This window comes from Eulemur rufifrons, chromosome 3, assembly GCF_041146395.1.
Source record: "Eulemur rufifrons isolate Redbay chromosome 3, OSU_ERuf_1, whole genome shotgun sequence".
Lineage (NCBI taxonomy): Eukaryota > Metazoa > Chordata > Mammalia > Primates > Lemuridae > Eulemur > Eulemur rufifrons.
In genome coordinates this window covers 61,826,523-61,970,701 of record NC_090985.1, presented here as the reverse complement: position 1 = coordinate 61,970,701, position 144,179 = coordinate 61,826,523, and the positions used below count along the sequence as shown (strand labels likewise).

The following is a 144,179-nucleotide window of genomic DNA, read 5'->3' as shown; positions in this document are numbered from 1 at the left end:
AAGCCTGGAGTGTTGTGAATGCTGGAGTTTGAGAGAGGGGGAGGTGTAAGAGCAAGTCACCCTCCCCAAGCCCATTGCTTCTGGCTTCCCAATCCCCTCTGGCTGTCTTTCCTCCTTCTTCCTAAGTGACTGGTATTCTAGAACTTCCAACTCATCCCAGTTTCCCCTGGACTTTTGTGGTCTTAACACTGAAAATACACACCCCTGGGCATCCTTCCTCCCCAGCCCGGTCCCAGACAATCTGAAATGGTTTGTCACCCTTCTGGTGAGAAGCTTCTTTATAGGCTGGGGAAATTCTGAAGACAGTGGGACACTTCAATCACTTCAGTGGCAGGAAATCATTAGCGGAGGAGGATTTCCAAAGCGTCACATAAGTTCATTAGGTGAACAGGCAGGAAAGGGCAGTCTAAGAAGGAACAGGGTATGCAAAGACATGGAGATTATTCCGTCTGAGGGAAGTAGAGGTGCAAAGAACAGCAGGAGGCAGAAGGGAGGAAATGGAGAGATTTCTCATTCTGAAGACGGATTTTTCAGTAACTGAAAAGCAGATACACTCAGGCTCGTGTACCAGTAATAGCTGCTGAAAAGAAACCCCTTTGACTGCCGGTTTAGATTAGCTGTGCTCTGGCTCTTATCCACTGCTGTGAATAATCACAAATTTCCAGAACTTCCCACTATTCCCAAGGGAGAGTGTGATCTGGATCCTGTCCTATCTGTTATACCCATCCTGTTAGTTCCTACTGTTAACGTGAATAAGTAAGAAATCTGATATGACTAAACACCACCACAGGCTGCTTGATGTAGCAAAAGGCTAATTTATTTTTGATCTACTACTTGTGTATAAACATCTGACTCAGAGCATCTCGCCTTCTCTCCAGGGACTCAAGCAGCTAAGTTGATGAAACACCTGAATATTATGCAGCAGAACTTGGATTTATTTCTTCTCTCTTCTTTTCTAACTCTTTGCTCTAAACATCTGTTTTCCCCTGTGGAAGCATGAGTTCATCAGCAGAACAACACAGCAGTCCTATATATAACCGTATTCTTAACTATGAAACTTCAGTGTGGCTGTAGTAGTATTGTCCTACTCACTACACTTCCCTAACTCAGTAACTTCCACTAGCATTTCTTTGTATCACCACAATCCACTAAAATAACTACCCATCATCTGCACTATGTTGAATTGTGCTGGCTTTGTACAGGGGCCACTGTTGGTTGACATTCTCCCTTTGTCCTTCCTAGCAGAAGCACAGTTTCGTTCAGGTGCCAAGCAGCCAAGTACCTCAGGGGAAGATGACTCATCCAGCTAAAGGCCATCCCTCTAAGGGTAATACTACTCCCGCAGAGTGATTGGCTCAGGCACTGGCATGTGACCCAGTGATGGCCAATCAGATGTAAGAAGTCTCCTGGGGCTTCTTTCACTCTTAATAAAAAGTCACTGGAAGACCCCATGGGTTGTCCTTTATAGATGCAAACCCTTTCTGAAATTGTTGCCGACATTTTGCTGCCAGACAGAAGATGTAGCCAATACCAAGGATGATAGAGTAGAGGCAGAAAGAACCAGATACCAGATCGTGAGCTTCTGCTCAGTAATTTCATCCTAAAATACTACTCCTAGACCCTTTCCTGAAAGATGATTTTTTGGGGGGTGTTGGAGGTAAGGAGAAAATGTCCCAGACTTATTTCTGGAAATAGTGCCACTCAACTAATTTAATACTAATCCAAAAATCATTTTCACTAATTTGCAGCAGCTACAATCATGGTTTACTCTGATATTCTTAGACAATGTTCATTATTGGTAGCAATAAGATATTCGAAGTGAAAAAATGTGAGAGAAGTAACAATATCATCGATAAAGACAAAAGGAAAATAAGAGGTTAAAATGAAAACTACAACAAGTAAAGAACTTTGAGAGTTCTTCTCTCCCGTTAATAGGAAAATTCTGTCATGTGAAACATATACTACAAGTGAAAACTCCAGAAATGAAAATAGAAGTTAACTTGCAAGGGAAAGACGGATAGCAAACATGATAGAACCAACTGTGATCCAAAAAATAGTACACAGGGCTAATGTTAACACATTTGAGTTAGTTGGCAGAATTGTAGAAATAAAGAAGTTGGACAAAAAATACTGTAAATGTTCATTAGTCATAAATATTAAAAGCCGTGAGCTATCCTTTGTGTGTGAGATATTATTGCCTCAGGATCAATAAAACAATTTTTCAAGCTACTTTTTCAATATGGTGGAGGTTTTACACTAAGCCAGCTGCACCCAATTATCCAGTGCCTCTTTGAGATAGTTGGCCAAGGGGAGATGTGCAAGTTCCTGAATGTCTCTGTGCCTCAGTTTCCTTATCTGTAATTAGAGACAAGACATAATTCAAAGGTCTGTGAAGAGAATGAAAAAAATATGTTACACATGAAGTGCCAAGCAAGTGTTTTGTACACTGTAAGATCCCAAATCTTTAAGTTCTGCTCTTTTCTCCTTCCCCTCCTGACATAACCAAAAGGATCCTTGTTCCCTTGGAGTATGCGTGAAGTCTGCCTTCTGACAAGTAATTAGAGCCATAGAATAGAGACTTGTTTGATTTGGGGCTGCCTCCTTGACTCAGCCACTTCCCACAGGTGGCTGTAGGCAGAACTGAACCACGCAGTCAAGTGTTCCCACAAAAGACTTCTATGGTCTGGCCTAAGAAAGTACTTATCACACTGTAGTGTAATCATTCGTTTATATGACTGTCTTTGCCACCAGATTGGAAATTGCCAGAGGGAACTCCTCTTTGTAACCCAGAGCCTAACACAGAACCTAAACATAGAAGATGCTCAGGAAGGAAGGGAGGGAGGCAAGGAAAGAAGGAGCGTGGAAGCAACAAACAGCAAAATGGATAATGTTTGGCATCTAGGCCAGTGCTGTCTGGTAGAAATGTAATGCAAACTGTAAGTGTGAACCAAATGTGTAATTTTATATTTTGTGGTAGCCACATTTTCAAAAAAGTAAAAAGAAACTGGTGAGATTAATTTTAACAATATATTTTACGTAGCACAATATATCAGAAATATTACCTTGTCAACATGTAATCAATATGAAAAATTATAATATTCTTAAATTTATCCTATTAAGTCTTCCAAATCTGTTGTGGTGTTCAATAAGAACATCTCAATTTGGACTGGACACATTTCAAGTGATGGACAACCATGTGTAGCCAGAGGCTTCTGTATTGAACAGCACAGCTCTAGACTCTACACACCTTCTCAGTGCCTTTCCCATTTCAGAAGCCCCACCTTCCCCTACAGTGGTTCCACCTACTTCAAGGTGTCCAGCTCCTCCCCACTACCCACCCGAATATGACCCCAGGTCAAAAACACTCATAATTCACTCTGACTTACAAAATGTATCATCCCATTTCCCAGATTCTTGCCCTAAGATGTCATTTAGTCTGGTGTTATTTAGGTGCTAATCAGTTGAAGTGGGTAACATTCCCAAGTAACAGCCTGATTTTTAATAGGTATTGGAAAGAAAGATACTCTCTTTCCACCAAAATATTTACACATATCCCATATTGGAAAAAAAAAATGTGAACAGGAACTTCAGCTAACCCCTTCTCTGAAGGCACCTCAGAAGGCCCCCAACACACCTGAAGATGTGGGTGAAATACAGTATTTTGGTACAGGACTCACTGAGCACTATCACCTGTTTCCATGTCCCCAGTGCCATTGTCTGCCATAAAGAGAGCACAATAAATATTGGCATTAAACATCATTGAAATTAGTTGAGAACCACAAGTTAGAATTCAATCAGAGCTAGTGAGGGTTACACAGCAGGAAAAGGACATTCATGGGGCATGACTAACAGAGTTCTTGGGTTTTTAAGTCAAAGAGTCATTCTTTTATTAGAAAGTGGGAAAAACAAAATGACATAGTGGGAAAAGAATAAGTCCCCTAAAGTCCACGGATCAGACAGTAGAGTGTAATAACTAATCTTCAGGGATTGTGGGGAGAGGATATTTACGCATTCTTTCAACAAATGTTTCTTAAGCTGCTATGTGCTATGCTAGGCTCTGTGCTTGGCATAAGCCACACAAATGTAAGACATTGTTCGTATCTTAAAGGAGCTCTAGACTCAAGAAGAGACAGCCATGAAAACAGCTTCCTACTCCGTGATGTGATAAAAAGCTCTGCTACAATGGAGGTATCTACAAAGAGGAATTGGGTCAAAGAGAAAGGAGTGATTATTTAGGGAGTTCTGGGTTGGCTTCATAAAGGAGGCGAGAATAAGACGTTGAGGGAGGAGTAGGTGTCTGCTAGGCAAGTGTAACAACATGTGCAAAGGCAGAGGCAAGAAAGTACATAGAACATTCTAGAAAAGAGAGTAATTCAGTGTAACTGGAGCAGAGGATTGCGTGAAAAGTAGAGAGTGGCAGAAGATGCTGTTGAAAAAGCAGAGTGAGCCCAAATCACGAAGGGCAAGCATGCTCTGCAAAGGGATTTGGACTTCAGCCTAAAGGCAAGGCAGAACCAGTCAAAAGTTCTAAGCAAGCACATAATGGGATAGAATTTCTCTGCCCCATGAAGTTCGAAGTGATCGCATGACTTATTTTGGCCAATGAGATGTGAATAGAAGTGATATGGGTCACTTCTAGATGGAAGTTTACAGCCAATGAATGCTTTGCCATGTTCTCTTTTACTTCTAGCCAGTGGACCAACAAGGTTAGCACAGTGGCTGTTCCTGGGTTCCTGGGTGACTGCATGAGCAGAGCCCTCCTACTAAATGACAGTGGACTTGTAGCAGGAATAAGAAAGGAACCTTTGTTGTCTTAGCTACTTTGATTTGCAGACGTCTTATTCCTGCAGAGAAACTGTAGCCTATTCTGACTGATGCAGCAGGATAGCAGCACAATCAGATTTATATTTCAAAAAGGTAACTGATGGCAACATGGAGGATAGAGTAGGAGAGGCAGGAGAGGAAGTTACTTACAAGTAATGGGAGACATTGCAGTAGTCCAGGAAAGAGACGGTAAAGGCCCCAAACTAGAGCAATAATAGTGGAGGTGAAGAAAATGAGTTATACTTAAGAAATATATTGCAATATGAACAAGAATTCAGTGACTAATAAAATGTTGTTTATTGATGTTTTAGTCATCTGTTCCTATGTAACAAATTACCCCAAAATTTATCAGCTTAAGACAATGACAAATATATATTATCTCACAGTTTCCATGAGTCAATTAGCTCAAGAACAGCTTAGCTGGTGATTCTGGTCAGGATCTCTCATGAGAATACAGTCAAGAAGTTGGCCAGGGCCACAATCATCTGAAGATTTGACTGGGGCTGGAGGATACACTTCCAAAACGGTTGGAAAGTTGATGCTAACTGCTGGCAAGAGGCTTCAGTTTCTTGCCATATGGACCTTCCCATAGGGCTGCTTGAGTGTCCTTGTGACATGGCAGCTGGCTTTCCCTAGAGGAAGTGACTCAAAAGAGAATATGATGAAGGGGCAATTTCTCCTATGACGTAGACTTAGAAGTCACACATCTTGACTTCTTGCATACTCTCTGGTCACACAGACCAACTATGATACACTGTGGGAGAGCTGATAGAAAGAGGTAAACACAGGAGGTGAGGATAATTGGGGGCCAGCGTGAGCCTGACTACCACAATGAACAAGACAGAAGGAAGTAAAGACACTGGCTGAGACTTCTAGTTTGAATGATTCAATGATGTGATCAAGCAAGATACAGAAAGCGGGGGGGGGGGGGGGGGGGGGCGGGGGGCGGAGAGAAAACAGTTTGGAAGGGGAGGGAGTAGATAATTAGCTCCATTTTGGACCTGCTGTGTGGAGGAGCCAAAAAGGCACACAGAGATCCCTAATTATCCCTTAAAAATAAGAAGTTCCTAAGAGGTCAGAGTTGATGATTTAGGAATGAGTATTTATTTTCTAAATGGTAGAGGGGGTGAAGACAGAAAATAATATGGCCCAGGAAGTGTGTACAGAAAGAAAATGGAAGAAAATAAGAGAGGAGGAACAAAACACCAGGAACAGAACCTTATGGATAGAGTCTTGTATCTAGGGAGTGGGGGGAAAGAAGACAAGTCAGCAAATGACAAGGGCAGAAGGAATCAGGAAAGTAGGCAGAGAACGGGGTTGTCTGGACAGGGGAGGTGATGGTGGAGAGTTCTGTGACAGCTTTAGCAGTAATGCCATGTGACATAAAGCAGCCAAGCAATATGGAAACCAAGACAAGCCTACTACTGGCTTTCCGACGTAAGGTGGATGGCCATACGGTAAGTGGTCTCAGTGGAGATGTGATGGTGATTTCACCCTTGAGATGAAACCCTTCCTCTCATTCAATAGGGGTGGCTTCCCGCATAACAGGCCCACAGTATAACACCTTGAGGACAGAACAACGACAGCCCACCCATTGTATAAGAACTAGTCCATACAGTTACGAAAAACTCCTTTTATCATGGGTCTATCGGGATCTATCTATTGCATGAATGGGTCAACCAACGCACTATCTCCTCTTCCCAAATGACCATGCCTTCATGAAAAGCTGAGGATATGATGTCCTTCTTGCGGGAACCATATTGCTTGGCAGCTACTCACAGGGTCTAGGGTAATAGGGTAGAAACCCACAAACCCAGAAGTACTGGATTTGAAAATAGTAAAAAGAAGTCATCTTGATGGATCTTCCTATTTTAAAGATATTTAATCTTCAAATAAAGGGAATTTGTAAAAAGATAAAGATAAAAGAAGTAAAATTAAGTTATTTGCTCAAGGTCACATAGCTTTTTCTTTCTTTCTTTTTTTTTTTTCCTACCATTGGGTTCTGGTTTTCTGACTCCCTGTCCAGTGCTCTTTTAACTCGATTGCATTTCTTCACATTATTTTACACATGTGCACATGCACATAGATATAAATGTGACATCAGGAGAACATTATGTTCAGTAGACTAATAGGCAGCTCCAATTTAACATGGGTAAAAGCAATCTCTGGGTTTTGTTCCTCAAAATATATCTCTCCTCGTCTCCCCCATAACTGTAAAGGATACACCCAACCACACCCCAGAAACCTTCCTTGACATCTCTCTCTCACCTTCATGGCATTTACCAACACCTGACATCATTTTACATTTTCATTTGTTTATTGTGGTTTCTTCTCCACTAGAATTTATAAGCTCCATAGAGGCATTTTGTTCACTGAAAAACCTTCAATGTCTTATAAGTGCCTGGAACATAGTAGGTCCTAGAAAATATATGTTGATAAGTCAATTAGTATGAAATCCTAAGATCAAGAAATACTTCAATAGTGATATTATACTTTTAGCCAAATGAGAACTTAATTTGGGGACTTACCAGAAACTGAAAGAAGAAATGTCACAGTCATTACTATAGTCAACGCAGTTGCCTTTGGTTTTGAAGACAATGACAGTCACGGTATTCCTGAAATTCTTTGTCTAGGATCAAACACCAGCCCACTAATATGCTCAGGATCCAGTCACCCTGAAATGACAGGCGGTAATAAAACTAAAACCCATTACTACCCTAAATTAATGACCTTGGCCGTATATTGTCAGCATCCAATGAGCCTCCCTCACTTCTAGACACCGTGCCAGGAAATTACAGAAACAAAGTCAGTTACAAAGCAATAAAGGACACTGCTGTGCGGGATCCAATTCCACTAGTTCATTCATTCACTCATTCATTTATTCCATTCATGCAGCAAACTTTCATTGAATGGATACCATACGTTAGACACTGCTAGGCGCCAAGGCTAAAATCCTTTCTGGAATAAACAGTGTTTGCTGTTGTTTTTGTTCCAGTCACGACAGTTTTTGTTATCTTTGTTGCCATGGTCTTCATGATTGTGCACGCAAAGCTCGAGGCAGGTAAAGGCTAAAATGGGAACCTAAAGAAAGACATCTCAGTGTTGTTGACTTATTTTTCTCACCATCAGGAGTGATAATGACATTTATCAAGCAGGCTCTCCTACAACCCCCAGCAAGTTGTTTCATCCTAAGAATTGATCTTTCTATCTTGGGACCATAGTATCTAAGTTACCTGAGTCACGAAGTTGCAGGGAAGCGTTCAGTCTCATTTCAGAGGGGAAACTCCATTCTCCTACTTTGGCAATATCTTCCCAGTGATAACTTAATCCTCAGAATCCTGGAAGCCCCTTAGGATGGTAATGGATAAGTGAATGGCTGCAATACATTAAATCCTTATTTTCTTTCTAAGAGCTTGATCTTGGTGGTTACCACTTTTTTTAGCTTTTCACATCTGTTGCAATATGTCATAATACAACAGAAGGTATTTAAAAGTTAACAAGAGGCTGACTACTGTTACGTGCATTTAGAAATAGTAAGTTGATGACAGGAGAAACCAGGTAGTTAAACTTTTGCAACATTTTTCAAGGACCTCCAGTAAGGCTTAATATCTTGAAACATAAATTAGGGAAAAAGAAGGATTTGCTTGTGCTAAAATTCCTTGAACCCATCAAATAACCCTGTTCTCTCTGACCCTCTGCAAGAACTCTCTTAATCCTTGGAATCTTGACTTCCTTCCAATATCCATAGGTCTTCTCTTCGCTCCCCAGGGGCGTCTGTTGTCACTAAGAGTTTTTAACATGATGCATTAACTTCCTTGGGCTGCTGTAACAAATTACCACAAACTAGATAGCTTAGACCCAAAAGAATGGATTCTTTCACAGTTCTAAAGGCTCAAGTATGAAATCAAGGTGTCAGCAGGGCCATCCTCTCTTTGAAGGCTCCAGGAAAAAATTCCTTCCTTGCCTCTTCCAGTTTCTTTCATTCCATGTCGCCAGCAATCCCGGGCATTTTTTTTTTTTTTTTTTTTTGGCTTGTAACAGCATCACTCCCATTTCTGCCCCTGTCTCCATATGGCCTTCCTCCTCTCTGTGTGTCTCTGTCCAAATCTCCCTCCTATAAGAACACCAGTCATTGGATTTAGGGCCCATTCTAATCCAGTATGACCTCATCTTACCTCGATTACATCTACAAAGACCCTGTTTCCAAATGGGGTCACATTCACAGGTGCCAGAGGTTAGGACTTCAACAGGTCATTTTGGAGGACACAGTTCAACCCACAGCAATATACACACTCTGAATCTTCCGCTCGGAGAAAATGCAACCAAATGGCATTCTGAGCATGAGCCGGCACTTGGACTCTCTGGTCCTTCTCTGTGCAACAGGAATAATGCCTCCCTGTCTTCATCAAAAGCTTGTTGCTAGTTATAATGAAACAATTTTCTTCCTTCCCCCTTCTCTCCTTTACTCCTTGCCTTCTTCCTTTTTTCCTTCCCTTCCCTCTTTCCTTCCTTTTTCCCTTCCTTTTTTCTTCCTCTCTTTCCTTTCTTTTTACAAATACTTACAAGCATTTACTGTGCAGTGACCCAATGTTGATGCTATGGAAGATAGAAAGATGAAGTGAGATTTCCACATTCAAAATTTAGACTTAGGGCCGAGCACAGTGGTGCACACCTGTAGTCCCAGCTATTTGGGAGGCTGAGGCAGGAGGACCACTTGAGCCCAGGATCTCAAGGCTGCAGTGCGCTATAACGACACCTGTGAATGGTCACTGCACTCAAGCCTGGGCAACATAGTGAGACCCTATCTCAAAAAAAAAAAATTACTAGGAACATTCAACTGTATATAAAAATCATGGTATAAGGCAGAAAGAGGTAATTGCCATAAGAGAGTCATAGACACAGTGGTACAAAAATACAGAGAAAATAGATCACTTCCTGCTGGGAAGAACCAAGCAAGACATCTGAGCTTGACCTTGAAGAATATCTGGGATTTGGAGTTTCAGAGATATAGAAAAAGAGCTCCCAGTTGGGTTGGGAGCAAAGGCATAGAGACAAGAAAGCACAGCATGTCTATAAATTTCTCCATGTGTCAAGGGCCCTTATGTGTCATTGCTACAAACACATTTCAGAAGTTTTAATAGAAAAGAGATTGGAAGAAAAAAGCACCACAAAACCAATTAACAATGGTCATCTTCAGGTGGTAAAAAAAAATTGTGCTTTTTTTTTTTTTTCCAATTTTTTTAGTGAGCATGCATTATTTTTAATTAGAAATTTTAGATTTCTCGATAAAGATTTTCAAGTCACCTCAAAATAGTTGCCACCAAAAAAAGGAGAAATAGAATCTTTCCAGACACAAAATTTTTACTGAGTGAGACAACTGTATTCCTATCAATTACAACAGAGGAAGAAAACGGCCAGAAGAGGTAGTTGATCAATCAGCTGGTTCCTGCAGATACTGGCATTTGAGTCTCTGCTTGAAGGCGGAAGGGAATGTGGATTTTTCCTTTAGGTGAGCAATGCCTGCCCTCTGCTGGTGACTCACAAGTTTACAAAGGCAACAGTTTGCCTTTCCCGTCTCGCAAGGCAAAATGATCAAGAGACAACAAATGTAAAATCATCATTCTGATCTTAAAGGATTAGTTTCATTACTTTGATCGTGTTTTCAATTTCTTTAAACACACTCTGCATCGGAAAGAAAAGCTCATTTGTTCACTTTCCCTCTTGGGCCAATAGCACAGTCTATCTTTGGGCTGGGACCGCCATCCAAGTCAGAGGAACTCTGGCTCAGCTGGCAGAGGGCAGGCTGGTTTGGTTTGCAGGGGACAGGGGACAGAGGGTGGGGACAGTACCTAAGCGGTGCCTGGGGTTGGGTGAGGGGTTTGCCCAAAGTGACATGTAGAGTCACTGATTCAGAAAGAAATCGGATGTCTCTGAACTCAAGATTTTCGATTAGAATTTTTTTCTGAATTAGGCTACATTCTCAAGCTCAGCACTGCTGACTTTCAAGACTGACTAGTCCTTGGTTGTGGGGGCTATTCTATGCACTGTAGGATGTTTAGACACATCCCTGGCATCTACCCACTAGATGCCATTGCACCCTCCCCTCAGTTGTGGCCACCAAAATTATCTCTAGACATTACCAACTTCCTCTATCCCCTACCAGGGAGAGAGGGGGAGAGGGGAAGGGGCAATATCGCCCCCTGCTGGGAAGCACTGCTTTAGACCCCCTGGGCATATATGCAAATCATCACTACTGTGTGCAAATCAGCAGGGGTGGCAAAGACAGAGAGCTAGAAGTTAAAGACTCTGTGTCGCCCTGTGCCATGCCTCTGATCCTCCTGGGCTTGGTTTCATCAACAGTAAAAAAATGATATCATAACTTTTATCTCAAAAGACTGCGGTGTGTTTAGTTAACAAAAACTTACTAAGCACCAATTATGCATAAGGCAACGTGCTGAGGACCTTCACCAGGAACAAAGGAGTCTGAAAATGAAATTACTGCAAGGAGCATGAAGCGCTATACAAATGTGCTTTTGTAGGAAAATTAATAAAGAACCGTTGGGAGATAGCACTTCAAGAAAGACTAAATACGGGTCCAGAACCCCTTATTCACAATTCTGAAATCCAAAACCTCTGAAAACCTTTTCTTCTTTGTATGCATTGGGCATCAAAATATATTTGGTGGCAAACCTTGACCTGAAGTGAATGAGGCTACTTAGAGTCTTTGTTGGTTCTACTGAGTATGAATATTCATATTTTTCTGCACGAACATTAATGTGTTTGGTCAAGGCGTGCTTCCCCAAACTGTGCTGGGGGCATTACATAACATATAACATGGGCACTGTTTTACCTTCCTGAAACCCCAAATAATCTTCATTCCAAAACACATACGGCCCTGAGGGCTTTGGATAAGGGATTGTGGATCAGTATATGTAAATTAGCAGGGAAATGAGCAAAACTGGGACTAACACCTTCACACTAGAAGTATTCATTATTTCTTATTTGCATCTTGCATCATGCCAGGCAAACTGTGAGCTTAGAATATGAGATAAATGGGGAAAAATGGGTGTGTGAGTTTGCATGCAGAGCATGTGAATTTTGTCCTTTGAATAGCATAAATAGACCCTGTCCAAAGAAGCCAGTCACTACTTACATCCATCTCCCAGAAAGGGAAGGGGCAACACCTGGTCACAGATGTGGCCCAGTCCCCCTCTGTAACCCGCAGGCACTGGAAGTAGCCTCCCTACTGGAAATGACGCTTCCCTCCAGCTCCAGCTAGCAGGGACCTGCTTCGGCTCCCCAGTTTGCCTGTTCTGTTCTCAAACTTTCTTCATCCCGTTCAGCCCAGTGGCCCGGGACCAAGACTCCACCCTGGAGTCCAGCTCTGCGCTAAGTGCATGTGTGAGATGGGGGAGGAGAAGGGTGGTGCTCTTACCCTGTCGTTTAATGTGCAGAAGACTTAATAGGAGACATGGATTGATCTGCTCAAAAAATAAGAAGAGATATTTACGGTAAGTCCAGATTTCACAACCACTCAAGCGGTTTTAACTTAAAAGGATTTTAGTTTAGACCAGGGCTGGGTGTCTCATTGCCACCAACTTCAATCTTCCAGCCTTCAAAGAATTGTCTTCTTGACTTGATTCTTTACTTCAATCTATTTATTTGAAAATGTATACTGAACCCATATCACATGCCAAATGCTGCGCTGGGTGATGGGAATTATACACATGAATAAGAAGGGGCCCCGGCCTTGGAAAATTCATGGTCCAGTAAGGAAGACGTCCTTGGACAACAGGCTGTCTCCACACAACTTATGAACAAAAGCTATTTTTCTTTAGCGTTAAGTTTGTGGACTAAAGCCAAGGTCAGCACACAGTGCCTGGAGACTCTGTGTGTTGCTATAAAGGGAATCTAAGTCCTATAAAAGTGCTCATCCATTGTTGTATTTGTTTATGTTTCTCTCCCCTCCACTAGACTGTATGGTCATTAAGAACTTCTTTGTATTTGCTAACTGCCAGTGCTTAATAAATATTTGATGAGCGAATGAAATAATGATCTCTCATTCTTCTGGTTGAGCATTCCCTGCCTTTATAGCTGAGCTCACTGACTATTTCCTGTTCTCTTGAGACAGATGACAGAGACACAGGTAATACTTTGATGTGTGTAAGACTTCAGAATTTTCTAAGGGCTTTCACACACATTAAAAAATAATTTTAAATTAAATTAATCTAAAAAATATGCTTTGACCACAGGAGTTTCCCTTTTACACTGAGTGGAGTTAGAAACTGTCTCCTCTCTTCCAGTTGGTCCACTAACTATTGGTCTTTAAAAGCAGGATTGGCAAATGTGCATTTCAGATGCCAGGCAAAGCATTACTACCCTCCTCAACTGCAGACAAACCAAAAAGTAAAGAATTTATTAAATAGAAGTTAATAAATAGTTTCAAAAGGAATTCAGGCTGACACTCAGGAAAATTTTGTTGAATATAAAATATATGAAGCAGGAAATTCTTTCCTAAAAGAAGTACAGGATCACCACAAAACTGCCAAACACTGTGGTTCCCAAATTGCTCCATTCAGAAGGTTTGGGTTCAATTTTTCCATAGAAAAACCTTCAGGGAAAACATTGACCACCAGAGGGTGCTGTACCAAAATCCAACGGAACTCCTTCCTCAAGTTCCCTATGTAGTGTGCATGTATTGAAGACCCACCACGGGCCAGCGTCAAAGCTCTCGTGGTTGTTATCCCAACCGATTCGCCATAAACTGTGTCCATGGAAAAGCCCTGGTCTGGACTTCCAGATCAGGACATGATTTCTTAAAGACAGAGACTCACGCAGGATCCCCATTGCCTTTGCCTGGAGAGCTCTATCAGCTACAACCGGGTACCCTTACTCCACTGGTGTCTGTCCTATTCTTGCATCTGCTTGTGACTATAGGAATTAAATATGGTTAATTTATGTCTGCTACTTCCCTTAAGTACACTGATGATGAATCAATCAGAGCAATATGAGAACATATGAGACTGTTACATTTAATTTAGTAATTAATAATTAAGATTAAGAGAACTATTTGTCATTTAGAAACACCAGGATTCATCCTTTTAATTACCATCTGGATTTCTTGTAAATTATTTGATTTGTGTAAGCCTTGTTTATTTTCATTCAAAAGCCCTCAAATTTTGCTAAGTTGGCATGCCAGACACTCAGCTAATCGCCTTAGCAGAGAACAAAACAAAACCTGAAGGAGCTCAGCACTTGAACCACTCTGGCGATGAAGAAAGCGTGGCGGTGGGGGGAGCAGGGAGAACTGCCTCCCTGGCATATTCGCTGCCAATTACCTGTGGCGCCGTGGGCGGGTCACTTTGTACCCCTCAATCTCAGGCAGAGTATTGGACTGAAGCACAGAATTTTAGTTTTTGAATAAACCCCTTCTTCTGCAATGGAGGGAGAATATTCTACCAATGTCCTGGCTCTAGGGAGATGGCAAACGGGTTCCATTTCGTTTCACCCAAGGATAGGAGGTTTTGCTGTCCATTTTGCACCACCTCTCCAGGTCTGTGGAGTCAAAACACTCCCTCTCCGCCCCTGGAAACCACAGGGCCGGCGCTCATGAATAGGACAGTTGTCCCAATGTGAGTTGTCTACACAGAGTGAGAGTCATGGGGCCTGTCATAATTGGGCTCAGTTACATGTTTCAGAAGCCAAATAGAGGCTTAAATGAGGGGTTTATTTCTCTCAGTGAACCAGGAAACTGAGTATTGGGTAAGCCAGCCCTAACGTAGCTGCTCCTCTAGCAGGCTCCTTCTACCTCCCTGCTCTGCCATCCTTAGCGAGTGGTCACAAAATGGCTGGGGCGACTTCAGGTGTCATGCCTCCATTTTGGGTGGGAAAAGGTGGTAAGGTGAAGGCAGAGGGCCCATGCCAGCTGAGTCTGTCCATTTTTCTTAGGAAAAGAATAGCTTTTCTGGAACCTCTTCCAGTGGAAGATGTATACCTTTCATTCACCTCTTATTGGCCAGTCTAGCCACGTGACCTTGAAGGAAGCCTAGGAATTTTTGGGTGGGCACATTGCCACCATGAGCCAAACTGGAGATGTAACAGCAAGGGGAAAGAGGTGAGTGGCAATTGAGTAGGCTACAGGCTGCATGTGCCACAGGAAGGAGAAGAGTACTGGACAGAGATGGGGGTCCTCGTGCTAGTCATTGGAGGGCATGCAGATGGCTGTCTACGAGGAAGTCACCAACAGGCATCTGCAAGAAATCCACTAATGAAGCTCCTCCTGTGGGGATGCAGTGCTCACTCCAATGGAGACTTGGCTTCCTTTGACACCCAGCAGAGCCTGGGGGCCTCTAGACACCGACTCTGCACCTACCAGAGTCTAGTCCCACATCCAGGCCCCACTGACCTGCCTCCCTGTTCCTCTCCCTCCATCTCTGCCTCTCCTCCAGCTCTAAGAGTCCTTTCCCCTCCCTCACTTCCCAAACCTCTAGTCTACGCAAGGAAATCTGCCCTTCCTGAAGCCCAGGCTTTTGAATTGTAGAATCCAGGAAGCCTTCCTTTCTTTGCTCCTCTGCTTCACCTTTCTCTAAGGCAATGAACACAGAATACTCACCGAATGAGTAAAGGGTCCAGGGGTATAAGGAAGTCCCAGGAACAAAACCACAATTTGGATTTTAAAATTTCATTCCTCTTCTCTTCATGTGAAATCTTACCCCAAAAAACCCAAAATGTACAACAGATAAAACCAGAGTCAACATGATTGGGGCAGGGTGATGAGAGGCCACCAGGGCCCTCCCAGAGGTCTGGAAGGAGTTGGCCAAGGAAAGTTTGAAAATTCACCAAGTTGGCCGGGCGCGGTGGCTCACGCCTGTAATCCTAGCACTCTGGGAGGCCGAGGCGGGTGGATCGCTCAAGGTCAGGAGTTCGAGACCAGCCTGAGCAAGAGCGAGACCCCGTCTCTACTAAAAATAGAAAAAAAATTATATGGACAACTAAAAATATATGTATAGAAAAATTAGCCGGGCATAGTGGTGCATGCCTGTAGTCCCAGCTACTCGGGAGGCTGAGGCAGGAGGATCGCTTGAGCCCAGGAGTTTGAGGTTGCTGTGAGCTAGGCTGACGCCACGGCACTCACTCTAGCCTGGGCAACAAAGTGAGACTCTGTCTCAAAAAAAAAAAAAAAAAAAAGAAAATTCACCAAGTTGGGAAATCTCTACAGTTTCTTCCAGCTTGAAAGTTCTATGACTTGATCTTAAGAAGCAAACACTTGATCTATTTTCCCAAAACTTGAGAATAGTCACACATAGTAAGTGTGACAGGTAAAGTAAACCATGATCAACATGGATGTGTTCCAGCCTGTCCGTGACCCTGACCCTCCTCCTTGGCCTTGCTGCCTCCCCACCCTCCAAGCAGGCATTGGGGGTAAGGAATCAATATGGAAGGATGAAAAACAAGAAGAGATACCAGGTCAAAAGTCAAACATAGAAATATTATAGGATCCAGCAATTCCACTCCCAGGTAAAGAATTGAAAACAGAGACTCAAACAAGCACTTGTACACTCATGTTTATAGCAGTATTGTCTACAATAGCCAAAAGGAGGGAACAACCCAAAGGTCCATCAACAGATGACCAGATAAAGAAATGGTGGTCTATACATGCAATGGAATATTATTCAGTCATCAAAAGGAGTGAAGTACTGATACATGCTGGATGAACCTCAAAAACGTTATGTTAATTGAAGAAACAAGACACAAAAGGCCACTATCATATGGTTCTATTTATATGAAATGTCCAGAATAGTTAAATCCATAGAGATGGAAAGCAGACTGGTGGTTGCCAGGTGCTGGGGGAGGGGAGAACGGGGAGTAACTGCTTAATGGGTGTGTGGTTTTGTTTTGAGAAGATGAAAAGTAAGAAGAAGAGGTGGCACCAGGGAACGCCTGCAGGGAGAGTGTTGAGGGCAGTGGCGATGGGAAGAGCAACTGCAGGTGTGAGGGAGCAAACCTGAGAGGACGCTGCTGGTGATGCTCTGCCCCTCCCCCACCCTGAAGTCCAAGTGAGGGACTGCAGCCCTGTCACAGTTGGGAGCAGAAGCTCTGGAACCAGACTGTCTGGTTTTAAATCCCAGTCCTGTTACTTACTAACTGTAACCTTGGACAAGTTACTTAATCTCTCCATACTTTAGTTTCCTTGTCTGTAACATGGAGATAACAATAATACCTAACTCACGGGATTGTTAAAAAGGGTTAAATGAATTATTCCTTATAAAGCACTTCGGATAGTGTGCATCACTACTTCTTCATTCACGTCAGCCTTCCATGGATGTTTGTTTTTTATCATCAGGGATCTTCTTCTCTGACCAAGACATGCCAGAATGGAGCCAAGTCAGTCGTGTTTTATAAACCTTATAACATGTGTTTCCCTATTCTGCAAATTTTTTAATGCAAACTTTGAAACAATTATAAATACCACCTTTGAGGAAAGCTACCTTATATCTCAGGTTCTAGAGAAATCCTAAATTCCGTGGAATTTTGCCCTTTCCCACTGTTTCCTAAGGCTGCTGTAGCAAAGTACAACCAATGAGGTGGATTAGAACATAAATTTATTTTCTCACAGTTCTGTGGGCTAGAATCTGAAATCAAGGTGTCAGTAGGGCCATGTTCCCTCCAAAGCCTCTAGTGGAAGATTTGTTACCAAAAGTTTGGCACTTGTCCCCGAGGCCACATCAGAAGAACAAGGACAAGTGGTTTGAGGAGAAGGAAAGAGAACTTTATTAATTTGCCGACAAATAAGGAGGTTAGCACACTTCCATCTTAAAGTACCAACATCCTGCCTCTGAGCAGGAATACAGCGGTTTTAAGGGGGAGGTTTTCAGCTTCAGGCTATTGCTGTTCAACTATAATTGATGGTTCAGATTCATTCAATCTTCAGCTAAGATAATCTCGTGACCTCTGTCCAGACAATTCCCTTGAGCCATCTCCTGTGTTACCAAGAACAAAGGACATTCCCCTTCCCCTCCCGACCACTGGCCTGAGTAAGGGATGCAGGTTTTAATTCCTAAAAAGAATGAGGTGGGGGGTTAGAGAGACACAAAACATTTTTACCCTTTTTCAGGCCGTTCCCCCTGTTACAGACTCTTCCTTATTTCTGGTAGCCCCCAGCATTCCCTGGCTCCTGGCAGCATAATCTCTGCCTCCATCTTCACCTGGGTGTTTTTGTGTGTGTCTTCATTTCACCTTCCCTCTGGGCCTGTGTCCAGATTTCTCTTGTCTGATAAGGACGCCAGTCATATTGGATTAGGGGCCCATCCTCCAGTATGACCTCACCCTAACTTAACTAGTTACATTTGCAATGACCCTATCTCCAAATAAAGTCATCCTGAGGTACCAGAGCTTATGACTTCAACATAGCTCCTGGAGGTCACGATTCAACCCAGAACCCCCACAATCCCTGTAGCTCTCCTAACATATCCACGAGCTCCACTGCTGCACTTCTGTGAGCCTTCCTGTGACAACCAGCTGCTGAAACGGCCTTGAGGGAGCACAAAGCACCCCTTGTTCAGACGCAGCTCTCCTGTGAGGCACGGCATTCTGCACTCGCACTGCCCTGATTTGAACGCATTTGGTTCCTGTGCTAGTCTATGAACTCCTCGTGGGTGGGGCTATATCATACTCAACACTCAAGAGTAGAAAAGTACTAGCAGAGTACCTAGTACATGCAATGGAGGTGAAAGAAAGGACAGAAGGAAATGAAGTGAGGAGGGAAAGGAGGAAGTTAACGCAAATGTGGTGCTCAATAGCCCCCACCTGTGAGGGACACCGGGCCCTCAGCTCCCCTTTTCTATCCCATCTCTTGTTTCTTTCACATGGGCCCCCACCTTTGCCTCCATTAAGGCTCTGCCCTGACCACGGCTGGAGCTGATAGTTCCAGCAGTTCCTAAATGACATGAACTCCCTCTGGCCACTACAGCCAACTCTGGGACAGCCTTAAAGCTGCAGCTGTCTCCCTTACAGAGGGACAGAACATGGAAGACCCAAACCTTTCCCCTGATTACCTACAGCTCAGCCTAACGCTCACATTAGCAATAGAGCTAAGCCTTACTGGGTACTTACAATGTACCAGGTGCTATTCTATTCTCCCTACACCATCAGCTCATTGACACCCCACAACAGTCCAATGTGGTAGAAACTATTATTATTCTCACTTTACATATGAGTAAATTGAAGCTTAGAGAAGTTTAGCAACTTGGCTAACGTCACACAGCTAGTGAGAATGGGAACCAAACAATATCCAAAACTTGGAAACAGGCAAAGGACAGCTTCCTTTGCAATGCTGGAACATTGCCCAGTAGCCCCACTCCAGAACTATGCCATTCTCTGGGGTGGGGTTTACCTTACTGACTCATTCTCTACCATGGATTAGGATATTCAACAACCCCGTAAGAGTAGATGTGAACTTGTAGGAAATTGACAGTGAATCAAATGATTCTTGACTTGATAAAAATGCAGATGAGGTTTTCTCCAATGGACACGATAACTACAAAGATTACAATTTTATTATCCTCTAGGACAGTGGTTCCCTAAACTTTTTGGCACCAGGGACTGATTTCATGGAAGGCAATTTTTCCACGGACAGGGGTGCGGGCAGGGTGTGTACCTCTGTGGCCGGGGGGTTTGGGACTGCAGCTCTAGGAGATTAGCCTGTTTTTTTTAATCAGATTTAGCAATCTTATTGTAGCATTCTGTTCAATGATTATAAATACTTCTGTCTCAACTGTAATCCTTTGAAGCAGGTTTACCATCCTGCTAGTTCTCTTATTAATGAGTTAATTAAATCTGTGACACATTCGTTCTATATTTGTATGAGAGGTATATTTTTAATGTTTTGAAATTTTTACTTGGCACAGTAAAACCCACATACTTAACCACTGTACTAGAATGAATAAATGAATGTGAAATCAGAAAATATATGTTGATTATGTTTCAGAAAGGAGTGCAAACCCCAACTGCAACCCAGGAGTTTCTGAGAGAGTAATGAGTAAATTGGTACAAGTGGAGTATTTTTTATCTAGACATTAACTCCCCACAAAGGCAGAGAACAACAAAAGCAGTTCTGGAGAAACCTTGTCTGCTGATTTCTTTGGGAGTAAGACGGGAAGTGAGACAGACCTTTGAGACTAAAACTGGGGCTTCCCAAAGAGCCAGGCAGTCCCTAGGAGAGTGAACTGCGTGTCTTTCAAAGGGTGTAACCTCCTGGGAGTTCTTAAAAGGGAAAATAATTAACACATTTACCAAGGGCCTGGCCTGGTAGAAACCAAGTACCCAACTCAAGATTGCTAATAGACTGCTAATAGAACTTAATAAATGAAATAACATCTTTCATTTATTGTTTCTTTGAATACACAAAGTACTTAGTAAATATTGAATGAATCAACAAAGTGCCTCCCAATGCAGAGAAATCACCTCTGCAAAAAATAAAACCAAGATGATACAATTCAGTTGAGGACATCTTTCAGGACTATTAAAGTTATTTCCTTTATTTTGGAGGAAGATTACAACACACATACTTAGTTCCAAATCACTACAAATAACTTACTAATGGTACTGGGAGTTCTTAATTATATGAGAAAGACAATGAGTGGCCTATTTTTCAAGCGTTCAAAATGGAGACATACATTAAATACTCATTGTCTTCCTCTGTGCTTATCTTCCAGGGTGGTTACGGGTACTTGTGGTTTCCTTGTGTGGAAGGATGGGAGAACAGTGAGAACACCTGGGGCAGGTGTGGGGCAAGGAGAATGCACAAACAGTGAGAAAGCACAGTCATGTGATGCAGTTCCCACTTATCAAAGAAACGGGCAGAAAAACTCAACCAAGAGAGTCCCAGGAAAGCCCTTCCCTCCTCGCAGCCACGTGGCTCTTGCCCAGCCCTCCTGCCTGTAGATCTCTTCACCTCTGGGGCTTTCAAAGAAGAATTACTTACAGGTGAACCCATTTTAAGAAAGCCTAATGCATAGGCCACTGATTCACACACTTGCTGGGTATCCCAACCACCTGGCTACCAATAAAGAACACAGACACCTGGGCTGTGATAGGGATAGTTCTCACACATCAAGCACTTACTCTCTGGCAGCCTCTGTACTAAGCAGTTTACCTGAGTGAGTGTCTTGACTCTTCTTAAGACCCTGTGAAATAGGACCATCATGTACCCTCAATTTATATGTGAAGAAACAAGACATACAAATGTTTAAAAAAACTTGCCCATTTCATCAACTGATGAATGGATAAACAAAATGTGGCATGTCCACACAATAGAATATTATTCAACCATAAGATGCAATAAAGTACTGATACCCACTGCAACATAGATGAACCTTGAAGGCATTATAATAAATGAAAGAAGTCAGATATTCACATGATTCCATTGCCATGAAATGTGAAGAATAGGCAAATCCAGAGAGATAAAAAGTGAATTAGTGATTGCTAGAGCCTAGGGAAGAGAAACGACTGCAATGGGCGTGGGGTCTCATTTTGGGATGTTTAAAATATTCTGGCATTAGATAGTGGTTATGGTTGCATAACCTTGTGAATATATTGAAATCCACCAAACTGTTTACTTTTAAATGGTGGATTTTATGGTATGTGAATTATCTCGATTAAAAAAAAAAGAAAAGAAACTTACCCAAAGCCATGCAGCCACAGAGCTGGGCCTTGAATCTGGGTCAGTCTTACCTGGAGGCCTGTGTATTTGACCCCTGCACTACACCGCCTCCAGAAAGGAAAATAAACCAACAACCACATTGCCATTCGGTGATGAGGTGTGCACAGGAGACCACAGGAGTCGGTGGGGAGACACTCCCAAAGTTCAGGTGGGAGAGAATTCCAACATGGAAGGATTATAAGAAAATACTAGACAATACCTGGCCTGGGGCTGGGTGGATGGTGCAGACCACAGGGAGTGTGTTACAGAGAGGGGAGAGCTTATCAGGCAACCCCAGGAGTTGAGAAAGTCTTCAGGGAGAAAGCTGGCTCTCAGCCAAACTTGGAAGAGGGGCAGATGTGGGTAAACTAAGGAAGGACCAGAAAACATGAGAAGAAATGCTATTCTCACACTGTTGAGGAGCACATCCCCTCCATGAGGAAGGAGCAACAGACCGTGATTGATCAGGATAAAACTCTCTGGACTTATGGGTCTGATTCAAGTAGGCATGCTTAACTTAGTGTCCACAAGCTTCACCTTTGCTTGGGCTGGGGGGTGGAGGAGTGCTGTCTACAAAGACTGCGAACTTTCACAATTTTTTCTTAAGACAGGGTCTCACTCTGTCACCCAAGCTAGAGTGCAGTGGCCCAATCATAGCTTACTGCAACCTTGAACTCCTGGGGCTCAAGTGATCCTCCAGCCTCAGCCTCCTAAATAGCTGGGACTACAGGCACATACCACCATACCCAGCTAAATTTTTTTTTGGTAGAGATGGGGTCTTGCTATGTTGCCCAGGCTGGTCTCAAATTCCTGGCCTCAAGCAATCCTCCTGCCTCGGCCTCCCAAAGTGCTGGGATTACAGGCATGAGCCACCATACCTAGCCATGTTTACAATATTTTGTATCTGTGCACATATGTTCATTTTCTGGGAAAATGGCCCATAGTTTTCAAAGAACTATATGACCCCCAAAAAAGATTTAAGAATTTCCTGTTTGGAGAGTGGCTATCAGAAGTCTATGTTCCTGGGCAAAGACAAAAGGGCTACACTAACATGGACAGAAGGCATGCAGTGATACTGTTTGGTGATAAAGCAGTATTGGACCACAGCTGACTTGTGAGGGTCAATTGTTAAATTTTCAGGAACTTTGTGATCTGGTTGTTAAGCACAGCTATTTTTAAAAATTAAATTATAAGAATTTATTAAATTATATTAGAAACAAAGGTAATAAATACTTAGAACTCATTACTAACTATTTTACTAGTATGTATACTGTCTTAGTGATTCATGTCGGTTGTATCTATACGGCGGCAACACCATATACTGTACCACTGAGCATCTCTTCCCAACTTCACATTCAGTGATGTCACCTTGGTAGCCTAAAATCAGACAATATGGGAATATTTACACCATGGAAATTGGCCAATGCTACAAATCTGGGCTCTTCTGCTTTTTGGATAAACATTTACTAGCACACCACTAGATAATGGAGGCTCTAGGCAGTATTAAGAAGCGACTATAAAGTATTGGTAGAATTCCTAAAACAAGCCACTAGTTAGGCAACATATTTACTAATTCATTCAAGACATTTTTCTAAATGGTAGGGAATACAGCAATAAACAAAACACACAACATTGGAGTCTTTCCTTCTTGGAATTTAGATTCTAGTGAGGAGAAATAGACATTAAAAACCATTCAAAAGTAATTCACTTAGTAAGATAGATGTGTCACATGGTATAGAGAAAAGTAACACAGGGACGGGTACAGGGAGTTACAGGTCAGGGTTGGGGGAGATGCTGGCAATTTAAAATAGAGTGATCAGGGCACAGTGGCTCACACCTGTAATCCCAGCACTTTGGGAGGCTGAGGCAGGAGAATGACTTGAGGCCAGGAATCTGAGACCAGCCTGGGCATCGTAGCAAGACCGCATCTCTATAAAAAAATTAAAAACTAGCCAGGCATGGCGGCATGTGCCTATAGTCCCAGCTACTCAGGAGTCTAAGGCAAGAAGATGGTTTCAACCCAGGAGTTCAAAGCTGCAGTGAGCTATGATCTGGCCACTGTACTCCAGCCTGGGTGATAGAGCAAGACCCTACCTCAATTCAAAAAAAAAGACGAGGTGGTCAGAAAGGGCCTCACTGAGTAGAGGCTTTAAGGACATGAGAGTGCAAAGCATGTGGGTTATCTGGGGGAAGAGTATTCTAGGAGAAGAAACCAGCAGGGGCAATGTCCTGGGGCAGGAGCCCACCTGGTATGTTCAAGGAACAGTAAGAAGGAAGTCAGAGGAGGAAGTGGGGTGAGAGCGGGGAGTGGGAGGAGATGAGGTCAGAGAGGTAGGGGAGGACTGGGGAGGGGACGGCCTTGCAGGCTATTGTATTGAGCTGGAAGCCACAGAGGGTTTGGGTAGAGGACTGACATGATCCGCTGACCTCTTAACAGGATTACCCTGCCCGCTGGATTGAGAATGGACAGGAGGAAAGCCAGGGCAGAGCAGGAAGATGAGTTAGGGTGCTGGTGTTGCCCTACTAGAATAGCAGCCACCCCTCCCATCATCCATTGGGTGAGTGTCCAGCCTGCCCTTGCAATGTCATCTCACAGTGATCATGTCTAATCCCTGCTCTGTAAGAAAATCAAAACATAGAAAAGAGAAAATGGGGCTGGACATGAGGGTTACAGTTTCCCAAAAAATAAGGGGAAAAAAATAAATTGCAATTTGCATTTCTGACAGTCTGGGAAATTGAGTAGACCCAAGTAGCCTTAGGAAGAAAAAAGCTAATGTTAGTGAGTTAAAAATAACAATGCACTACAGAGTGTTCCTGAATAATTAGCGCTGAAGATGGGGTGCCCCAGTGATCCCATTACATTTCCTCAAGTGACTTTCCCAAGCAGTGGCAGGTGAGTAATAGGAAACCGCCGGATCATCAGGCACAATGGTCTGGTTTTAAAAGCCTATAATTTAATGTTGAAATAAATGGCAGAGTTCAAAAACACCAAGATCAATTAGGCAATAGTTAAGGAAAATGACACGCACTGGTGTCCTATAAATAGCTCTCGTGGGATGTCCTACCACACGGCACTCTTCACTGTGTCTCAGGACCATGAGCTGCTAGTATCCTTGGACACCTGCCAAACACATGTGGGTGGGTCTTGTGTGCATTTAAATTGTACAGCACCATTCAGTTTGATGCAGAAGGTTGGAAGCGTTTTTTCTTGAACTGCACATATCAAAACCAAGACCCACTGCTTGGAGGGCTAATGCTTTGCTACAATCAGTGATTTTTTTTTTCACCCTGCCTGCTGACTTGGTGAGCTGAAACAAAAACCAATTACTCTTCAAGATCAAAATCTTCAGATGCCTCAAGAAACTGTTTTAATTTGGTTTTAGAATTATGGGTTGGCTTCCTCCCTCCCCTGTTGGTGTCAGATGTAGCCAAATTAAAAACATTGCCAAGTAATGGAAAGTTACTTAAATCTTTCTCTTATGACTATTCCTATTTACATTTTAAACGATCATTGTCTGGCTAGCCACGAACATATTTCTTTTAAAATGGAATGCCCCATGGCTCATTCTGAGCTGTTTTTCTCACCCTCTTTACTGACCTCTATCACTTTATCTCATTCCCTTGGAAGCCTCAACCTCGATTCCACAAATACATTAAAAATAAAAACTGACCCCATTTGGAATGAGGTCATATTGTTGAATTTATTCTCAGATTACACCACGATTTACAAAAATTCTTGTTTGCTCTAGAATATGATTAAAACCCAGATGTGGCCAGGCTTCAACCTCTTGGCATCCATAGTGGTCAAAGTAGTACAGCTCTCAAGCTATACTGTTCCTTCCCCAACCAACTGATTACTGCATTGGCCCTGCCAGTTTTCTAGGACAGGTGGTCCTGCCATGTGTCAGCAGCTGGACTGGACTACAGTAATACCCAAGTATGACATGACTCCCTGCCCATAACACCATCTAACTTAACATCTCAGAAACCAGCCTCTGCAGAAAGGTATTCTCCAATCTTTATTGACACCTTAGTGCTACTCAAGCATCCACATGACTCTACTCATTAATTCAATTCATTTTACTGAGCACCTACTATGTGCAAGGCATTATGCCAGACATAAAAGAGTCAGTGGTCTGTGAATAGCTCTGTCTCCTACTCCTGCTACAGATGTTTCTAACCCAGCTGTTCTGAATCCCCCAGCCCCAACACCTCCCTCATTTCTCTTAGCAATGACCTAGATTATTTTAGAGAAGGACTCCCTCAACCTCCTACACCAGCCTCGCACCTGCACACATATCAGCACATTATCCATCTTCCCTCACCTCAGTGGGAAAGCTATGCCCTGGATTCCATTACTTTTTATTTCCTCAGGCATCTTGCTCCATCAGTTTCCCTGCTCTCTATTTTCTACCCTCAACCTCTTTCTAATAAGTGGTTCTCTCCTAACATACATATATATATATATATATTTTTTTTTTTTTTTTTTTGAGACAGGGTCTCCCTCTCTCTCCTAGGCTAGAGTGCAGTGGCATCATCATAGCTCATTACAACCTCAAACTCCTGGTCTCAAGCTATCTTCCTACCTCAGCTTCCCAAGTAGCTGAGACTACAGGTGCACACCACCATGCCCAGCTAATTTTTCTATTTTTTGTAGAGGTGGGTCACATTCTTGCTCAGGTTGGTCTCAAACTCCTGGCCTCAAGCGATCCTCCAGCCTCAGCCTCCCAAAGTGCTAGGATTATAGGCATGAGCCACCACACCTGACCTCCTAATATTTTTAAATGTTCAGGTTTATCCCAAATTAAAAATTCATAAATAAATGACCTCTCCCCTAAGTCTTTCTCTAACATCCAGCTTTCTCTGTCTCCCCATAGCCCACTTTTAGAAAGAGAAATCCCACACATTCTATGCTCACTTCATCTTCTCAACATTAACCTCTACCTAAATGGTTCCCAGATGTAAATCTATGTCCTAGATTCCTCCATATGTGATCAAACACCTACTGAATATGTCACCAAGTGAATGGCCCAAGGCACTTAAAACCCCATGTTCCTGAAACTAAACTCATAAATTTCCCCAGACTATAAGAGTTTAGGTCCTACCTCTACTTCTTACAAGAGAAGAGACTGTGAAAAGTTTGGAACTTTTTTGTGTTTCAGTTTTCTCACTTGTGAGCATCAAGAACTGCAAAGTGTCTGAGATGTTATCCTACCTGCAAGCTAGCACGTTAGCCTGCCACAGTTTCATGGATGCTGGCAGAAGATACAAAACTCCTGGGTCAGAGACAAAGAACAGTTTATTACTGACAACCACTGCAGTAGCCAGTGTATGAGCACATTTTGCACTGCTTCTCAGCACCCTGATTTCCCCAGGGTGATGCAAAAAGGGCTAGGTGGCACCTACATATGCAGTGTGGTTACAGGAGAGGAGTCCCCAGCTTAGGAGAACTGTTCTTTGCTCCAAACGGAGACAATATATCTTCCAAGCTCTTTGCTACACACATATCTTGACATGATTGTCCAGAACAAAGGGCCATCAGTGCCTTGCTCACAGACACTCAATAAAACAAAGAAAATGATACAGTAGCTAACTTACCACACTGTTGTATTAAATATGTTAATAAATAAAAGTCTTTAGGATAGTGCTAGGCACATAGTAAGCCGTATATTATTTCATGACTCTATCTCCCAATAGCTTGTTATTCACCTCCGTGAGCCCATGTCCGACACAATGTATTGTACACAATAGTTGCTTGATAAATGTTTACTAAATAATTGGTCGTCAAATATCTGAAGATCTTGAAGTATTACATGTACCTTTTTACATTCCAGGCTACTCTAAGTGCTTTAGTGATAGAAATCTTAAATACTGACTCCTCTTAAGCTTAACAAGTAAATTACAATGTTAATGCTAATCATGGAAGCTGTCAACTTAACATGAGTTGTGTAGGGGAAAAAAAAATCACTTAATATTCTGTTTTTTTAAAAACAGATTTTGGCCGGGCGCGGTGGCTCACGCCTATAATCCTAGCACTCTGGGAGGCCGAGGTGGGCGGATCGTTTGAGCTCAGGAGTTTGAGACCAGCCTGAGCAAGAGCGAGACCCCATCTCTACTAAAATAGAAAGAAATTATATGGACAGCTAAAAATATATATAGAAAAAATTAGCCGGGCATGGTGGCGCATGCCTGTAGTCCCAGCTACTCGGGAGGCTGAGACAGGAGGATCGCTTGAGTTCAGGAGTTTGAGGTTGCTGTGAGCTAGGCTGACGCCATGGCACTCACTCTAGCCTGGGCAACAGAGTGAGACTCTGTCTCAAAAAAATAAATAAATAAATAAATAAAAATTAAAAAAAAAAATAAAAACAGATTTAATAATGTCTAAAGGCTTGTTTTGAAAATATGCTCCATAAAAATTAATATTACTTTAAATAAGTTGTAGATTAATAGGAGCAATTTCAGATAAAAGGTTACCTCTGCTCTTATAGTTAATTTGACTGATCCATAGCACAAGAAGTCTCCAGTGAATTCACAATCAAAACTTTAGTGGCTATTACATTTTGACATGAAATTTATTTAGTAAATAAGTATTTATTGAACACATTCTTTGTGCCAAACATAATCTTTGGCTGTAGGGATATCTTAGGCAGAGCAAAAGGCCAATACCATTCCTGCCCTCAAGGACTCATATTTAGAAGGCAACGGAGGTATCACAAACTCAAATACACACACGTTGGGGGAGTTGAGGGGGATACCAACACATAGCATCACATTTCCCTGCCCGAGTTCTGAACCAATTAAAAATTAAGGCAAAAGAGTCAGCCTATGGAGACCAAAATATCACCTTTATAGCTGATACAGAGAATCTGGCCTTGGGTGTGGAAGCCAAGTAAGCTTTCAAGTCCCAGAACCCCCGAATTGGGCAGATGCATTAATGCAGTCATAGAAGATCCTGGACCACCACGGGCAGGTCTCTCTACCCGACTGGACCTCTCCTGCTTATATATGGCTAAAAACCATTGGGAAGACACATCCCAAAAGGGAAAGCAGCAGAAGGGTCTCTGCTGCTCACCAGTTCCTCCTTGCCATGGTTTGAATGTGTTCCCCAAAATGCATGTATTAGAAATTCAATCACCAATGTGACAGAGTGGGAAACAGGTCCTAATGGGAGGTGATTAGGCACGAGGAATCCACCCTAATGGATGGATTAATGATGCTTATAAAAGGGCTTGAGGCTGCAAGCTTGATCTCTTCCCGCACTCTCTTGCCCCACTACTTTCCACCACAAGATGAGGCAGCAAGAAGGGCCTCGCCGGATGCCGTCACCTTGGTGTTGGACTTCCCAGCCTCCAGAACTGGGAGAAATAAATGTCATTGTTTTACAAAGTACTCAGTCCATGGTATTCTGTGACAGCAACACAAAACAGACCAAGACACTCCTCAAACTCACTCCTCAGATAACTACTTCCCATTTGTAGGGAAGAGAAAAGAGTGGAGCAGAAGGTCAGAATTGTGGAGGAACACAACCTCCTCATGGAAATCAGAGGAGTGGGGGGAAATGTTCTCCTCTAACAATGAATCAGATATCTTCAGGAATAAATAAGAGCTATAAAGAACATAAAATAGGGTAGTACGAGAAAGGGTGATGGGGAAGACTCGTCTTTGCCTGGGATGATCAGGGTGGTCTCTCAAAGGAGATGCATTTGAGCTGGAGTCAGCTATACAATGACTGGAAAGAAGGACATTTTATTATCTGACATGTAATGTCAAGAAAAAAAAAGGGCTTTTTAAGCAAAATGAACATTAAGGGCAAAAGCTCTGAGGTAGGAATTAACCAGGTGGTATTGAGGACTGAAAGAAGGCTGGAGGAACTATAGTAGTGGAGTAGGCTGAATAATAGTCCCCCAAAGATGTCCACGTCCTATTCCTGGGACCTGTGAATATGTTACCTTAATGGCAAAAGGGACTTGGCAGATGTGATTAAGTTAAGGATCTTGACATGGGGAGATTACCCTGCATTATCTGGCTGGACCCAATGTGATCACGAGAGTCCTTGGGAGGCAGGAGAGTCAGAGAGAGAGAACAGAAGATGCTCTGAAGATGGAAGCTGGGACCACAAGCCAAGGGCTACAGACGGCCTTTGAACGCTAGAAAAGGCGAAGAAAGGGATTCTCACCTCTCCTCCAGAAACAACACAGACCTACTAACACCTTGACTTTAGGACTCCTGACCTCCAGAACTATAAGAGGATAGATTTATATTGTTCAGGCCACTGAAGCTCATGGTAATGTGCTACAGCAGCAAAACTAATTCAAGCCAAGTGAACAAGAAGAGAGTAGAAAAGACAAGGTCCAAGAACTTGGTAAACGGTTGGATTATGTGGCCCTTGTAGGCAGTGGTAAAGAGTTTGGGTTTTATTCTGGTTGCTATGGGAAGGAAGCCATGGGAGTGTTTTAAGTAGAAGTGTGATATTTCCTAACTTATGCTTCAAAAATATTACTCAGCCAGGTGTGGTGGCTCACACCTGTAATCCTAGCACTCTGGGAGGCTGAGGCGGGAGGATCACTTGAGGCTAGGAGTTTGAGACCAGAGTCAGGAAGAGCAAGACCCCATCTCTACTAAAAATAGAAAAAAATAGCTGGGTGTCATGGCACACACCTACAGTCCCAACTACTAAGGAGGCTGAAACAGGAGGATCCCTTGAGCCCAGGAGTTTAAGGTTGCAGTGAGCTATGGTGACACCACTGCCTTCTAGCCTGGGCAACAGGCAAGATGCTGTCTCAAAAAAAAAAAAAAAAAAAAAAAAAAAGATTACTCTGGGTGCTATGTAGGGAAAAAGCAGAGGCCAGAAGACCAGATAGGAGGCTGTTGGAATACTCCAGGTGTCTTGAACCAGCTTTGCAGCACTGGAAAGAGTAAAAAGCAGTCAGTTTTAGGCTATAACTTAGAGGCAAAGATGAGAATACTTATTGATGGACTGACTGCGGATTTTAAGGGGGAAAAAAAGAGAGAAATCAAGGAGGACTCCAGGGTTTTTAGCCAGAGTTACCAAACTAAAAATGATAGATGTTGGTGCTTCTAACTCAAATGAAGAAGACATTGTGGAAGAAGAGAGTGGGTATGGGGTGAAATATAGCTCTGTATTTGTCATACTAAGTTGGCTATGCCTAGTAGATATCCATGTGGAGAAGTTACTTCAAAACGTGGATATACAAGTCTAGAGACCAGAGGAGAGACCTAGGGTGGTAATCAAAATTTGAATGCCAAGAACACATAGATGGTATAGAAAGCCCTGGACTGGAAGACCCACCCAGCAGGAGGGTGTAGAAAGAGAGAAGGAGGATTAAGCCCTGGAGCACTCTGATCTTTAATGGGGGTCAGCTGGGGGAGGAGGTGTCAGCAAAATAAATGGAGACCAAGTGATCAAGAAAGAAGAAAGGAAATCAGGAGAATGGGTGTCTCAGAAACCTAGAGGAAAAAAATTATTTCCAAGTGGAAATGGTCTCCCAATGAATTCTATATTTAAAAAAAATTATTTTCAGCCACCAATTCAGATTTATGATGTCTGATTAGTGAAAGAGGTCTGAGAGTTAAAGAGTTTCACAAGCTTAAAAAAGGAAAAGGTACACAACTCTCCATAACAGATCCTAGCCAGTTTGGGAGTTTACTTCAGCCAGTGCAGAATATGAATAAACTATGTGGCATTTTTATGGTCACTTCATTATGTTGCACATTATGTTAATATGTATCATGAAAATTTATATTTGTAGTAGGTGAATATTAGCTTCCTTTTATCATGACCCTTTTCAATTCCTTACAAGTGAAGTCAATACTTTTGTTATTTGTCTCACTTTTGAAAAAATAAATGTCTGAACAATTCATGAATGAGTTTTAGACTCAGCAGATGTTTTAAAATTGCATTCTATTAATATAAGTGATCTTCATAGATGGTTATAACGGATATTTGGAGCCTTATCTTATCAAACCTTCTATAGGATTGGATTCTAGAGTTGGAAATTTATAGCACATTGAAAGAAGTCAATGACAAAAACAAATCTCCCAATGTATGTATGAGTCAGAGAGAGAGAGAGAGAGAGAATACGTGTGTCTGATGTTTCCCTGGGATTAGACCCAGGCTCTGCATCATCTTTGTCAAGAATAACACAGAAGTGATGCTGCGTTCTTCTCGGTGCCTTACACCAAAATCTATAGGGTGTCCCAAAAGTCTCCATATACAGGAAAAATTTTGTAAAATTTTTTAATACATATTTTGTAAATAAAGGCACATTTAGCTACAACTTCTCATTTTCCCTATGCCTGCTGACTTTGGGGGCACCCTGTGTTAGTGGTGATGTTAACTTTTATTTGATTAAGGTGGCGTCTGCCTGACTTCTCCAATATAAAGTTGCACTTCTCCCCTCTGTACTATATATTTTGCAGGGAAGTACTTTGAGAATATGCAAATATCCTGTTCCTCAGCAAACTTTGACTTATTTATTTACTTATTTATATCATATTGATTCATGGTTCTATTTTATTCAATGGATTTTACTGCACTACCATCAAGCTGGCTTCTGCATCCTTTGGCACAAGAAGATATTGCAGGATCATCCTGGGCTTTTCCTGCTCTGGCCCTGGATCAGCCACTTCTCCGAGGGGTCCTGGATCCTTTTGGGGGGTTAGTTCTTAGAAAGAGAGACCTCAGCCAGGAGCAGTGACTCACGCCTGTAATCCTAGCACTCTGGGAGGCCGAGGTGGGAAGATTGCTCAAGGTCAGGAGTTCGAGATCAGCCTGAACAAGAGTGCGACCTCGTCTCTAGACGAAAAAAATTAGCCGGTCATGGTGGTGCGCGCCTGTAGTCCCAGCAACTCAGGAGGCTGAGGCAGGAGAATTGCTTGAGCCCAGAAGTTTGAGGTTGCTGTGAGCTAGGCTGACGCCACGGCACTCTAGCCTGGGCAACAGAGTGAGATTCTGTTGCCCAGATTCTGTAAAAAAAAAAAAAGAAAAGAAAAGAAAAAGAAAAAGAAAGAGAGACCTCGATGCTAGATATACTCCTTGCTATTGGTGTGTACTACACGCAGGCCTCTCGGGTAACAGAGCTAGGGAGTGTATGTATGTACACACACACACACACACAGACACACGCACAATCTATGTTTATTTCTGTATCTATCCATCTAGGTTTACTGAAAACCATGAACTCACAGTAATATCTCCAATTCCAAACGAACAACAGAGAGAGTTCATCGGTGTTCTCGCTTTCCATATGTGTAATTCCCTTCTCTGACAGTGAGAAACATTGTTCTGAAACACCCTTCATGTAACATCCCCCCGCCACCATGCCCTGTCTACACAGACACCCCCTCACCCGCTCAGGCTCTGACACACCCCTGCCAGGTTGCCCTCCCTTGGCTGCCAACACCCAACGCCAGGCCACCGCTTACCCCTCACCAAAGGCCCTTCTCATCCCACTCGGCATCTGACACCTTGTGCTGGGCTACCATAGAGACATGCTCCCTCGCTCAGGATCTCACACCCGTGCCAGGTCCTGTCACCCCCTCCTGTGCATCCCTCCTCACCCTGCTTGGCCTCTGACACCCCACCACCCTCCCCCCCGGCCTGCCTTCCTGCGTCCTCATACACCTGAACTTGTTCAGATGCTGATGCCCATCTTGGCTCACTGACCTGCTCAACCTTGTCTACTAGCTTTTGAGGTGAACTGTTCTGGAAGAAAATAGAAGGAGAAACAGAGGAGGAAAAAGAATAGGACAATGTTGGGTTTTCTTGAGACAGGGTCTCGCTCTGTTGCCCAGGCTGGAGTACAGTGGCTTCATCATAGCTTACTGCAACCTCAAAATCCTGAGCTCAAGTGATCCTCCTGCCTCAGCCTCCCAAGTAGCTAGGACTACAGGCATGCATCATCATGCCTGCCTAATTTTTTTGTAGTGACAGGGTCTCGCTATGTTGCCCAGGCTGGTCTCAAACTCCTGGTCTCAAGCAATCCTCCCACCTTGGCCTCCCAAAGTGCTGGGATTACAGGTGTGAGCTACTGTGCCTGGCCTAATGTTCTTCTTAAATACTATTAATATGATTTAAAAACTGTTTTTGAAAAATGTTCTGTGAAAAACATTCTATGTGCTTTTAAATTGCAACTGTTTATAAAAGTTGTATATTATCAGAGACAACTCAAACAAGTGAAATGCTATCAGATTTAAATTTAGGAATATGTAAGCAATGTATAAGAAGCTCAAGGTACGGTAGTGGTTGAGAACAGGAGTGTTTCTTTCTGTTTTTTTAGGTAGTGGAAATTGAATTCTTTTTCTTCAGGAGAAAGGAGATTTTGTTGTCAGAGTGAACATGGGGTACATCATCTGCAGTATTTCTTTCTGCTTTGAAGAAGTTACAGGGGAGTCAGAGGGAATGGCAACCTTCTGAAACAAGAAGGAGGCTAGGAGGATGAACTTGGGCTGAACTTTACTGAGCGTGGATAATGCCACATGCAGATGAAGCATCCAGGAGCTGGGGGAAGTAGAGGAGCCCCAAAGGGGCCTGAAGTCCAGAAGTGTGTGCCTTCCTCGGAGTGATGACTCCAAGATTAGCCTTCAGAGTGAACTATAAAGATTAGGACTGGCTATTCTACCAGGGTTACTTTAAATCAGAACTGTTGAAGACTGGCTCCAACTATCAGGAAAGTTACCAAGCTGTACTAAGACGTTTTGTTTTTATGCTAGATATATGATATTTAAATTTCAGCTTCCAGGAACACTCATACACTGCTGGTGGGACTGCAAACTAGTGCAACCCCTGTGGAAAGCATTATGGAGATACCTTAAACAGATTCAAGTAGACCTACCATTTGATCCAGCAATCCCATTTTGGGTATATACCCAAAGGAAAAAAGGTCATTCTATAACAAAGACACATGTACCCAAATATTTATAGCAGCACAATTCACAATTGCAAAGATGTGGAAACAACCCAAATGCCCATCAATACGTGATTGGATTAGTAAACTGTGGTATATGTATACCATGGAATATTACTCAGCTATAAGAAATAACGAAGATACGACATCTCTGTGGTTCTCCTGGAGAGAGTTGGAACCCATTATATTAAGTGAAGTATCCCAAGAATGGAAAAACAAGCATCACATGTACTCACCAGAAAATTGGTTTCCCTGATCATCACCTAAATACACATCTACGAACGACACCAATCGGATATCAGACTGAGGTGGGGGGTGGGGAGGGGATGGGGGTATGCCTACATAATGAGTGCATTGCGCACTGTTTGGGGAATGGTCACTCTTGAAGGTGCTGACTCGGGGAGGGCGGGGTGGGGAGGGGATGGATATATACCTACATGATGGGTGCAACTCGCACTGTCTGGGGAACGGACACGCCTGGAGCTTTGACTTGGGGGGACAGGCGGTTACATGGGCAACATATGTAACCTGAAATTCTGTATCCCCCATAATAAGATGAAATAATAAAAAATAAAATAAAAAAATAAACATATATTTTGCTAGACGAGAAAAAATCTTTTTTAAATGATAAAAATATATTGGACACTATAAGAAAAAAAAAAAATTTCAGCTTCCAGCAATGATGGACCGGATTATGCCCAACCAACTCTTCCACCAAGAACAACTAGAAAAGTTGGATAAAATACAAAAAGGCATCAGAAAGCTACCAAAACAGCCAGGAATTGAGAGCCCAAGATCCTGTCCTTAAGTTCACCCCTGAAGCAAATTTCAAGAGATGGATTTGAATAAGAGATGATTCCAGTAAACATTGGTAGAGAAGTGGGGAAGTGAAACAAGGAGGAGAAAACAGCCAAAAAAAAGAGTTGGCTGTGAAGCAGACTGCCACTATTAGTAATTGGAGCTTGAGCCAACCGGGGAAGTCTAGGAGACCTGGTGCCTCAGTTATTCCACCTAAGGGGCAAGAGAGCTGAGGTATTTATATGCCAACTGCATTGTATCAAGTCTTCATGATCATGATACCAAAACTAGACAATGATACCACAAAAAATAAAAATTGTAGGCTATTCTCTCTTATGAACATAAATGTAAAAATCTAAAACAAAACATTAGCCAATCAACTATACCTATAAACTATATGTCACATCCAGATTGAGCTTATTCAGAGAATAAAAGACTAATTTATACTTGAAATCCGTCAGTGTAATTTACCATATGAACAGAATAAAGGAGAAAAATATATGATCATCTATATAAAATGTTATTTAACTTCCAGTTTGGATATTTTTTAAATAACTTATATTTATATTTTTAAAAGAACAATGCATGCTCATTTCCACTTAGCTAATTGAATGACTTATTTTAAATCTAATAAATAAAATGACCAAGGTACAAGAGTAGAACACACTAATTACAGAATCAAGTTTTAAAGGACTTGGGGAACCTCTTGAATGGGCATATCTATGTTGAGAATAATGACAATGATCATAAAAGAAAATGTGTATAACTTATGCACCAGTGAGTCCAAACCAATTCCTTAGAGGTAGCACATTGGAAGATATTGAGAGAGGGCAAGACCCAGGCCAAAAACATAGGTAATTTATAGTATAGATATGATTATAGGGAACCAGCACATAGAAGCATGAGTAGAAGATAATGGAGACCTACATGTTGGTCCAGAAATGGATAGATGGTTACCTTAAGTCATGATCCAAGTAGAACCTTAAATGCTAATCTAGGTAGGCGTGGAGCAAGTGGAAAGTGTGTTGTAATTCCCAGAAATGTGTGCCTTCTTAACTCCTCGGTGTTTGGGTAGCTTTCTGATGCCTTCAAACAGATGACTTCTGTATTTTACCCAACTTTTCTAGAAATGAACTGAGTCTAGCAGAAATTCAGGTCTAGTTGGTGGCCTGAGGGTGAAGGCCCATTTGGACAGCCAAGGCTCCATCAGTGCATGAGGCAGATATTGGTGTCCGGAAGGCTGGGCTCTATTCACTCCTTCAACTGACATACATGGAGGCCAACCATGTTGCAAACCCATCCTTTCGCTCAATGAGGGCGCCATCTGGTGGGGGAAACAGGAAAAGAAAACAGCAATGTAACATAATAAGGGAATTGCAAAATTAGAGCAACACAAAATGTATTTTATGAGCATGAAAAGGAGCACCTACCTCACTCTAGAGCTGCACTATCCAATACACTAGCCATTAACTAAGCATGGCTATTTAAATGTAAACTAGTTAAAATTAAAAATTTAGGCCGGGCGTGGTGGCTCACGCCTGTAATCTTAGCACTCTGGGAGGCCGAGGTGGGCAGATTGTTTGAGCTCAGGAGTTCGAGACCAGCCTGAGCAAGAGCGAGACACCATTTCTACTAAAAATAGAAAGAAATTATTTGGACAGCTAAAATATATATATATAGAAAAATTAGCCAGGCATGGTGGTGCATGCCTGTAGTTCCAGCTACTCGGGAGGCTGAGGCAGGAGGCTTGCTTAAGCCCAGGAGTTTGAGGTTGCTGTGAGCTAGGCTGATGCCACGGCACTCTAGCCAGGGCAAAAGAGCGAGACTCTGTCTCAAAAAAAATAAAAATAAAAATTTAGTTCCTTAGTCAGGCTAGCCACATTTTAAGTGCCCAAAGTTACATGTATCTAATGGCTACCACATGGGACAAAGCAGATATAGAATACTTTGCTGTTGCAAAAACTTGTATCAAACAGCACTTCGATTCTTGAGAATTCAGATAAGGCTTTTTGAAGCCTGGGTTGACTCTTTAAAAATGCATGTATATGGACCAGTGCAAGATGCCACTAAATCATGCATGGGTAAAAGAGTCATTCAAGTACAAGGCAGATCTGTGGGTTTTATGTAACAGAGATCATTAGTCTGTTCAATATGATTTCAGATTTTATATTGCAACTAACTTTTAAGAAGCTACCACTTGTTTTGTCATAGTAGCAAAGAATAGCCACAATTACTTAAAAAGACTATTAAAATACTCCAATCCTTTCCAAATACATATGTATGTGAGGCTGGGCTCTATCCATTTAAAAAAAAATGCATCAAATTCAGGCAAGCATAAAACAAAGCCCCAAAAGAGTGGGATGAATATTATTCCAAGAAGAGAAAATGAACATGACAGAGAATAATAAGAAGTGAATCTGGAAATTCAGGCAGGAGCAGATCATCTGGGATTCGAGCAGATCATTCATTATATGCCATGTAAATGAGCTTAGGCTTTATCCCATATGTAGGAGGGCCCCAAATTAACTCTCAGTGCAACTCAGCAGAGAAAACGTAGGTAGGTTTCTTTTAACTATGACTTATATAACGTCACAGTGGCGGAGAAAGAGGGTGTCAGAATGGCATCCGGGCTATTTTGTTTTTCCTGGAGGGCTAATTTACCAGCATGTCACCAATTCCCACCTCCACAGGGCCAGGTGTGGCTGCCTGGCTGCTTTAGCCTCACCGTGACCTTCACTGGCAACTGTAGCTCCTCCGAATCTCTTCCACTTCTTCCAAATGACCCTTGGCCTAGGACTCAGGGTCCCCTTGCATTTTGCTGTGGCGGGCCCCAGGGCAACTCTCCTGACTCTCACTCCGTAGACAATATAAAGATGGGGCTACACAGGGGAATAGGCGCAACTGGTATTAAGCCTCAGCTTTAGAGACAGAGGTCGGCCTGGTTTTCCTTTGGATGGTAGTTTTGTGATGGTAATTCACTATTTCATGATGTCCAATACTCCCTTTTAACCTAAAATGTGTTATGGTCCTTTTTTTTTTTTTTTTGAAAGGTTTAAGACATGAAATTTTTAGCTTTTTTAAGATTCATACAGTTAGCAGTGATGTTTTTGGCCCCAAGATGCCTCTGAGGAATTTCGTGGATGCTATGTACCACAGAATGTATAGAACCCAAAAGAAGAGAAAATCACCAAGGCTACCACTGAGGAGATGACCTTGCAAATGGTGGCAAAGACACGATTTACAAGCCTTGCGTGTCCCCTTGGATACTCCTTCCCCACCACTATTCTTACTAGTACATAGTTACGGTGATGGGGAGTAGCTGAAGTGGGCGGTGCTTTTGTAAGATTTGTGATATGCGATTTACAGTGCACAGACCTGTCAGCATTTACTCCCCGAGCCAGCCTGGACACAGCACATTTCCCGTGGCCGTGTTTCCAGTGGACACCACATGGTCAGTTACGTGGCCCGGGGGTCTGCAGGGCAAACATCTGTCTGATCTCAGTCCATTGCCCAGGGCCCCTGGGGAGGCCGTGGTTATACTATGAGGAGAAGGACGTCCAAGCTAATGATGGAGCAAAAGACTGCATCATTTTAAGTCTTTTTCCAGCAATATCTAACCTTACATCTGTAGGAAGAGAGAAGACAAGTTGGTTTAGAGTTTGAATTCTATGGGTGAGTGAGAGAGAAGGTAAGGGTGCGAAGGAACGGTAGAGCAGTTTGGGTGAATAACCGTATGATGACCAGGTAGGGAATGAAGAAAGCCTAGAAGGCGAAAAGACTGGAAGAAAACTGAGTGACTGATCCAGCATCAGAGAAGGTGGGGAAGGAGGTCGCGATGAAGGCGCAGTGGGAGTGAGGCCGTGGGGAAGACGAAGGACAGACGGTCGGGGCGAAAGAACAGAAAAGATAAGTGAAACCTTTCATAGTTATTTCCAGTGATGACACAAGTGACAAGGCCCACGAAGCAGGTGGCTATCAAAGATTAGATGTGAAAGTCAGGAGAATTTCAGGAACTCAAGGCCATGTTCTGGGATGAGAAATCTATAAGACATCGAAATATCCTAGATCATGGCAGGCTTCCTTAGCAAGAAGAGTGAGCCCAACCTCAAGGTCTTCAGTGAACAAGGGGGATGAGCTCCAGCTTACTAGGGGGTGGCCCTGAGCAGGTGGGGCAGATCCACCTGAATACCAGGGCCTCAAAGGAGGATGCTCTTGTATGTGAGGCTGGAGGATCCACAGCCAGGAAGAGGCTGAGGGGAGCCAGGAGGAAGCCAACACCTCCTCCCTGCCCTCCTCCGCCAACAGTCCTTGGGTGGGGAGGATAAAAGAGCTACTGAAGAATGTTTTGGGGATTGAGCCAGGTTTCAATTAAGGCCAGGAGGGGGAGACAGGAGTCTGAAAGCACAGGAGATGTGGAGGAGTTTGCTAACAATGGAATCAGTGTGCAGACCGCGCGGTGGGAAGGAGGCTGAGAAAGTGCAGAACAGTAAGACAGGAAAGGCACAGCAAGGATGGGGAGCAGGAACGAGGCGGGAGGGGAGAGGGGTGGATTTAGCTTTTCCGGTCATGAAGGCTCACAGAAAGGAGAGGCCCAGCTGCAAGTGACTGACAGGGCCGGGGTTAGGGCCTCAGTTGCCTGGGGCACAAAAATGTAAGAGGGTGCCAGAAAAACTCATTAAGCAAGATAAATATTTTAATGTCAAATGTTTAAAAGTCAAAGTGAATGCCAAAAAAATCCATGATGAACCAAATATCAAAATATTAAATAAATATGGGGGAAGGGCACACTTGTATCCCTGGCTTGGGCAAGGCAAAGGCATTACGTGTAAGCAAAATATTTGTACCCCCATAATATTCTGAAATTTTTAAAAAGTTAATAAAAAAAATAAATGTTAAATAAAGACAAGCTGTCTGTGCTACAATGCTGCACTATTGTGCAATGACAACAGTCATTTCCAATCAGCCTGCTGGTCCCAGATCCAGCCTGCGGAGTCCCCGACTAGTAGGGTTTATGAGAGTTGACAATGGCAGGAGAACAGATTGAGCAATGCAGGACTTTATATATAATCATGTTTGGGGACCATTCAAAATACAGGAGGAGGTTTTGATAAGTATATATAGGGGGCCACATTGCTCCTTTTGCCTCAGGCTTCAGTATGGCTCAGCAGGGCATTGTGATTGATGTCACAGGTCCTAACTTCCCCCAAGTCTCCCCGTGCAGGGAATGACCAAGGGGCAGCCAGAACTGGCCTGGTCTGCGAGAGTTGGGGCGGATTTCCTGAGACTGTGAGAGGCTGTGCTTTGAACAGGCTGAGCCACAAGGTGCAGAGCAGGGGGAGAGCCATGGTTGGTGCAGGGGTCTCACACAATTGCAGAGCAGGCATGAGGTGTCCACAGACCCCACAACGGATCCTGAGCAACCACACTTGAGGGCACGGCACTGAGAAGCACAGGAAACACCAAAATCTAGACAGACCAATATGTCAGGAGCAGAAACCAGCTGCAAAAAGGGTAACTAATAAGTGAGATGAATCCAGCTGCTAAAAATCTGGATCCCAAGAAACCTTCAAGGCTGGACTACGTAGGACAGAAACCTGCTCTCAAATACTGGGCCGTGCACGAGTCCTTGTCCCTGCTTCCCAGGGCAGGCAGAGAGGCAGAGAAGAGGGGGATAAGAAGCTCATGGCAGGAAGAGAAAAAGACTCAGACCACACCTGCTCTCATGAAGGTAGATCGCCAAATGCCTTGTGAGCCTTATTCAAGTGAGGCTGGAATTTCAGAATCCAAGTGTTGGTGTCTGGTTGCAAAGCAGCTCTGTGGTGGTGGGAAGGACATTACGTTCTCACCATCTTGAAGTGCGACCTCGCGCAAGTGATTGGGTATCAACTGCCTTTTCCATAAAATGATGATGCCCTTTCAGCCACTCACTCCATAGGTGTCAGGATCGAAGGATGTGGTGTCAGTGAAAGAACTTCGAAAAAAGCAACCTTCTTCTAAAATCATAGTGTCGCTTATCTTTTTGTAAAGCATATTTACAACTGCCTCTGGGTAAGTTAGTCCTCGAACTCACTCACTCATTCATCCAGGAAATAATGAAGAGCTGACAAGAGCTGACCATCTACAAAAAGCACTATACCAGGTGCTGTGATATTTGTGAGCTGATCTTTGGTTGCAAGAAGTAAAAAATAAGGATCTCTGCAGCTCTGGGCCTCTGCTAAAAGTTTCTTCCTCATTTCCTTACCTTACTTATTTCCTTGGTAGCTCTATGAACACAAATCAGGCTCTGGTATGACCATATTTGAGTGTGTACAATTATGTCTTTTAAAAATAACACAAAAATGATTTAGAAAGGTCTACCATAAGCTACATTTAATTAAACTACCATTTATAAAATCTAGCTCCTCTTTGCTAAAGAGATCAATAGGTAACTTACTCAACTATCAAATCCAGAAGACGGAACCCTTAGAAATAATACCATGGAAGAGCTCTAAGCAGAATAGGTGAAAGGGAATGCCTTGTGGCATGAATTCATTTTTAACTGATAATATAATTGCATGTGCTGCCTATGTTTTTATTTTTAACTTCAAGAAGGTAGAGCATATTCCTATGATTTTTTTCCAATGTCCTTTCACACTCACATTTACTTGAATCACAATAAAAATATAAATCAAAAATAGAAGCTTCTCCTATTTTAGCATATTGGCATTCATCAACTGAAAAGATGCAAGGAACTTCCTACTCAACTGATAAAATTCCAACCACAGGATTATAATTAAGCAATATAGTTGCCCTTTAGGCACCGAATAAAATTTATACCCAGAAGTTGCCAATGTGTGAAGACACGAGTTTCAGTATTTAGATAAAGAAAGCAAAGTTCTCTTAGGGGCAAAAAGTCTTCAACACTGAATGGGTTATAACCGAGTGGGCTCTCGCGATGCTTCAGTCAACTGCAGACATTTCAAGTAGGTTTAGGGAGAAAAGTCACACCGATATGCAGCAGGTGGATCTCTTTCCTCCTTACCAGTAAAATCCTGGTCTTAGCTACTTTCTGGCATTGGTAGAACAGACATTCAAATTATAAGCCTTGACTGTTTTTATGAACTAGCTGTTGTAACAGGGTTATGAAGGGCCAGTTACAGACAAATCAATAGAGATTTATTAAAGAAAGGCAAGAGTCCTAAAAATAATGGTCGTTGATTAGAACCCTTACGAGGATTATTAAAGAAAGCTGAGCTTGTTTCATTCAATATAAGCTTAACACTAAGATTTCTGTATTTAGCTCCTTCTTGAGGAATCAGCGACCTAAGCAAGTGAGGACAGGGGAGACTCACCAAAGGAGTGACAGGTAGGGCCTCAGAGATATAACCTTATAAAAATAAAGGGAAAAAAGTGAAAAAAAATAAAAACCATGCATTCAGCTCTTGGAACATTTTGCTTAGTCATGTGTTATTGGGAAACTTTTTTAAAAGTTTGTAATTGTTCAATCATTAACTGGCATTTACCAGGCACTGTTGTAGGTATTAATAATACAACAGAAAATAAGGTAAAGTCCCTGATCTTAAGGGCCCCTTCAGGAAATCAGATCAGTAGGATTTCACAAAAATAAAAAGGTCAAGTTTAAAAAAAAAAAAAAGGCTATTAAACTGTGTATAACTATAACACCAATTTTGGTTTTTTAAATATTAAAATAAAATGTACCTAAATGGCACCTAAAAAGTGGTTTCCTGGCTAATGAAATTACAGGTCATTTTGTTTTTCTTACACTTTAATGTAATTTCATTCTATATTACATTTGTAATATGTATTACATTAATGAGACAAAAAAATTTAATGTTTATATCTTTTGACAATGTGATAGTATTCCCAAGAATCTTCCCCTTAAGAAAATAATCTAAACATGAATACATTTGATAATTACAGCATTATTTATAATAGCAAAAAATTGAGAACATTTTGCTCAAGGCAACTCCCTGAATCATTCCTGAATGATTTCAAAATGTTGCTACAATTTAGAGATGGTGCCACTAGGTGGCAATAGGGAGTTTCTGCCATTAGAGCCCAACTTCAAGGTTAGCTTTCAAGCTTTCAGAGCCCAATGCTGGTGGAATATCCATTGAGAATCTTTATCAAGGCGATCTCCAAATGTTGCCCCAAAAAAAGCCTTTATCCTAGAAATCCCACTTTTAGAAATAAATTATTAAAAATAACAGACTAAATGAACAAAGATGTATGCCTATGTATTAATCTGAGTTCTCCAGAGAAATAGAACCAATAGAATATATAGATAGATAGCTAAAAAGAGATTTATTATTATAAGGTAGTGGCTCACATGGTTATGGAGGCTGAGAAATTCCACAATCTTCAGTCAGCAAGCTGGAGACCCAGGAGAGTTGATGGTGTAGTTCCAGTCTAAATGCAAAGGCCCGACAACCAGAAAAGCTGATGGTGTAAGCTCCAGCCTGCGTCTGAGTCTGAATGCAGGAGACCAATGTCCCAGCTCAAAGACAGGGAGAGAGAGCAAATTCTCCCTTATACAGCCTTTTTGCTCTATTCAGGCCTCCAACAGATTGGATGATGGCCACCTACATTGGGGAAGGCAATCTGCTTTACTTAGACTACCAATTTAAATGTTAATCTCATCCAGAAACACTCTCATCAGCACTCCCAGAATAATGTTTAATCAAATATCTGGGCACCGCAGGGCCCAATCAATGGGACACATAAAATGAACCACAGTATACAACAGCAAAAAATATAGTACAACTTAAATGCCCATGGGTGGAGGATTGAATACATACATTATGTTACCTTATTAATGACAAAGGTCTATACTATCATGGAAGGATGTCCATTATACTTTATTGTTAAGTAAATAGAAGGCAGATTACACAACACTAATATGGAACGTAATTTGTTCTAATAGTTAAAAGCACACAATCTAGAGTAAAATGGTCTGGGATCAAATCCCTACTATTAGCTGTGTGACCTATGGCAAGTTTCTTAATCTCTCTGGGCCTTATCTATAAAGTGAGAATGTACTACCTCACCTGATTGTTGTGAACATTAAACAGGGTAAAGCCCCAAGAATAGTGTCCAACATATAATAAGCTCTCAGCAGCTGTTAGCTACTATTTTATGTATAATGTGATCCATTACCTTTTAAAATATCCAATATATCTATCTATATGTGGACACATGCATTTTCTAGAAGGATACATATCAAAATGTTACAATGGTTATATCCCAGTGGTGAGATTACAGATAATACTTTAATTAAAGCTCCTAATTGCTGGGAGAAAAATTCTGATGGTGGCTCTCTATGCCCAAATACACAGAGATCTGGAACTATGACTTCCATACCACATTTCTAACAAAAAAATAAAAGATTTTTATTCAGAACAATTCTATTTAATTAATAAAAAAAATCAGTGTTTTAAAATAAAGCCTACAGTGCTTCTCACTAATAATTCTCCTTTCAAAAAAATTGTTTTTTTAATTTCATCTCTAACCTAACCAGTGCTCGTTTGGAATGTTTATATCTCACCCAAATTCAAGCCTGGTGTAGGACCAGCCCAGGACCACTTGGAGCACTGGCTTCTGCACTGGTCTCCCTGCGCTGTGCCCCTTCCTCTTCCCAGCTCTCTGGAAGGCTAAAACAGGATCCTCCCATCCCACTCCCACTTCCTTTCTTCCTACCACAGGGACCCCAAACCACTCCCTGTTTAAGAAAAACGAATTCCCCAATTAGGTTCCCTTGAGGCAGACCAGGTCTTGGCCTCTTTACCACCATTTCCCTTTTGTTCCCTTTAGATAAAAGAACTGCTCCTCCGTCCTTAGCTCACTCACTGCACCCACCCTTTCAAACCGCCTTCCTTTGCCATTGTCTGGTCGCTTTGTGTACAATGTCTCAGTGATGAAACACCCCTCAGCCACTTCCCTTCACAACCTTGCCAGTTCCTTCAGAAACCAAGATTAAAGTTTCAAAATCCTCACATACACCAGAATGTTTTGTTAAGAGAATTAACGGTAAATTAAGCGGCTTTCATGACTGCAATTCATAGTACAGTATTAGCTTTAATTGCAGCCCCCACTCAATTGCTAACATGAACTTGATACTGGTTATTGAGTTGTCACAATTAACTTTTTTACCTAGGCCCTCTTTCTCAATACTAAGAACAAATAAATGGCCTTCAAATACGAGCCTCTACATGTGAACCTTTGGAGGTAGAAGGCCCGGGATTCTCAGTAGCAGGAAAGAAAACTGAAGCTGATCCCCTCTGCTGGTTTAAAACGGCCAAACACAATTTTTTGCATTGGTTTAGTGATTAAAGCAATTGGAAGCAACTGCTACGACAACTTTATTTTTTAATTGAAGCAAGAAGCAGCTATTAAATTTAATTTATAGAAATATATGGTGCAGGTAATATAATAGAATGACTTTGTAAGGATAAAATATAGTAAATGGAAATAACTTCTGATTTTACTCCAATCAGCCTTAGAAATTTAGATTGATTCAAAAAATAATTTTTAAATCAGTTTTCTATTGTTTTATGTGGGGTTTTTTATTTAAGAGAAGTTTTATTAATGTGCTAATATTTCAGCAAAGTTATTTTAATGGTTTAAAAGGTAGACAGACACACTATTACAGGCTGTAAAGTAACAAAAGAATTCTACACAATTAAAATGTTACAGAGATCTATGGGATTTATAGAATAACTAACAGACCCATAAAAGAAATGAAATCTGAAAGATTAAACCAGCATTAGCACCTACAATATCTCTGAAAGTAAAACTGTTAACCATTTCACTCACCTAATGTATTTCTTAAGTTTCTCCCAAATACTGTGCTCTCAAACCCCAAAGAGGAACAAAAAGCATAAGAAGCCCCAATACTAAGAATGTATGGCCAAAAGAAGAGCTAGAAATATTGGCTCAGACATGAGAGTTTTACTTAGAAATAACTTATTCTACTTGACCGAATCATAAGATTTCTGTGTATTGAATACTGTATATGAGGAAATTCTATATGTTACAAGGGTTGCCATTAGGGATACTTAAAAATTAGTAATATATAGTATTATTCCTATCAAATTTTTTCCTCATAAGTTATATTTCTAACAAAACTATAATTAATATATTTATTATACTTGCTGATTACACATTCAGGGACATTTATGTGTTTGATGGTTCAGCATACAGTTTATCGTGCTTACTTATTCTTTGTAATGAACAAGCAACATATAACACATCTTCTCAACATTTAAGATAACGCAGTAATAACATGAAATTCTCCAAAGAAAATAACTGGAAATTGCATTAAATACTACTTTAATTAGGAATAATTGCCATAATAAAACAAATAACATTGTACATTATTTTTTCAATGAGCTTCGGTTTGAGAAACTGAATAGCAGAAATAGATCTTAAGATCTGAGTCACGGCAAAACTGGTAGCTCTTTGAAATCTGGGCCATGCATTAGCAAAACCGCATACACAGCCAACCCTTCACCAAAATCCTGGAGAAAAGCATATTATTAATTTGAGGAAATAAGACTGAACACTGGCTAAGGTCTGACTTGTTGACATCTGAAGCCACATGAGAAGCTGGTCCAAGGAATGAAGAGAATCAATGGTACCCACTGGTGGCAGATAAGAAATAAACTTTGCACTGGGCTGACCAACTGCATATTTTGCTAAATGGTTTTGGATTCAAAAACTGAAATGCTTCATTGTGTTTTCTCAGGAACTCATCAAAAGATTACAGAGTTCTACACAATTTGGAGACACGAAGTGGATACTGAGCAACTAGAGATCACTCCAGCTGTGGAATTTTAGAAAGTTATTCCGTGGAGTAAATAAATGGCACGGTGGCTCTAGCAGCAGATACAAAGGAATGATGCTCTGGAGAGGAGGTAGGGACACTCTGCCATGGGCCCCGGGATAGATGAGGGCCCCAGCTGGAGGTGGGATCTTTAATTCCACCGTGTATCTTTCACTGCTCACGCCTCCGTCTTCATAATGGTAATTTCAGTCTAAACACTGGAAGTCCTCTCCCAAGGTGAAGTGTATCTCCTATCTGCTCTTCAATGTATTTGAAGACTTTGATCAGAACCATCTCATAATGAGTTTCTGTGCATAAGATGATGGTAAATGCTGTTAAACAAGCCAAACGGCCTTCACAATATGATTGGCCCCCAAGCTTTTCTGCTTCTGCATAAAGGTTATTTAGAGTTTGAACTGTTTCTTCAAACTGCTGCCTATCAGTGTGGTTCTTCGGCTCCACCGGAACGTGGTCTGGAACCGGCACTGCCGCGGGCCCGCTGCGTGGATCCCTTCCCGGCCCCGGTGCCCACTGTGGCCTCGCAGCGACCCCAGGACGCGACACATCACCCACACACATCACCCACGGGTCAGAACCCCAGCTTGCACCGGGAACTCGGGCCAGCCAGCCCCTCGGCCATCCACCGCCCAAAGCAGCTCAAGGCCTCCCGCCCCGCGTCCCTCCACCCAGGCTGTCACTGCCTGCCTTTAGCCACGGCCCTGCCCCGGCCCCCCCCACCCCCCAGCAGCCCAGTTCACCCCAGCTGCTCTATGTTTAAATCTCAGCATTGTCTCGAGGATGCAAGTTGTTTCCTCTTAAGTAGAAAACAAAGCTCATTTTGAGGATTTATTCATTCATCATATGAGCTTAGAACGGACAGCCGGGAGCTGTGGAGGAGGGGGGCGCTAGGCTACAAAAGCAGAAGACAGTTTCCACTTTCAAGGAGCTCATAATCTGCTTAGACAACTAAACGCATAAAATCACTCATAGAAAATTTTGCCAGCTGGCGGGGAGCGGTGGCTCACACCTGTAATCCTAGCACTCTGGGAGGCCGAGGCGGGAAGATCGCTGGAGGTCAGGAGTTCGAGACCAGCCTGAGCAAGAGCGAGACCTCCCTCTCTACTAAAAAATAGAAAGAAATTAGCTGGACAACTAAAAATATATAGAAAAAATTAGCTGGGCATGGTGGTGCATGCCTGTAGTCCCAGCTACTCGGGAGGCTGAGGCAGAAGGATCGCTTGAGTTGAGGAGTTTGAGGTTGCTGTGAGCTAGGCTGACGCCATGGCACTCACTCTAGCCTGGGCAACAGAGTGAGCCTCTGTCTCTAAAAAAAGAAAGAAAGAAAGAAAGAAAAAGAAAATTCTGCCAGCAACGTAATAAACACGTGTAACAATGTTTAAGAATTATTTATTGTTTGAAACCTTTAAATATGAGTTGCCAGGTAAAATACAGGACCTCCAGTCAAATTTGAATTTAACAAACAGCAAATAATTAGGTTAAGTACAATGTGTCTCATACTTAAAAAAAAAAGTATTCATTATTTACCTGAAATTCAAGTTTAACTGGGCATCCTGTATCATTACTTGCTAAATTTGGCAACCCTAGAGGCATGTAGGCTACAAAAAGGATCCTTACAGAAGGGAGTTGGTCAGATGAGCTTCCTGGAGAATGTGAGTTTGAAGCCAACTGCTGAGGAAAGCAATGGCTGGAAACAGAAGACCTTCCACGTGTGGGCAGAGTATGTCCATGGCACTGAAATCGAGATGAGCAAGTAATTCCTGGTTAGATCGGCAACCAGATCAGCTTAGCTGGAGGGAGACAGTTGGACAAGAAAACTGAAAACCACCGATGGGAGTGATCACTCTTAACTAGATTCCTTTCTTAAAGGAAAATATTCCAATCAATGGGACCTTATTTTTTATTATTTCCTCTATATAAGCGAAGACCACAGATTTCAATGATTTGGACACACAGGATTTAAACTGTAGAGGTGTTTATCTCTACCTCTAGGTTACATACATGGATATTACAAACCGAGTTTTGCAGGTACACATCTTAAAAATAAAAAATGATCTCTATATAGTCCCAGTGCAATCCAACAGCAGGGTCCTGATATCTGGCCAGTCTTTGTTGGGTGGGAGTCCGCAGTGTTGCAGGGAGGAGAAGGGTGAGACCTTATGTGCTCTGCACAATGACAGGAGCCAGCCTGAGACTGGGGAGCTTGGAGCCTGCAGAGTGCTCCTGCTGGTGCAGAGAAAGGTGCTGGGGAGAAGAGAAATAATGAAATAAAACTTCTTGTCCTTCTGCTTTCAAATCTCAATTTCCCATATCTAACAACCCTTTTTCTAGAAACCTATCACAAACATACATGAGCCAAACTACAATTAAACATATTCACAAAGCTATTCATTTTTTAAATTTTTTTTTTATTTCAGCATATTATGGGGGTACAAATGTTTAGGTTACATACTCAGGTTTGCCCCACCTGAGTCAGAGCTTCAGGCATGTCCAAAACTAATCATTGTAGCACTATCTGCAACAACAAAAAAACTGGAAATAACCTAAACATCCATGGATAAGGGACCAATTGAGTAAACCACAGGGCATCCCTACAAAGGAGGACTCCACAGCTGTCAAAAGGGAGAAGATGGCCAAGCGCGGTGGCTTATGCCCTATATGTCCCAGCACTTTGGGAGGCTGAGGCAGGAGGATTGTTTGAGGACAGGAGTTTGAGACCAGTCTGAGCAACATAGCAAGACCCTGTCTCTATAAAAAAAAAAAAATTAAAAAATTAGCAAGGTGTGGTGGCACATGCCTATAGTCCTAGCTACTCCGGAGGCTGAAGAAGGAGGATCACTTGAGCCTGGGAGTTCAAGGCTACAGTACGCTATGATCACACCACTGCACTCCAGCCTCAGCAACAGAGCAAGATTCTGCCTCCTAGAAAAAAAAAAAAATTTCTTTAATTTAAGAAAAGGGAGAGGATACATTTTTAAGCAAAGAAAGCCAGATGTAGGAAACTGTGTATAGTATTCTACAGCTTATATAAGAACAGCGTATATAAATATATTTGCTTATATTTAATAAACATATGATTATATTTTTAAAACAACAAAAGGATAACCATAAAATAAAAATAATACCAACCTATGGGGGAGGGAAGAAATAGGGTAGAGAAGAGAGGGACAGAAACTAGACTTCTTTAAATATGCCTTGTTGAGTAGATTTAACTTTGGGATCATGTAATTACTCAATTAATTTATACTTAAATTATGAAAAAGCAATTCTGAAAATGAAAAACTAAAGGGAAACGAATGAACATAAATGTGTATCCACCTGGTGTCATAACCACCAAAGAGAAACCATTCCAAGTGACTTAAACACAGTAATTTCATAGGCATTCGCAGTAGGATATACTCTAAGGATAAAAAGAATTGTAAAAAAACTTAATAAAGAAATCTTTAAACTTTTGGAGTTTGTACTGTTGGTATCTGAGATTGTCATGTGCATAACTTGGGACAAAGCAAATTAGTAATTATATGATGTTCAAATTCTTTCATACCCAGAGTTATTGAGAAACTGAGATTCTTGACATGGGAAGAAGGAAATAAATATTAATAATTTAAACAGAAGAGGTTAAAATCATATAGTCATAAATTTGAATATGAAGTATCAATATGAACAAAAGCTTCATTTTATCCTTAAGACAAAATCAAAAACAATATTTCCTAGTTCCTTCTGATGAAAAATTCTAGAAACAATAACCAAAAAAGTAGCAATGAATATCTAGTGCCCCAGTTGTGACCTTGAAATACTGTTTCCACTAAAAGAAACAAGGGTTTCTTAGAAAGGACTAATTCTGGGGACCAGAGAAATAAAAGATGAGCTTGGAACATCTTGTTCTGCCAGACAACAAAGACTACAGAATCATGTCAAAAGGGCTCAGGAGGCCAGGCACCGTGGCTCAAAACCTATAATCCCAGCACTTTGGGAAGCTGAGGCAGGAGTATCGCTTGAGGCCAGGGGTTCAAAACCAGCCTGGGCAACATAGGAAGACCGTTTCTACAAAAAAAAGAAAAAAAAAAAATGTTAAAAATTAGCCTGGCATGGTGGTGTGTGCCTGTAGTCCCTGCTACTCAGGAGGCTAAGGCAGGTGGTTCACTTGAGCTCAGGAGTTCAAGGCTGCAATGAGCTGTGATGATGCCATTGCACTCCAGCCTGGGCAACAGAGCAAAACCTCATCTCTAAGGAAAAAAAAATGGGAAAAGGACTCAGGAGCAAACTTCAAGAGGCTCCCACTGCAAGAGATGAGATAATTTGAGCACAATATGAATAATAATGTCAAAGGATTGAAATACATCAAAATGTATTTACATCAATATGTTTACTTCATGAGTTTGCAAAGGTGGTAAAGCAAAATAAAGCCTAATCAGCCACTGTTGGAGGATACTAATGAGCCATTTTGAAAACTGATTAAGGGAAAGAATCAAACACTTATCCTGCTTTTCCTATACCAACTGTACCATTGTGTAACCAAATAATATTCCAGCTAAGAAATCAACAATGACTAAGAATTAGAATATCACCATTTTGCAACCCCTAATGAATTCATGGATCTAAAGTATTAATCATCAGTGCATCATTGATGTCTGATAGCATCACTAACCAGACATTAGGTACCTCCTGATGGAAGGACTACATAACTTGCAAAGTGGTCTTCCTGAAAACTAAAACTTGAATCTGACCAAGCATCTGACTAACTACCAGTTCATGAGGACCACAGGAGGCAAAGGAACATGCTACATGCTCTAGGGGTACAATGAGCAAAATCCAGATGACCGAGCATCTTCAACAATTAAATTGCAAAAAACAAAGAGAGGGTGAGGAAATCTGTGGCTTAAAAAAGACTTAATAGACATAGCAACAATCACAATGTGTGGACCTTAATTGGATCCTGATTGAAACAAGTAAACTGGTTTTTTAAAGTTATGATAATTAGAAATTTGAACAGTGGATTTAGGAATTTTTATTAATTTTAACATATAATAACGGTATTATGGTTAGCTCAAAACATGAGGATTTTATCTTTCAGAAACATATACTAAAATATTTATGGGTAAAATTACATGAAATATGAGATTTGCTTCAAATGAATACTTGGGTAAGGAGTGGGAAATAAGATGAAATAAGATTTTCCATGAAGTAATAATCATTAAAACTGGAAGATCAGTACATGTGGGTTTATTGTACTTTTCTCTCTACTTTTATACACATTTGGAATTGTCTTTAATAGTAATAAAAAGTTTTCAAAAATCTATATTACCCATTAATAAACAGTCACAATTTATTGAAAATTAACATGAATTATTATTATTGTTTGATTCTAACAACCTTGTAAGGTAAGTGTTATTACCATAATGTCCATTTTAGAGATGAGCAAACTGAGGCTTGGAGAAGTTAATTAACATATTGAAGATCACACAGTCAAAGCAAAGATTCAAATCCACCTTTATTAACTACCATCCTATAAGCGGGTTTTCTGGAGACTGCATAATGGTGCCAAGCCATGTGTCTAGGTTTGCATGCAATGAGAACAGAAGCTGTCCTTGGGGACAGCTGGCATCTGGGTTTCAGTCATTTAAAAACTGTAACTCTCCAAAATACATAACAAAAATAATTGGGATAACAATAGTGTGTCCAAGCCACGCCAAGGAAATGTATCACTGCTGCTATTCATAGTAAAAAGCCTATTTAAACCAACACATTACGCAAAAAAGTATTATCAAGCCTTTCAAGGAATGAAAAAGCAAGCATAATACTTGTAGACAGGCAAAAAGACATATGGTCCTTAAGGGAATATGAATTTGAATAGAAAAATTTGAACAATGGAGAGCAGTCTGCCTCTTAGATCCCCTGATGTATGAAGTCTGGCCCGTTTCCAGCTGCAATCAGCAGTTCCTGGCACTGGCACCGGCCCAGCTGGCCCGCCTGTGAGACCATCTGGAAGAGAGGGAAGTGTCCGCCACACACTGGTCAGGCTGACACCAGCACTGAATTGTTTGCTCGTTTCTACAGTACCTGTGGAACGACCAGAGAAGGTTAAAGAGGAGTGACATCAACTCCAAACCATCCACAACTCCACAGGAATTAAAGCATCTGCACAACATATTAAAGGGGACTCTTTGGAAACATAAGGAATCAAGCTTAGAATGAATGGACTTATTATCAAGTTTTCAAAAATTGGTCTGGAGTTCATCCCTGGTCTAATTAAGGCCAAGATTATCTTTTCCCCCAAATGTAACTCAAGAAACCTATCTTTATCACTCTGCTTGTATCTTACAACACAGACACTAAGTCTCTGACTTGAATATGCTGCTTTGAGGTTTAAACTGTTATCTCCCTTACGCTCACTGTTGTGGGAGGAAATTGCTTTTTATGCAATAAAAGATCAGGCTAATTTTTTACTCTTTTCTAAGAACAGAAACAAATATTCACAAAGATTCCTCAGACACCAGAGATAAAATACTTGATCATTAAAAAAAAGTGATTTTAAAAAATCTTACTAGATTCATAGGGGAAATGTGATGGATTTGAACAATATACAACCAGAGTTGTTTTACCACAAATTTACTGATTCTAAATGTTTATCACATGGTAATAAGAGGTGTACATATATATATATACACACACACATATATACATGCACTTATATACATATATATACACACACACACGAAAACACAGAATTAATCACTATTTAATACAAATAATCTATAAAAAAATAAAAACCTTGTGGGGGGGAAACCATCTAGATCCTCTAAAAATTTCCAAAGGGGTTAAAAAAGAACCATGACAATTGAAAAAGCATATAGTAATACAAATATAGGTAAATTAGAAAATCTAAAATGGTTATAGATTTCCTATTTTATCAATTTTTTCCACGGAGAATGTGCTGTGTCAAGATTTTGTATGCAATCAGAGAAATAATAGGTGTTGAATTGCTAAAAAGAAAAAATATATAACTACAAATCAGGTCCACCATCATACTCTCAGATTACTGATAATGTAGACGCTGTCGTCCTCATCTTCCGTTTTTAAAAGCACTTGTTTATAATTTGTGTAACTCTCTTCCCTACCATAGGTCAGAGCAATGTGGACTATATGTGTATTCATTCACTTAACAAATATAGCAGTAAGCTTGACAAGCTACTATATTATATGCTAGGCACTGGGAATACAACTGTGAATGAGACAGATATGGTCCTTGCCTACATGAAGCTTTGGGAGAGACAAATAACTAAACAGATAATTACAGTAGAATGAATAAGATATCAGGAATTAATTACAACTATGGTAACTCCTAGGAAGGAGAATATAAAGTGCTATGAGAGAAAATAAGTGAAACCTAAATTTCAATATTTATTTCACCAGAAACCTCAATGAAATACTTAGTGTCTTTAGAATATCTATTTGGTCCCCCAAATTTCCCAAATTTCCTTGCAATTAGGCAGAGTCATGTGATTAGTTTTGGCCAATGGGAAGAGAAATGCATTACTTCTAAGAGGAAGCATTTAACAGACAGAGCTACCCTCCAGCTCTTTCCTGCCCTGCCATGATAGTCATGAAGGCCACGTGTTGAGATGAAGGCTCACAAGAACCTGGAGCAGCCTGGAGTGCTAGGTCACAACAAGGGGGACAGGCACCTTGGAAAGTCATGATTTCCATCAAACTTTCTGTGAGCAGGAGATGAACTTTGATGTGCTAAGCCACTGAGATTTAGAGGTCCATTTACTAGCACAACATGGCCTATTCCTCCTTGACCACAGTCTCACAAGAATCATTCATTCTCATGACATCTCTCCAGAAATGGAGAAATGAAGACACAGAAACATTTAGTGAGTTGCCTAAAATTAGTCAATAGTGAAATAAGATATCCTGCCTTCTGGGTGAGAGCCGTATTCAAAAGGCAAGTATTTTTCAAGAGCAGGTTGAGACTCACTAATTTTAAAATCAGTTTATTAAGTCACAATCTGGAATTTTTAAAAGGTAAATTAGGACACACTAGCCTAGGGTAGAAAATATCAGAATGTATTCCGTTAATTATTGTTTTAGAAAACTTTAGTTAAAAAATACACATACATTTTATTGCATTATACATACACATGTATGTGTGGATGCATTATAGAGTTGCCATGTAAAATGCATTTCTTACTGTGTCATAAACAAAAAGTTTGAAAAATACGGCATTAGACTGCAAAATAAGTTGTTTAATGAGAGGCACTTAGATAAAGCAATATAAGAATATTAATGAAGTGGATGCATTGTTGTGACACCATTTAATCAGAAGCTTTGTTAGCAGGGAAAAAATAGCACAGCATAAGAGTTATGGATTCACTCTAAGATGTCAAAAAAAGTCATTAAATAATAATTGAAATTATATTAAATGTAAGGGAAATGTAAGTGTATCTTGGGCAGCAGGAAAATAAGATTGAGGATTTGGACTCACTCATTCATCCATCTGTTCATTCAAAAAACATTTATTGAGCACCTGCCTGAGTCAGACATAGCCAGGCTCTTAGACAATGGCTGTGGACAAGATAGAAATGTTCTCTGCCCTTATGGAGCTTATAGTCTAAGCATGGAAGACAGACATTAGATCTTAAAAATACACATTTAGTTGTTGAGCTATATTGCAGTGAGTGCTAGGAAAGAGAAAACTTTGAATGCAGCAGTATGCTGGTAAATGATTACCAATCTGCTCTCTGAGAAAAAAAACTTTTGTGTATATATGGGAACATGTGTTTGCTATAAAACATACAGGATGTGTAGCACACAATTTTAAAATAATAATAAAATATTCAATACTCTATTGTAAATTCAAGGCAGACAATTGATTCTTATGGAGCATTTTCAGATTTTTGATGAACTCCTATATCTGTAGCCAACGTATGGCAGCAACTGAGGAGAGATTTATAGCTCCAATGTGTCAGTGGGTATTTTAATTTATGTTAAAGAGTAAGATGAAAGTGAAACAATGAGGACTTATGTCAGAACTTGACTCATGCATCGATGACATCAGTGATTTCTCTACTGAATCAGATACATTGCTTCAAATACTGGAAGAATATTTTCTCAAATTTTTGTGCTAATCACAAAGGAACTGTTTCAAACTTTTAAGTTTAATCTGCATTATTAACATTTTCTCCATCAGTTTTGTGGGGGTTTTTTTGTTTTTTTGTTTGTTTGTTTGTTTGTTTTGAGGCAGAATCTCGCTCCTTTGCCCTGGCTAGAGTGCCATGGCGTCAGCCTAGCTCACAGCAACCTCAAACTCCTGGGCTTAAGCAATCCTACTGCCTCAGCCTCCCAAGTTTCTGGGACTACAGGCATGAGCCACGATGTCTGGCTAATTTTTTCTATATATATTTTTAATTGTCCAGATGATTTCTTTCTTTCTTTTTTTTTTTTTTTTTAGTAGAGACAGAGTCTTGCTCTTGTTCAGGCTGGTCTTGAACTCCTGACCTCGAGTGATCCTCCCGCCTCGGCCTCCCAGAGTTCTAGGATTACAGGCATGAGCCACCATGTCTGGCCCATCAGTTTCTTAAGTATAAAGAATAGATAAAATAATAATCAGGCTTTGATTTGTAGCATTTGCAGATTTCTGTGGTGGAAATGTCCATGGGAACAGTACGGCCAATTTCAAGCTACTGGGGTGACATCACAGGTAATGGAAAACACAGAGGTGGGAACAGCTTTCTAGTACTACATCATTGTGTTGTATTTCTGCCATACAGATAGAATAGATATAAATAACCTCAAGAGCCCAAATAAGAGCAAAATGTAGTAAAATAATTGCAGAGTGAGGAGCTTTGAGTATTTATCTTTGTTTTTAATATAATTTTTGTTAATACAATTTTAAGTGTATATAATTTAATTTTTAATTATGGCTGTCCCCAAGAGAAGCGTTTGACAACTAGCCCTTAGAGCAGGGAAGTGGGGGAGAGACCTGATTTGCAGCATTGCCAACTTCTGTGGCATATATACTCTCATAATAGCTGATTTCAAGCTACCAATGTGACTTGATTGAACACAGATTTGAGAAGAGATGCACTTCATAGACTCTCACAACCCTACTTCAGCTCACCATTGATTTATATCTTTATCAACAGGCAGTGGTCGCCAGCATGATGCTGGAGCTGGACAGAGCTGAAGTCTACTTCCAACTCTTCCACTGTGTAATTTTGGACAACTTATTTAACCTCTCTAAGCTTCTATTATATTTCTTTATTCATAAACTGGGTATAATAGTAGTAGCTACCTCATAGTTCATGATGTAAAATGAGATAATGCATATAAAGTGCTTACCATAGTGACTAGTACCGTAGTAGGTGCCTAAGAAATGTTAGCTACTATCATCATCATCTTTATTAATCTCCTACCCTGTAAGGGTCACCATTCAGTGCTTCAGATTCACAGACATCACCATCCCCATCTGCATGGCCTGCCAGTTGTCACAGGCAAGCATATCTTATCTGGCTTATTGTACAAATATTTGCATAAGCATTAGCACACAAAAATCCTGTTATATTTTTGTTATTCAACTTTAAACTAGTAGGAGGTAAGTCTGGAATATTTGCCACTAAGAATGAATGGGACTAATTTATTTCCATAACAGAAAGAAAGAAACAGAGCTTGCCACGTGTTGAGTACCTACTTTGTGACCCACAAGGCCTTGTGCTAGAGATTTTCCCTGTTATCTAAATTTAATCCTAACAACAACCAGGAGATATTAAATCTTAGCCTCATTTCTATGGATGAGAAAACTAAGGCTCAAAGGGACTAAGTAACTTGCCTGAGGTTACACGGCTCGTGTTAGAGAGAGCCAGGATTCTTCTGACCCATTCTGAAGCCACCCGCAGCGCTCTACCACGGTATTAACCTCATCAAAAATACCCAAGTGGTGAGATGAAATACTAAAGCAATGCAAGCATGCGCAGCTGCCACACTGGATGGCAGTGAATGTATCGGACAATTAAGTTCAGACTAAATTGAAGCATGTTTTCCCATTATCCTAGTTAGGTTCCTATTAGCCTGTGTGTTACAGAAATTCAATTAGAGTGTCTTAAACAAAGATTCTTTTTCTCATGTAACAAGAAGTCCAAAACGAGGCTCCTTTCGCTTCCTGATCGTCAGTTTTTAGCATGTGGCTTTCTTCTTCAGAGTCATAAGGGGGCCATCCCATATCCAGGTATTACTTCTACATTCCAAACAGAAAGAAGAAAAAAGACATCTCTCTTCTAACTGTGCTCCTTTTCTATAAGGGAAATAATCAGTTTCCCAGGATCCCTGTCCTGTGGGCTTTTGCTTACATCTCAGAACTAGGTCACAAGGCTGCCCCTAGTTGCAAAGAACCTAGAAAGTTATTTCTTTTTAACTGGACACACTAATGCTCTAAACACAATTGGGTCTCTGTTACGAAGGGAAAGGAGAGACTAAATGTAGGAAAAGCAAGCAGGAGGGTCTGCCCTTCCATGGGTACTCGAGAAGCCTGGACTTTTTCAGGGTGGAAAGGAGAATAGACTCTTAGGATGTAAAGAGAACTTTAGGGTCATTGGTCTAGTCCAATTTCCTGCCTAATGAAGGAGTCACTTCTACAACTTCTCTAACAATGGCCGTCCAGCTCCTGCTGGATACAGACAAAGAAGCAATGTCTAAATGCTTGACTACTACATGCAAGAGAACAGGGTTTAGATTCCTAGCAATAAATTGACTATAGAATTGTGGTCAAGAGCCAGAAAAAAATATATATAAAACCAATGCACAGCCCACCCAGATAGCAAAGGGGAATATTACAGTATAGATGAGGGAGTACAGAATTCAATGAGTACTAATCATGCAGTAAAAAGATTTTAATCTTCAGCAAAAAGATTTTAATTCAATCAGATGATTAAAAGTTGGAAAGATTGGCTGGCTCATACCTGTAATCCCAGCACTTTGTGAGGCCGAGGCAAGAGGATCGCTTGAGCCCAGGAGTTTCAGACCAGCCTGGGCAACACAGTGAGAACCTGTCTCTACAAAAAAAAAAAAAAAAAAGACGAAGAAGAAGAAAAAGAAAAATTGGTGAAGTGTGGTGGCACTCGTCTGCAGTCCCAGCTACTCCACAGGCTGAGACAGGGTGATTGATTGAGCCCAGGAGTTCGAGGCTGCATGAGCAATGATCATGCCACTGTGCTCCAGCCTGGAAGACACAGTGAGACCCTGTCTCAAAAAAAAAAAAAAAAAAAAAAAAAAGTTGAAGGCCGGGCGCGGTGGCTCACGCCTGTAATCCTAGCACTCTGGGAGGCAGAGGCGGGTGGATCGCTCAAGGTCAGGAGTTCGAGACCAGCCTGAGCAAGAGTGAGACCCCGTCTCTACTAAAAATAGAAAGAAATTATATGGACAACTAAAATATATATACAAAAAATTAGCCGGGCATGGTGGCGCATGCCTGTAGTCCCAGCTACTCGGGAGGCTGAGGCAGTAGGATCACTTAAGTCCAGGAGTTTGAGGTTGCTGTGAGCTAGACTGATGCCACGGCACTCACTCTAGCCCGGGCAACAAAGCGAGACTCTGTCTCAAAAAAAAAAAAAAAAAAAAAAAAAGTTGAAAAGATTAAGGATGAAATCTAAAAGATGCTTAGGAGATGCATGATGAAAAGCATGGACTGCCCCCATTGACACAACAAAAAAAGTTAACTGTGAGAGAGGGCTTAGCATGTCAACCTGTGGCTTGAACAGAATTATCCTGGTATGGAGCACCCAGGTCCTGGCCTGGTTATCTAACTCAGTTAGTCTCAAAGTGTGGTCCAGGACTTTCGGGAGATCTATGAGGGCAAACCTGTTAATATCTTCCTAGTAATCCTGAGAAATCATTGGCCTTTTTCTCTCTCATTCTCTCACTAGTATACAGTGGAGTTTTCCAGAGGCTACATGATCTGAGGTATCTTCACAGAGTGAACGCAGAAGCAGATATGAGAATCCAACTCTCTTTAATTACAGAAGACATTGAAAAATTTGCAAAAATGTAAAACAATCCAACTTTTCTAACTAATATTTTTTACTAACATTTTTGCTTTATGTTAACATGTAATGGGCTTATTACTGTCATTTTTAAACCAATCAATAAAAATGTTTTAATTTCTCAGATTTAATTTCTACTATAGGAAATATAATTATAACCCACATAAACAAAAGCTGTTTAAAGTTCTCAATAATTTTTTTTTTTTTTTTTGAGACACGTTTCACTCTATCGCCCAGGCTAGTAGAGTACTGTGGCACAATCATGGCTTACTGCAGCCTCGACCTCCTGGGTTCAAGTGAATCTCCTGCCTCAGTCCCCCAAGTAGCTGGGACTACAGGCATGAGCCACTTCACTCAGCTAATTTTTTAAATTTTTTTGAGAGATGGGGTCTTGCTGTGTTGCCCAGGCTGTTCTCAAACTCCTGGCCTCAAGCGATCCTCCCATCTTGGCCGCCCAAAGTGCTGGGATTACAGTGTGAGCCACTGCATCCAGCCTGTCAATAATTTCTATGTGTAACAGACTCCTGATACCAAAAATTTTAAGAACCACTGATCTAGCACATAATCCAAAGGGGAGTTTTAAGAACCAGTAACCCAGCCTGAGATGGTAAATCTGCTCGCTAGATAAGCAACCCTACAACACCATACCACATCAAAATAAGAATAAGGATGATGAGGTAACCAAACCCATGTATTAATTCTTTGTTTAATCTGTTTTATAAACATCAAGAAAATCTATGTGTGTTTGCAGTTTAAAGTGTTTGGAATGTTTAAGAGAGTCTGACATATTATAGAAATGACATGACCCTATGATTTATTGAAATTTTCCCTTTTTTTAACTTATTTCAAAATGTGTAACAGAATTGATTACATTTATAAACAGCATTTAAATGCTTAATATTTAGAAATCTGCATATTGGCGGACATAGTGACTCACGCCTGAAGTCCCAGCTACTCGGGAGGCTAAAGGAGGGAGGATCGCTTGAGCCCAGGAGTTCAAGGCTGCAGTGAGCTATGACTGGGCCACTGCACCCCAGCCTGGGAGACAGAGCAAGACTCTGTCTCTAAAAAAATCTTTTAGAAGAAATATGTATATTAATTTAATGTGTTTAGAATTACAAGAGCTGCTTAAATGCTTAGAAAGATTTTGCTTGTTTCAAACCTAACAAGAAAAAAGCCTGCATTTTCACTCTTTAAGATATTCATCAATTTTATCAATTTCAGACACACATTTTTTTCTCATTTTAGCAAATGTGCAAAATGGATCTAGCTGTGTCTTACAATCAATGTGATAAGATAGCATTGGCAGTGTTTTCCCTTTCTGGTAGTACATAAAATAATCATGTATCTTACAAATGATGGTATCTTAGATTTGATGCTATAGTATTAAACTCGTAAAACTAGTTTAAAATGTTGAAGGAAACTCAATAAACTAGTTTTATTTAGAAGACTCTAATCTGTTGAATTTTAAATTAATAGAACACTGATTTTTAAGTGAAAGTAATTTTTCTTAATTTTTACAGCAATTTACAAGATTTATTAATGAAGTTATAGGAGTTTCAAGCCTAACATAGAGACATAATAAAAACAAAATTTTCCAGTTTATAATTCTAATACATTTAACATTAATTAAATGCAAGCAAATGCAGACAACCCTTTCCATGCCCAACACTGCCCTCAGATACAAACTCAAAGGACCTCATAGAACAGCATGCAGAATGAGGGTTACCGTCTCCATTGAGAGTTCTTCTCAGTATCCAACGGGTTAAGAAGTGTATCATTGCTTGTATATGTCTGGAATATTTTCTTAACAAGCAATTTACCTTTCTCAATGATGAATTTTGAAGTTAAATCAATAGGTTCATTGTGATTGGCCTTACACAAATGCATGAACTTTTTTTCCATAACCAAAACGTTATCTACAAGGAGTCCTACTGCACTGGATAATACGTCATGTGCGTTCAGAGAGGTTATCCTAGGAGAACACTCTTTGCAATCCCTGCTAAAACAGAGGATAATCACCTCACTAGAAGAAATGCTCTGACTGTAATAGTATTACCTACAAAAGCAAGAAGCAGGCAAGTGAAAACATCTTGAGTGTAAACCCTTGACCTGGCCCATGGTGAATAATATTGCCTGTCCTTCAAGTGACCAAGCTTGACCCCTTGTCTGTTCTCATCCAGCCAGGAACCAAACTTTGGCTTCTCCTTTCACACAGCTCAGACCTACTCTTCCCTCCCCATTTTCACAGCCACTGTCACACAATCGGCCTTTATTCTTTCCCATGAAATGCCTTCTAAACAGGGGAACATTTAAAAATTCAAAACCTAACTGTGACAGGCATCTCTCTCTTGATTATTATAGAATTTAATCTAAATAAAATGCTAGTTTTGCTTTTTCTAAGGTGGTATCTATTTTATCTTCAGCAGATCCATAATGAACTAATACAGTGCCTATATTTGAAAATACTAAAGAATTCTGCAATTCTTTTTGCAGTGCCTAATCTTTGGTGTCCTGCAGGAATACCGGTCCTCCCAGTGTCCATCAGCTGTCCCTCTGAAAGCCATCAGAGCTGACCCTGGGGCTGCCCGTGCAGTTGCTCTCAGAATGACCAGCTCAGCCTCTCCAGCCAGGGTCAGAACCTCGCAAAGGCGCCTTCACAGCCAATCAGCTGTTTCTTCTGGCTCCGTTTCAGTCCCGGTTCATACTCTGTTTAAAGGACTGGAAGTTAAATTTGAGCCAAAGAAATAGCTAGGAGGCGAAAGCAGCTAAGCCCCCACGGCTTTAAATAGAGTAAGACACTTAAATAGAGTAAGACAGGGAACAAGAAGCTTCCCTGGAGCGCTCCTGTGTGGTGAAAGGGATCTCTGATGAAAGTCGCTCTCTGTGCATCATTCCTGCAAGCACAGAGACAAAGGCCAGGTCACAGCCAGTTTGAAAAAAAGGTGGACGGAGCAGGTCTACCTTTGTCAGGAGACAGATTACTGTCGTTGTGAAGTATGGGAAACATATCATTTGTTATGCCAGGGAAAAAGATGTTTTACACAACAAATGAGAGGAATGTGTCTATTGATCAATCATTTAATCTTACTCCTTTATCTAGGAATTACTGAACTTCAGATAAATGATTCTTCATCATGGGAGATATTAGTTCCTAAAGAGTCCCCCAGAGACAAGGCTGGGCAGGCCCTTAAATGTGTGAAATACAAGGGTGGAAAACAGGAGTTAACAGGCAAGTGCACCCCCACCCGAAGACATTCAGATTTTAAAATATTTATAATGAAAACATTAAACTGGCCTTACAAAACCAAAACACAGCTGCAGGCAAACCTGGCACACAGACGCTGGGTTTCCTCACTGGCTCTCAGGTTAAGCAAAGAGATTATAAAAATCATCCAAAGTTTGGAAACCTTTTTGGTTTTTTTAACTACATGGTTTAATTTTAGATCACATGGGTTGACTGCCTGGTATGAAAAATGAGGTGATTACACTCTTAACAATTTCTCCTTCCTATACTCTTCTCCATTCCTTTTCTCATTAATTATAATATGTTTTACTTTGCCAGGTTATAAACCATCACATCGTGTTCTATAATTATGATACTCCTAGTTATTTAGTCTTTGTTCTAGTTTAAAATAGATCCACTGCTCATTTCCAGTTCTTTTACCACTCCTAAATTTTTTATCTTGATTCATTTCTTTGGCTGGATTTCAAATGTCAAAAGTTTTTTTGGAGAAGGGCTTATAGGTTCGATATCTTTTACACACTAGATTCTAAGTACTATGTTCCTTCTGTTTTTTATGTTAAAGAAAGCCTGCTTGTGGGCCGGGCGCGGTGGCTCACGCCTGTAATCCTAGCACTCTGGGAGGCCGAGGTGGGCGGATCGTTTGAGCTCAGGAGTTCGAGACCAGCCTGAGCAAGAGCGAGACCCCATCTCTACTAAAAATAGAAAGAAATTATATTTATAAAAAAAAAAGAAAGCCTGCTTGTTGACTTTATAACCAAAAAACAAATTTTGCTGGGCCACATTTTCTTGTCCTCGGAAGTTTGTTGATATTGCTCCACGGCCTTAAGTACATCAGGCCCAATTTTCCTCCTTATGGGAATATATATAATACATATTTCTTATTATTTTACTGTCTTTGTCCTCCATATTGTCTTCTACTTATTTTATTTTCTTTTTCTCCTTTGCATTCATTGATTGTTGTGAGCATGTCATTAATTCTATTTTCAACCATGTCTACCCTGTTCCCTGGCCTTCCAGAAATTATTTATTAGATCTATAATGGGTCTCTTTGGGGTCTCAATTAGTTTCCTTAGCTCTGAAAATTCCCCCATTCGTTTAATTCTGTTATTGTTTCCTCATTTTTGAACCTTAGTGTTCTAGAATAATAGTGTTATAAAGTTATTCTATACCTTGAAGCAATGGTCACCAACCTTTTTTGGCACGGGGGACCAGTTTCATGAAAGACAATTTTTCCATGGACTAGGAGGTGGGGAGGCAATGGTTTCGAGATGATTCAAGTGCATTATATTTATTGTGCACTTTATTTCTATTATTATTACTTTGTCACTTGGCTCTCACTGATAGGGTTTTTTTGTTTTGTTTTGTTTTAGACAGAGTCTCACTCTGTTGCCCAGGCTAGAGTGCTGTGGCGTCAGCCTAGCTCACAGCAACCTCAAACTCCTGGGCTTAAGCGATCCTCCTGTCTCAGCCTCCCGAGTAGCTGGGACTACAGGCATGCGCCACCATGCCCGGCTAATTTTTTCTATACATATTTTTAGCTGGCCAGATAATTTCTTTCTATTTTTAGTAGAGATGAGGTCTCACTCTTGCTCAGGCTGGTCTCGAACTCCTGAGCTCAAGCAATCTTCCCTCCTTGGCCTCCCAGAGTGCTAGAATTACAGGTGTGAGCCACCGCGCCAACCCTGAGTTTTGATATGAGTCTACAAGCAATTGATTTATTATGGTCTCTGTGTAGTCAAACCTCTTTGCTAATGATAATCTGTATTTGCAGCTGCTCCCCAGCACTAGCATCACCACCTCAGCTCCACCTCAGATCATCAGGCATTAGATTCTCTTAAGGAGCACAAAACCTAAATCCCTCTCATGCACAGTTTACAGTAGGGTTCATGCTCCTATGAGAATCTAATGCCCTGCTGGTCTGACAGGAGGTGGAGCTCAGGCAGTGATGCAAGTGATGAGGAGTGGCTGTAAATACAGATGAAGCTCCCCTTGCTAACCCGCCACTCACCTCCTGCTATGTGGCCTGGTTCCTAACAGGCCACTGCCGGGTACCATCTGCAGCTCAGGGGGTGGGGACCACAGCCTTACAGCACTTCCAGGGAATCTGTTTTGTTTGTTTGGAGGAGGCATATTTTCATTATTTTATTTTATTTTTTTTTTTTGAGACAGAGTCTCACTTTGTTGCCCGGGCTAGAGTGAGTGCCGTGGCGTCAGCCTAGCTCACAGCAACCTCAAACTCCTGGGCTCAAGCGATCCTTCTGCCTCAGCCTCCCAAGTAGCTGGGACTACAGGCATGTGCCACTATGCCCGGCTAATTTTTTTCTATATATATATATATATTTAGTTGTCCATATAATTTCTTTCTATTTTTAGTAGAGACGGGGTCTCACTCTTGCTCAGGCTGGTCTCGAACTCCTGACCTTGAGCGATCCACCCGCCTCGGCCTCCCAGAGTGCTAGGATTACAGGCGTGAGCCACCGCGCCCGGCAGATATTTTCATTATTTTAAAAGCTATTTTTCACCTCAAAACATCTGTCTTTTTAAACCTTGTTCTTTTTTTTCCTTTTTCTTCTCATTTTTCTTTTCTTTCTCCTTTTTGTTCCTTCTGCTCTAATGTGTTTGCTTACTTGCCCTGCCATTTCTTTTCATTTTTCTCAATTTAAATTACATAGCTGTGTCCTGACTTCTCATTTGGTCTGGTATATTGTTTCCACTTTATTAAGACCAGTCTGTCTGCCCCATTTGGAGCTAGTTTAAGGTCTTGGGGTTGCTTTCAATCCCCTTCTCTTTAGCCTGAGTACATGGGGAGGGTTAGGTGAGGGAAGACCCACATCAGGTCTGGAGGAGCTCTCATTTCTCTTTTGAAGTCCCGTTAAGCACCCGGCACCAGTGCACACCCCACCCAGCTCTGGATATATCCCTCTTGTTCTTCCAGCTCGGCACAGGGGCCTGGAAGATCGGAAGCTGTGGAGGCCCTACCTGCCTCTGCCAGGCCCCATAAGGGTAAAGAGAGTCTGCTACACTTGAGGCATTTCCGTTTACTTTTCCCAGGACCACCTATTCACTCCTTCTGTTCCTTGCCAAACTGGAAGACATTAATACAAATCACCAGCGTTCTCAGCACTATCCCCACCAGGTGGGTGTCAGCAACTTCTGCCACTTTCCTTGGCCATTGTCTTCTGAGGTTCATGGCGTAAAGTTGTTCTCCTTTGTTTTTTGTTTTTTCACTACTTCTGCTCATTTCATTATATTTGGAGGCAGACTATTTAATCTGGCTTTATTTTACCATTTGTAGTCAGAGATTTCTTTCCTTTTTCTACTTTTAAATCTTATATACTTATAATATTGAATGGACAGAAAATATCTAGAGAATTCTTACCAATCTATAACTTGTTAAAAAATAAAAATTCTTGATCAGACCGTTTCTTGCTCTTGGGTAAACATGCCTCAAAACTGCTACCGTGTGACAGTTAAGAGCCAGCACAGCACAGACTTCAGGCCCGAACTCTAGAGTCTGGCAGATCCACATCCACAGTCCCATCTCTGCCACTCACTAGCTGTGGGATCCCGAGCAAGTTACCTAATGCCTGTGAGCCTTAGTTTCTTCATCTGTAGAAAGAGGATGATAATAATACCTACTTCATCAGTTGCAAAGACTGAATGAAATAATGCATGTTAAATGCTTACCACAGTCCCTGACACCAAATCCACCTATTAAGTTTTGGGTGCTGCTTCCTCTTTCCATGACGCAGACAATGGAATGGGAACTTTTAGAATGAAAGAAACCTTAAAGGTTATCTTATCCAAGCCTCTAACATTACAAAAGAAGAATTAAGATCATGAGAAATGGCATAAGAAATAATATTATATCAACCCCCCAGTAATCCCGATACTGGAATTAGATCCTTGGTCAATAGATATGAACATTTTGATCACTGGGAAGGGGTATTTCTCGTAAATGATTAACTAGGTGTCCAATTTATTAAAAACACAACCAAATCATTTCAGCAGGACCTATGACAACAACCTAGGACCTCTGAATCTAGGTCCAGTATAGTTTCCATTAATAATAATTACATTATGAAAGAAATTATCTTTAATCCCATGAAGGCTTATAAAAATATTTATATATAAGGAAATGTAGGCCAGGCACAGTGGTTCATGCCTGTAATCCTAGCACTCTGGGAGCTGAGGCAGAAGGACTGCTTGAGCCCAAAAGTTTGAGGTTGCAGCGAGCTACGATGACACCACTGCACTCTACCCAAGGTGAAAGAGTGAGACTCTGTCTCAAAAAAAAAAAAAAAAAAAGTAAAATTTTAGAAATAAAGAAATGTAAATGTAATTGGGTTTTTTAAAAACATGTTTAAGTTAGATACAGAGACATAACATTAAATATCCAAACTATTCATAAGATATGTCTCTCATAGAGCTACATTAAGCTCATGAAAAGCTTGCCTTTTTCTTTTTTTTTTTTTTTTTTTTTTTTAGTTTTTAGACAGAGTCTCGCTTTGTTGCCTGAGCTAAAGTGCCATGGCATCAGCCTAACTCACAGCAACCTCAAACTTCTGGGCCCAAGCAAATCCTTCTGTCTCAGCCCCCAAGTAGCTGGAACTACAGTCATGTGCCACCACGTCCGGCTAATTTTTTTTTTTTTTTCTATTTTCAGTTGCCCAGCTAATTTCTTTCTACTTTTAGTAGAGATGGGGTCTCAGTCTTGCTCAGGCTGGTCTCGAACTCCTGACCTCAAGCGATCCGCCCACCTCGGCTCCCAGAGTGCTAGGATTACAGGCGTGAGCCACCACACCCAGCCCCTTGCCTTTTTCTATACCCATTAGTATAAAAGTTTTAACCCAATTCACAAGAATATAACCATTTAAAGATCACAGTACTAAAAATGCAATCAGTATGGAATGTAATTAGTTCAAAAAAAGCAAAAATCCTTAGAAGAAAAAATAATTAATATGTTAGAACACAGTGACTTGGACCCTCATAACAATGTATGTTGCTTCTAACCTAGACATTTTAAGCCTAAAAGGAGTCAGAGAAGGAGCAGCCTTGGAGAATATGTTTCACTGCATAAAACTTGTGTGTCACTCTGTTCCGGTGCACAGCCACCAGGCACTCTCCTTTGTGCAGTGCAACACCCAGACCTTGCCCTCCTTAGTTCACACCCTTAAAACAACCCCTGCTCATTCAGACTGTATTGTTGCTGACATACTTGTCACACTATTGCAGCCGGAAATACAGATACCATTAATTCAAATCTCTCTTACTCCCAATGTGGCAACCAGAGAATCAGATAAAAAAGGTCAGTTATAAGTGGTTATGATAAAAAACTAGAGATGCAACATCCTACTCCCTTACCCTCCCTGGACATATATATATGTCTGAGGCTTTCAGAGATGGTGTCTTCACCTTTATTGCTTAACCTAAACAAGGCCTTCAGTGGTAGAAAATTCATGCCACTGGAGCCAGAAGGAAGCTATGGCATCCCATATTTGCTAGAGGTAACTAAGGGCTATAGTAGACTACTAAATGAAATGTAATATGGCCGGGTGAGATTTGGAGGACTCCTCAAGGAAGCCCAAGCATATGGCTACTTAGTCCTGCTCTGTCATCAAACATCCCAAGGCATAGTGGCTCTAGTGTCACAGAGGATGGCCACGCCCAGACACTCCCTCACCACCTGCTGGAGTTCTGATGCTCCCAAATGAACCAGAGGGGAAAAGTACCATGTGACTTCTCTTCCCTGCTGAGCTGACTGCTGACCTTTCTGATCATCCTTTTCTCCAGTCCAGTTGGACCCAGACTGGGGCATTGGCACTCCACACTTCCTGGCCCTTCGCACGCTCACACGCTGCACTCCTTCTCCTTCCCAGTCAGGTCTGACAGTGCCGAACAGAGCACTGGCCAGGAGACTGGAGGATGCTGCTGCCCTCCAGGGCAGCTCTGGTTGAGGTAGACAATGACAATGCCCGATGACAAAGTCTTCCGCGTGCACAAAGTCAAAGTACTTTCTAAAGCTCAACAGACGAGCTCTATCTAGGAAGTACTGAAACCCACTGCACTGTACTCTTAACTGAAAACTTGGCTACTCAAAGCATCTAGCTTTCTCAGTAATGCTGATTCTACCATAAAATTTCAAAACAAAGGACAAGCCAGAAATTTCTATACACATAGGTTGTTGTTATACTTTATCTTTTAGAATTGGTTTTTGGCAACATATTTTTAGCATATTCCTGAGGATGCATGATTTTGCTTTTGTTTTTTTCTTCACAGTTGAATATGCAGTCAACCAGCTTAGTCCAATCAGCACTGATTTGAGACCACAGAGTCACAACTTTTGGCATGCCACATCCATACTTTTCATAGCCCCTTAACAAATAGAATCCAAGTTTTAGCTGGGCATATTTCCCAACCTCACATGTAGCTGTATGACCATGTGACTACGTTCTGTCCAGGAGAAGTGAACAGAAGTGACATATGCAGCTCCTGTGTTGTACCCCTTAAATGGACGATGTGTCATTTTACTCTAATCTGCCTTCTCCCATCTTGCTGCCTAGAACTTGGACGTGGCAACAAGCCATCTAGGACAAGCAAATGAAGCTAATGTTTTGGGGACACTAGAACTGCAGGATGGAAGGAGCCAACTTATCAGCATTATATGAGAAATGAATCAGACTGTCAAATGAGATATCCAATTCTGTCTTGTTTAAATTCTCATTGGCCTTTGTTAAAGCAGCTGAATCTTATTCCTTAATTGAAACATCTTACAATTTCAATTTCAGTTGTATTACATTTAGTTTTTGGTTTTGTTAGAATTCATGTTATATTGCATTTAGAATTCATGTTACTAATTGCTACTTCATTTTCACTAATTGTTACAGAGTATTTAAGGCAAGGAGCAACAAAACATTCAGAGAATTACATAAACTTCTGTGCAAAGAGGGATAGTAATTTTGGTAATAGTAGTGGGCATTAACATCATGCAATAGTTCAAAATGGTCATTTTATCAACTAATTATAAAAATCCAAATCCAGTGAACAAGTTAGATATTCAAGTTTATGTAAAATGCTGCCCACTCATAACATTAACATAGTCTGTTAGGGGAGTGTGCTTGAACATTGAATTTGGTTCTTGGACTTTTGGAACAGTTAGGGCAAAAGCTAGAAGCAAGCATTCCAGTCATTCATGATAAACAAGTAATTTCCTGGTGCTAAATCCTATTAGTGGATGTAATCCAATTACTCTCAATCTATATTTAACAACTTTTTAAAGTTGGCCAAGAATAGTTTGTTCAGAAGAGATAATGGCCATGTTCAAAAAGTTTCTGATATAAACTGAGATTGTTGTAATTATGAGCTCTTTCGGAAAGCAGATTGCTATTAGATGCAAATTTCCATTCGTAAATAACTCAGCTAGGGAACTGAGAAAGAAAGTTTTGAGTCATTTTTCTTAGAATTATTAATACAAGGAAGCAGTCAGGAAAAGGGAAATAATCTTGAAATAGCAACAGTGCCTATAAGTTTTATTTCATTGTGATGCCTGATATGACCATAATTTCTATTTCTACTGTGGCTACCAGAAATAAAAGAAGTAGTATTATTAATAAGGGAAAAGAAATGTGTATTTCTAGTCCTTATAATTCTCTTTAGACTACCAAAGTAGGGTGAGAGTGGTATGAAAATAGGATCCTTGAATGTTGCTGGAAGAGAAAGATATATGTCTTCAGAGAGCCCTCAGGGAACATGTGGGAGAAGCTATAAGGATTTTCAGTTTCTCAAACTATGAATAAATCCTAAGGGTAATCTCATTTTAAAGTGAGGGTAGTAGCAGTGAACTAACTTTTCTTAGCTTCTCTATTTTCATTAATGGGACAGTGATCACCATGTCACTTGTTCACAGAGCACTAGTTATCCATAGTTCTTCCCTCCCCTTTATCCCACTTCTTATTGTCACTCATTGTCACCCTTCTTTATTCCCACCACCACTGAGTTTAGGCATCTCACATCTTAAGGTACCTCACATCTTAAGCCACTGAAACAGCCTTCTTCCCACCCAAATTTCCAATCACCACATTCATTAATTCATTAGTTCAATATTTATACTAATTGGTACTACAGTAAACCCTAGAGTACCACAGTGTACACGTCAGACACACTTCCTACCCCCATGGAGCTTATGCTCTAGGAAGGGATGTTAGCTAGCCAATTGTATGACATATTTATCCTCAAATCTATAGAATAATCCCAGACCTTATCCTCTGTTATGAACTGAATTGTATTCCCTCTCCCCGCAAATTCATATGTTGGAGCTCTAACCCCCAATATGACTGTATTTGGAAACAGGGCCTTTAAGGAGGTAATTAAGATTAAATTAAATGATGTGGGTGTGGCCCTAATGCAACAGGATTGGTGTCCTTATAAGAGAAGAAGAGACATCAGAGACCTCTCTCTCTCCAAGGACACACAGAGCAAAGGCCATGTGAGGACACAGCAAGAAGGTAGCCATCTACAAGACAAGCAGAGAGGCCAGGAGAAACTAATCCTGGTGGCATTTGATCTTGGACTTCCAACCTACAGAACTGTGAGAAAATAAATGTCTGTTGCTTAGGCCACCTAGTCTGTGGTATTGTTATAGCAGCCCAAACTGACTAATACATCCTGTTACTGTTTCCACCAGATTTAGGCACTCTTCTCCAATACCATCTCTCAGCTTCAGGTAAGTAAAATTTTCCAAAGACATACCATTTCCTTTCTATTCCAAACCTTTGCTCAAGTTGCTCTTCATCATCACTAGACTGACTCTTTGAATACAGAATTCCATTATTTCTAGAGCATAACTGCAAGCAAAGCCTGTTAATACCTCTCTTAGATCTTCCTTCCTGTGATTGAAGTCTGAGTATTTGGCAGAGGAGGCTATAACTAAAGCACTAATAGGCGGTTTTCTTACTTTAGTTGTAAAGGAGGGACTAAAACAACTTCGTAGGAATAAGAATCTTAAATATAAAGTAACTGCCTGCTTGGTACATTTACACCTGTCCAGCACTTTCACATACTTAGATTTCATTTGTTACTTACAGAAAAGTAGGAAGCTGACAGTTATCTTGGCCAAAACTAAGTACAATTATAAATTTTATTTTAAAGTAATTAGGTATTCCATGTTATAGTTTTTTGTCTTTATTTTTCCAAGAAAACAATGCCCTAACATTTATCTGAAAAACACATCACCTATCAAAAATGTATTTTTTTGGTAATGGTGACAGGTTTGTACTGAAGCTCTCTTATATGGTCACAAAATGGCTTATCAGGATTAAGAGTCATAGCAGAGACAAAATAAGTTTCTCCAAATAGTAACCACACTTGCAACTAACTTGCACCATATTTTAAGGAAAAGAAGAGAAAAAAAAATTTACTAGGTTCCAGTAATTCATCAAATGTAGGATTTATTATAAAAGATGTATGTAGCAAGGCCATATTGGAGTGATAAACTTGGTAACTGCCAAAGCTTATTTTTTAGATTACACTCTCAGTTCTTGTGTCAGCTTTTGCGTATCTGAGGTTACTAATTTGCATAAACACTCTGGTCTTTCCCAGCAGGGACAGCTGTTTCTTTTCTTTCTGCTCAGCCACCAGAATAGCTACTCATTTTCTTACATACTTTAGGTCTCAAATGAGGTTTGAGGTATTTTTTCTCTCTCCAGGAGAGGCTACTTATCACCTTCTAAAGAAGTTTTTCGTTTTAGTAATAAAGGTTTCATGGCTTTAGAAAAACACTTTAAACTAACTAGAAGCCCCTGGGGGTATATTAATAAATGAAATGGATTGACATATCTTAACATTTAGTAGTGGTATTATGTGGCAAGCAGCGCCTCAATGAAACACAACACTTAAATAAATATTACAACTCTTAGAAAGTGTTTCCAGGGAGGCATTTTCAATTTATATTATACTAACTAATAAATATTACTCAAAAAATGATAATCCTCTTGGGACAAATTTTTCTATGGTCAACAATAAGCTTCTTCTCGAATTTTAAAAGACAAATGAAAACTTATTTTATTCTGATTAATTATTTACATAAAATATTCAAATAATTCAGAAGAGCATAGAGAAAAAAGTAAAAACCACCGAAAAATGCTAATCCCTAGATGTGGCCCTTATAAACTCTTGCAAAGATTTTGGGAATGTCTTGCCACATGTCCCTCTATCCGCATAGACACCCACACGTATTCTAAAATGTTAATGAACTAATACTAAGCATGTTATTTTTGTAACCTGATTTTATTCACTTAACAATGTGGCTTTCGTGTCACTGAGTAATTTATATTCATAAATATATATCATATTCTTTAGTGGCTGCATAATACTTCTATTCTTGTATATGTCACAATGTATCCAAACAATCACTTCTTTAGGTTTCTTCCAATTTTTTTTAGATTATAAACTATAATGTAATGACTATGTGATTTCACTTTTGTATCTTGTCCAATTATTTCTTTTGGATAGTTTCCTAGCAATGGACTTCGGTGGATAAAAAGATATTTACCTTTTGGGATTTTGATTTTTTTTCTTTAAGGTTATATTGTCAATTTGCCTTCAGAAAGCTGTGCACCAATCTACTCTCACCAACACTGTTTGAGAATGCCTGTTCCCCCATAACCTTGCAAATACTGAGTATTGTACATCTTTTCCAACTTTGGCAAAAATAATAGGTATTTCCATTGCTGTGTAACAAGTTACCACAAACTTAGCAACTGAAACCACATTATCTCACAGTTTCCGTGACTCAGGCATCCAGCACACTTATAACTGAGTCCTCCACTTGAAGGTCTCTCATAGGCTATGATCAAGGTATTAGCCAGGGCTGGGGTCTCATCAGAAGGCTTAACCAAAGAAGGATTCACTTCCAAGGTCACGTATGTGGTTGCTGGCAGGAGTCAGTTCCTTTTGGGCCGTTGGCTGGAGGGACTCAGTTCCCAGCTGGCTGTTGGACAGACGCTGCCCTCAGTTCCTTGACACGTGTCCCTCCAACATGGCAACTTGTCTCATTGAAGCCATCAGGGAATAAAGTCTGCTAGCCAGATAGAAGCCAGAATCTTCTGTAATCTGATCACAGAAGTGATATTCCCTCAATATTGAGGTATTTTATCGGTTAGAAGCAAGTTACCTAAGAGAATGGGATTACACAAGGCTGTGAATACCAAAAGACAGGGATCACTGGGGACCATTTTAGAAAATGCCTACCACAGTCTGCCCTTTGGTCCCCAGCGATTTACATCACTTCCACATGCAGAACACATTTACCCTCTACTAATGTCCTCAAGAGTCTCATCCCATTACAGCATCTGCTCAAAGTCCAGAATCTCACCATACAAATCAAGTCCAGGTGTGAATGAGGCACCCTTTAGGTGTAGCTTGTTCAATACACCTCCTGAGGCACAACTCCTCTCACTGTGCAGACCTGTGAAACTAGAGAGACAAGTTTCCTTCCCTTAGACAGCCAACATACAATGGTGCCACAGGCAAGGAAAAACAGCACAGATATTCCCATTCAAAAGTAGGGGATGGAGGGGAATGGGAGGTACAAAGGCAGTGGTCCATAGCAATTCTGGAATGTAACTCAGCAAATGTTAGAAGTTCCTTGATTAGGTTTCAGTATCTGGGAATACTTTTCTGTGGGTCTTGGCGCCACTTTCTGTGCTCTTGGTTCTACCTCCTGAGTCTGCCTTCCTTTTTCATGAAAGGTGTACAAGTTTAAAGCTAAGTGGTTTTCTTATGCTGCTTCCTGCTAGTAGAATTTTCAAAGTCCAACGCCATCTTTTCATTCTCTACTATCTCTGTCCCTATCAGTCCAGTCTGGCAGTGTTTTGGGTGATAGAATTTTCTCAAAAACTTTGTAGGCCTTCTGTGAATTCCACTTAGGTTCACTCCATTGGATAAAAGCCACATCCAAAACTTTTCTCTAGGTAAGATCTTCTCTACCTTGGGCTCCTGTTGATTTTGCTGAGGAACAATGTCCTTAAATTGTTTGAAATGTTCCTTGAAGCACACTCTTGACTTCTTTCAAGGGCCCTTTGTGTAACTGAATACTCTGATTCTTTGATTTTTGTAAGGTTTTTTTGATTTTGTTTTAAGAGACAGGGTCTCTGCTCTGTCACCCAGGCTGGAGTGCAATGGCACCATCGTAGCTCGATGCAGCCTTGAACTCCTGGGTTCAATGGATCCCCCCGCCTCAATCTCCAGAGTTGCTAGGATTACGGGTGTGAGCCACTGCACCCGGCTAAACAAAAAGTTATATAATCACGCCCTAAGCTTTTTCACTATGCCACTTTGCCTGACAGTGCTCAGAAGCCTTTTCTATTCTAGCATCTTCTCCCATTTGAAGAGACTGAGAATTTTCAAAATCAAGTCCCAGATCTTTTTGTTTCATAGTTCTTCTCTCAATTTACTTCTCTCCCTTCACATTTTACTATAAACATCAAGAAGAAACACAGTGGCAGCTTCACCAGTATGCTTGGGAATATCCATTACTATTATATATTTATCCAAATCTATTGCTTACATGTTCTGCTTTGCACATAATTACAAGGGACATATGACTAACTTTCCTGCCATTACATAACAAATATACCCCTTCCTCCAATTTTCAAAAACATGCTCCTCCATTTCCTTCTGAGCTTAGAAGTGTCTTTTAAGTCCATATTTCTACTAACAGTATGTTCAGGGTAATGTGGACTTCATCATGCTCCTCCAAATTCTTCCAGCCTCTGATCAACTCCTTGGTCTCAAAGCCACTTTCACATTTTTAGGTATTATAGCAGCACCACTACCATGTACCAAAACACCAAAATACCAAAATCAGTTCTCTATCACTACATAACAGTATCTCCACAAACTTAGCAGCTTCAAACAATTCACATTTACTGTCTCCTAGTTTCTGCAAGTCAGAAATATGGGCACAGCTGAGCTGGCTCCTCTGCTCTAGAGTCTCCCCGAAAGTGTAGGTCAGGACTAGGGTGTCATGTAATGCTCAATCATGAAGGGATCTGTTTCCAAACTCATGAGGTTGCTGGCAGGATTCAGTTCTTTCTGGGATGTCAAGCTGAGGGTCTTGCTCTCTTGCCAGCTGCTGGTAGGAGGCCACCTTCAGTTTCTTACCACATGGGCCTCTCCTCATCAATGCTCACTTCACCAAAGCCAGTGAGGGAAAGAGAAGACAGTCTACTAGCAAGATGGAAGCTACAATCTTATGTAACATAATCATGGAAGCAACATCCCATCACCTTTTGCCATATTCTACTGGTTAGAGCAAGTCACAGGTCCCTCTCATACTCAAGGGTGTAAATACTAGAGGTGGGGGTAGCTGGGGGCCATCTCAAAGTCTTTCCTCTACAGAATACTAACTGATGCCTTCAATTAGAGATATATCTTTATGCCATGTGTAAATAGCTATTTTTATTCATATAAACTATCCTTATAAATACGTTCTGAACACCTATCACATGCTAGATAGGCATTATGCTAGATATAGGGTATATAATACAGTGGTGAGCAAAAACAGACACAGTTCCTGTTCTCATGGAAATTATAGTCAGAAGGAGAGAGAAAATAATTACATGAATAAATGTGAAATTATTTTGACAAATGCTATGAAAGTTCATGGAGCTATGAAAATAAGTAACTTGAGGAAGTGGCCTGATTTAGTGGTGGGGCATAGCTTCTGGGAGAAAATGATATTTAATTTGAGATATAAATAACTGAGCAAGGGCTGGGTGCAGTGGCTTATGCCTATAATCCCAGCACTTTGGGAGACCGATGGGGAAGATCACTTGAGTCCAGGAATTTGAGACCAGCCTGGGCAACATACTAAGACCCTATCTCTACCAAAAAAAAAAACATCACCTGCAGTCCCAGCTACTCAGGAGGCTGAGGCAGGAGGATACCTTGAGGCCAGGAGTTCTAGGTTACAGTGAGATATGATTGGGACACTGCACTCCAGCCTGGACAACAGAGCAAGACCCTGTCTCTCTGAACAAAAAAGAAAAAGAAAAAAAAAAGAGCAGGAACTAACTAGCAAAAGCAAGGAAATGCATTTCATGCGCAGGGAAGAGCACATGCAAGGGGCCATGACTGCAGAGAATATCAAATGATTGAGGAATGAAAAGCTGGAGCCAGGAAACAAAGAGGTACCTCCAACTCTGATCTCTACTTTGGGGTCTTTTCCCATATATCCACATACCTATTTGGTATCTTCATTTGGATATTTTGTACTTCTCAAAATCAATGTGTACAAAACCAATCATGGTTTATAAAACTTAGTTCTTTCCCAATATTTCCTGTTTCAGTGATGGCACCACCATCTGTCCAGTTGAAAGTGAGAAGCCTAGAAGTCAATCTTGACAATTCTCTTTTCTTCAATCCCTCACCAAACGTTATGGACTTTGTCACTAGTTACCCAACAGTGCTCACATAATCCAGACATACTATGTTCTTGCATGTCCCCAGGCCTTCCCTTTTCCTAGTCCCCATCCTTGGAAATCCCCCTCCATCTTCATCCCCTTCTCGTCTTAGCAGCATCCTAACTTATCCTTCAAGACTTAACCCAAACACATTGCATTCAGTGTTCTGCCACACCTATGCTGAAATAATCTCCTTTCCTCAGTGTTATGAAACACTTTGTAAACATCTCATCATCCCTGTTACAGGTTGGTTGTCTGGGAAGCAGACTTTGAGACAGATCAGCATGTAGGACATCTATTAGGAAGTACTCTTGGAACCAATGCCAGTGGAACGAGGAGCAGGCAGGATTGGGCAGAGGGAAAATTGAGTTGAGATGCAGTACCAACAGTCCTCAGCCAAACCTATGGAGTGCTCTGGCTGGGATGGTCCTTGGGATTTTTCCAAGTTGGGACAAGAAGGCCAGGACTTTAAACCACCCACCCCCCTACCCCACCCAAAAAGGCTGACTGGTCATTGGATGTGGGCTATCCCTGGAAAGAGGCATGACCTTGGCTGAGAATTTTCCTCAGTAATTTCCTCAAAAGTATGACAGGCTAGGGATGTCTTCTAGCAATAATCTCATTGTTGAGGAATAAATCCTTCATTCCTGAAAAGGGATCCAGGAGGTGCATTGCAGCACCCACTGTAATCCCCGGGCTCAAATCAACTTACTCCTTTGCACTAAGGAAGGTTCCAACATTCTCACTAGGTTTTGAGATTTTTGAGGATACTATACATTTAAAGCTGAGAGTTGGGATTTAATAAAAATCTGGTGATAGAATGACTGAATAAATGACCCAGAGAGACAGACAGATTAACCAAAAGCCCAGGACACAAACTGACAAAACAGAGTGCCAAATTCTTCCTTTACACCAGTGTTTCTCAACCATTTTCTCATCACCACCGCCTCCAAGTCTTTTTAGATTTTTTTTCCTGATTGTCCCTTATTAAATTGTAATGCCACAGATGTATTATATGTCTGTGTATGTATGACATCTGAACTTTATACATTAAAAAAGATTTTTTGCCTCCAAGAACCAATAATTTTCATTCCCATGGGAGCCATACTGCTCCACTGAGAATGCATGATTTATAGCAGTAATTGCTAAGCGGGTCAGATTTACTAAAAGCCAAGATCTTTGATCCATTCTGTCTTATGTAGTAAAGTCTACATGAGAAGCCACATTACAATCTGGGTGTGGTGTGTGGAGCATGAAATCAGAGCAAAAGGGGTCAAATGCCCTTAGGAGATACCTATTGAGCTAAGATCCTCCAATCTAGTTTTCCCCACTGTACAATTATAGCAACCCAGTAATTGTGTGGTCAGGGGAGACTCCATTATTTTATCAAGATTTTGTGCAAACTATTGATTTTGTCACTTAATTCGTGTCACTTAAATTTAATTATAAAGTATTTCAAGCATACAAAAAGTAGAGATAAGGAGCACCCTTGTACCCATAACCTAGTTTAAGTGATATAACATTATAGATATATATCTAGCCCCCATATATTGACACTTCTCATTGATCCCATCTCTCTCCCACTTTCCCTAGAAATAACTACTCTCCCAAATTTGGTGTTCATTATTCCCATGCATGGTGTTATATTCTTATTACATATGTATTCCACTAAGTGAACATACCACAACTTTCCCTTTTGTTACCACTTTCACAGCCTCTGTGTTTCCACTGGCCCCTATCCTGACGTTCCAGTGAGGTACAATTGATAAAATTCCAGTTTTTAGTTCCATTCAGATTCTTAGCATATCTTCTGCTCTCTTACAGACTTGGAAACATCTGGCCCTTTCAGCAACACATTTATAAATTTTATTTCAGTTTAGGATTCTGAGGATACTACTGCAGATAATTTCATTATTTACTAATTCTTACTAGATTTATTATGAGGATAACCCCTTTCTGACCATATCTCCAAATTCTTGCCACACTCAACTATAGTTCCCTCACTGTAAAATCATCCTCCTAGGTGTGTAACTCAGTGACCCAGCAGTTTATAATGGTAAGAATCTACATTTTGAAGACCCAAGCCAACATTCTTCTTTCATCAGCCTTCAAACATAAGCTACTTAAGTGGAAGTTAGCCTCCCATACTGCAATAGTCTAAATGTTTGTCTCTTACAAAACTCATATACTGAAACCCTAATCCCCAATATGACTGTATTTGGAGATAAGGCTTTTAAAGAAGTAATTAATGTTGTAAGTGGTCCTAAAAGTACAGTCCTGATCTGATAGGATTAGTGTGTTCTTATGAGAAGGGGATATCAGAGACCTCTCTTGCTCTTTCTCTGCTGCATGAGAGAACATAGCAAAAGTGAACATCTGCAACGAGGAAGAGGGCCCTCATCAGAACCCAACCACACTGCCATCCTAGCTTGGACTGCCAGCCTCCAGAACTGTTGTTTAAGCTACCCAGTCTGCGGTATTTTGTTATAGTAGCCCAAGCAAACTAATACATGCACTACCCCAAGAAATGACCACACAGTATACTGACAAGGAGGAGTGACCGAGTCAAGAGCAGTGGGAGGTCTGGGTTCTAGTCTGAGCTCAGCCACTCTGACTCTAGGGTATGACACTTAACTTTTGCAAGCTCCCTTTTTCTTGTCTATACAAGTAGCACTTCTTCAGGTCTCTTAAAACTTTCAAATTGAAAGTATTTAATTCACATATTGTGGGCTACCTTTCAAGTAATTACAGTGCCAGGATTCTAACCTCAGGAAGTAATCATGAATACTCACAAAGATTTAGTTATAAGCATGTTCATGACAGAATTGCATTGAATGGCAAAAAAAAAAAAAAAAAAATGTTAAACTACAGCAGAGACAGCCAATAGAATATCTTGCCATTAGAAATGATACTGTAAGTGAATATTTATTGTGCAAACCTGTAAAAAAATACTTTTGCTAATTAATGTCAAGGATGTAGTATGGGGGGGGAGGGGATGGGTGTATACATACATAATGAGTGCGATGCTGCACCGTCTAGGGGATAGGCACGCTTGAAGCTCTGATGGGGGGGGGCAAGGGCAATATACGTAACCTAAACTTTTGTACCCCCATAATATGCTGAAATTTAAAAAAAAAGGATGTATATCAAGAATCCTTGTTCTAAAATAGTACAACCAAAAAATAAATAAATAATATAAAGTGAGGGGAAAAAAAAAAAGAAACCTTGTTCTTTGAAATCATAGACCGGCAAAACTTTGTTTGAAATCCCATCAGTGACAATGGAACATCTCGCTCTTATTAGGACCTGAGCCATGAGAGTCGTTTTTTAAAAACTTTTCTGAACTGCTTTATTGGAGTATAGTTGACACTAATTAAACTACAAAACTTAAAGTATACAATTTGATAAGTTTTTGAAATATATATATATATATATCTGTAAAACCATCACCACAATGAAAATAATGAACATATCCATTACTCCCAAGTTTCCTGGGGCCCCTTAGTAATCCCTCCCTCCTACATCTCCTTGCTCCTATCCCACATCCCCAAGTAACCACTAATTTGCTTTCTGTCACTATAGATTAGTTTGCATTTTCTAGTTTTATATAAATGGAATCATACAATATGTACTCTTTATTGTCTGGCTTCTTTCAGTCAGCATAATTATATTGAGATTTGTCCATGTTCTTGCAGGTATTTATAGTTCATTTCTTTTTGTTTCTGAGTAGCATTGTGTGTGTCACTCCTAGAAAAAAGTCCTTATTTCCAGATGAGGTGCAGAACTTCAGGTAAGGGGTTTCAAACACAACATCTTAACTTTGTCATTTACAAGGAATTAGGATTCTCAGTCTACTTATGCCAGACCTGATATTAATTCCTTTACATACAGCCCTGGTTTGCTTTGAGTTTTTCAAAACATTGCTTTATTTAAATTTTACCTAAACTCCATCCCGCTGCAAATGAATAAACCTAACTTTGTGGGACTACAGGTATGTTTTTGGTGGGTTTACCAGATGGGCTTTATCAGTTGGAAGAATGGTGATGACCACATTAAATGCAAAACAGTAAATAGCGTATGACTCCATTTTTTTTTTAAATGTAAACAAATGGAAAGATGACAAGAAAATTATATATGAAAAATTAATCTGTATTACCAAATACAGTAAACATATTTTTGTTTTTCTATTTTTAAGATTAAAGGTCACAGAAAAAAAGGTGATGGATTTTACTGAATCAATACTTGCTAGTCTGCCAAAAGGACTGCAAATCTCACTACTAGTACTGTAATAGTTTAATACGTTAAGTCCACAGGTGTTAATCTACAACAGTTAGCGAAACTTCTAAGGAAAATCAGGATGCTTCATGTCTCTGGAACCAAAATATATACGTAGGATTACAAATCTTATTTCACAAATATAAGTGTAATTTGGAAACTTTTAAAGTTAAAGCAGATCCCGATAACATCTTCTAAGTTTTGGGCCTTGTAACTTAGTTTTTAACTATAAGTCTGTATAAAGTTTAGCAAGAGTAATTTACTTCTATTATTTACAAAACTCCCTTCCACCCATTAATCACAACATGCGTTACAACACTGTTGCAAAGTAGGTCAAAACACCCCTAATACATTTTTGGCATTGGGTGCATACTAATATTACCCCTGTGATATTATTTGAGAAAGCCCGTATTTAGTTCACTTAAGACACATGCTTACATGCTAATTATCATTTAATGATAAAAGAGTTTTCTTACAGCAAAATGATGGAATTTTAAAACCCTCTGGCAGCCTCCAAACATTTTCTTGTGATTAAAATCTGAAAAGGCACTTCCTTTCCTTCTAACTGCATCCCACAGATGGTCAACACAGCATACAAAATAGGATTTTGTAAAACTCTTTTTGCGGTGTTGTATAAAAGCTTAAAATAAAACTCAACGAGAAAGCTACCTCCACACGTAAATACAATCTAATGTGCTTCCCCTTATTTCTTACTAAAGCTACAAATTAGTAGAAGAATAGAGCCGCCCACGAGTTTTCCCAACTTTAGAATACTGGGAAGTAACAACAGTGAAAAGCAAGAGTGAATGAGCGAAACGATGCGAACGCGCCCTAGCCAGGCTGGCAAAAGGCAGGCATGCAGTACGTTAGTTGGCCCTGAAGAGAAACATCCAATTAGTGAATTAAACCCAGGCTCTGCAAGAAGAGTGCCCGGCTTCAGTTCAGCCTCCGCTGAGTTCACTCTGGAAGCATCCAGTGGACCGGGGTCACCAGGGAGAAAAAGCGGCTTCCACCTCAACACCAATCCCTAAAAGAAAACGAAAACGCTATACCTGCTAGGACGACTTTGACCCAGACCTGGTGACCCGGTTCCTTGGTCTTCACCCTCCTCTTCCCGCCCACTGCCCCATTCAGAGCGCCACGTCTCTCATCTCTGCGCCACCAGCCACCTCGCGGAGGCTTCTTCACATAACCCCTCCCAGTACCCCGTCCAGAGTCACCCGATCCCACGCTCCGCGTCTCCACTAGGCCCAAAGGGCTACCGCCAACCACAACAACCGCGCCTTCTCCCCAACTGCTCCCGCCCCGCCCGACCGCGCCTGCACCCACGTGACGCCCACGCCCCGCCCACCTTTGCCCACGTGACCCGCGGTCGTCCCCGCGCGCGGCGTCGATCGTGGCCCGAGCCGCCATTGTTCCTCCCCGGGAGGACAGCGGGGCCTGGCGCTGGCGCGGAGACGCCGCTTAGCGGCCGCCGCTGGAGACACTCCCTGCCGCCCGCCCCCCTCCTCCTGGCGGCGGCGGAGTGAGGCTGACTAGGGGGAACCTGGGAACCCCCTCTCTCCTCCGCGCGGCGACAGCGGCCGATCCCCGGCTCCGGCGCGAGGGGCGGCCGCGATGCGCTCGGCCTGAGGCTGCCCAGTCCGGCCCCTCCTCGCTTCCCTTGACTAGTCCACAGCGTCTCCGCGCCCCAGCGTCATCCTGTGAGTCCCCCTGACGGGAGGGAAGATGGCTGCGCGGAGCTGGCAGGACGAGCTGGCCCAGCAGGCCGAGGAGGGCTCGGCCCGGCTGCGGGAAATGCTCTCGGTTGGTTTAGGCTTTCTGCGCACCGAGCTGGGCCTCGACCTGGGGCTGGAGCCGAAGCGGTACCCGGGCTGGGTGATCCTGGTGGGCACGGGCGCGCTTGGGCTGCTGCTGCTGGTACTGCTGGGCTACGGCTGGGCCGCGGCTTGCGCCGGCGCCCGCAAGAAGCGGAGGAGCACGCCCCGCAAGCGGGAAGAGGCGACAGCCGCGCCGGCCGCGGCCCCTGACGACCTGCCCCTGCTGAAGAACCTCAGAAGCGAGGAGCAGAAGAAGAAGAACCGGAAGAAACTGACGGAGAAACCCAGAGTGAGTAGGGGAGGAGAAGCGGTAGAATAGGGGCGAGGGGCTGGTGTGACGGGCCGGCGTGGATACGGACCCTCGAGCTAGGGGAGACCAAGCCTCAGCTGGGAAGGGAAAAGAGAGGCGTTAGTTGAGATGTAGATCTCCAAAGTGGAGGAGAAGGTGGATAGGTGGACATATTACTTGGGGAATGGGGAAACTCAGGAAGTATAGGACGGGTGAGGAAGATCAGTTTGGAGGAAGGAAGTTGAAACATCTGGGGTTCTGCTTAAATAAAAGTGCCCGGAGTTCAAGCCATTTTCGGAAAACTTGACCGCTGGAATAACATACCAGTCTTCCTAAAGTCCTGCAAGGTAGGTTGTATGTGGAGAGTAGTGGGACCGTAAGGCTGGGAAGTTATGGGAAGACTGCGCTTGGAAGACAGATGTCTATCTCAAATCACATCGAGACGGTGGCCAGTGGAGGAAACACGGTGACCTAAAAACTCTGGGACTTACAGAGGATTAAAGGTGTCCAGGTCTAGACGCGCTTCCATTTTAGTTGGGACTGTTAGAGGGAAATGGTTGCTTACTCTTGTTCTCGTGAATGTGGCCAACGGAGACCGGAACAGGAGCGAGGCAAGAAGGAGTGGGTTACCTAATATACTTTGGGGCATATAGCCTTATGAAAAAGAGATAAGCCGAGTTCAGTGAAGAGGTCTGTTGTACACCCGTGGTACGGGAGGTGTTTGAAGTAGAGTAAAAGGGGATGACAGGGCAGAATGGTGAAAGCTGAGAGGAGAATTCAGGCAGCGATTTACAGGGCCACGTGTGGAAATGCAGAGGGCATCACCTAAGTTTTATCATGCCTTCATATTTTACTTCTACATTCTTTATTGCCATTCCCGTGATATCTATCATAGGTTTTTATATTTTTTAAATACTTTACAATTGAGCAATTTAAGAATATGGAAGGTGTGCAGAATTAGAAACAGCTTCTAACCCTTTTTTGTTTGCTTGTTTGTTTGTTTGTGTTTTGGAGACAAGAGTCTCCCTGTTGCCCTGGCTAGAGTGTCGTGGCATCAGCCTAGCTCACAGCAACCTCAAACTCCTGGGCTTAAGCAATCCTCCTGCCTCATCCTCCTGAGTAGCTGGGACTACAGGCATGCACCACCATGCCCGGCTAATTTTTTTCCATATATTTTTAGTTGTCCAGCTAATTTCTTTCTATTTTCAGTAGGGACGGGGTCTCGCTCTTGCTCAGGCTGGTCTCAAACTCCTAACCTTCAGCGATGATCCTCCAGCCTCAGCCTCCCAGAATGCTAGGATTATAAGCGTGAGCCACCGTGCCTGGCCCTAACCTATTTTTATATCCACCGAATTAAGTGCTTTACGTTTTCAGTACAATTCAGTAAGCCAGTACCAAGGCCTTACTATGTGAAGTGTGCTCTAGTGTTTGATGGGCAGTGCGAGGTATACACATACGAGAGTCAATCACTGGGACAGATTCGTAAATAATTACAATTTTCCATAGACTGATAGGTGCTATAGAGGGGTGAACAGAATGTTTGGAGATTGGAAGACTAATTCCATTGGAGGGCTTTAGGAAAGGTATTGGAGGAAATGGGGTTTGAGTTCAAACTAAGAAGAGTATTGTTGGTAACAGTACAAGAAGACTATAATAGAGATGTGATAGGTCACAGTGTGTTATTAGGCCTAGAAAAGCATTCACATTTTGTCTGCTGATTAAGAAGATGCAAGATACATACAAAACCTAGAAAAGGGCACAACTTTATTAATGTGAATACTTCTTTAAGTTAGGAGAGGAGAAAATAGAACTAATTTGGAACATACATAATTTAAAAATTTATAGAGAGCATCAAGGATTATCAGAAAGTAATGTTATGGTAGAAATAGAGAACCTGGCTCCAAAGTAAGGGAAGAAGTTAATCTTGAAAAAAACACATTAAGTGTAAGCCTGTGTGGATGAAGCAGGTTGTAAAAATTTCAAAGCCCTATTTGGGACGTCTAGAATTTCAGATGGACTTGAGAGACAGGTGCTCCAAGAGCCCATCTGAAGTGCATAACACTCAGATGAGTCATCTGAAGAAGGAACACTGACTGTGGTAAATGCTTATACAGTACTGTGGAAAATGCTCATTAGACTTAGGACTTACCCCCTCCTCCTTTTCATGTGAGTTAAGGAAACGGAAAATGAATAAGTAAAGCTAGTGTTACCTTTGAGGAGTGGAGAATGGGAAGACTGAGTGGCTGAGTATTAATTGAGTGAGAAAGTATCTTTGTATACAGAATATTGAAAATGTATTAGAGAAGTTTAGTTTAATCAGCGTTTGCAAAATTGTGGCTTTCTAACTTTTTTGACTGCAACCCCCAATAAGAAATATATTTTACATTACAATACACACAAAACTATTGTTTTTCTTTAATATTATTTGTGACCTGCTAAATTGGTTTCACATTTGATTATGAGGCATGCCCTACAGTTAGAAAAACTGCTATACAGGGCTAAAGAGTATTTTGTAATTTTACTGCCTTCAATTTGTAAGCCATATCTCACAAATTGTAGGCAGTAAACAGGAATACAATATTAGTATGTCTCACTGTGAAGGGGATACAGAAGTAAAAGCTCAGTTTCTCTATGGGGAGCTTTTTGTTCCAGTTGTGGAAAAAGGTATACTCAAAAAATTAACAATACAACCTCAGTGTAGGCCCAGGTGGGCTTGAAAGGCTTTGTCACAGAAAGCTGGCTTTGAAAGTGATAGGAGCAAGATAGTGGGAGGGCCCTGAGAACAGCAAAGAACCAGGATTGGAGGAAGACTTAACTGTCAGCCTGGCAGGAATGAGGAACTCTGAACTTGAGTAAGACATTTAACCTTGCTCTGTTTAGCTTATCTTGTTTATAAGTTGGAGATCTTAATTAAGTTAAAATACTGCAATAATTCTTTCAGTGTTATCCGTGGCTATTTGCTGTAGAGTCCCTTTGAATGGTTGTTAAAATTTACAGATTTCTGAGGTACACCATAGATCTTATAAGTTCAAAGTCTCTGGAACTGGGTCCAGGAAATCTGCATTTTTTTAACAATCTCTGTTGGTGAATTCTTGCCTATTAGTTTGAAAATACCTCACTAGAATAGGGCTATAAGATCTCTTAGTGGAGCCATGTATCATCTTATAAGATCTTACCATCTTTTATTACTGCATCATTCTAATATACATTTTAGGATATATTTATTCTGATTCAAGTGGATTTAGTGGTGTAAACTGCCACAATTTCTTTGAAAGGATAATATTCTTTTAAGACATTTTACTTAAATATAATTTTTACTTTCATCTTTTTACTTCACTATTTTTAGCTTTCTGTTAAATCGTTTCAAATTTTGCTCCCATTTTCAAAATTTGTTTCTAATAGTTTGTTTTTATTTGTAGAGTAGGTGGTGGTTAGCTTTTGAAAATCTGTTTTGGCCGGGCATGGTGGCTCACGCCTGTAATCCTAGCTCTCTGGGAGGCCGAGGTGGGCGGATTGTTTGAGCTCAGGAGTTCGAGACCAGCCTGAGCAAGAGCGAGACCCCATCTCTACTAAAAATAGAAAGAAATTATATGGACAGCTAAAAATATATATATAGAAAAAATTAGCCGGGCATGGTGGTGCATGCCTGTAGTCCCAGCTACTCGGGAGGCTGAGGCAGTAGGATCGCTTGAGCCCAGGAGTTTGAGGTTGCTGTGAGCTAGGCTGACGCCACGGCACTCACTCTAGCCTGGGCAACAAAGTGAGACTCTGTCTCAAAAAAAAAAAAAAAAGAAAATCTGTTTTTACTTCAACCTATTCATAAACATTTTTGGAAATTGTTTTATCAATTTGGTTTTTATCCTCTAATAAAATCTTGCCATAGGTCTTTTAGAGTATGAATTGCCATTTACTCCCTTATTAAAAGTGAAGGGGAGGGTGCATTTTTTCCTTGGACTTAGTTTTAGCATTTTTTGAAATTACTGTTATATGTATTTTTCATGATACCTAGTTTGATGTGGGTATTACATAGGTACTCAGTAAATATTTTTTTGCTTGATTTTTAATCTGAATAATGATTTAGATGAATGTGAGATCTCAAATAACTTAGTCTATAACAGTTGTTGCTTTGAATTTCAACTAGAATCACATAATCAGGATCGACTTCAAAGAAAATTCATTTGTATATTAGTGTAGAAAGTTTCATAAAGACTTTCTGTAGTGTAATTGTCAATATTTCTTAGCTTAGATAATAACAGTAGTGTTTCGTCTTGTTTGCTAGTATATAACCTTGCACAGTGCTTGGCACTCAAAAAATAATTACTGAAAGCATAAGATGTCCCACCAAAGTATTTGTACAGCTTACTCCTATTCTTCATGCCTGGTAAATAGCCATATGAGCCTCCTTTTTATTTTTATAGTAGAAGATGGTTGTTTGCCTCTTCTGGGTTTCATTTTGTGAGGTCCATTCTTCTGTAGCCAATAAATTACGGTCATGTGCTACATAATGATGTTTCAGTCAACAATGGACCTCATATATAATGGTGGCCCCTTAAGATAATACTTTTACTGTACCTTTTCTGTGATACACAAATACTTACCATTGTGTTACAGTTGCCTACAGTATTCAGCACAGTAACATGCTATACAGGTTTGTAGCCTAAGAGGGAAGGCTGTACCATATAACCTAGGTGTGTAGTAAGCTCCACTATCTAGGTTTTTGTAAGTAATACTCTGTGATGTTTGTACAGTGATGAAATCACCTAAAGACACATTTCTCAGCATGTATCTCCATCATTAAGTGATGCATTCTAATGGTATGCAGTGTCTTTTGTAGTCATTATTTCTGTTCCAGTTTCAGTGCCACTGCTCTACTTTAGGACTTTTATTACATTTTGCTTAGACTATTCTAACAACATCCTAACTGGTTTTCCTGCTTCCAGTGTCTTTGTTGCTAATCTTTTCCACCCACTCATGCCAGTTAAATCTTTTGAAGCCCAGTCCTGATCATGTGACTTTCATGTTCACATCTTTTCAGTAGTTTCCCTACCACCTGTTGAATAAAATCCAAAGTCCATAATATGGCACTCAAGCTTCTTCGTGATCTAACCCTACCTTAAATTTGATTCTCACCATTACCGCTAAGAAAAGAAAAAATTCTGCTTAGCTAGATTTCTATCTCTTTGTTCCTATTATTTTCATCATTAAAAGACCCTTGTATCTCTGTACCAGTTTCTACCTGTCCTTCAAGGCCCAGCTGCAGTGCTGCTTCAATTGTAAAGCCTTCTGTAGCTCCCCGGCTAGTAATGTGTTCTTTGTAACACCTACCATAATGTTTTATATTTAGTAGAAACTATGCAGTTGCTGTATTTTTAGATCAAAATCGTCTAATATCACCATTTTTTGTGATTCTATCTGTCATTCAGCAAGTAACTGATCATCTGCTCATTATCCGTATTAGCATAGAGCATATTGCTAGTTGTTTACACACATAGAAGGTACTTTATAAACAGTTATGGAAGACCGGGTATGGTGGCTCACACCTGTAATTCCAGCACTTTGGGAGGCCTAGGTGGGAGGATCACCTGAGGCCAAGAGTTCAAGACCAGCCTGGGCAACGTAGTGAGACCCTGTCTCTTTAAAAAAAAATAAATAAATAAATAATGGAACAGATCGATATGGTCAATTCTTATTTGTGGTGGTTCTGTAAAGTTGCCACAAACATTGAATTAGTACTGAACTAGCACTCCTAGGGAAAACGCAAGGTTAGGTTCCTCCAAGCCTCTGGTCACAGTATTTTCACCAGCCAATCAATACCTAGCCTGTTTTATGTGTGTTTCTGTTTAAAAACATTTTAATTAACATAGTTGATTCATTAACATTGGACTCATTGCCAACAGCAGTAGAACCGTAGCTGAACAAAGCTTATTTAATGTGCATGTTTTCTCTGTAAGGTATATCACAGCCTTCTTACACATGGGAACACTAGACAGCGAGCACTTCAATACTATAGTTGGGGGCTATTTTAAACAATGAAATTACCAACAGAAAGCATAAAAATGCAGAGTATGTGACACTAAATTGACCTCAAAAAGGATACTTGTTTACAGTTATGAGAGCTCAAGTAAAAAGCTAAGAGTGCTGCCTTGATCTCAGCTGGGAATGTGCCTGTATGAGGACTCAAATTTTTTGCAGCTCTATGCATGTCCACAAATGACTGAAAGCTAAAGTATTGATTTTGATTCTAACAACATCCTAATAAATTTTAGCAGGCAAATTCACCAATACTGCATCCATTGGTAATGGGGATCAGCAGTGTATTAGTCCACATCTGTGTCTGGACCATTCCTCTCATCTCCAGATTGTCATGTCTAGGTGTATATTTGATTTCTCCAATTGGAAGTCTAGCATTTATCTCAAACTTTTTTTTTTTTTTGAGACAGAGTCTCACTTTGTTGCCCAAGCTAGAGTGAGTGCCGTGGCGTCAGCCTAGCTCACAGCAACCTCAAACTCCTGGGCTCAAGCAGTCCTTCTGCCTCAGCCTCCCGAGTAGCTGGGACTACAGGCATGCGCCACCATGCCCTGCTATTTTTTTTTTTTAATATATATATATTTTTAGTTGGCCAGATAATTTCTTTCTATTTTTAGTAGAGACGAGGTCTCGCTCTTGCTCAGGCTGGTCTCAAACTCCTGACCTCTAGCAATCCACCTGCCTCGGCCTCCCAGAGTGCTAGGATTATAAGCGTGAGCCACTGCGCCCGGCCTATCTCAAACTTTTAACATTCCCAAAATAGAACTTATAATTCCCTGTCCTCTCCCAGTCTTCCCCATTTCTGACAATGGTAAGTTATTCTACCATCCATTGAGTTATTCAAGCCAAAAATCTAAGAATCATCCTTGATTCTAACCTTTTTCTCACTTCCTGATATCTTCCTCACCTCATATCTAACCCATCAGTTTTATCTCCAAAATATATATTCAGTCTGACTATTCTCTTTCTACTATCACCTTACTTCACGTGAACTTCAGCAGTAGTTTTCCCTTGACTGCCTCCAGTCCTTTTTCAGTGCCCTGGTAAGGAGTCTTTTATCAAAACAAATCACCATCTTGCCTAAAACCAACACTTCGGTAGCCCTTTGGTTTAAAATCTAAACCTTTTTCCATGGCCTTTGTGGTCCAGCACCTGCTTTTCTTTCTAAGCTGATTTTGAGTTAGTTTCCTTTCATTCGCTACTTCCAAACTACACTGATCTTCTTTCAGTTCTTCAAACTCTTTCACAACCCAGTGCCTTTACGTGAGCTATTATTAATCCTTCTAGAACAACCTTCCCTCTACTATTCTCATCATCCTTTAGCTCTCCTCTTAAAGTCACCTTCCCAAAAATCCATTCCTGATCATCCTATCTGAAATTGGCATCCTCTTTTGTTTTCTCTCTCAGCCTCATATATGTTTCCTTCATAACAGTATGGTTTGTAAATTATTTGTTTACATATCTATTTTTGTGGAACCTTCCCCTTACCCCCAGATTGTAAGCCAGTGGTAAACAGTGCCTGGCATATAAGAACTTTTGGTAATTATTTGTTGAACCAAATGCTAATTGAAGTGGCTAAAATGACATCTCATAGTTTAATTGGATAATCTGTTATTGAGCTAAATAAATTTGTCTCTTAATATATTCCCAGTAGAATTGTGGGTTTTTTTTTTAATTCTTAGGTAATGGTTTTGCTGGTAAGTAAATTATATCACTTACCACCTGTAGGGTTTTCTTTTTACCTTTAAGTGACTATCTTTTTTAGTTTTAATTCTTAAAAGAATAATCTTTTGATTTAAAAATGCCAAGAGTTAGGTAAAACAAATATTTGTGATTTTATGAAAGAGGAATCTTGAGATTCAGAGATTAAGTGACTTATTCAAGGTCATAAACCAAAGATGTTCCAAAGACTAACCTTATCCTAATATTCAGTCTAAGCACTGCCTGTTATTTCCACTGCACCTCTCTGGCTTCCATGGCATGTTCCAGGATATTAAATTGTATTCAAAGAACAAATCCAATTTTCCCAGTGAGTTATAACTTACTTTATTGCTTTTAAAATTTGCTTTTAGAGTCAGAAGTTTCTGATGAAAATTATAATGACCTTTACAAAAGCTCCAGAATTTTGGCCCCATTTGTTTGGTTATGTGACAGGACTTTTTCATCTTTTCATTTTATTCTGCTGGAGGCCTAGCATAAAAGACCTTTAGTAGTTCTGTCAGAAAAGACCTTTAATAGTTGTGCTCATCTTAGATACTAAGAACAGCAGTAAACTCTCTGAACATTCATTTTTGTTGTGCTTTGTCATTATTAGCTAGTGCATTATTTCTCAAGGTTGTGAAAGCCTTGAAAGTATTTTTGAATTATTATTCAAGCAAATTCAAGAGATCTAAGTGAGGAATTGGTGTTATTTATATTTGTAATTTACTTTGTTTTCTCTCCAGCTATGCTAGTAGTTTTCAAACTGTTCCACAGAATGCCAGACTTCCAGAAGGCATCCATCAGTATCTAAGAAAGACATACATGGATATGTGTCAGCTGTATCACTTGTAGTCCTTATCTCAGTACCCATCAGATATAAAATCTTGAAAACCAATGCTTGTATTTTTTCAGAAGTCATCTTTAGCATAATTTGGCCATGTGACAGGTATTGTCACCTCCCCATCTCATAAAAGTAGCCCTGAGCATCCCTAATGTAGTCCACAAGGAGACAGTTTGGAATCCCCAAAAAGAGTTGAATTTTTGGCTAGTGTTTAGAAAGCACACAGACCTTCACCACTAAAGGAAATATCTCAGGAGATACAGCAAGATTTTACAAATTTAAAGTATAGGTCATATTTGTAAGATTGTTCTCTCAGTTATTAAGAGTTTAAAATTGAGGTTGAGGGCCGGGCATGGTGGCTCACGCCTGTAATCCTAGCATTCTGGGAGGCCGAGGTGGGCGGATCGTTTGAGCTCAGGAGTTCGAGACCAGCCTGAGCAAGAGCGAGACCCCATCTCTACTAAAAATAGAAAGAAATTATATAGACAGCTAAATATATATATAGAAAAAATTAGCCGGGCATGGTGGCACATGCCTGTAGTCCCAGCTACTCGGGAGGCTGAGGCAGGAGGATTGCTTCAGCCCAGGAGTTTGAGGTTGCTGTGAGCTAGGCTGACTCCACGGCACTCACTCTAGCCTGGGCAACAGAGTGAGACTCTGTCTCAAAAAAAAAAAAAAAAAAAAAAAAAAAAATTGAGGTTGAACTTAAAAATAAGTAGGTAAATTATTAAATACAATGCCTGGAGCTGTAGTTTATGTGCATGTTTAGTTTGTATAGTTGATATGTACACAACATTTGGCAGGGAAAAAAACACATTTTGTGCTTTCAAACAAACTGACAAGAAATTGTTCTATCTTGAATTTGTATCAGAACTCTTTACAACTGAAACAAAGAAATCGATCAAGAGTAGATCTTGTCCATTAAATGAGATAATGCATGTAACATACCTAGCAAGCACTTGGAAATTGTTAGTTATTGTTAGACTATCTTATAGTCTAACCTATCAGCTAAAGGTGGTGCCTCTTTTGAATTTCCTAATGTCTTGCCTTTTACCTTTGTTATGGTGGACATATTATATATACTTATGCCTCTTGTATGCTAAGTATAACTGTCAGCCAGTAAAATTGAGACTCCAGTGAAGTAGTAACTTGTCTATGGTCACACATGTTTGGGATTTGAACCCTGGTCTCTCAGCTTGCCTTTAAAACCCATACTCTTGAGAGTATGAGGGCGAGTATACCTTTTGTCTCGTATCTTAGCATGTGCTATTGTATACCTATCTCTCTTTGCTAAGTTCTAAGCTTCTTACATGCGGGGATTGAGCCTTACTTGCCTTTGTTTCAAAGTTCTAAGGGTTCTTTCTATATATCACTCTACTGTATTTGCTTACTGAGCATTGAGGAATGAACACATGAGTGAATGTAATATTATGTAATTTTCTTAGAAAACAGCAATTTTTTAAAAAAGAAAGATAACGTTGCAGTGCTGTCTCTAGAGTGAGCCTGGACTATTTTTAGCCTCTGAGAGGGTATATTTACTTATCATATGTGATCCATTAATTTTTCAAAAGAGTTAGTGTCTGGAGCGTTGGGCCTGACAGATGCATGTCCAGGCCCTTTTGACCACCAGGACTTAATGTTTATTTTGAGTTTGCTGGTATGAAAAATGACCCAAATGCTTAAACATGGGGATAGAAGGTATGGGCCATCATAATTTTGGAGAGGAAATGATATTAGAAGAGAAAAAAATGTTTCTTGAGCAAGTATGCTTTCACATGCTCTCTCATTTGGTGTAATTCTAACAAGAAATCTGTAAGACGAATACATATTTTTCTCGTATTTACAATTGATGAAATTGAAGGTTAAGTCAAGAAAAATGCTTAAAATGACAGTGATTAAATTTTGAAGTTGGCCCTTAATCTCAGGCTCGTCCGACTCTAAAACCCATCCCCTTTTCATATATTTTTTTTTGGTAGTTGGTAGACTGCCCTTCTATATTCTAAACCTAAGAAGTTTCCAAGTAATTTTAAGTCATGATCTTTACATTTTGTGTCTAGAAATAAAATTTATGTAACTAAGTGAAAATAGGGTTCTAAATGATTTCATTTTAGAAGTCAGTGTTAAGCCTTATGTATGCTAACCTCAGTTACAGATTCTTTTGCAAGTCAGTTTAACAAGACTATTCAGATGAAGTAGAAATCTATTATTAAGCATACCTTCTTATTGTGAACTTTAAGATTCCCTGAGAGCAGATTCCTTTCATATGTCTGTTTACAAAGTCCCTGTCCCAGTGCCTGATACTCGAATACTTAATAAATGCTTATGGATATGGAATTAATAAGTTTAAGATTGATTAACATGAACTATTTTATTTTCTTGAAATCAAGAATCATAACATAAGCTCCTGCTCTCCTAATACTATGGCTCCCTCTTCCATTCCATTCTCCTCTGATGTTTAGGTGTCCTCATTCTGGTTTACTACCACCTCTGCCAACACACACACACAATTCTTTCGTGCATGCGTTTTAAAAAAGGATCCAGGCGGGGGTTGAAGGGAGTTATAACAATAAGGTAGGCCGGGCGCGGTGGCTCACGCCTGTAATCCTAGCACTCTGGGAGGCCGAGGCGGGTGGATCGCTCGAGGTCAGGAGTTCGAGACCAGCCTGAGCAAGAGTGAGACCCCGTCTCTACTAAAAATAGAAAGAAATTATATGGACAACTAAAATATATATATACAAAAAATTAGCCGGGCATGGTGGCGCATGCCTGTAGTCCCAGCTACTCGGGAGGCTGAGGCAGTAGGATCGCTTAAGCCCAGGAGTTTGAGGTTGCTGTGAGCTAGGCTGACGCCACGGCACTCACTCTAGCCTGGGCAACAGAGTGAGACTCTGTCTCAAAAAAAAAAAAAAAAAAAAAACACCAATAAGGTAAACATAGCAATAACTACAAGGAGTTTATCCATATAAATAAAATGATTATATCATTTTTCTGTTACTGATTGACTTTCACCAAATTTGAAGGACATCTTTGGTCTAACTTAAGATACAAATTGTATGCTATAAGTTTGATTGGCTCTGGAGAGGAAGAACTCAAAGTTCTCCAGAGAATTTTAGGATAGGGTACAGTGGGAGGCCTATATAATTGCTAATCTGTATAAATCCACTTTATATATTAAAGTTGTATGATCAGAGAAAATAATACTTTCATATAAAATCCATATTGACAGTCACAAGGGTAGACACATTGGATTTGAAGTGTTGGTTTGCATTTAGCTGCTTTTCGTGTGAGCAAATCTATATAATCTCCCATTTAAGAATTTGTTAATTTATATATGGTTAATGATTTTCCAGGACAAGGCCTTCTTGACAAAATAGTGGCAGAATAAAAGGACAGATTGTGCTGCTGTGTGAAGGAGAGCTGCTATAGTATATTGTTTTTTTCTGGCTACCCAAGAATTCTGTTGACTTTACTCTTGGGATAGAAGGCTTTTTGTTTCATGGTATCAGTTATGTGTGGGGAGTTGTTGATGACTCTGGAATCTAGTAGTGATGAGAGCTATATAAATCCCAAGAGTTAGTGGAAAATTTGTTGATCTGCATAGAACAGAGAGAACAGCTGCAGTTATTGCCATTACATAGGTTGATGTTGCAAAGAGGGAACTGAAATTGGCACAGGTAAGGGCACATGCGCACTTTTGGCTTGCTGATCAGTTCAGAGCCTGTCGAAATGGAAACTGAGTGTTTCTGGATCTATAAGAGTGCTGTTGATCACTGACTGAAGACTTCAGAGTTTGTATTTGTTGGAAAGGAAAGATTGTTTCATCTTTCATTTAGGAGGCTACATCGATAGTGTTTGCAGTTGGTCTCAAATAAATGGCATTGGGCTTTTTGGCAAGTTTTTAAGACAGTTTTCTCATCTTTTAGCATTTAGTAAATAAATGATTCAGTATATTCATTTATATGAGTAAAATGGAAGTGGTATATAAGTGACTATGATGATGGCCGGGCTTGGTGGCTCACGCCTGTAATCCTAGCATCCTGGAGGCTAAGGTGGGAGGATTGCTTCAGCTCAGGAGTTCGAGACTAGCCTGAGCAAAAGTGAGACCCTGTCTCTACCAAAAAGAAAGAGAATAAAAACTCAGCTGGGCATTGCAGTGTGCAGCTGTAGTCCCAGCTACCCAGGAGGCTGAGGCAGAAGGATCACTGGAGCCCAGGGGTTAGAGGTTGCAGTGAGCTACAATGACGCCACTGCACTCTACCCAGGGGGACAGAGTGAGACTCTGTCTCAACAAAAACAAACAAGGCAACTGAACACCCCTCCCCACAGCCCCTAACCCCTTCACTTAAAAAAAAAAAAAGGTGACTATGGTGGAGTTTCCTATGTAAGCCTTGTGAGTTGCTAATGGAAGAGATGGAAAACTGTGTAATTGAAGCTGCGAAATTAGTCAGTTAGTGTAAGGCTTTCATGGAATGGTGAGGCTAACCCCAAGAAATCAGAAAAGGTAAGTTTGACTAGGAAGGATGGTATGAACTAAGAAGTAACATGAGAATAGACCAATAAGTAGATGATATTAGAAAGTAGGATTAAACAAAGTTTTATACTCCTGATGTAGGAATATGTTCTGAAGTTTCTTGCCTTTCTCCGTGTACTACCTCCCTCTTCCATCCTCCCACCATATACATACGTACATATACAGAAAGAGAGATCAGAAAAGGCAACATTAAAAAGGCAAAACAGCACAGAGGAAAGAACCAAATCAAGAGTGAGGAAACCTGATTTTGGCATTAGCTGTCTGACTTTAACAAGTTGTTTAAGACCCAGCAGATTAAATTTGTATTAATTAGGAATTTAAGCAGCTAAAAGACAGCTTTTGTTTTGATTTCTGCCACCAATCTTTGGAAAGCCTACAAATTGGATTTTAGAATATAAATGGCCTCTTTTTCTGTGTGTCCCTGATCATTTTTAACAAATGCAGGTAAAGTCACATTATAGAAACTTTAAACATTCATATTGTTTTCTTGAGTATAGCTCTGCTACAATAAGTAAGTAGTCTGGTAGAAGACTGTTGTGCAAGAACTAAAATATAAAGCCGTTGGAACTGTTATAATAGTATATTGGTTTGCCAACTTTATTGAATTTGAGGGGAATGCACAATTGGAAAGAAGTGGTAGAATTTAGAAAGAAGGTTAGAATACAGATACCTAGACTCCATTCTTAAAGCTCCTCAATTTATATACATGTCTGATGATGAAGCGCAGAAATAATTACTTAAAAAGAAAAAAAAAGATTTTGATTAAAAGCCAGATTTGGGAATCACAGATTTGACGCTGCTCACAGACACCTCTATCATTTTATTTTAGGAATATTAGGAAAGCTGAGATAGTCTTTTTAGGCTGTGGCAGTGGGTTGGAAAAGATTCTTAATCCTAGAACAGTAGAGTCTTTATAGAATTAGAGGGGACATTAGAGATATTTAACATTCATTTGTTTGTATACTGTCTATGGCTGCTTTTGTGCTACAATGGAGAAGTTTTACATAGTTGCGACAGAGATTAAATGGCTCACAAAACCTAAGATATTATCTATCTGACCCTATACAGAAAAATTTTGAGGCCGGGCACGGTGACTCACGTCTGTAATCCTAGCACTGTGGGAGGCCGAGGCGGGTGGATCGCTTGAGGTCCGGAGTTTGAGACCAGCCTGAGCAAGAGCGACACCCTGTCTCTACTAAAAATAGAAAGAAATTAGCTGGCCAACTAAAATATATATATAGAAAATATTAGCCGGGCATGGTGGCGCATGCCTGTAGTCCCAGCTACTTGGGAGACTGAGGCAGTAGGATTGCTTGAGCCCAGGAGTTTGAGGTTGCTGTGAACTAGGCTGACTGCCATGGCACTCACTCTAGCCTGGGCAACAGAGCAAGACTCTGTCTCAAAAAAAAAAAAAAAAAGAAAGAAAGAAAAGAAAAAAGATAAATTTTGCTTTTGAATAAATTACACCTATCATTTTATAGAGGTAATTATAAGGCTCAAAGATAATGAGTACAATGTTCTGAGATTACAAAGCTAATTAGTGGTCAAAGTGCAAATACAGGTTAGTTCTCCTTTTAACTGCCACCGTTCCATTATTTTTGTTAGAGGGACTGATAGATACGTGGATGAGATTAGAAAATTTGTGACACAGAATTTTGTTTATCAATATACTATGTTTATATTCCAAAACAGTGTTACTGGGGACAGTAATCCACCAGGTCTTAGATAACATTGCTGGACAAAAACCTTTTTAATTTAGGTCAGGTGGTAGATTTTGGTTGTAGCATGTACTGTTTCCTGAATGTAAATCTTTAGTTTGATCTGCTAAGCATTTTGATAACATGATTCTTTTTGTTGCCTGTGCAGCCAAATGGACGGACTGTTGAAGTGGCTGAGGGTGAAGTCCGAACTCCTCAAAGTGTAACAGCAAAGCAGCCACCAGAGATAGACAAGAAAAATGAAAAGGTAAGTTTGGGAGCATATGAAATTGTATGCAAGGTTATTAATAAAGAGAATGACATACAAAAATGATGCTTTCCTGTTGTGTAAGCTTGTATGTATATCCATCATTTAAGGGAAACTGAAAATCTGAATTAATCATAGTGGTTGGTTGGTGAAAGTTTAACTAGGTTATTTTTTAGTTTTTGTTTTTTTAAAGCAAGGATTTATTGCCAAATATTTTAAACATCGCTATGGCATTATTAAATATTCATAATGCCAAAAACAATTTATTCACAACTTGAACATCTTTTGTATGAGTAAGGTTCCAGATATATAACATACATCTGATTCAAAAACAGAATTGTGGAATTGTGTTACCTTTGTTAATAGTGCACCTCTACCATAAAAAGCTTAGCAAAATTGTCCAGTGGTATTTAGTATTAAAATAGATTTCTCTTGTACTGGAGATATAATCATTTACTTATTACAGTTTGACTTTAACAAAAGAAGTGTTCTGCACTTGGGTCATTATTAAAAAGCGTGGTTATGCACTTTGGTTTGGATGTAAAGTTTTCCAAATAGGGCAATATATCATAACCCAAAAGTGGTACATTCTCGGGATTTTATTAATTTTCTAGTGCTGGTGTTAGAACTGACCCATTTTTACTTAATGTAGTTGGGAAGTAGGCAAAATAAATAAACTTAACAGTGGTTCCTTCTACTATGAGAGTGACTTTTCATTCAGTTCCTTTATGTACATTGAATCACCTCTCCCCCCACCCCACCTTTTTGTTTTGTTTTGTTTTTTGCTCTACATGTATAACCCTTTTTTAGGATACACTAAAAACAAACAAAAAAAGTCACTGGTAGGTAAGTGATTTCTAGGAGCCAGGGTTCAGCAGCTCCAGCCTCGTGGAATAGTGGTATGAAATGATCGCTGCAGTTTCTTAATGCTTCCAATTTCAAAATGTCTTGAAAGAACTGGTGAAATCACTTCTCCCCCTGTAACCCAGTGAAATTGATCTAGAGCCAGGACAGCTACAAGACAGCTCGAAATGAAAGGTAGTTTTGGAAAGAATTAAATTTATGTTTGACTTTGCCTTTCACAAAAAAGTAAATAGTAAATGACTTTCATTAACAAATAAGCATATAATTTAAGAATTGTGAGTTTACAGAGTGAATAGTTGATATGCTTAATATAGATTTACACATCTCACACATACTATTTTCTTGTTCCTGGGCTTTCTCTCTATTAGTGAACAATTTATACTTATACCTGCTTCCACTCCCTGAATTATCCTGAAAAATTTGTACTTGGGATAATTAAGGAACTACCATTAAGCTCTTATTGCTTAATCATATATAGATTGAGTGTAACTGGGTGTAAAATTGCAGTTTAAAGTTTATAATCATCCTTTTGAAATTTCTTATGGTAGAAAATAATTATAATAAGTATAATACAGCAGGCATCATGCACGGTGAGGTATGTGGGTATGTGTGAATATATTTACAAATCTAGTAGGGACAACTTACTGAGCACTTACTAGGTGTACTTTTAAGACTTTGTAGACATTATAAAAAATAATTTGTGACATTACTTATCCTCACAAGAGCTCTGAGGTAGTAGTATTATACCCATCTTACAAGTGAGAAACCTGAGGCTTGCGTTAAAGTATGTATAGTCAATTCTGACCCAAGCCCATCTGACTTTAAAGTCTATACTTTTTACTGCCCTAAATTGTTTCTAATCCTCTCAGAAACATTGACAGGCAGATAGCAATAGCCCCATTTTATAGATAAGGGCTTTGAAGCCTAGAAGGATTTTGTGATTTCATTAATTTCGTACAGTTCTGAACTAGAATCTGAACCCAGCTTATTCTGACACCATAGCCCCATGATCTTTTTATCACTTGACAACCTTTCAGTTGCTGTTGCTTTTTCAGTACAAAATTTCTACCTTTGGTAGAAATTCTACCTATTTGATTTGACATTTTGAATGATGATAAATGCTGTAATTTATGGCTGGTGTTTCTTTTTTGCCATCCTGCATTTTGAATTTGTTTTTTAACTTGGTTAAATCTAAGTAACTCTCATTTTAGTTTATTTTTTATGTTGTTGCACTGTGTGTTTTTGTGTATTTTAAATAGGTGGGTTTTTTAAGACTTCTTATTACCTATCTTTTTAAAGAAAAATATGTTAGATCTACTTAGGTACCTTAATATACATTATCATATGTTTTCCTCTCGGAGCCACATCTTTAGCACTTTGAGAAGTACGATTTTTGTCCATAGAGTAATTGTACTCTAAGCTGTGATATTGATTACCTTGCTCTATCATTGGAGTAAGACTTATAGATAAAACTTGTCTAGAAACTGTATATGACAAGAGCTATAGATCCTAGGTCTATAAAGCAGGTTAATCTACCGTAGTTTTCTAGGCCTTTATTTGGGTACGAAGGTCAGTGCTTCATTGATTTTAGTCTCCAGTAGAGTACACATAGGACCATTAGCCAGGCTGAATGCTCTGTGCTAATAGATGCAAAAGGGAATAAAGAGAAATGTAAAATGTACTTAACCCTCAGAGAGATTACAGTGTACTTAAGGAAAGGCAAGCAAAGAGAAGTTATCTAGTAACATAAGGCATTAAATACCAGATATTGGTAGGAGAAAAGTTATCCTACTTGGGTAGCCAGAAAAGACTGACTGAATTGGGCTCTTAAGGATGGGAATGGTATTTCTGTAAGTAGAAGTAGGGAGGCCTGTTTTGGAAGAGAAGAGAAACACATGGACATACTCAGACATATTCAATGGAAAGCTCTAGACAAATTTGACCATGAAGGTGAGGTAGGAATATGATAAAAACTTAGATATGTTCAGCTGGCAGCAACATTTATTAATATTCATTCATTCATTTATTAATAAATCAGTTTTGCATCTCTGATTATAAGGGTCTAAATTCAGGTAGAAATGTAAAGATTGCTAGTAAGAGAAACAACAGAACCAAAATGTATAAATTTGGTCACTACCAGGTTGTTAGGATAAAGTCAATGGTATCCACTGAAACCCTGATATCATTCATTACAAATATTAATAAGGTCTTACATTTTTATGATCCTACGCAATGTACAAAATATTTTCACATCTCTTAATACTGATGAACAACTCTGGGGCAATATTATTTCTTTTATATAGCTCAATAAAGAGTTTAGTGGATTGCCCAAGATCACGTAGCTGATAAGTAATGTTCCTTCAGTTTTTCTAAGGCAACAGTTTTCAAAGTGTAGTCCTTGAACCCCTGGGAAGGAGCCCTGGGTACCCTTTCATTGAGTCCTTGTAGATAGAACTATTTTCATAATAATTAAGACATTATTTGCCTTTTCCACAGTGTTGATGATTGTACTGATGGTACAGAAGCAATAGTTGGTAAAACTGCTGGTCCTTAGCATGTGAATCAAGGCACCTAAACTACCAGCACTCATTGTATTCTTAACTGCCATCCATTCACAGTAAAAAAAACAACAAAACTAGTTTCACTAGAGTGTCCTTGATGAAGCAGTAAAAATTATTTTTATTAGTCACAGTTCTTAAATACATGCTTTTTAATTTTCCTATATGATGAAAGGGAATATATGCATAAAGTATACTACATACTGAAGAATGATGATTGTCTTGAGGAAAAACAGTTGTGGTGCAGTGACTTATATGCTGAACTAGCCACTTATTTCATGTTACTCCATTTTTATTTGAAAGAACAACTCAGACAAGTCATGGTTATTCAGACTTGGGTATTTGCAGACATTTTCTCAAAAATAAACGAGATGATCCTGTCACTTAAAGGAAACTGATAGTATTTGCTGCAAATGGTAAAATGATTTGTTGCCAAGTGCAGATTAGAAATTTGAAAAATTTGTATCCACAACCATGAACTAAGAATTTCTGATGACATCAGTTGTGATATTAACAAATGTGATTTAAAAAAAAAAAACAAAAAAAAAAACTGTATAATGTTTTAAATTTTGGAAGCTCCATTTTTAACTTAGTAAACCAATATTTTTCAGTTGACCAATGCTTGCATGTTACAAAATCATGAATAAAAGATTCGTTCAAAGTATAAGGTAAACCAATGGATTTTAATGTAATAGAGTATGGAAAGTTCACTGATGCAGTTTCAGATTCCACATTGCAACAACTTTTAAAAAACTACTACTTGATGAGTTTTAGTGTAATATTTTTTCCTTCCTCTCCACAACCTTAAACATGACCTAAAAGCCCTGGCTGTGGCACCAGTCTCATCTCCTATTTCTTAACCTCTCTAAGCTCCAGCCATGTTGGTTTTCTCTCCTTTTTGTTAAACAGCTTTATTTTAAGATATGTAGTAAAATTCACTTGTTTTAAGTGTACAAGTTCAGTGTTTTTATAGAGTTGTACAGCTATCATCATAACCTAATTTTATTAATAGAACATTTTCCTCACCCCAAAAAAATCTTGTGCCCATTTTCCCCTCTCCCTAACTCATCCCCAGTCCCCAGCAGCTACTAGTCTCTGGTGTAATATCAAAGAAGATTACGTGCAAGTATCTGGAGAAGCTGTTAGAATACTCCTCCCTTTTCCAATTGCATATCTATGTGTATGTACCCTGATTTTCTTCTTGTGCTTCAGTCAAAACAATGAATCACAATAAATTGAATGCAAAAACAGATATGTGAATCCAGCTATCTTAAGCTAGACATTAAAGGTATTCGCAAGATGTAAAATAGTCTGAAGAGCATCCTGTGACCAAGATGTTTGAGAATTGCTGCTCTAGGAGTGATCAGTGTCTAGAAGGCTGAAAATGAAATAATTCTGAGACAACATACATTTACACAAACATAAGTTAGAGCAACTCTTAGCAAAATAGAATACCAGCATGCCCAGCAAGCTCACATACATTTGTGTTTTACCCTCCATAATACATCTTAGAAACTACAATTTAAAACCAGTGGTTGACAAACCATGGCCAAATCTGGTGTTCTTCCTGTTTGTGTAAATAAAATTTCATTGAAACACAACCACACTTTATTTTTTTATTTATTGTCAACGGCTGCTTTAACACTACAACCGCAGAGTTGGGTAGTTGCAACAGAGGCAAGGCTTTATGTTCTGCAAAATCCTAAAATATTTACTATCTAGACTTGTTTGTTTGTTTGTTTGTTTGTTTTGGCTGAACCCCTGGTTTAAATTCCCATTGTAGTCTTTTGGATTCATCAAATGTTTTATCTGAAGTGCTTTGATGTGATCTGATTCTCTGAGTCTTGGACTATTGACCTTTTGGGTTCCCTTCTGCCACAGTTTGTAGCTTCATTGATTTCTTGGGTTTCCACCCAAGGAATTAGTTTTCAAGGTTCTCCTTAAGGTAAACAAAGCTGGTAAAAGAGAGAATATCTTACCAGGGAAACTTCATTTCTGCTTTTATGTCTAAACTCCAAACAAATGGTGGCACAGAGACCAAAACCAGGACTTCTGCCTCCAGTTCATCGTATTTCCACTATATAATGGTTTTACCAGACAGGGAGTGGCAAGAGGGGATTGAAACACAGTGAAATGGTGAATTTGGCTTCTGTTTGCTAAGATAGAGGTGAGAATGGAATGGCAAAGTGAAATTAATTTTTTAGCCTATTGGAAATCTTCAGACCCAATCTGGGAAGAGTTCATGACTAGATAAAAGGAGTTCTTAAGAAAGGTTTCTTGAAAATTTTTAAGACTGAATTGACAGCCATGTTGCTTGTACAGTGTACCATGCCTTATGAGTCTACACCAGACATATTTAAATGGTTCAATGACTTGGATTATGGATCAAGTATAGAAATATAATAGCTGAGAGGTTTTATTTGAGTGAGAGTTAGGTAGACAGAGCTATATGTAATGCAGTCTAATTTTAGTCTCTTTCATTGGTTAGCCAAATATTAATTAAACGCTTTCTGTGTGCAAGGTACATACAAAAAATTTTTTTTAATTAGCCAGGCATGGTAGCATACACCTGTAGTCCTGGCTACTCAAGCAGCTGAGGCAGGAGGATTGTTGGTTGGGTTTTTTTTTTTCCTACTCCTCACCTGGCTCCAGGAGGATTGTTTGATCCCAGGAGTTGGAGGTTGCAGTGAGCCATGATCATGCCACTGCACTCCAGCCTGGGCAACAGAGTGAGATCCTGTCTCCAAAAAAAGAAAAAAACAGAACAAAAGAACTCTTATCAGCCACATCATCATGAGGTAATGATGATTTAACCAGATGTCATAAATTCATCCAAAAAAATTAAAATCATCAATTTTTGAAATAGGGATATATTTTTCTTTCTTTTTTTTTTTCCCAGCTTTAAGTAATAAAAATTTATTGCAACTTCCTGAGTTGGTGGTTATCTCCTCTAAACCTGGAGGGCGGAAACAACATTAGGAAATGACTGAGAAATAACACACTGTTTCAACACCCCTGGCCAACACAAAGGAGGAAAGTCGTTCCCCAGAAAAAGGGCTGGTCTTTAGTCTTCTTTGATCCAAGACGGTAGTGAGGCCAGTGGCAGGTGCAAGGGACCATCACATGATACTGAGGGTGGAATGGGAGTATGCTGGACCCTTAGCTGGCTCCTCAAAAACTGAAGCAGCAGATCCACTTGCTTTCTGGGGGTGGAGTTCTTGGTTCCCCGGCTCACTTCTTACCCTTGATGAGGCTGTCGCTTCCCCAAGTGAAAATTTCATCCTGTAGGTTCAGCACAAGGTTGTCAGCAGTGAGATAGATATGATTCTGTGATGTGGCAGTCATCTTGGAGATTTTCTGGGCTGCCCAGATCTTGCGAAGTTTGATGTAGCCAGGGTTCTTTATGAGCACTTCTCCTTGAGCAGGGTAGGGTTAAGAGTTCACACAAGGGCAGGTCTCATCCCTGACCTCATCCTTACCGTTCCCTTGGTCCAGTCCTCCTTTGGGCTGTCAGATCCAAGGTGGCACTCAGATAGCTGGTGCCCAGCTCTACTTTGGGCCTCACCTGTGGGCCTCCCTACAGGCTGCTGCCAGGAACTGGGGGCAGCAGCAGAAATCGAGGCAAGGCCAGCGTGCTTTCGTTTTTTGAAACAGGGTCTTGCACTATTGCCTGGGCTACTAGGGTGGTGCAGTGATGTCATAGCTCAAACTCCTGGGCTCAAGTGATCCTCCTGCCTTGGCCTCCCAAGTAGCTGAGACTATAGGTGAGTGCTATACACTTGGCTAATTTTTTCTTTTTTCTGTAGAGAAGGTCTCACTATGTTACTCAGCCTGGTCTTAAACTCCTGGCCTCAACTGATCCTCTCACCTTGGCCTCCCAGGTGAGAAACCTGCAGGGATTACAGGTGTGAGCTACTGCACCTGGCCTTTTTTCTACTTTTGGTAAGAAACCTTGTCCAATTACACTGTGTCTCAAATTTTAGCTAATGATAATCTAAAACTATCCCAATTTAGCAAGATATCTAAACATTTACAATGTGAAGGCTGACCTCAACAGTTTTTTAGAGATGTTTGTTTATGCATTATTATATATAATAGAACTTTACTAAATATATTTATCAGTACTTAGATTAGATGCCTTTCTTGAGGTTTCTTGTTTAAAGAAAGAAAGATATATCATGGGGAAATATTTGTTGTTTCTGGCCGGGCGCGTGGCGTGGTGGCTCACGCCTGTAATCCTAGCACTCTGGGAGGCTGAGAGGATCACTTGAGGTCAGGAGTTTGAAACCAGAAAGAGCGAGACCTCATCTCTACTAAAAATAGAAAAATTAGCCGGGTGTGGTGGTGTGCCCCTGCAGTCCCAGCTACTTGGGAGGCTGAGGCAGGAAGGAGGATCACTTGAGCCCAGGAGTTTGAGGTTGCTGTGAACTAGGCTGACATCACGGCACGCTAGCCCAGGTGACAGAGCAAGACTCCATCTCAAAAAAAAAAAAAGAAAACTATGATGACAGAAGAGGGAAAGCCAGATTATAAATTGGAAGGCCAAACCTTCAAATTACAGTAAGGGCCAGGGTGGTAATCATCATCCTTTATTCTACAAAGAGGATTCATTGATTACATGGTAGCAAAAGTGAACCGTACTTTTTTTTTTTTTTTTTTTTGCTAAAAATGAAGTATTCCAAATCTGTTGATCTTTTTTATACTGACAAATGGTTGTCTGCTTAGCAGATACTTTTAGGAAAAGTTTATACATAAGCTTTCCTTTCAAGGTTAAGGAATGTTTATTTAACAAAGTGTCAGCAAGTAGCTGGTTTTTGAAAGAAATTCATGCAATGAGGAATGTAATCTGGAAAATTCATATCATTGTGTGATTTTGTTATTAAAAATCATTTTATATCAGATGTGAAAATTCTCATATCTGTATTGCTTGGGAACAGTTTTCTAACAGAATGATAGCCTAACTACCCAAATTCTGGAGCATGAGTACATGGGATTCAATTCCAGCTCCGACATTTACTGATTATGTGATCTTGGAGTTGGTTAGTAATCACTTGTGCCTTCCTTTTCTCGTCTGCAAAGTGGAGACAGTAGCATCTACCTAGGGTTATTTTGAGAATTTAAATGGGTTAATTAGAAAAAGTATATAAGTAATGGCGATAAACCAGATTTAAAAATTTTTACTGAATCTATTTGTTAGAAATTACAAAAAAAAAATAGAACCTTCTGATTCACTTGGAAAAAACAACATATTGATGTTAAGGAAGATTAAAATTTATTAGCTGAATTTCCACAAAAAGCTTTGCATACTTAGAGAATGAGATTGAAAAATCAGTGTCATGATTAGTAAGCACAGTCAATGATGTATGTCCTGTATTTGGATCCTCTTACGTTTTTTCAGCTAACAGTGCTTGATACCAAGTATTTGAATGAATGAATGAATGAATGAATTTAGAAGATGTTAAAAAGTAATGAAGCATATTCATGCATATTACTCTCACTAAAAATAGTTATATTTTACAAATGTATACACTGTCAGTGTATTAGAATATGTATAAATTTATATGTAAACATTTTCAAATACATGGTCAATTTTTTCCCATGGAAGTATAAGAAAAACAAACTTGTTTAACCCATTGTTTAAAGAGTGAATAACAAACCTCTTTATCTAGCATACTTAGGGATTTAACTGAGTTACCATATATTCCATGAATGTATTAGCGGTTGGGTATTGGCACTGCTTGCTTACATATTTTGAATAACTCCTAGTGAGATTTTAGAATTTTCTGAACTTACTTCATATTCATCATAATTTCCTAAGAAATTATCAATCCATCTTATTTAGTGTATTTTCTTTAGCAGTTTTAGAAAGTAGTGATAGTGGATCTAATGATTATTTATCAAAGCTTTCTCATTGTCTAGATTTATTATATTTGTTTATTTAAAGGCAGGCTCTCTCCCTCTGTTGCCCAGGCTGGAGTGCAGTGAGGCAATCATAGCTCATTGTAGCCTCTAGCTCCTGGGCTCAAGCAGTCCTCTCACCTCAGCCTTCCAAGTATCTGACATTACAGGAGTGCACCTAATTTTTTTATTTTATTTTTTTTTTTTGCAGATGGGTGTCTCACTATGTTGCCCAGGCTGGTCTCAAACTCCTGGCCTCAAGTGATCCTCCCACCTCATCCTCCCAAAGTACTTACAGACATGATTATAGTCATGAGCCACCAAGCCTAGCCACCCCTACTAATTTCTAATGCTGAAGAGACTTCCTCAAGAGCAGATTTTTTCTTCATCTTTGTGTATTAGTACTGATTGTGAAGTATTGGCAGTCTCCAGGTTACGGATGACCAGATTTATGATGTTTGGTACTTAAAAACGGACTCCCAAGGCTCCCCATAAGGATAATTTGTAATTAAATAATTAAATTAATAATTTGGGAGCTTGTTTCTTCCACACATGTAAACAAGCCTACATTGCATAAGCGGTCCGTTGGCGTGGCGTCTTTACACTAGTGACTGGTCCCAGTGCTTATATGGTCGCTTATGCACAGCATCACTTTCATCTTCTTGAGTTGATTTTGTGAGTCTTTGTTTACTCTTATGACCATGGCTCCAAAATAAAAGTCTACTGAAGCAAAGAAAAAAGTGATTACAATGGAAACAAAGGTAGAAATAATTAAGCATTTGTAGAAAGGCCAGACACCATCATTCAGTGGGAAAGCATTAGGCTTCAATTGCTCAACTATTGGAACAATTACAAAGGATAAAGTGAGAATAATGGAACATGTGAAAGGCAGTGCTCCAATGAAAGCATCAATTATTACTAAGCAGTGTAGTGGATTAATTACTGAAAGGTTATTATTGATTTTGTTAGAAGATCAAAATAAGCATGACATTCCTGTTAGCCTGGCGTTGATGCAACATTAGGTGAAGGTTAACCTTTAATTTCTCTTACCTCCTATCTAAACTTTTTGTATGAGTTTGTTTTTATGTTCTGTTCATTTGAATTAAAAGAAAGCATGATGGTTTCTGTAACTGACTACAATACACGGTATTATTATTACAGTATTACATTATTGTTGCCACATATGAGCCATTATAGTATTGTTATTATTATTATTACTGTATGTGTACTATTCATCAGGGATCTGAGTTACATGCAAATCTGACCTAAAGATGTTCTCAGGAACGTAGCTCATCCATAACCTGGGGACAGCCTGTATTCAAATAAAGTAGAGAGTCTAGAGAATATAGTGAAATATCTCTTATTCTCTTGCTTTCGAGAAGTTTACATTATTGTTAGAGAAACTGTGAACACTTGCACACATGGAAAGGTATAGCAGTACTGGAAGTGTCCCCAGGAAGTTATGACAAATGGCCAAGTCTGTGACAGTTTTAAACGTTTCAAGTTGCTTGTATTTAAGCAGAAAAGAAAGGGGGAGAAAAGAGAAAAGAAAGGGGGAAAACAATAGTGATAAAGCAAATGGAGTAGAACTTGAGCTGGAGCAAAACAATTGAGTACAGGCCTCAGTTTCCTTATCTGTAAAATGGGGATACCTACTTTAGTTAGTTCTTGTAGACCTCTGTTCAATATGGTAGCCACTTCCACGTGTGCATATTGAACACTTGAAATATGACTAGTCTGAATTGACATTGCTATTAAATGTAAGATACACACCATATTTTAAACTTAGTTTAACAACTTTTTCATACTATCTTAGTAATAATAGTTTTTTAATATTTGTTACATGTTGCAATGATAGCATTTTTAGATATGTTGTGTTAAATATATTATTAAAATTAGTATCAACTGGCTGGGCACGGTGGCTCGCACCTGAAATCCTAGCACGGTGGGAGGATCGCTTTAAGTCAGGATTTCAAGACCAGCCTGAGCAAGAGGGAGACCCTGTCTCTACTAAAAATAGAAAAAATTCGCTGGGCGTGGTGGCTTGTGCCTGTAGTCCCAGCTACTCCAGAGACTGAGGCAGGAGGAGGATCGCTTGAGCCCACAAGTTTGAGGTTGCTGTGAGCTAGGCTGACGCCATGGCGCTCTAGCCCAGGCAACAGAGCAAGACTCTGTCCCCCCCAAAAAAAAAAAAAATTAATATCACCTATTTTAACTTTTAAAAATGTATCTACTAGAAAATTTTAAATTATATATGTGGTTTGCATTGTATTTCGTTGGCTAGCAGTGCTCTAGACCAAGGATAACAAACTCTGATTTCCTAAATCCAGCCAGATGACTGTTTTTATAAATAAAATTTTATTGGAATGTAGTCAGACCCGTTTGTTTATATATTGTATATGGCTACTTTCATGCTACAGAGGCAGGATTGTGTGGTTGCTACAAAACCATGTGGCCTACAAAGCCTAACATACTTCCTATTTGATCCTTTACAAATGTTTGCTGCCGCTGCTCTAGACTGTAATTGACAGGTGTTCGATGTGTTGTCTTTACTGAAGAGTGGATATGATGGAAACAGACAATAGATTAGTGATTGCCAGCAGGGAAAAGAGAAGTGAGGAGTGATTGCTAATGGTCAGAGAGTGTCTTTCTTTGGGATAAAGAAAATAATGTTTATACTTGTGCAACTTCAAATATATTAAAAACCACTGAATTGTACACTTTAAAAGGGTGAATATCGTGGTATGTGGATGATAACTCAGTTTTTAAAAAGTGGATATGAGTCTGGTTTGTTAGATATAATAAAGCAGTATGTATTAAACATAGTACATGTTAATGATAACGAGAATATGCAAAGAAACAAATAAATGCAAATCAGTTAGGAGCACAGTAAAAGAACTTTCAAAAATAGTGTTTTATATACTCCCTTGTTAAAGACAATTTTTAATCACCTTTAAGAGATCATGCCAGCTGGGCGAGGTGGCTCACGCCTGTAATCCTAGCACTCTGGGAGGCCGAGGTGGGTGGATCGGTCAAGGTCAGGAGTTCGAGACCAGCCTTTGCAACAGCGAGACCCCGTCTCTACTAAAAATAGAAAGAAATTATCTGGCCAACTAAAATATATATAGAAAAAATTAGCCGGGCATGGTGGCGCATGCCTGTAGTCCCAGCTACTCGGGAGGCTGAGGCAGTAGGATCGCTTAAGCCCAGGAGTTTGAGGTTGCTGTGAGCGAGGCTGATGCCACGGCACTCACTCTAGCCTGGGCAACAAAGCAAGACTCTGTCTCATAAAAAAAAAAAAATAAAGGAGATCATACCACTTGAAAATATTATAAGTTGTTTATTGATAGGAAAAGCAATTAGCTGTCATTATTGCTTACTCATACAAAAGGCTTTTAATTAAGATATAATCTCTTATTTAGTTGTAAACTTAACTTTAAGCTGAACATAGCTGATCTCAATAAATAGCTAAAATGAGTGAATACAAATTATAAATAAAAACGCTATTTTATGAACGTTAATTCTCTTCTGTAAGCACTTACATAAATATAGAAATCATTGCTTTACAGAGTTCTTAGCAAGCTTTTGAAAAAAAATATATTAGCTGAAGGGAGTTGGAAAGTCTTTCCAAAATGTCTGTATCTTGTATATGTATAAGTACTTTATCTTTATTGAATTATTAAACATCAATATACAACTCCCAGGTATTTTTACATTGCCTTGAAACTGATAAACTATTACCTACTGTACATAATTGACTCATTAATTTGTTATACATAGGTTGTATCAACTATCTGCTTTAGGTAATCCAAAAACCAATAATCGGTACATCATTTTCCTTCTGAACAGTGGCAATAGGTTTGAATTTTATTGCTCTGAAAATGCCATATTACAGTACCTTATTTATGATGTAACTTAGTATAACATGTGTAAGAGCACAGACTTTGGAGCCAGACAGACCTAGTTCCTAATTATAACTTAATTTACTAAATGTGACCCAAGACAGCTTTTTCATTAATAATATCTAACATCTGCAAGTTTCCATTTCGTCTCTAAAATGGGGACAGTACCATTTTTTTAAGGAATAAATAGAAAATGAGTGCAAATTAGCACATAGTAACCACTCAATAAATGGTAACTTTATTATTGCCACTTAATATGTTGAGTTTTTTAAATCAAACATTAAATTTTTTTAGTTGTCAGCATCATACATTTCATTATGTATTTTACTGACTCTTACCTTCTCAAAAACATAACGAAATATTAAGTAACATTCTATTTTACTTTCAGTCAAAGAAAAATAAGAAGAAATCAAAGTCAGATGCTAAAGCAGTGCAAAACAGTTCACGCCATGATGGAAAGGAAGTTGATGAAGGTACTTGAGCAAGGGAAAGGACTGTAGAAAAATTTTAATCCTTTTTTACCAAGGTGTATTATTATATAAAAGCTGCATTTGTTTCACTTAATTTTGTATCTAGCTCTTCTTTTTCATTACTGTAGATTTTAATGTACAGATCTGTGACATTGTTAGGAAACACTTTTGTTAAGGATCCGGTAGTTCTTTTTCTGAGGGGAACTGCCTTGTTGAAATGTAAGGTCACGCTCAATATTTTGAGCAATTGAAAAGCCACTCGTCTTTGTTTCCCAGAAGTATGTTTTGGGTTTTCCCCCCATTATTCCTAAATATACCATTCCTGGAAGGCCAGGTATAAAATTCTTCATTAAGCCATTTAATAGTGATTATATAACACTCTCCTATCACTTCTCTCAGCAAGATAAAAGATACAAGATGACTTACATCTATCACTTTCTCTAAACCACAGAGGGAAGATTTGATAAAAATTACTAGGATAAATAATAGCAGTTTGTTGCCTAAAACATAATGGGGTTAGAACAAATTTTTAGGATAAATTAATATAATCAGCACTCTTGGTTTTTAGCTTAATATCTAAATTTATCATGATATTTTATGTGCTCCACCCCATTTTTCCCCCCAAAACTACAACTTTTTTGTCTTCCCCTTACTGAATAACATTTTTTTTCTGGGGCTATGTCAGGAGCCTGGGAAACTAAAATTAGTCACAGAGAGAAACGACAGCAGCGTAAACGTGATAAGGTGATGACTGATTCTGGTTCATTGGATTCAACTATCCCTGGGATAGAAAATACCATCACAGTTACCACCGAGCAACTTACAACTGCATCATTTCCTGTTGGTTCCAAGAAGAATAAAGGTATATTAGTGGAACATAAGAGTGGTACATCAAATCAAACTCCTTTTATTCAGATGTACAAAATATTATGTCAAAACCTGACTATTTTGAACTGCTAACATCATTGTGCTGATATACCCTTCTTCGTGAGAGTATTGTGAACCATGTATTGGTTTACCTAATACCAGCAGTGTTACTTGTTACATAGTGCCTAATGAATGGCCTGTTAAATTAAAATTTGCCTTTCTGCCTTGAGTCACATGAGAAAATGATGTTGCCTCTTTTCCTCGTGTGTATTGCTTTGCCCCAACTTTCTTGCATCTCCATTTCTTACAGTGGATAAGACATTTACTAAATGAAATAATTTGTCATCATTCTGCATGTTGGACGCTTTCATTTAAAGATGAAACAAGCATGTTCTGGTTAGTGCAGGTTGTGTCTGGATTTCTTATCCTCTCCAGCTTTTTGAGAGTGCCAGAGGTGTTTGATAAAGCTAGACCAGAATTTCAAAGATTATGAGCTAATGTTCTTCCTCCCAAGTATTTCAGATGTTCATACTATCCAATACTGATGGCTTCTTGGTACCTCTTTACATTGCCATCATTTTTACACTGGTGTCTGCAAAGTGATAGTATTAAACTTGCCTCAAGGTATTGGCTTATCCTTCCTTCATCTTTTTGTTAATGACTTTCCTACCTCCCCATCTCTCAGTTATTTCTGGATCTCACTTTCTTAGTCTTGTTACCTTTTACTGTTTTGCTTGATAACTTGGTGGAATTTATTGCCATGTTACAGCAATGACTTCTGCTGAATCCATTTTCACTGTCACATATTAGCTTTGCTTTAGTATTTTTTTGGTGTTTCCTTTTCACTGTCTTATGCATGCACACACAATCAGATGTCATGCTGGTTTTTTTGATATGTTGTGATCATTATGCTTTTTAGTGTCAGAGAAATAGTATTATTTGTGTTATGTATTTTCACCTCTTGCCATATTTCCTAAGTCCTGGTCCCAAATACTGGCAAAGTTCTTTCTTAAGTTGATGTGTTTGCTTCCAGGATTGTTGAAAAGGCAGCTGGTATTATTGAGAGAGGTGGCAAAGTTGAATCCAATTACAGAGCCCAGTGCTCCAGTTCCTACTTAAAAGAATCGTGATAACTGTTACAGAATAGCAAACTCAATCTGTGCTTAGACAGTTTTCCGGGTTCTTTATTGGCATTTTAGTTGACTAAGAATATGGTAACTAGAGAACTCAGTTTCTTACAGACATGTGAAATATGTTGTAAAATTGACTTTTTTCCAGTGGGAGAATTTGGCACTTGAAGGAGTGATTTATTATAGATAAGTAAAAATTAATTTGTATGTTACTCCTAATTTAATGTGCATAGTGGCCTATTTAGTATTAAATAAATTTTATTTCTATTTCAACCAGGTGATTCTCATCTAAATGTTCAAGTTAGCAACTTTAAGTCTGGAAAAGGCGATTCTACACTTCAGGGTGAGAGAAATTACATGTAACTTAAATTGAAGGCCCATCAAAATAGAAAATTACATACATGTCTCTTTCCTCATATGAATGATACAGAAGGAAAGAAAAAGTCTTAAAAATGATTTTTAATTACTAAAGTAACAATCATAGTCCAGAGATTTTGGAAAATAAAAGAAAATCACACCCACTTCTAACAGTCTTTGGTATGTTCTAGTCTTTTCCCCCCCATATATAAAAACATTCTTTCAGCAATAGTTTATATGCAGTTTTGATTCTTGCTTACATCACTTAATCCAGTAGAAAAGAGGATCTTTGTTAAACATGGGTTTAATATAGGTATATGGGATAAAAGACTTTACTCTTACATATTAAGAAAAAGCCTAAGTTCCTGTAATTTTTAAACTGCTTCCTTGGTACAGTATCAAATATTTCACAATAAATGGACTATAGTTTGAAGTTTTTTAGTGCTTCACAAATAGAAAATACATTTTATTTACTCATTTATAAAAAGATTGAATTAAATAGTGTATTGCTGACCTGAAAACAAAAGTGTTGTAGTAAAGCATAAATTCAGAAATGAAAAAAGCACTTTCTTGTTCAGGCTTGTTCAGTGCTTGTTCTTAGCACTGGTAGCTTCCTTTGTGCCCATGGTTCTTGATCCTGGCTACACATCACAATCATCTAGGAAGCTTTAAAAAAACAACACATATGCACACATATGAAAAGAAACATGTATACACACACACATACATACCTACGTACTGATGCCTGGGTTCCACCATAGAGATTCTGATTTTAATTGGTCTGGGCTGTGGCTCCAGAGTCTATTTTTAAGAAATTTCTCAGTTGATTTTGATGTGCAGCCAGGTTTTAGAATCACTGCCTTACACATAATATATGTAAACATTTAAGGAAAGAACATGTATCTAAGGAGAAGTCTTCATATTCTTAGTGGGTGAGTATTCTGAGTAATCCAGAATGTGTCATTTTTCTGTTTGCTCTATTGTACTTCCTTTGAGCAAGTCGTTCTGCTATTGAAAACTTCGCTAGTATATATGTTACCTTCAAACCTCTTATTAAATTTAAGGCATCTATGTTGACCATGTCACTTTAAAATGTATTTCTATCTTTAAAGTTCAAGGTATTTAAAGGACAGTAGGGGAAGTGAATGATAAATACAAGTTGAACAGTCATAGAAATTTTAAAATATCCCACTTTCAACAAGAAGTCATGTACCTGTTTTTAATCTTTATTTTCTTTTCTTTAAGTTTCTTCAGGATTGAATGAAAACCTCACTGTCAATGGAGGAGGCTGGAATGAAAAGTCTCTAAAACCCTCCTCACAAATCAGTGCAGGTGAGGAGAAGTGGAACTCTGTTTCACCTGCTTCTGCAGGCAAGAGGAAAACTGAGCCATCTGCTTGGAGTCAAGACGCTGGAGATGCTAATTCAAATGGAAAAGACTGGGGAAGGAGTTGGAATGACCGTTCAATATTTTCTGACATTGGTAAGAACTGTTGGAAAAATTTAAGTTCATTTGAAATTGCTAATCTTGTACGTTTTTAATTTTCCAGGAAGAGAATACCTCGTGAATAGAAAAATCAGTAATGTCATACAGAAATATAGTAATAATATTATAGTAATAATTAACTTACCTGAGATCCTCTTTGTGGAGCAAAGTGGGAACTAAATAAGTAAATAGCAATGTTTATCATCTACTCTTTACCTAGTGCTTTTACATATTTTATCGAATTTGATTATCAATGTAGCTAACTAGTATAATTGTGTATTCTTAGTGATGTGATACATATAATGTGTGAACAGTTTTTGATTAATTTCAACAGTTCTAATGAGTCTAAATAAAAATAGTAAATGGAAGTACAGTTTATAGCATTCATTCATAGAGTATTTTATAGTCTGCAAAGTGCCTATTTATAATTAAATTTTCCCCTGAATTTTAATGATAAAGAACAGTAGTTGAGAAGCTTATTTCTGTTGAGAGCCATCAAGTTAAAAGCAACTTAATTTTCAGGTGTGCGTGTATGATGGAAAAGAAATCCATGTTAAATGTGGAAAACTGCAGAAAAATAAGGAAAACCCCATTGTTACCATCGTACCACCCAGTGACAACCACTCTTAGTTCTTTATGGTCTTTTTTCCCCTTCTCTTGTATATAGTTTTGTTTTTGTTTTTTGTTTTTGGCATAACTCAAATTAGATATGCATTTTTATATTCCTTCCCCACCCCTTAACATTATAACAAAACATTTTCTTCACTGTTTGTATTTTTATATAGTGCTCGTATAATGTGTAAGCATACCATGGTTCACTTAACTATTCACATATTATTGGAGAAATTATTTTTCTTTTTTTAAACTACTGTAGATAATACTGCATTGAATATATTTGTTTTTAGGACAGAGTCTTGAGAGTGATACTGGATTAAGGGGAATATGGATGTTTATAATGCTCTACTACATATTATCTAAGTATTTCTTAAGAGAGTTCTAATTTATACTCTCAGCATCAGTATAAGTGTCCATTTATCATATGCTTACCAAGGTTGAGTTTTTTTTTATTTACTCTTTTCTAATTTGATAAGCAAAAAATACATAAATTGTTTTGGTTAACTTTTAAAATCACTAATGAAATTGGATGTTTTTTCTATAACTTTCTTGATCATTTCTGTTTCTTGTATGAATTGTCTGTTCATGTTCTTTGCCCATTTGTCTAATGGCCTCTTACTGTATTTTTTTTTTTGATCGAGTGATAATTTCTTGTGTGTTAAATATAGTTTTTTCTCTTGTGCTTATTGCAGATATTTTTGTTTATTTCTTTTAATGTAGGAGAATAGACACTAGAAAGTGTTTAGTAGAAAAAACTGTTTCTTTCTTTGCTGTTAGCTTTTCCTATCACTTTTTTACTTATTTATTTATAGAGATGGGTCTTACTCTGTCACCCAGACTGGAGTGCAGTGGCACAGTCATAGCTCATTGCAACCTCAAACTCCTGGGCTCAAGTGATCCTCCTGCTTCAGCCTTCCAAATAGCTAAGACTACAGGGACGTGTCATCATGCCTGGCTAATTTTTTTATTCTTTTGTAGAGACAGGGTCCTATTGTGTTGTCCAGACTGATCCTGAACTCCTGGCCTTAAACAATCCTCCTTCCATAGCTTCCCAAAGTGTTGGGATTACAGGTGTGAGCCACTGCACCTAGCTCCCTATCACGTTTTTAAAAGCTAACACCCTTAAGAATCAAACTCTAGATCATTTACTAGTACTGTTTTTAAGCTTACTCTCCAATCCTTATGCCATGTCCAAAAATTGGGTTGAATTATCAAAATTTGTTTGAAAGAGACATTCCCTAAATTCCCATTCTCATTTTTAGCAGAGAAGAAAGCAGGGTTTTTGTGCTATAAAAGAAATGTTCAAGTTTTATGGAGTAATGTTAGGAACTGTGACCTTTTGGGATATTTGCAGTTTATTTATAAAAGCTATGTAGTGTTTCACAATTGGGACATACATTAGGTGGTACTTACTTAATTTTGCTACAGTTTAAATTAAGCATCAGGTTAGAGTTCTTGCCTGGATTGATTAGGACCTTTGTTGAAATTGAAAGGAAACTATATTAGGTTTGCAATGGGTCACTGAGAAGAGGCAGGTTGACTAGTCTCATGGAGGTTTCTTTAAAATAACTCATACAAGAAAGAAATGTCTTAAAAGTACTGAGAAGATAACATGGTATAGAGGAATGAGCAGGGACTAGTTCAGACAGATCTATTAGGTATGAATCTTTTTATGGACATTTAGGCTAGTTATTTAACCTGTATGACTTCATATTTAAATAATTATGAGGATTGGTTATAATGAATGTCAAGTACCAAGTTCTGTGCCTGGCCCAAAGTAGTTGCTTAATTATGATTAATAGTAAGGTAGCTTGATATAGTGGAAAGAGCACAGACTTTGAAAACTGACTTGAGTTCCAGTTGTTTTCTAGCTATCAGCAAGTCACTTAACTGCTTGAAACTGCCTAGCAGGGTTGCCATAAGAATTGGAAGTGGCTGGTGTAAGGGGGCCCAGCCACATACTAGATATTCAATAAGTAGCTGGCTATTGCTATTCTTAAGTGGTTCTAATCTCTAAGCTTATCTTTAAATATTGTTATCAGAGTTTTAAATCTATACATATCTTTCAAGTCTCATTGCAAATTGAAGGTTCCAAGTGACGTTCTTTATTTTAACAGCTGCTTGGTCTAGTGTGGATAGGGGAATGAATACCTCTGAACAGAATTCTGCTTCTTTTGCATCTCTCACACTTAACTCTGCTGTTTCTGGTATGTGAAAACAGTCTTTCATTTAGTTAACAAAAAAATTTTGTTTAAATTAATTTTAGTGCTTGTTATTTGAAAAACTCATCTGCAACAAATATTGCTAGCAATATAAGTAATAGATACATAAAGGGGCAGAGGCCTTTAAAAAGCGGGGAGAGAAGACCTAAATTGTTACACACAAGTGGCTTAGTTCCTTTCTTTAGGAAAATAAAGAAAAAATCTGTGGCCTGAGATCACACCATTCATTGGCACACAGATAAATATGTATGGAAGGCCTTCCCTTCATGGGTCATATTATTCTGTTACTAGTATACTCCTGCCATACTTCTAGTTGCAGTTTGGCATTTTATTTCTATTCACCCTTATGAGTTTCTAGCTAATAAGCCTGTCAGATTTTGTGGACCTCTGCTTAAAAACTCTACTTTGAATATCCGTTGATTTAGAAAATACACAATTATACAAAGTACACAACTTCTTTCAATTCATCGTTACTTGAATGCATATGCCAATCATTAATCATCTAGAAGCTATGTATATTTAACAAATATTACATAAATGTGGGAGACATTGTTTAGTTTGCAGTGTCTGGTTCACATTGGAATTCATGGACCCAGTTTACTAATTGTGTAGTTCTGGAGTATCTAAAATCACTAGCCTAGAACAGAGGTCAGCAAACTTTCTCTTATAAAGGGCCAGAATAGTAAATATTTTAGGCTGTGTGGACCATACTGTCTCTGTTTGCAGCTATTTAACTCTGCCATTGTAATAGGAAAGTAGCCAGAGACAATACATAAGTAAATGACTGTGTCTGATTCCAAAATAATTCTTCTGGTGTTTTTGTTTTATTTTGTTTTGACCATTTAAAAATGGTCCTCCAAATGTATTAAAGTAAAGAAAAAAAATTTTAATGTAAAAACTATTCTTGGCTAACTGGTCATGCAGAAACTGGATGGTTGGATTCAGGTCTACAGGTCATAGATTGCCAAACCCTAATCTCATAGACCACATTTCAGTTCCAGAGGTACAAGTTTATTGTCTCCCTCTTTTGGTGACTTTGTACAACACAGATGCTATTCTCTTCATATATTCAGAGAAAGCACCATAAGCCACTAAAGGAATAGCACTACTATTGACAGTAGTGCTTTTAAGCAACTAATACACTAATTATATGTAAATTTTACAGGGTTACTGTTATTTGTTAAAATTTACATTAAAAATATATAACTATTATGTATATATGTTAGGCAGTTATCGTATTAGTGGAATGCTAGTAAGATCATCTACAACCAAGTAGAAGTGTATAAATTGGTAAGGACTCTGATGGTAGAAAGTGATTGTATATAAGTTTTATACTAGCCATGTATCTTTTCTTAACCATTTCTTTGTATCAGTGGCTCTGAATCCAAAGCGAATATCAGAGTCATCTAAGGACTCCAGTACACATGGAAAGTCTGATTCAGAAGGTCTAGGGTGTATATATACCTGATGGAGAACCAATGCTTTACACTTACATTTTAAAATGAATTTATGTCTGTAGAGCAAGGCTTTTTGTCCTGGCATCTATGAACTGATAAGCCCCAAAGACTATGTGCAAAATTTTTTATTAAGTTCTGGAAGTAGGCTTCTGCAGAGTTTATCAAATTCCTAAGGACTGTGTGAACCCACTCTCACCGCACCTACTTCCCCCTCCACCCCCCAGACACAAACACACCCCAAAAAATAAAAACAGACAAAACTTAGAAGATAATATTCTGTTTTCTTTAAATGCACCTGAACTCAACTTAGTCTCTAAACCTCCAGCAACTCTTTTGTTTCTTTGGCTTCTCTCTGCCCCACCTGTCTAGATAATCACCTGTTTCTTTAACTTTCCTTAGCCTGATAGTTCTAACTAAGTTACACATTTTCTTTTTTTTTTTTTTTTTTTTTTTTTTTTTTTTTGTTGAGACAGAGTCTCACTTTGTTGCCCAGGCTAGAGTGAGTGCCGTGGCGTCAGCTTAGCTCACAGCAACCTCAAACTCCTGGGCTTAAGCGATCCTACTGCCTCAGCCTCCCGAGTAGCTGGGACTACAGGCATGCGCCACTATGCCCGGCTAATTTTTTCTATATAGATTTTTAGGTGTCCATATAATGTCTTTCTATTTTTAGTAGAGACGGGGTCTCGCTCAGGCTGGTCTCGAACTCCTGACCTTGAGCAATCCACCCGCCTCGGCCTCCCAGAGTGCTAGGATTACAGGCGTGAGCCACCGCGCCCGGCCTTACACATTTTCTAGTTCTCTTTTTCGGGGTTCTGTGGATATAGGCATACCCTGAACATCCAGGACTAAAATGATCAATGGCAGAGATTTCTTTTATGTTTTATTCTTTTCCATTAAAGAAAAAACAATTTTTTGACTTCTCAAAATGTGTAGATAACTACCTTGAAGTATGTATTACAAAAGACAAAATCCTAATGGATTGGTACTAGGGAAAAAATATATTTCTGATCAATGAATTAGATCAAGTGATTATCATAATTTAAAATTACCCTCCACTCTACTTTTCCTTTTAACTTAAATCTTTTCCTAATGTCTGAATTTTTCCTTGTAGGAGAAATTTTAAAAAATAATAGAGTCTCCATGTGCGAAGTATAGAGCTATTATTATGAAACATCATTAGGAAATTCCATTTTTTAATTTTATTGCATTCGTTTTTCATTTAAGGGTCTACTGCTGAGCCAGTTTCTCAGTCTACCACCTCTGATTATCAGTGGGATGTTAGCCGTAATCAACCCTATATCGATGATGAATGGTCTGGGTTAAGTATGTCCTTTTAAAAATTATCAGTTTTTTTGTTTGTTTTGTTTTTTTTTTTTCCAGAATTTTCTTTCTAGCACCCTGAATTCATGCTTTATGTTTTAATTTTAATCCTAATTTCTCACCTTTAAAGGTCATAGTAATACACCAAATGTACTACTTGAAACTTGATTATTGAATATATCTGTAGAATTAAAACTAAATTTTCATAAGGACTGAGGCAATATTTAAACATGAAGTTTTCTTAGTTACTCTGTAGTATTTCTAGTTTTTAAAATTTTTGTTTTAAATGAGTGAATGTTTCTTCTCCTAGTTTTAGTGTAATGGAGTAAATAGAATGTACAAGAATGGCTTTGAACTTGTGAAGTGTGCACATATTTGTGCTTGGTACAAAACAACTTTCTTATCCCAGTTTCCCATGAAAGCATAGGAGAGTTAAAGGAAGTCATAAAGGGGGAAAGGGAAAAAGAATAGGATTTTTATGTTCAGAAAGCTCATGCTATCTTCATTTTTTTTAAAAAAGGTATCTAGAGTTTTCTCCCCACATCCTCAAATGTCAGAATTTACTCATTTCTCTGAACTTTTATATCACATCCTTTTCTACTATTTACTTAGCACTTATATGTTAACCTCTGGGGCTTTCCTTCATTTTGGTCTTTTTAAAAACATTTTTTTAAGAATATGTTTTATTTCTCCAAGTGGAATTGAAACCCTCTGTAAACAGGAACTATCGTTTACTCTTTTATACACTCAGTACCTAGGGCAGTGCTTTATGCGTAAGTGTTCAGTAGTAGTAACGTAATAAAAGGAAACACTGGGCTGTGTGCCAGGCACTGGTCTAAGTCTTTTGCATCTTATTAACTAATTTAATACTTATAACTATTCTGTGAAGTAGGTTTTTTTTTTTTCACACTTTCCAGATGAAGAAACAGTGACAAAGAAAAGTTATCTAACTTTCCCTAGGCCACACAGCTAGGTAAGTGGAGGAAGGTGGTATTCAAACCTCGCTAGTCTGGCTCCAGAGTTCCTGCTCTTAACCGCTGCATGGTACAGCCTTAGTGATGACAGTAATCATGAAGGTAAGCAGGCAACATGATAGTTACAATACAGTTCTCACAGATTAAGGGAGATGAGGTTAGAAATGTAGATCAGGGAGGGCCATATTATGAAATGCCTTGAATTGCTGGCTAAAGATTAGGGAAGTTTTGGGTACTAGCTTGGAAGGTAGATATGAGTTTTAGTCCTGACTCTAAAATACAGTATTTCATATGGCTTGGGCTTTCATTGTCACTTATCTGGGAGCTAAAATGGAGCAAATAACCTGTCATATCTACTTCCATAGGTGGTTGTGAGGTTTTAGTGAGGTAATGGATGAACCTAAAAGCTCTTTGTAAATTATAGTCGTTCCCTCAGTAGCCATGGGGGATTGATTCCAGGACCCTCCTCGGATACCAGAATCCACAGATGTTCAAGTCCCTTATAATAAAGTGGTACAGTATCTGCATAACCTGCACACATTTTCCCATATACTTTAATCTCTAGATTACTTATAATACTTAATACAATGTGAATGCTAAATAGATGGTTATACTGTATTGTTTAGAGAATGATGGTGAGAAAAAAAAGTGTACATGTTCAGTACAGACACAATCATCCTTTTTTTTTTCCAAATATTTTTCATTCAAGGTTGAATCCACGTGTGCAGAACCCACAGATACAGAGGGCCACCTATATAGAGTATCATCTCAATCCAAGCTATTACAAGAGTGTGGAAATGCTATTTTTGGAAGAAACAGTCTATCTGTGCTTTAGGAAGAATTATCAGCTATATGCAGAGTAGAATTGATGAGTGATTATATAAATAATAGGAGTGATTGTAGAAAAACAGCAGTAAGGTATCTTGGGCTGCCATGGGTTGAAGCAGAGGAAAATTGAGCAAACAAAGCTCTAGGTTTTCCTGCTAAGACAGAATAGCTCCACTTTTGTCTATATTAGGATTCTTTGAATATGAAAAACATGATTGGCTGCTAAAATAAAGGATTTTTAAAAATATGTGTCTACAGGATTCTGTATTTAAAGTAGTATATGTCAGGTACACCATCTTCTTGAAGTTTGTTATGCTGTGTTGGTGGTCTTTAAGTCCAAAGTTTCTCTTTAACCTCATTGTCTCTGTGAATTTTATTTTTTGTGTTACCATCTTTAACGCAGCTACTTTTTGGTGCTCAGTGAATTTATTTATTACTTCCGAATTTATAGAATGCATGATTTAGCATTTGAGATTGCTAATCTACAAAGTATATTACATTAGCTTTACATTTATAGTATGATACGATTAATATATTGACCCTCTGGCTTGAGGTATAGGCATTATTATCTTGACAGAAAGGCATTAAAGTTGTCTAAGTTCTTATGTATAAGGTTAAGATGCTAAAGTACAAAAGATAACATTCTTTAAAGACGTGTTAACCTATCATTTATCTTGACCATGAAGGAACAACGTCATTATAGCCCCTGTAAAAAGTCAAATGTTGAATAGAACTTTATTTTTGTTGGCACACAGGAGTGAATGAATTAGCTGCAGTACAGTGAAGTGGTTAAGAGCATGAGCTTTAAGAACTCAAATTTGAATTTGAATCCTAGCTTCCTGGCCTTTGCCCTTATGCAGGTTACACGATCATTCTATGCTTCAGTTTCCTTATCTGTAAAAATAGTAATTCCCTCCCAACAGTGCTGTTGAGAGGATTAAATGAGTTAATACACATAATGCATTTAGAACACTGCCTCACACATGGTAAATATCCAGTAAGTGTTACTGCTGCTGCTGTTGATATTCTTCTTCTAGTGGCAATATTAGTAGTCTACTCAATGGAGTTAATTATAATATTATCTGTTTAAACACTAGAGAATGTCTTTCTAACATAATTGTTTTATTTCATTAAGGCTATTAAAGTTAATGTTGAATTAAGTTCTGACAAGAAACAACTGACAACCAAATAAAGACCAGTGATGAGTTGCTTAAGCCTAAAACATTATTTCACAAGCAAATTAAATAGAACAAATTTCTTACCTTTTAAAAAGAAAACCAGTATGGCTCTTTGAAGACATTGGCAAACTAATGGGAGAATTTTGAGATGAGAAATTACTCTATTTATAAATGGAGAAAACTATACTGTGCATCATTTTTAAGGGAACTATGTCTAAGAAGTTTATGGCACATTAAGCCAATGAATCTGAAGAATTATTTATTGAGATATCTCCTGGTGACAATATTTGGATTTACATGATTGATCTATTGTTTTAAAGTAGTGTTATTTGATCCCATTTAATTAAAAAAATCTGAAATCGATAAGCATGGAAAAATCACCATGAGACAAAAGTCAGTAGAGATTTATGCTTCTGTTAATGTTCTTATAGAAGTTAAGCCATAGGCTATAATTGTTCTCCCAAACTTACTGGCCATCTAAGCCTTTTTTAAAAATCGTTTTACCGGCCGGGTGTGGTGGCTCACGCCTGTAATCCTAGCACTCTGGGAGGCCGAGCTGGGAGGATCACTTGAGCTCAGGAGTATGAGACCAGCCTGAGCAAGAGAGAGACCCCATCTCTACTAGAAATAGAAATTATCTGGACAACTAAAAATATATATAGAAAAAATTAGCTGGGCATGGGTGCGTGCCTCTGTAGTCCCAGCTACTTGGGAGGCTGAGGCAGGAGGATTGCTTGAGCCCAGGAGTTTGAGGTTACTGTGAGCTAGGCTGACCCCATGGCACTCTAGCCCAGGCAACAGAAGTACTTTCCTAGATTTTTATCCCTGATCCTCACCTCCCACCATATTAATTAAGAAAATGAGTCATATGTTAGTATATTGCCCATTCAGTTGCCTAAACTTTTTACCACTTGACAGTTTCTTCTTTTTTCTTCTTTTCTGGGAAGAGGTCTGAGAGATATGGCTTATGGACAATTTTCCAAATATGTGTTTCTTATCTGTGAGATTTAAGCAAAACCAATGACAGCTTTGACATTTGGATTTCCTAACGGTATTGTTAATACACGCTTGGTATAAGATTAGCAATCTAGATTCCTTTGTATTTATAAAAATGATTTCTATATTAAAACATACTGAGTGTATCTTATCAAGAGATTATGATGACCGTGAGAAATAAATTCTTCTCCCCCCATGGCGCTATTTGGAAAGAAATAAATTCTTAAATATGCCTGATAGAAACTGGTTTTACTGTTATCAGTGATATTAAAAACAATAGCGACCATTTTATTGAACACGTAACTGCATTGTTATGAATTTATTTTACATGTATCTTATGTAATCCTCTCATCAACCCTATGAAGTTGGTATGTATAGCCCATTAAAATTAAGAAACTTGACCAAAATCACATTGTTATAAAGTGGTAGAGCAATATTCAAATGTACACCTGTTGGACTTGAAAGCCCATGCTCTTAACTTCTGTGCTAATACTGTGTAATACTGACTCCAGATACCTGCCCATGATAGTGAATTTAGAAATACAGGAAGGGACTTCCTTTTTTGGAGCACATTTCACACTTGTAATCACTTGTTCCATGTTCTTCCTCCACTAGACTATAGATTCTTGCTTATCTTCAGTCTCTCCCTATCCTCTACTGGTTTAGCTTCTCTTCTCTGTTTCCATAGCCCCCATGGCAGAATCTGTCACTCTTACTTGTCTGTTGTACTTACCCATCTCTATCCCTGACAAGACCATGAACTGCACATGACGAAGGATTCTATCTTACTCATTTTTGTTTTTTTTTTTTTTTTTTTTTTTTTTTGAGACAGAGTCTCACTCTGTTGCCCAGGCTAGAGTGAGTGCCGTGGCGTCAGTCTAGCTCACAGCAACCTCAAACTCCTGGGTTTAAGCGATCCTACTGCCTCAGCCTCCCGAGTAGCTGGGACTACAGGCATGCGCCACCATGCCCGGCTAATTTTTTGTATATATATATTTTAGTTGTCCATATAATTTCTTTCTATTTTTAGTAGAGACGGGGTCTCACTCTTGCTCAGGCTGGTCTCGAACTCCTGACCTCGAGCGATCCACCCGCCTCGGCCTCCCAGAGTGCTAGGATTACAGGCGTGAGCCACCGCGCCCGGCCTCTTACTCATTTTTGTATCTTTGATACCTGCCTAGCTTAAGTTCTAATACCTAGTAAGTGCTTAATAAGGATTGAATAGATGGAATTCCTGTAATTTGACTATTAAGATATATTTATTAATGTGTTATTTTCTTGTCTCCATATAAATTTGGGGTCATACTGTGTAGACAATTTTGTCCTTTTTTTGTGAGCATTTTCCCAGATCAACATACAGTCTTCCAAAATAAAGCCTGCATGAGGATGTATACTACCTCCCTGCTAAACAAAAATAGTAGAGTTCACCTGGAAAATAAGATAGCAAAAAATAACAGTTAGAGTAATACAAGCAGATTTGTCCTTATAGATATGAAAATGTATTACATTTTCATTACATTTTGTATTATGTGTGGCACTATCCCAGGAATAGATCAGTGGAATAGAATGGAAATTCCAGAAACAGACTGCAGTATATATGGAAGAACTGAGTATTTGATATAATACATTAAGTGTTTCTTGTTAACAAGTGTCACTTTTTAACGATTTGGAAATAAAGCCTAACCTCCTCTGTATTTTTAATCCAGTGTAAATGAAACCTGACCATAAGTAGATATTACAGGAGCATATATGGGAGTACATGCAAGGAGGGGGGGGGAAGAATTAGGAGCTATTTATTTAAGCCTGGGAAGAGCCAAAGAATGTTTTTTCCTTTTAGAATAAGTCACTGATAGCTTCCTGCAGGAAGTAAAAATTCAGTGCCTCCTAAAGTGAAAAAAAGGGATTTGGAAATCTAAAATAAAACCTATTTTTGATAATAGGATGATTGAAGCCTTGAAAGTAACTTAAATATCAGATAAAAGGAACATTGAATAATCTGAAAAATATAAGAAGGTACAGGTTAAGTATTAAAAGAGGAGGAGGAGAAGTAGTAGTTAAATATTCTGTCATGACTTGATGAATTTGAAGAACCTAATCTTGAAAGGTGCATAAGGATGGGAGAGATAGAGTGTGAAATGACAGGTGGAGAGTGTAATTTTGGTACTGCTGTTAAAAATTCTGTACCCTAGAAAATAAATCACTTGCAAAAATGTTGTAATAATCAGGGCAAAAAAATGACCAGGTCCTAGACCAAATTAAAAATGGACAGGGAAAAGAGAGTAAATTCAGGACATTGATAACAAGGAAGTAGGGAGACTGGAATTAAATGGTCAATAAATACATTTTCTGGAGTTTCTCAGAAGTTCCATTTAACCATATGATAGGCTAGCAGAAGTTTAATAAAGATTGTTACCCATAATGTTATTGGTTTTTTTCTAGCTTTTAAAATGTGCTTGGGAGAAAGAACAGTAGTTTAAAATTACATCTTAGTTCAATATAAGAAATTTTTAGTTTTTGTCTTTTAGTTAATGGCAGAAATGATAGATACCTAATTCACACTGTTAAATTTTAGATGGTCTGTCTTCTGCTGATCCCAGCTCAGATTGGAATGCACCAGCAGAAGAGTGGGGGAATTGGGTAGATGAAGAAAGAGCTTCACTTCTAAGGTCCCAGGAACCAATTCCTGATGATCAAAAGGTGAGTATAAGAGATGAGTGGGTGTTTATTTGTTAATGAGAGTCTGAAGGAGGAGAGTTTTGGATCACAAAGGCTGAGATAAAAAAATAATTTTGGATAAGAATGGAGGAGAGATAGTGGATGACAGCAACATGTGGTGTCAGGAAGGGTCCTGCAAGGGGGGTGAGAGAGTTGTTTGTATTTTAATAATAGGAGAGATTTGAGCGTAGGGTTGGCAGCCTTTTTATTAAAGAGCCATGCAGTCTGATGCAGCAAGCAGCCATAGGCAATATGAAAATGAACTTTGGCTGGACGCAGTGGCACAAGCCTGCAGTCCCAGCACTTTGGTAGGCTGAGGTGGAAAGATTGCTTGAAGCCAGGAGGTCAAGATCAGCCAGGCAACATAGTGAGACTGTCTACAAAAACTAAAAAAAAGTTAGCTGGACATGGTGGCGCACACCTATAGTCCCAGCTACTTGGGAACAGAAGCAAGAGGATTGCTTGAGCCCAGGAATTCAAGGCTGCAGTTAGCTGTGATACCACCACTACACTCTGGCCTAGGTGACAGAGCAAGACCCTATCTGGGGGGGGGGGGGGGGGCGGCGGGGAGAAAATGAACTTTATTTGCAAAACCTGGTGTTGGGCCAGATTTGTTTTTTTGCCAGTCCCTGTTTTAACATACTTGTCAACAAAAAGGGAAAGGATCTAGAATAAAGTAAAAATTTAAACATAGGCTGGACATGATGGCGCATACCTATAGTCCCAGCTACGTGGAAGGCTGAGGTGGGAGGGTCACTTGAGCCCGGAAGTTTCAGGCCAGCCTGGGCAACATAGCAAGACCCCATCTCTTTTTTTTTTTTTTTTTTTTTTTTTTTTTGAGACAGAGTCTCACTCTGTTGCCCAGGCTAGAGTGAGTGCCGTGGCGTCAGCCTAGCTCACAGCAACCTCAAACTCCTGAGCTCAAGCGATCCTCCTGTCTCAGCCTCCCGAGTAGCTGGGACTACAGGCATGCACCACCATGCCCGGCTAATTTTTTTCTATATATATTTTTAGCTGTCCATATAATTTCTTTCTATTTTTAGTAGAGATGGGGTCTCGCTCTTGCTCAGGCTGGTCTCGAACTCCTGAGCTCAAACGATCCGCCCACCTCGGCCTCCCAGAGTGCTAGGATTACAGGCGTGAGCCACCGCGCCCGGCCTAAGACCCCATCTCTTAAAAAAAAAAAAAAAATTAGGGGCCAGGTGCAGTGGCTCATACCTGTAATCCCAGCACTTTGGGAGGCTGAGTTGGAAGGATCGCTTGAACCCAGGAGTTTGAGGCCAGCCTGGGTAACATAACAAGACCCCATCTCTTTAAAAAAATTAGGGGCCAGGTGCAGTGGCTCACATCTGTAATCCTAGCACTTTGGGAGGCAGAGTTGGAAGGATCACTTCAGCCCAGGAGTTTGACATTGCAGTGAGCTATTATGATGCCACTGCACTCCAGCCTGGGTGACAAAGCAAGACTCTGTCTCCAAAAAAAAAACTTTGGGCACGGTGGCTCATGCCTGTAATCCTAGCACTCTGGGAGGCCAAGGTGGAAGGATCACTTGAGGTCAGGATTCAAGACCAGCTTGAGCAAGAGGGAGACCCCCATCTCTAAAAAAAAAAAAAAAAAAAAAAAAATTAAAAAATATATTTTAAAAAAATTAGCTGCGCTTGGTGGTATGTATCTGTGGTCCTAGCTACTTGGGAGGCTGAGGCAGGAAGATTACTTGAGGCCAGGAGTTTGAGTCTCGGTGAGCTATGATCATGCCACTGCATCCAAGCCTGGGTGACAGAGTAAGACCCTGTCTCTAAAAAGTAAATAAGTAAAAAATTAGAGCTGGGCGCGGTGGCTCACACCTGTAATCTTAGCACTCTGGGAGGCCGAGGCATGAGGATCGCTTGAGCTCAGGAGTTTGAGACCAGCCTGAGCAAGAGTGAGACCCCGTCTCTATTAAACATACAACGAAATTAGCTGGACAGCTAAAAATATATTAAAAAAAATTAGCCAGGCATGGTGGTGCATGCCTGTAGTCCCAGCTACTTAGGAGGCTGAGGCAGAAGATTGCTTGAGCACAGAAGTTTGAGGTTGCTGTGAGCTATGCTGATGCCACGGCACTCTAGCCTGGGCAACAGAGTGAGACTCTGTCTCAAAAAAAAAAAAAAAAAAAAAATGCTCATCAATTGGAGAATAGAGAAATAAAACGTGAAATGTTTGTACAGTGGCATATTAGAGGTTAAAAATGAATGAACTATGGCCATGTTAATACCAATATGAATAGATCTCAAAAACATGCTGAATAATAAGCAAGTTACAGAAAGATACAGTATGCCATTTATGTAAAAATTTTTGTATATTGGTAAACATAAATTTATAGAAAAATTGGATGCACACAGAAGGAAGTTCATGATATTGGTCACCACTAGAGAGGTAGTGCAAAAATTGGATGGACAAGGGGTATAAAGGAATTTGAAATTTATGAGTAATGTCCTTTATTTTTAAAAATAACCTAAAATTTATCAAAATGTTAACTTTTCTATGAGTTAAAAGGTACTATGAAGTTGATGTCAGCATTCTTCCATTAATAGTATTTTGCCATGGGGAACTACATTTCTTGTAGGGTTGGATTATAATGGGGTGAGAAGTAGGCTGAAGAAACTCCTTTTTGTGACCTGAACATCATTCACAGGCTACATCTATTCGCGTGGTATTTTAATCATTACAAGCCTCTAGAACACTTTGAGGTGAAAACTTCTATGGAAGTTTCTCTACTGCTGGTAGCCACCTTGGATTGAAAATCTTTTAGCTAAGTTTGTAACAGAAATTGTTTTGCATTGTGTTTTTATCTGCTAGTAATTTCTGTAAGCTATTTGGTGGTTCATAAGACCACCAAAATCATTATAATGACTATGGCGCTGAGCAGAGAAACAGCAATTACCCAGATCATCTCATCCTCTAAGGATAGACTAGGAATCTAGTTTGTCATCTGTGAGAATAAAAAAAAAGCACTTTTCCATTGAAATTTCAGCTACATGGTGTGTGTGAAGAGGTATCATGAATATTGATTTAACAGTCCTAACTTGATAGGTATCTTTTGTCATGCAGAATGTTATTTTCAATGACATTCCTTCTCATATTCAGTTTTTAAAATTAAGCCTTTCATTTTGAGATAACTGGATTCACATATTGTTGTAAGAAATATTACAATACAGAGTGATCCGCTATATCCTTTACTCTGGTTCCCCCAGTGGTAACATCTTGAAAAACTATAGTACAATGCTGTAGCCCCCACTTATCCAGTAGGATATGTTCCAAGATCCCCAGTAGATGCCTGCTACCACAGATAGTACCAAACCCACAGTATATACTGTGTTTTTTCCTATACATACATACACACCTATGATAAAGTTTAATTTGTAAAATTAGGCACCATAAGAGATTAAAAACAATAACTAGTAATAAAATAGAACAATTATAACGATATAATAAAAGTTATATGAATGTGTTCTCTGTCTCTCTAAATATTGTACCATCAGACCAACGTTGACTGTAGGTAACTGAAACCACAGAAAGCAAAACTGCAGATAAAGAGTCTAGTGTATCACAACCAGGATATTGACATTGGTGCAATAAAGATGCAGAACATTTCCATCACCATGTTGCCTTTCTACAGCCATACTTTCGTCTGTCATCCCCATCCCCTCCATAACCACTGGCAGCCAGTAATCTGTTCTCCATCTCTGTAATTTTATCATTTCAATAATGTTATATCAATGGAATTATACAGTATATATTACTGTTTGGTATTGGTTTTTTTTTTCACTCAGCATAATTCTCTGGAGATTCATCCAGGTTGTTGTGTGTATCAGTAGTATGTACTGAGTGATGTTGCATTGTATGCATGTACCTCAGTTTGTTTAGCCATTCTCTTATTGAAGTACGTCTGGGTTGTTTAGCTTCAGTTTGGAGCTATTATGAATAAAGGTGCTAAACACATTAATGTTCAGGGGTTTTTGTGTGAACGTAAGTTTTCTGTTCTCTGGGATAAATGCCCAGGAGTGCAATCACTGAGTGGTATGGTAGTTGCATATTTAATATTTTAAGAAACTGTCAAACTATTTTCTGGAGTGGTCATCTCACTTCACATTCCCACCAGCAGTGTGTGTGATCTGGTTTTTCTGCATCCTCACCCATATTTTCAGTATTCTGATAGGTGTGTAGTGATAATTCATTGTGGTTTTAATTTGCATTTCTATAATGGCTAACAAAGTTGAACATCTTTCCCTGTGCTTCTTTGCCATCTGTGTATCTTCTTTGGTAAAATGTCTGTTTGTGTCTTTTGCATATTTTCTAATTGAATTATTTTTTACTGTTGATTTTCGGTGTTCTTTATATAGTCTAGATACTAGTTCTTTGTTGGAACTATATGGTTTGCTGTGTAGCTTATTATATATTTTGCAAATAGCTCTACATTTTAACTTCAGAGTAATGCAGTGAGTTTTAAAACACCGAAGTTTGCACAGCTCTTTAATTGTCTTAAAGTGAGTGATGAAAGACATGAGAAAAAAGGAGTCTGTTATAGACAATTAGAGAAAGAAGTTCCACGTATTTTGTTATTTTTTAAATATGTAATTTTCAATCAGTATTGTTGCTAATTTTTATTTTGATTTGGGGGATAAAGACTGAACCTAATGAAATTATTTCATGATAATTTTATGAATAATGGAAACTTAACCAATTGGTTCACTTTAATGTTTTGCTTTTAACCGCAGCTTTCAGATGATGATAAAGAAAAGGGAGAGGGAGCACTTCCAACAGGGAAGTCTAAAAAGAAAAAAAAGAAAAAGAAGAAGCAAGGTGAAGATAACTCTCTTGCACAGGTAAAATATCAAAACACAAACATTCTTTAAGCGCCTACTGGTGAAAATGTGAAAAGATGATGTACAAATGCTAAGAATTTGTAAAGATAAAAGATACAGTATGAGACATCAAATTTATTTGAAAAAATTATAAACTTTTAAAAAATTTATACATCATTGTAATAAAAATGTTACTGCTTTAAAAATTCATATCAAAAGTGTAGCTAAGCCCAAAAATAATAAAGTTTCAAATTACTCAGTGCATCTTTTATTGTGTAATGGTGAAATAGAAAAGGAAGAATAGTATTTTACACATACAAAATTTCCTTTTGAGTAACTGGAAGGTAACATTTAGCACAATTAGAAAAACCACGTGCGTGACAAGTGGAGTCTTTCACTTGACTCTGAGTTTGCTAATTATTAATATTTCACTTAGTTATCTTTTCCTGCTTTTTTGGCTTCTAACCAACAGAAACTTTGTCTTTGCATCACTCCTGTGTTTTCTTTTTCACTTCTTTGATCTCTCCTATCTAGGAAAAAAATTTAGATTATAATAAAGATGAAGTCAAAGATATTTTAATTTCAGACTTACCAGATTACTAGGAACATGCATGGATTTATTTTTAAAAGCACTAATACTGTTAAAATTTTAACTTACGAAATTATTTTTATTCCTTACTGTAACCATGTAATTAATTGTTTTCATTCCTTTAAATGTGGGAGATAGCAAAAATTTCTAGAGATAACCACCACAGTAATTTTTCCTACTTGTTCTATTTGGAAGAAGTTTCTATGTGACATCTTAAGGAAATACATCTTTAGTTCTTTTTTATTGTAGGAAGCACAAACTTTCATAAATAATACCAATCTATTATCAATACTAGGGTTTTTTTCTATGAGTAATAGTAATTTTTGTCTATATAAAATACTAGTAAAAATGAATGGGCATTAAGGTTAATGTGGCTGAGATCAATGGATATGAACAACTAAAACTACATAATAGGTGTACTTGTTAGCTGGAGCAGGCTGATGAGAAATGTTACTGACAGCTATCCTTTGTAAGTAATGCTATCTGAAGTCCATTCTGGCCAATTCTTTCTTGAATTTCTGTGACTTAAATTATGATCTTTACTAATACTGTTTTTCTGGATTATAAATTAGTTTAATTTTGTGGGATAGATGTATTCTGAAATGTTCAACCTACTGGCAAAGGTCATTACTCTCTGTTTTTTCCTATATAGTGAGTAAGTATTCTGGGTTTAAATTCAGATCTGTATTTAAAATCTGCCATTTACTTATTTTTTACCTTGCATAATTTACTTAATTATAGGTTGTTTTAAGAGTTAAATTAGATATCCTTGAAGTTCTATGCAGAGTACATAGTACATATATCCTATTCATAAAAAGTTATATTTTGGAATTTGTTCTTTTTTCAGTAAAGTTTTTTTTTTAGCTATTGGTATGTGGCTGGTGTAGTCCTTTATTATAAGAGTTCAAGTTAGGATGGAAATAAACTCTTCTCTTCTGATTAACTTTGTAAGATTGAAAACCGCACATATTTCCAAAGCTACCCTGCTCAGCTTAAATTCACAGCAAAATTTTGAACTACTATCTAAATTCAAAATTTACTATCCTGCTATCCTGAAAAAGTTTCGTAGAATATCAGTGTTGGAAGAAAACTTTTAAGATCATCTTAGACAGTTGTTCAAAAGAACAACTGCTATTTATATGGATATGTTGCTAAAGAACAATACAATTCAGTGATGTTCCTATTTAATATTCCAGTTCATACTTATTTCACATACCTAACCATATGATGTGCTCTCGAATTATTTTGTAGAAATTTTTTAAAAGTCTGAGAGACTAAAGAATAGAAATGTTAAAGCTTGGCTAGGACTTTAGAAATCATCTGGGCAAATTTTATATTACAGTTGAGGAAACTGAGGCTCAGGGAAACCGAGTGATTTGTCCCTGAGATTATATAGCCAGACTGTGGCATGGCCAAAATTGGAAATCTCTATTTCCTTCCTGCTATGCAAGTTTAATTTATCTAGAAAATTCACTTATGTATGAACATTTTATTTCTTAAAGAGGTCATTTTAAAGTCTTAGTTTAAGTATCAACTGGTTCACTGTGTACTTTTTATTTTTAACCAAAAATACACTAGTTTAGGCTGGGTGCAGTGGCTCACACCTATAATCCTAGCACTCTAGGAGGCTGAGGCAGGAGGATCGCTTGAGGTCAGGAGTTCAAGACCAGCCTGAGCAAGAGCAAGACCCTGTCTACAAAAAAAATACAAAAATTAGCCGGCCATGGTGGCATGTGCCCATAATAGCAGCTACTAAGGAGGCTGAGGCAGGAGGATCTTGAGCCTAGGAGTTTGAGGTTGCTGTTAGTTATGATCATGCCACTGCACTCAAGCCGGGGCAACAGAACAAGACTCTTTCTTGGAGGAAAAAAATACATACATATGTACTAGTTTAAGTTTATTCTATTTATTAAATTAGAATTGTTATTTTGGGGTGTGTATGTATGTATATTATTTAATTCACAGTTGGAGTTGGGACAGTTTCTGAATTGAAATTATTTTCTTGGGATATTTTCTAGACAACAAGCAAAATAGATTTTAATTAGTAAAGAATGAATGATTTATGTAATCTGGTAGAGTACTTTTCTCTGTAGGACACAGAAGAATTAGAAAAAGAAACTAAAGAAGAGCTTCCAGTAAATACCTCTAAAGCCCGTCCAAAACAGGAAAAAGCTTTTTCCTCGAAGACCATAAGCACTAGTGATCCAGCTGAAGTACTCATCAAAAATAGCCAGGTAATTTTTAAGAATAATAAAATTTTGTTGCTAGACACAGTGGCTCATACCTGTAATCCCGGTAACACGGGAAGATCACTGGAGGCCAGTTCAAGACAAGGTTGGGCAACATAGCAAGACTCTCATATCTAAAAAGAAATAAGAGTTAGGCAGAGTGATACCTGCCTGTAGTCCCAGCTACACTTGGAAGGCCAAGGCAGGAAGATCACCCAGTAGTTCAAGGCTGCAGTGAGCTATGACGGTGCCAGTGCACTTCAGCCTGGGTGACAGAGCAAGACCCTGTCTCTAAATAATATTAATAATAAGGTCTGTTGACTCAAGAATTGTATCATAATTAATATTTTAGTAAAGCACTATGCTAAGCATTTTAAATACGTGGACTAATTTAGTCCTCAAAACAACCCCAAGAGAAAGGTAAGACTCGTTATATAAATGAGAGTAGAGAAGTTGAATAATCTGTCCAAAGTTATATAGCTATCAGTAGTAAAATCAGAGCCAACTACTGTATTTCCTCCTACTAAATATCTAGGCATAAAGGGATAGATGGCTTACAGAAAATATGACTAGTTGTATCTTCCCCAAAGAATGCACATAATATGACTGTGGTTCAACCTCCCAAAATGTAATATTTGTTTAAAATTTGGTGACAGGTTCTTGAATGATGTGCCTTCTATGTGAAATATTTATGTGGCAGAAGGAACCATTTTATAAAAGGTCTAGGCCAGTGACACAAATTAAAATCTGATTTCTAATTGGGTACATTATACTATATTAAAATATTATACTAATTTTATATTAGTATATTATAATATACTAATGTCATAATACGAAATATCATATTAATACTATATTAAATTTGGCCAGGCATCGTGGTTCACACCTCTAATCCCAGTACTTTGAGGGGGCCGAGGGAGGAGGATTCCTCGAGCCCAGGAGTTCAAGACCAGCCTGGGCAATACACCGAGACCCCATCTCTACAAAAAAATAAATAAAAAGTCAGCCAGGCCTGACATCACACAACTATGGTCCCAGCTACTCAGGAGGGTGAGCCAGGAGGATCGCTTGAGTCCAGGAGTTGGAGGTTACAGTGAGCTGTGATCACACCACTGTAATCTGGGCAGTAGTGCATGACTCAAATATATATATATATGTAAAAAATTCTAGAGGTACATGGTTCATTTATTCACACATTCAAAACATTTTATTGAGAACCTACTGTGTGTCACATGCTATTTGAAGTGCTGGGATACAGCAGAGAACAAAACAGACAAAAAATCCCTGCCTTTATGGAGTGTACATATCTAGTGAAACAGTTTTAGACAAGAAACTGGGTTACCACTAAGAAAGAATTGGTAACAGTCTTGTACTAAAACAGTTTTAATCATACTTATTTGAACTTAATGCTTTTAATTCCTTATGGGTCTTTGAGATAAAAAGATTTGATCTCAGTATATGTCTAGATTTGATAATAAATAGCAAGGGGTCATGTGATATTTTGATGTTTTACTTAAATCATTTTCAGAAGCCATCATGTAAATTTTAACCCTTCTGTGATTTAATGTAGATAAATAAGAGAATAGAGAGGAAAGGGCAAATTATAAAGCTTTTCGTTATGAAATAAATACAGGGAACATTAAGAAAGAGAAACCAGCCAGGTGCGGTGGCTCACGCCTGTAATCCTAGCACTCTGGGAGGCCGAGGCGGGCGGATTGTTTGAGCTCAGGAGTTCGAGACCAGCCTGAGCAAGAGCGAGACCCCGTCTCTACTAAAAATAGAAAGAAATTATATGGACAGCTAAAAATATATATAGAAAAAAATTAGCCGGACATGGTGGTGCATGCCTGTAGTCCCAGCTACTCGGGAGGCTGAGGCAGGAGGATTGCTTGAACCCAGGAGTTTGAGGTTGCTGTGAGCTAGGCTGACGCCATGGCACTCACTCTAGCCTGGGCAACAGAGTGAGACTCCGTCTCAAAAAAAAAAAAAAAAAGAAAGAGAAAGCAAGCAGCGTAAATACAGCTTCAAATACCTGAGATACCTAGGCTCACACCACTTCCCCCTCTTATGTCCTTTTCCCATTGCGCTTTCTTGAACCCATGGAGCCTGGAAGAACAGAGGCAAGAGAATTGTTACTTACCTTCTTAGCACTAACAGGTGTGAAACGATCTTCTCCTCATCTCTCTCAACCTTAAGGGCACTCCAAGTTACTGGCATTTTTATCAGTACCAGGGCCTGACCATTTATTAACAGACATGCCTCAGGGAGGCAAATCAGTTAGTTTGTCTCCTTTCTGCTCCCAGGCTGTCTCAGGAGAAGCAAGACTCAAGAATCTAAGCCCTATCGTTAGCATTTATTCTCACTACCTGACTGGATAAAACTCTGAAATTTTGGACCTGAGTGTTACGGGTTGCTTGAAATCAGACTGGTAACCACAGTCTGCTTGTAGGAAAGGGAAGCTGTTGCTGCTGCTCTTTGAGATATCCCTACTTGTTGGAAAGGAGATAAAGGGGTGTCACCTAGTGGTAGTTCTGAAATTAGCTATTTTCTTTTTGTCTTTCACAAAAAGTTCTGAAGAGTTCAGAGTTGGTGGGAAATGGATAGACCCTTTGAATTGCAGACAGAAAGTTAATGAAAATGGAATTACTGACTCCTACTGGAGATCCAAGAAACATCCTATAATTTATACCTTTGTTTTTATCTCAGCCTATAGTCATAAATATTATAGGTGATTTATTTGGTTATGTCACTAGGGGGCAGGTGTGAGTTACATTGCCTCTGATAAATTACTTGAAAACCATCTTAGTATTTTCTTGGAGCTAAATGGCCCCTTGACAATACTATGATATTTAATTTTATTTGAAAACTCAACAAAAAGCTGACATAATTTTATTCCAAAATAGCCTATCAAGACTCTTCCACCTGCTGTTTCTACCGAGCCATCTGTTACTTTATCAAAAAGTGATTCTGACAAGAGCTCTTCCCAAGTGCCACCGATGCTACAAGAGACAGAAAAATCCAAGTCAAATACCAAGCAAAATAGTGTGCCTCCTTCACAGAGTAAGTAGTCCTTATTTTTGGTTCCTTTGTGTATTCTTTGTACTATTTACATTATTCTTACATAAGTGTTAAGGTTCTGATCTTAGAAATCTAATGGATTAATAGAGCAGCTTTTTCTTCCTTTGCAAATGCTAGATTTTTTGGACTCTTGTGAACTTCAGTTGTGAGGGCCAAGTTGCTAAAATAACTGACGGTGGACTAGGTTGCTGAGGACAGAGAGGGAGGTCTTGGTGCCTGCCTGCTTGTCTCTCTGGTGCCTCTCCCTTTTTCTTTGCACATATTCTTGAGGCCACAACTTGTTCTATGCCTTTTTTCCTCTTTTTCTCCCTTAGCTACCTTAAGTTTCTGTCTTACCCATTTTTCTCTTTTGTTAGCCATATTAAATGGTGGTTTTTCCAGGTCAAAACTGGTTGAATATCAGCAATTCCATATGGTTAAATCTAATACATCGAGACCGAAAAGAAAGGGGGGAGGCAGGCATAGAGTAACTTAAAATACGTAACGAGGACTTAAACAAAATTTGAGGGTTTTAAAGCATTTTTTCATACTTTTTTTATATTATTGAGACATAACAGTGTTTACTATCCTTCTAATTTTTTTCTCACCCCTTTTTTCTTTTAGCCAAGTCTGAAACTAGCTGGGAATCTCCCAAACAAATAAAAAAGAAGAAAAAAGCCAGACGAGAAACGTGAATTGTTTTTCCTGAATTGGACAGACATGTGTTTGCAAACACTGTCTTAAAGATATGCTGTTTATGCAATAATTTGTGAACATGTACAGAGTTTTATATAAATTTAAACCAATTTTTAAAACAAAACTGTGAACACAACCACCATAAAAATGGAATCAAAGGAAAGTTAATTTATGAAATTAAGAGGTCAGCAGAATATACTACAGTGCTGGAAGACACTTGGGAAAGTCTTTTTAATTGAACAAGAATGATCTTAATTTAAGAATACTATCCTGGTTTTACAGCAGTGCCCTGTTTACAACAGATTGTGCCCTAACTCATCTGCAGTCAAGGAATAAAGGATTCTGATTAGAAAGAGGGTCGCCTGCAAATTAGTAGGCATCTCCTTGGATCTTATGCACGGAACTTGTACCATTTGAATCTGTTTTATGCTTAAATCAAAGTGCTTTGATCAAATGCATAATCTGCCATATCTTTACATATTTGTTGGTAGCAATTTGTATTAAAGGAATCACAAGTGCAAATAAAAAGTCATTTATCATTTATTTAACTAAACTGTCATAGTTTAGTTTATAATTTTTAAAAAGTTCTTAATTAAAATATTGAAAATGCAGTTGACACTTGTATGGCTTATGAAGTTATTTTTGATAGTCTTACATTACTTGAATTGTTCAAAGTACAGTATATTTTAAATTAAGAAAAGTAAACTATATGTATTTGTTTTATACATTGAAGGGTCAGACTCACAAATAATGCTCTTGTTTATGATTTGAAAACTTTCAGGCAAAATCCAACTTACATTTTTCCTTTCCCTAGCAATTACTTTTTTCCAGCATCAGCTCTCCTTAGTTACTAATACTTTTTGACTTTAAAAACGAAATCATTCACAAACTTTTAGTATATGATGGAGAATGAAAAACTAGAGTCAGACAGCTTTAATTGACATTGTCAAGACCTCCAGTTATCAGGAATACATTTTTTTACTGCCTTAACCTGTAGTGTGTAGAATATGCATCAATTTCTTGAAGGGGATTCGTGTTTTTATAAGAATTTTCATGTAATTATTGCAATTGTGGTCAAATAAGGAACGTTTCCTGCTTGAAACTATATTGATTTAAATGATGTGTGAGATGTTTCACCATTTTCAGGCACTGTGTAATTCTATTGTAATAAACTGGCAGGTATCTTTGTAACTATAAATAGTGCATGCTCAGCCATGTACACTGTAAATAGCCTTTACCAAACGTGTTTGACAAGGACCATAATTAACATCACTTAGTGAATTGTGATTTAAAAAAAGCCATGATTTATTTGATGTGATTGGCTTAATTGTTTTTATGTGGCACCAAGAATGAAACTGTTTAACAGCTGTAACCAATGGTACTGATCTATCCATCCAATGTTGTCTATATTATATTTGATTGTGGTTTGATGGTATCTCGTTATCAGACTAGGAAAGCTAAAGAAACAAAATGGTTTTAGGTTTGCTGAAGACTGGCCTTATTAATGGACAGCTTTCCTAACAAGCTATTATTAACTTTTATCAGGTGTTAACATCTGTTTCAGGAAAATGGCAGTATGTTTACATGTCAGAAGTTTTGTTTAATCCTATGGTATTTCTAAATTGATTTGTTTAAATAAATTCAGCAAATGGATAGCATTGTTTTTATTTGCTTCTTCGATATGGGGGTAAATAATGGCTAATGAACCAGGAATGGATTTCTTCAAATGACTTTATTGTTAGTTTGACATAAATGTTTCATAAATAGATTGGAGGATTCCTGAGGTGTCAGCACTTTGTAAAGTTATCACAAAGGAGAATTTGATGGGGAGTCTGTAATTTTAGAATGTGCCAAATGGTCTATGCTCAACAATTTAATTGAACTCTCTCAACTCTACCTCACCATTTCTTTATCTTAGAATTCCGTTGGCTGTGTCAAACATAATAAAACTTTATTTCTCCAGCTTGGTATCTTCCCATTCAGCCACCTAAGCCGGGTGTTAAAGACACCATCTTTTGAGGAGACACCTATTGTGGAGATGGAGAGGCACGTGGCTAAATTGCGGTGGATCCAGTATAGAGATACCTCTATCCCTGCTCTCTGGCTCAAAAATTAGGACGTGGGTTTTGTTTTAAGATTCGGCAGCTACATGAATGATAAAATTAATTACATTCTCTTTCACATTCATAAAGTGCAAACTCTTGCAAAATTATTGTTCATTGCTCTTTACCTGTTCCGTAAGATCTTTATGTGAAATCAAAGCAGTTTCTGGCATCTGAACAGAAACTGATTTCCATGTCAACTCAGGAGGCACTAAAATCTAGGTAGTGATTCAGGGAGGAAGGAGAAAGAAAGAACCTATTGTTCCATGGTGGCATGGATTAGATGTTCCCAGAAGTGCTAGTAGGGAAATAACTGACCCCTTCAGGCTTTGCCAGGCCTAGAAGAGAACCTTGCTCATATTAGCAAGCGAAGTCTCCTCAAGAAACTACTCAAAAGTCTCTCTAATCCTGCCTGCCTCCACATACTTACTGAAAATCCTTCCCTATTCTGGAGCAGGGAGTAGTGGTTCAGGGTTTCTCCAGACTGGAATCCTACCTATCTACACCTGGAGTTGAGCAAAACAACAGTTGAGAGAGTCCAAAAAAATATATTGAAATAAAATGAGATTAATGTAACTTACCATGTTTACTTTGTGCATGCGTTTTATTGGGGAGGGGAGGTTGGAATAATTCATCCAAATCTAATGGTCTTATTTCATAGGCTAACCCGGTTTATATTTGGGTTAAAAATACTGGAGGACAATATTTAACTACAGAGTTTAGTTTTTCTTAATTAAAAACAGTCCTCTATTATACGGTGTGAAATATCTTTCAAAATTTAGAATTTAGGTTTAAGATGTCTACTCGATGTCTTAAAATTTTCCTGTAAACCTATTGCACAAACTGGAATTACTTTCCAAAAGGCTTAGGGAATGCAAATATGTTATTTGTAAGATGCATTGAGTATTATAAATAAAACGAACCATTTTTTGATTTGTTTAAGTTGCTTGTTACAGTTCTCTTGTGGGAAGGGACTTCGTCAGTCACTTTGCATCCTAAGCTACTCTAAAGGCAATTACTTTTTGATTGCTTTTTTCCTAAAAACCATAGGTGAAGCTTTTACCACTGGGAAGGCAAATTAAATTAAATGCCTCTGAAAATGTCTGTTTGTGACACAGTGTTCTCTGTGGGAAACATTATCCATCTTATGTCATCTTCACAGTAGATGTAACTGCCTGCCACCAGGTGCAGTATATCACTTGCATCAACCTTTTATGTTAAGGAAATTAGACTGAAACTTGGCATTTCACATTAGTTTGCATGTATTAGTTTGGCTGTTTCCACAAACTATGATGATTTGTACAAGACAGAAGTTTGCTTCTCTTGCATATAAAAGTCTGGAAGACAGTCCAGGGCTAGGATGACACTGCAGGGCCAGGTACCTAGGTTCCTCCTATATTGCTCTTCCTCACAATGTGGCTTTCATGTCTTGGTTGAAGACAGCTGCTCCAGCTAGAAACATCCTATCAACTTTTGAGACAGCTGGGAGAGGGCATCCTCCATCCTCTAAAGAACACTTCCCAGCTTTTATGCACACTACATCAA

At 39.3% G+C, this 144,179-nt stretch overlaps 1 protein-coding gene and 1 non-coding gene across 7 annotated transcripts; one reads left to right on the top strand and one right to left on the bottom strand.

The window, feature by feature from the left end:
• Positions 1-83,501: 83,501 nt before the first annotated feature.
• Positions 83,502-143,527, top strand: MTDH (metadherin). 6 transcript variants are annotated; one of them, XM_069465470.1, is made up of 13 exons: positions 83,502-84,216; positions 99,184-99,282; positions 112,893-112,977; positions 113,660-113,836; positions 115,249-115,314; positions 116,574-116,810; positions 119,546-119,635; positions 122,332-122,430; positions 128,976-129,100; positions 133,876-133,983; positions 136,645-136,785; positions 139,683-139,839; positions 140,461-143,527. In XM_069465470.1, exons 1-13 carry the CDS (start codon positions 83,836-83,838, stop codon positions 140,529-140,531), a joined length of 1,836 nt encoding a protein of 611 aa, XP_069321571.1. In that variant the 5' UTR covers positions 83,502-83,835; the 3' UTR covers positions 140,532-143,527. The 6 variants fall into 6 exon arrangements, with proteins under 6 accessions (XP_069321571.1, XP_069321572.1, XP_069321573.1 ...); XM_069465471.1 differs by lacking the exon at positions 115,249-115,314; XM_069465472.1 differs by lacking the exon at positions 119,546-119,635.
• Positions 106,213-106,452, bottom strand: LOC138382370 (small nucleolar RNA U89). Its single transcript, XR_011233450.1, has one exon. It is a non-coding gene; the product is annotated as a small nucleolar RNA U89 (small nucleolar RNA).
• Positions 143,528-144,179: the final 652 nt, after the last annotated feature.

Excerpts from the sequence above, each read along its gene's own strand:
- MTDH (XM_069465470.1), top strand. The coding sequence starts at position 83,836 with ATGGCTGCGCGGAGCTGGCAGGACGAGCTGGCCCAGCAGGCCGAGGAG. Across the intron at positions 99,283-112,892 it reads TAGACAAGAAAAATGAAAAG|TCAAAGAAAAATAAGAAGAA; the intron begins GTAAGTTTGGGA and ends TTTTACTTTCAG. Across the intron at positions 113,837-115,248 it reads TGGTTCCAAGAAGAATAAAG|GTGATTCTCATCTAAATGTT; the intron begins GTATATTAGTGG and ends TATTTCAACCAG.